Source organism: Melospiza melodia, chromosome 5, assembly GCF_035770615.1.
Source record: "Melospiza melodia melodia isolate bMelMel2 chromosome 5, bMelMel2.pri, whole genome shotgun sequence".
NCBI lineage: Eukaryota > Metazoa > Chordata > Aves > Passeriformes > Passerellidae > Melospiza > Melospiza melodia.
This window is the reverse complement of record NC_086198.1, coordinates 20199240-20343418: the sequence shown is the minus strand read 5'-3', so window position 1 is coordinate 20343418 and position 144179 is coordinate 20199240. Positions and strand designations below refer to the sequence as shown.

The 144179-nt window shown below is 41.2% G+C and overlaps 3 protein-coding genes across 4 annotated transcripts; all 3 read right to left on the bottom strand.

Annotated features, from left to right (window-relative positions):
* Positions 1 to 30208: 30208 nt before the first annotated feature.
* CENPC (centromere protein C) lies at positions 30209 to 58403 on the bottom strand. The gene is made up of 19 exons (XM_063156541.1): positions 58328 to 58403; positions 56921 to 56967; positions 55828 to 55889; positions 55421 to 55509; positions 54193 to 54283; positions 53870 to 54089; positions 52813 to 53016; positions 52259 to 52638; positions 50781 to 51618; positions 50192 to 50230; positions 48907 to 48974; positions 47796 to 47864; positions 45942 to 46046; positions 45034 to 45132; positions 42345 to 42443; positions 41908 to 42062; positions 41402 to 41492; positions 39927 to 39996; positions 30209 to 30441 (listed from the first exon to the last, which is right to left on the bottom strand). Exons 1-19 carry the CDS (start codon positions 58340 to 58342, stop codon positions 30399 to 30401), a joined length of 2784 nt encoding a protein of 927 aa, XP_063012611.1. The 5' UTR covers positions 58343 to 58403; the 3' UTR covers positions 30209 to 30398.
* A 3840-nt stretch (positions 58404 to 62243) lies between these two features.
* Positions 62244 to 90292, bottom strand: UBA6 (ubiquitin like modifier activating enzyme 6). 2 transcript variants are annotated; one of them, XM_063156539.1, is made up of 34 exons: positions 90217 to 90292; positions 89791 to 89909; positions 87470 to 87532; positions 86479 to 86573; positions 85612 to 85640; positions 84714 to 84808; positions 84109 to 84220; positions 82919 to 82999; positions 82242 to 82364; positions 80039 to 80162; positions 78720 to 78823; positions 78252 to 78314; positions 77709 to 77785; positions 76993 to 77059; positions 76427 to 76570; positions 75694 to 75761; positions 75352 to 75430; positions 75081 to 75161; positions 74641 to 74718; positions 73206 to 73387; positions 72750 to 72855; positions 71924 to 72013; positions 71734 to 71814; positions 71044 to 71172; positions 70161 to 70212; positions 69972 to 70035; positions 69062 to 69131; positions 68349 to 68420; positions 67533 to 67650; positions 66373 to 66566; positions 65115 to 65242; positions 64243 to 64330; positions 63762 to 63856; positions 62244 to 62524 (listed from the first exon to the last, which is right to left on the bottom strand). In XM_063156539.1, the coding sequence occupies exons 3-34, from the start codon at positions 87508 to 87510 to the stop codon at positions 62389 to 62391; spliced, it is 3066 nt and encodes a 1021-aa protein (XP_063012609.1). In that variant the 5' UTR covers positions 87511 to 87532; positions 89791 to 89909; positions 90217 to 90292; the 3' UTR covers positions 62244 to 62388. The 2 variants fall into 2 exon arrangements, with proteins under 2 accessions (XP_063012609.1, XP_063012610.1); XM_063156540.1 differs by lacking the exon at positions 89791 to 89909 and having other exon boundaries at positions 90217 to 90283.
* Positions 90293 to 94713: 4421 nt separating this feature from the next.
* On the bottom strand, positions 94714 to 136448 carry LOC134418996 (transmembrane protease serine 11E-like). Its single transcript, XM_063158001.1, has 10 exons — positions 136051 to 136448; positions 127508 to 127629; positions 126693 to 126811; positions 114253 to 114320; positions 110930 to 111093; positions 102280 to 102318; positions 100121 to 100316; positions 99065 to 99324; positions 98175 to 98317; positions 94714 to 96823 (listed from the first exon to the last, which is right to left on the bottom strand). The coding sequence occupies exons 1-10, from the start codon at positions 136212 to 136214 to the stop codon at positions 96662 to 96664; spliced, it is 1437 nt and encodes a 478-aa protein (XP_063014071.1). The 5' UTR covers positions 136215 to 136448; the 3' UTR covers positions 94714 to 96661.
* Between the last annotated feature and the right edge of the window lie 7731 nt (positions 136449 to 144179).

Here is a 144179-nt window from a genome sequence, read left to right as displayed (position 1 = left end):
TGACAGCTGCAGTGCCAGTGGTCACATTGAGGTTACAGCCCGAAGATCAACCATAATCAAAATGCTGATTCAATGGTGCTGTCCCAAAGGGCAAAGATACAGGTATGCCAAAGGAGTCAGGGAAATGCCTTTTGGAAAAGAAACACTTTTAGGATTACTGCCAATTTGGGTTTCTGAGAGCTAAACAGAGTGGTAAAAGCAGATGAAGCGCATACAACTTGTACCACAGATTAACATCAGTTTCTTGCTAACAGGCTCCCATAGACAGCACACCCTGTGTGGCCCTAAACACCCTATAACATCCTAAATCTCCTCTCACAAATCTGTCTGGTGCCAGATGCATATAAAAGCCTAATCTCATTTCAAGGGCAGCTGTTAAACTTAGGAGAATGTGTGCTGGCAGTAGGAAGCACTGCCAAACTGGAAATGCAGTGAGAGGAAGGAACCAATTTCAAGAAGGGCACAGGAAGGCTGTAAGGGAAGAGAAAACGTTGTGCATTTGGGAGAGTATGGAGAAGGGGAGAAGGAGCAGCCCTTAACTATACAAAAATGCCTGTGAATACATTATCCAGAGGCTGGCTGGATTATGCATGGATGGCAAGACTCTTTGGGCAGCTTAATGACAACAGCTTGTGCGGTCCCACTGGTTGTGCACAGGGAGTACCAGCAAAGTGACAGTGAAAGACAAAAGGAGGCCTCTTCCCATGGGCTGTGCTCATGGGGGACACTGCTGTGAAATCCCTTCTTAGGCAGGACAAAGAAATTGCCAGTCCAGTTCTGACAGCAATTATTTGTTATATATATACACCATTATGACACAAAATTTCCATTTCTACCCCTGTATTTTGAGGGGTTCAAGGCATTTTGCTGAACTGTGGTACAGAGAGGAGCAGTAGAGGACACTGGTAGAGGGCTGACTGGATTCTAAGCCAATCAGTAATAAAAAATTGGTGGCAAAACTTCACCTATCTTGACAATAGCAGAGCCTGGGCAAAGTTGAAGGCTTTTAGAAATAACTTCACCCTTTTTTTATGTGTAGGAATGATACACAGCCTCTGACCTAGAGTCTTCTGGTATTGCATCTCACAAGTGTCTGTGGGCTTTAGGGCAGGTACAGGAGGGCTGGCAAATGCAGATGCTTTAACTTTACATCAGGCAAGTTCTGCACAGTGATAAACCCAGGCTAATTCAGCCACACAGGTATGCAGACAACAGCATAACAGAGAAGTGCTCTTTCCTGAAAGTTTTGGTGTGAACTCAAAGTTGCTGTGAGCCACATTCACCTGGCAGGAAAGGAATCGTGCCTGAATTTTCCAGCATGGGCCCTTAACTTTTTTACTAAAACTACATGGAGCCAATCTGCAAGTCCAGTTGGGCAGGCAAGGTCTCCACATGCAGCCTCTGACAAGGTAAGCATGGATTTCTGTGGACTAAATACAAACAGAGTAGAGCCAAAAAGGGTAGGTAGATCCAAGTCTGTTCTTCCTTGCTCTTCCCATCCCATGGCATAATTAAACAAATATTCCTGCCTGTGAAGAGAGGGGAATAATTGGAATCAAAGAGCATGAAGGGAGAGATCAGCATGAAAGGATACCCAGATGAAACCAAGGGGTTTGGCTTATCCCTTTGGCTTTATCCCCCTTTTCTCATCCTGTCTGTATTAATGTGGTGCTAAAACCTTATTGTCTGACTGCATTATTATTAATGACAACTGGTATCCCAGAGGTCAGGGTGGCACTGCAGCTTGCCATTCACTTTAATTATCGATGCACATCACCAGTTTCAGAAATAAGAAGAGATAAGATGAGGATTATTGAATCCCATCTTATGCTGTGTGTTATCGTACGCTCTACACCCCGATCGGTTCCTATCAGCTTTTCTCAGCTCACTGCAGGAGGGGAGGGGAAAATCAAGAAGGTTTTCCCTTTATGTTTTCATAAAATGAAATTCTGCCCATATCTTTACAAATTTGGCCAAAACAAATTCTGACCATCACATTAATGGCTGCATCTGCCCAGTGACTTGGCTCATGACACAACATTTAGATATTCAGCTCTTTAGATATCCAAATATAAAGGTATTTAGCTCTTTACAAACACAAATATTTAGATGTGTCTACAGTAGTTGTTGCTGTACTTCAGGACTATCACTGAGACAGATACAGGTATATGGCTTAGTCTTGTTTTGTGGGAATGGATCAGACTAAAGAGAACTTAAAGATGTAGATAAAATTCACCATTCTCTGATAAAACACACCATTCACTATAATTTTACCCAGATTCAACACTGGACTAAGCAAGCTGAATCAAAACAGGGGAGGGAATGTTTTTTTCAGACAACAACAGCAAAAAAAAATAATATCTCAAGTGTATGAAGTGTTTTCCCATCAGAGTCCTTCCAACCCAAAGAGCCATCTCTTACATGGCATATTCAAAGAAAGAGAACTGCTGGGTGTAAAGAAATTAACAGATTCTCTGCATCTGCAGAGAGCTCATTCCACATATTGGGCCTTCCACGATAATAATAACAATGTATTATTCATGGAAATGTATGCAAAAGCCAAACAAGAGGAGCTATCCATATGCACTAAATACCCATGCTAGTTCTGAAAGGCAGCTCAGAAGGAATGGTAGCCTTTTATCTATCCTGTCATTTACAAGCCAGGTAACTCAGCTCTCAAGTTCCAGCAGATTGCACGCTCCCAAATGTAACTCATCATGTTTGTTGGTGATAAAACAAGATTAGGAGAAAGGGGGTTGGCATGAAGCTTCCTGTGGGGAACACTGCCCACACCAGTTCATGGCTTTTCCCCATTTTCATGCAAGGCACAGGTAACCTAGTTAACCTTTTTTATACACCTCCAATTACGATCGAGAGGCAGGTAGGCCTGCCACATGAGTTAAAGAAAAGGTCTTTCTGAACTGAAGCAATGAAACACATGTATTATATATATATACACCAGCTCAGCTTTGCTCCCTTTCCAAGCATGGTGATTACCTCGCAGAGATGCAATGACAAGAGGCGCCTTTGGCAATCCCACGGTCCCCTTCTCCTTCTGAGAACTGGCAGAATGAAGGGGAAGAAAAGCCCAGAAGCCTTTTTTAGCCTCCTTATTTTTCTTTGTCACATCATTAAGGGTTCAATGAATCTCCAATTAAATTTCCCTGACTGCTGTCACCATTTTGATTGATAGGTGTCCTTGGATCAACCTCAGTAGGGCATGTTGTTGCACCGAACTCCCCCTTTCCACTCACCATCCATTATCAGCCCCTTGTCATCATTACCTTCACATGTCAGTTCATTTACCACAGAAACGGTGTCACCAGCCGATAGGGGAAATAGAAAAACATTTGTTACAAATAGGGAAAAACGTTAATAAATCAGGTTGGGCTTCAGCCTGAAACTCATGGAGAAACAGTTTATCTCCGGTGTGCTTGTTCACCAGTTGCCCTCATATAAAACTCTTAAACAAAACACACACACACATAAATACTCATTCTCAGAAGGAGCAAACAAACAGGGCAGAGCCATGTGCAGATAAAGCTAGAACAGGTTTTACACCTTTGGACTTTCTTCATTTTGAACCCCAAAAAAGTCTGGATCCTTCAAAACCCTGACACTAACAAGATTTAAACTATAGAGACTAAGAGTCTTTGCTGCTGACGCTGTCTGGAGATTTTCTACCAAAACAGTTTTTCATCAGAAACCAAACACTTTGTCAAAATTAAAGCCATCTTTACAAAAATGCTCATTTTTGATGAACTCCTGATTGCAAAAAAAAAACAAAAACAAAAAACCAAACACAAACAAACAAAAAAAATGAGGAAGAAGAATATTTTTGCCTTCTAGAAATCCCTTTTTTTTCCACTTCATCTGTTTAGAAACCTTATAATAACAAAAGGTATCCTTAAAAAATAAAATATACAAAGTACAACATAAAATTTTAAATTTGTGAAAAAAAGTATTTAATTTTACTTTAAATTTGATTTAAAAGTTACATAAAATTTTTCGTTTGACTTTTGCAGCTTTGGGTCAGCATTTGGCTCTTTTTGGGAACTCCTCTGAAACTCAGAATATCTACATGGGGTGGGAGCACCATTCTGTGTTTGGCAGCACTGCAAGGAGCTGTGCCCAGAGATTTCAGGTTACATATGAACTGACCTAGCTAGGACAATAGCCACGTTTTTGTTCCCTGTTTGTTCAGCATCTTGTGGAGTAGGAACCTGCTTGTGACAGACATGCCTGTCCCTGCTGTGATTTATCATATAAAAAGGTCTTTATACATTTCACACCAAGGACTGTATCCCCAAGGACTGACACAGAACCACGGCTGCAATCCCTCATCTTTTTTTTCTCTGATCACCATGAAAGGATGGAAACACTCCTAGAAGCCTGGCAATTGACAACTCAGCAGGGAAGGCCTGTCCTTCAAAAACAAATAAGTAAAACCAGAACAGCCTTACTAAATTATTTGTAAATGAAACCTCACTGCAAGTGTTCTGCAACACACCATCATCCCCATTGCAGCAACAGCTCCTGGTATGGGAGGCAGCCAGCACACACTGCCCTGAACCCCTCAGGGCTCAAGGAGCCACAGCTGCCTCTTATTTGCATGAGTTTCATCCTTTGCTAGAGGTTTATCCACCACAGTAAGAGACACATGTGTCCCTGAAACACACTGGACAGTTTTACCCAAGATCCAGTCCAGTCCTTACCTGTACTTCCCACGAGCTGCATCTATTCCCAGGAAGACAGCCAACCTCACAACAAGGGAAGATCGGCTTTTCCCTTGGGAAATGTTTGGAAGACCATCTCAGCAATTAAAAAGCTTCACTGCTATTGAAATTAAGAGGATTAATCCTTTTAAACCCCAGGGGTCTCTGGTTCATCAATCCACCAGCACACACTTTTTCCTATCTGCTTATAACTAATTGTAGCTGATGCTTCCAGGAGCAGCAGGACAGTGAGTTCACACGGGGCAAGGGCTGCTTGGTGAGCAGAGGCTGCAGGTTTGCAAAGGCCACTCTGGAGCACCACAGCACCTCGCAATTTGCCCTGATTTATTATGCAATTAGCAGTGAGTGCATCTCAGTGCACTGCGAGAGACAACACTGGCAGAGCTCAGTGTTTAAAGCTGACTTTGTTCTCAGGCACCTTAATAACTGCCCTGGTTTTCTTCATTGATTTCAACGCAAATTTTGCCTGAAAATGAACTTCTACAGAGTCTCAATGCAGAAAATCTCAATCAAAGACCAAAAAAACTATGAACCATGATTTTAAATGGACGACTTTCATGTAGCCTCATCAGGCTGAAAGCAACAGACACAGAGAAAAAACTTAGTTTAGTGTAAAGCCACAGTACAAAAGCTCACTGTGGAATGGAGATGCAAAGACAGACCAGAGATGAGGAATTCCTGTGGGAAATCAAGTCACGTGGTAGCTATAAAAACCAGATACACATGGAGATGTGGAGAAGGATCTCAACACACATGCATTGACCATGATAAACACTGGGCACACAAGGGCTGGGTGGATCACACATAGCTGCTCCCCATACCCAGACCATGGCACCAGGTGGCAGAAGATGGGGTGAACATAACCTTGCAAAGGTTAATGTGGTTTCAATTGCCCCATTTTCTCTGCATTTGCTTTTGTTCAGCTGAAATCCTCTGTTCGTGGCAAAACTCTCAACTCCTGGGCCCCTCACAAGATGGATCAGAAAATTACAAAGTCACCCACTGCATTTCTTTTGAGTATTTGTTCCAGTGGCTGCAGCTTTCTTGGTGGAAAAAGGGACACAGGGCAAGATTATTCACTTGGGGCTTTTTTGGATGTGTATTCTGAGGTCTCCAAGAGTGCCCCATCTCCCATAGTCTATTGAATGTGCCCTCAAGGCAGCTCCCTTTCCCTTTGCCATTCACAGCAGCATCTCTGTTTTAATTCTTCTGTGCATTATTGAAAGCCTCTAACCCAGCAAATAATTTTGTAGGGTAGAATCACTTGTCTTTGACTAAAAAAAAAAAAAAAAGTTCTTCTAGGTCTTACAGGAACAGGGGCAAAAGAAACACCCAGAGAAAGGAAAAACATAAGTTAATCCTGGACAAGAGTGTCCAGAGGTGAACAAAAGACTTTCGCCAATAGGAATGGGGTGTAATGCTGCTCTTGCTATTGCAGGAGAAACTTCTGCTGTCACAATGTGTCTTTTTCCACTATTTGTACATTTCTTCCTCTCCTTGCTAGCAAACTGAAAAGATTAAGATAAAGAAATGCCAAGCTGCTAAAAGAGCTAGACCAGACATCAGAGAAATAAAAATGAAATGAAACCCAACTGCACATACCTTTTAGTGGTCCTGTTTGAAGGAGATGTCTGAATTGCAGTCAGAAAACGAGAAAAAGCACCGAAGGGATGGGAAAGCTCCCCTCAGCACTGCAGGCCCGGAGCAAACCCTGGGCTGTCCTTGGGCACTAGGTGCCGCACACATTTTCCTCTTGCTTTTTCTCAAGTCACCAGCTTGACCACATGAAGAAGAGTTTGCTTAAAAATAAACCAAGCAATAATTCAGCCTTTTCAAGGAAAAAAAAAATTAAAAATCAACTATCATTCACAGTCTTAAGACCACATTTGTCAGGAGAGATCGGCGAGTTTTTCCCTCCTGTGAAGGCTGGCAGCCCCTCGGGTGAGCCTGGGCACAGCAGCCGCACCTGGGCCCCGGGACCCCTGGAACAAGGCCTGAGGGAGAAGCTCAGCTGGAGGACATTTTTAGCCAACACCCGGTGGAAAAGCAGCGTGTCAGCGCCGCCCTCACATCTCCGTGCCTGCGGCTCTGTGCCCATGGCGGTGCCGGCCTGAGAAGGGGAGCTCCCTGTGAGCTCCGACCGCCCGCACCCGAGCACGGCACAGCGCCCTGGCAGGGGAAATGCACTCGGGAAAGGGCACAGAGGCACCTGAGGAGGGAGTGAGGGGAAATGGGAAAAACAGCCCTGACAGCCCCGTGAGGAGAGCAAGAAGAAGAAGGGCATAAGGTGATCCTTCTGCAGCCAGTAGAGAAGCCCCATGCCTGAGCTGAGGGGTATTTCCTGCAGCTGTGACTTATTTAAATCAATCATCATTAAATTATCATTTTTGAGAGATGGAAAACAATTAAAAGATTATTCCTGATGACTAAGCAAGCCTAAATGCCATGAAAATGAGTTGTTCAGCACCATCACTATCAAAAATGAAGTTCACTTTGGATGTGAAATATGTCTGATGAGCATTATGAAAAAAATGGTGTTAATTTGGGCAAGTGAATAAAATAAGAATTTTCTGACTATCCATCAGCTGTTTAACAGGGTATCTGCTATCAAATTAAGAAGTGCAAGGGGGAGTGAATCCAGAGAGAGGAGGTCTTGTCAAGTTCAGCATAGTTCAGCTTTCCTGGACCTCTCTCAGCTCAGCACAATTCAAATCGTGACGAGAAACCAACAGGAACGAACTACTAAAAAAAACTTGATTGCAAAGGTCTTCTGAAACTATTTCCCAGTGTTAGATTGAAACGAGATTTTGTATTTTTTCCTCACACACGCACCAAACTAAAACCCAGCCAGGAAGATTTTTAAGAGTCTGAAATCTACAAACAGTGAACAGGGAATTTCTTACCCAGCTATGCCTGCAGCTGGGCTGGAAACTTTTAGTCTGAGTTTTACCACATGTCTCAGAGAGCACAGAGCTTTGCTATGAAGACTTAAGGCAAAAGGACACACACCATATCTCAGTGAGCTGCCACCAGAGTTAATTTCCTCATTGGTAAAATCTGCCTTTTGTTTTGTAGCCCTCAGCTTTCAGCCTTCAGATCTCAATGCACCCTTGTGTGCTCAACTGAAGAGCTCTTTAGCTAAAGAAAACATGGCTACATTCAGTCTTTGATCAAATCACTTTCTGGTTATTTCTTTGTCAAAGGGTATGGGCAGACCTTCTGGGAAGATCCTACATCTTTCATTGTGAAGGGCAATCATGGAAAATTCAAAGTGTTATTCCAGAAGCATCTTCATAGAGGCTTGATACAGACCTCACCCTCTTAACTTTACACCTCTTTTAAAAGACTGTTGTTCAGCCTTACCTTCTTTGAGGACATATAATCACACTAAAAACAGAAACTGGTCACTCCCCCATATTGGCACAAGGAGCCAGCTATTTCCCAGCTCTGCATCTTACAGAGTTCAGGGAACCTCACACACTGATCAGAAGGAGGTTAACACAGACCAAACAATTAAAAATATTCAAATACATAACACAGAGAATTCTAGCAACTTTAAAGCGCTGCTTCAATTAGTGTCTGGCTGTTTGGGTTTTTTTCCCCTTAACCTAATTCACTAGTATTTTCTTTTCAATAATAACTAAAATGAAGGGTTCCCCCCAGCTGTTTCTATGAAGGAAGGCACAGACAGGAATAGTTTGATGTCCATTTCACTGCAATAGTGAGTAAAAATACAGATAAAAGAAAATTATGCATAATTATTATCACCATTAACACCATCTGTCATCACCCAAATGTGCTGGTGGGTATATTGTTTATATTTTTTTCATATACATATACACACACACACACACAAACCTGGATATAACTACTCCCAGGGAGCAGATTCTTTGGGACAGAGCATCTCTCTTTGCTGTGCTACAGCAGCATCACACTCCCTCAGTCTCTTGGAGCTGCTGGCTGCTCTTGTAACACACCCACCAGCACTCAGGGGCGACAAGAAATGCAAAGCAACCCATGGCTCCCAGGCCCTCTGGTCATCTAAGGGGGCAGAAGGTCCATAAGGTGACACCAGACTCAGACTTCTCTTTGTAAGCACAAAAATAATGGTTTAAATACATGATATCCAGCTCCTGAAGGGAAAGACCTTCTGTTTTATTCTACTCCCATGATGTCCCACAGCTGTGCCTTTGAACTAGACTTTTTTCCCCCATTGTTAAAGAGTCATGACATTTTCTTGATTTAGCACTTGAGGGTTTGTTTAAAAATATGAACCACCTAATTTGTAAATCTTAACCAGCAACACGAGCCATCTGTGCATATTTATAAAGTACACTGGCTGGAGATACATTAATGATGGAATGTGGCACACATGCATATTCCTGCTTGGGGTATATTTGTTAAATGCTCTTTTTCTCCAGAGGAGGCAAATGACTAACTGCTTCTGTTGTTTAGGAGCTTCATGTGGAAAATGAGCATTTCTGCTGTTCTGCCTCCATTTCCAGGTGTTAAGTCCACACATGTACAATAAACATAAAGTAATCCACAAATGTTCAGACCTTGGCAAGAACTCCCTCTCTGCCCTCTTGCCCCTAGGCTAGGACTAATTGCTGCCTGCATGTTTATGTCAAACTGTCCCAGATGTTTTATGATTTACTCTTGTGAAATGAAAATCGATCTGAAAACATGTGAATGAATCCAAGGTTAATCACACTTCTGCTACTGACTCCAACTTCCCTGCTGCACACCTATTCAAAAATAGGGGTACTACCCATGTTTTATCCTCATCAAAAAACAAATTCAGGTTCCTAAAGCATTATCTCTTTGGAATTTAAATGACCAAAGACTAACCATGATGCTGAAACAACATCATACTGCGCAAAATTGCCAGAAAGATTCCAGGTGCTCCAGTCCTGCTCTGCATATTGGAAAAATCAAGGCCAATCCATGGATTTCTGCTAAAACACAATCCTAATAACAACCTCAAACCAAGAGCACCTCACCCATTTCCCTTGGGCTTGCTTCAAGGGCTCCTGTATCCTGGGAATTCATGCCAAAAGCAATGGGAGCTGTTGCTGAGAGAGAGAGAGATGGTCACAGTTCTTGTCTTCATGTGGTGAATCTGGATCCCTTCACTGAGCAATCCCAACACCAGGAAAAAGCATTCCTGACTCTCCTTCCAAACATTATAGCTGTGCTAAATAAACTAAAGACGCATTTGGCCAGGCAGGTAAACAAATAATTTTGTGTTCCTCCTTCTATTCCATAAATAAATGTATGCATTGAAAAATTGTGCATGGTTGGACTGACCCTTTCCAGCTCATTGGCTGCAGGAAAGTATTTTGAAAATTACTTTAATACATATTTACTCAATGGACCAGAATGATTCACTTCAGCACATGAAAATGCCTTATTAAAAACTGCTTACATACAGGTTATTCAAACCAGCCCTTTTTTTAACTCTCTAAGGCATGTATGAAATACCATGTTCATTACATGTAAGTCTGGGAAGCCATTATTACACCTATCTTCTCCTAGAGAAAAGAGCATGCCTTAAAACGAGCAGAATCAAAATGATTGCAATGAGTGCTGCAGATGCTATGAACTCGCTGGAGAGAGTCTGTCTGTAACTGAAGCTGAGCAATGAGCCAGCCTGGGACGGCAAGTTTTTAGCAGGGCCTGTTGTGATAGGACAAGGGAGAATTGCTTTAAACTGAAGGAGGGTGGATTCACACCAGATACAAGGAAGAAATATTTTACTATGAGGACAGTTAAACACTGGACAGGTTGCCCAGACAGGTCATAGGTGCCCCATGGCTGGGTCAGGCTGGATGGGGTTTTGAGCAACCTGATCTAGCTGAAGATGTCCCTGCTCATTGCAGAGAAGTTGACCTGTAAAGGTCCCTTTCCAATTAAAGCATTCCATGAATCTTCCCACACTCCATATAAAGCTTCCTGCAGAGGGTGCAGCCCCCCAGGGTGCAGAGACACTTCTGCAAAGTGTTCCAAAAAGGTTCATTTTTCAGTGGGATAAGGAAACCTTCCCATTATCCTCATGCTCTGCGACAGGTCAGCCCACCCGCCATGTGAGCCTGCGCCGTGTGATGGGCTGGGGCCGAGCAGCCTGGGGAAAAGTGCCTTAATTGCTGGTAATGCAATAGCTCCACTTAGCACCAGCAAGGCAATTCAAAACTGGAATCAAACCTTTTCTGGATGCACATCCAGGGAGCAGCTGGCTGTGTTGGCATGTTCCTCCATTACTTAACCGCTGGGTCACATGTCTGTGACTACAGATGGCTTTTACATCCGCACCTCTTAGGCAGCATCTGATACCATGGCTGAACGTGGCCCAAGGGGAGGGATGCAGTCATTCTGACCAGAAAGACTTTTTCCTTTAAATTAAACACCATCTCAGGCAAGGCATCAGAAGGTTTTTCTGTAGCCCCATTAGACCCAATGGAAACTGCCTCCCTCAGCTCCAGCATGGGAAGCACTACCCATCTGCAGTTCAGTGGCAGCTCTGCCTTGCAAAGTCCAAGGATGGGCAAATAAAATTACCTTGCCCCATCAATCTCTCACCAGCACCCCAGGACATCCACACTGCTTCCCACGGAGTACTTCCAGGGATATTTCTTGAAGGCATTTTTTCTCCAACTCCCCTTCATCTCAGTTTTTTTTTTCTTCCAGGCATCTCTAAGGAATCCACAGTCTCCAGGGGCAGCTGCAAAAACATCACCATGCCAATATTTGGAGTGTAAATCTGCTGGGCTTAATGCTGACACAGCTACAGCTGCTTAGCTGTTGACTGCACAGGGAAGGCAATACAGAAGATCAGAAAAGAAGTGCTTTGGTCTGAGCCAACATACCAGCAAATTCAGTGGCAGCACAAAATATGAAAGCAGAATGGTCCTATAAACAGACCCATGGGGCATCCACTCACCAAGTACCAATGCAAAAGTATTCATGCTATGGATCCCAGCACTCTGCGGCACAGAGAAGAAATGCTGCAGACCACAGACTCATAGTCCCTGGCTCATTGTACTTACACAGGCTTTGACAAATGCCTTAGTGAACACCTGTGATCTCTCATCCCCATCCTCAACCACAAGCTAAGTGTCCAAGTGCCCCAACTTTATCAGAACTACTTACTTGCTTGAATATTTTGATGCTTAGGGTTATATAGTGAAGAATTGTTCTATTCAAGGAGAACAATGATGGGTGAAAATTGTATAAAGCTCTTCAGAATGTATTTCCTTATTTGCATGCTTCTCATGCAAGTGAAGCCACATATGGTAGCAAATATTTTAAAAAATCTATTCCACTTGTAGAATAATCCTCCAAATTATTCCATGTTATTAAGGACCCATGGTATACAAAATGTGAGCAGTACCATATGACACACTTCAGATTAACCAAAACAATTTGTTTGATTCAAAATGAAACTTCTCACTCCATGTTTGAGGACAGGCTTTTCATATTGCTGAAAGCAACTGCTCCCAGAATTAAAAATTGGGGCATTTCTTTTTTGCTTGCCAATTTTACCACGTTTCCGTATACTAGATGAAAAAATTTGTCCTTTCTTTCACGCAAAATTGCTTCCAGGACAGACTTGGAAATAGAGCATCAGCCCAAACTGCATTCTTATAGCAAACAGCCCTCACTCCAGCACAGGTGACACATAGGGTGAGGAGAGTTTTGCTTTCTTCCCATATAAATATTTAACTGGCTCAGACCCAATTTGCCTAAAGGATCAAGCCTTCTCTTCTCATTGATTGCTCTGCTAACCTCTTATTAGTGCTGGAGATCATCTCCATGTCTTTAAAAAGAAAGTTGGAATAACCTTGAAAATGAAGAAATATTTACTAGGAAGAAAGAGGAAGGAGGCTTCAATGTTGAGAAGAAAATGAGTTTGAAATCTTCAGTCTAAAGTAGGATGGGAAATGGGGACATTCCTGGGTTTTTTAAGAGTTCCCAACGAAACAATTTTTTTCATCTTTTTTTTTTAAGCTATGAAGTGGGCTACCTCCCACTTCACTAACAGATCCACAAAATAAAAGGAGAGGTTTAGGAGGATGCAATTTGGCTTCAGGGTAAGACAGACCAGCAGTTAGCTTTTGAAGATAACTATTTTGAAGATAACTATGTAGCTGGATGCTACACAAACCTGTCCCTCAAGTAATGCCATGTCCTTTGCACATCCCTTCCAGTGCTGTGCCCAAGGCATTACACATGGTATGATTGCTTGCTGAGATTTTGCAAAAACATGGACAGGATATGGTGTCCAAACCTGGAAAACCACAAGTGCAGCGGAATTTCCAGAGCTGGGTCTGGTTTGGGATGTTTGTCCAAAAACAAGTCATTTTAGCTCAGCACTGTGTGCTGATCCTTCCCCATGATCCAAGTCAGAGCTCTGACAGTATGCCACTTGGGAGTAGGGGAATATATACTCTCAGCATGAATCCAAGGGCTCAGGGGGGCAGGTAGGATGGACACAGCTCCAAACTGCTGCTGAAAACTGGAATTGTCTCCTCACTGCATTTACCTCTATCCTTAAAGAGGTGTTTTTCTCCAAGGCATCAACCTTTTTCATCTCATAACCTTGTGGAGATAAAGCTTGGCACTTGGTATATTTCTTTGGTTCTTAAATCTGTCAAAATTCATCATAATTTGCAAAATCTGTAGAGAAAAGATAAGGAGACATCTTGTCCCAAGGACCATATTTAAGATAGTTTACCTCAAAATAACACATTGCTCTTCTCAGCACATGCTGTGTGCAGGTAGCAAACTCTAAAACAAACAATTTAATTTCTAAAATCCAAAAAAAAATCCTTCCATGACAAGATTAAGAAGCAGGCAATAAAGCAATTCTTCTGGGAGGAAAAAACCACAGCTGTGAAATAACCCTTAGGGGCTTTAGAGGGAAGGCTTGATCTTAGGTGATACATGTGGTCCTGCCTGAAGAGATGCTGCTGGATGACTTAGCTGGGGCTCACTCAAAAATCCCTGGTTACCAGCATCCTCAGTGCCAGCAAACATGTGTTGGAGCCGGTTTTAGTCGAGAGCTCAGATAAAGAGCATGTTTTCCACTGGGGAATTTGGGTGGCATAAATCTGTACGCTTAACGGGTTTGAGTCTCGAGGGTAGGCATGCTCCCATTGCAAGTGCTTTTCTTACAGCTAGATAAAAGCCTCCCATAAATAAAGCTTTGAAATCTTCCAGGAGAAGTTAGCTATACAAATTTGGGCACATGAAGCTCAGTATAAGCAATAATTCCACAGATTTTTATTAGAAAGTAGATATATGGGAGCAGCAATGCATGATAAATCAACATATCTGCCTCTTTACTGGCTTTTATGATAGGCATTAGCAGTAGTGACTGTCACAGAGATCATAACAGCTTTATTTCCACCATTACTGTAAGACAAAATCAAATATAAGCAGTTGATATTATTTTTTAAGTATAAAATCTTTTCCCTTGCTTTGAAGTGGTGACAAAATCATTCCTGGTAAACATCAAATTTTGGGGGAGGAATGAAGTGGGGAAGGGGAGGGAGGGAGGGAGGGAGGGAGGGAGGGAGGGAGGGAGGGAGGGAGGGAGGGAGGGAGGGAGGGAGGAAGGAAGGAAGGAAGGAAGGAAGGAAGGAAGGAAGGAAGGAAGGAAGGAAGGAAGGAAGGAAGGAAGGAAGGAAGGAAGGAAGGAAGGAAGGAAGGAAGGAAGGAAGGAAGGAAGGAAGGAAGGAAGGAAGGAAGGAAGGAAGGAAGGAAGGAAGGAAGGAAGGAAGGAAGGAAGGAAGGAAGGAAGGAAGGAAGGAAGGAAGGAAGGAAGGAAGGAAGGAAGGAAGGAAGGAAGGAAGGAAGGAAGGAAGGAAGGAAGGAAGGAAGGAAGGAAGGAAGGAAGGAAGGAAGGAAGGAAGGAAGGAAGGAAGGAAGGAAGGAAGGAAGGAAGGAAGGAAGGAAGGAAGGAAGGAAGGAAGGAAGGAAGGAAGGAAGGAAGGAAGGAAGGAAGGAAGGAAGGAAGGAAGGAAGGAAGGAAGGAAGGAAGGAAGGAAGGAAGGAAGGAAGGAAGGAAGGAAGGAAGGAAGGAAGGAAGGAAGGAAGGAAGGAAGGAAGGAAGGAAGGAAGGAAGGAAGGAAGGAAGGAAGGAAGGAAGGAAGGAAGGAAGGAAGGAAGGAAGGAAGGAAGGAAGGAAGGAAGGAAGGAAGGAAGGCTGGCTCATTTTCTTGGAGCCAGCTGATATGTGACTTGCTCAGTGCACAGCCGTCACAATGTCTCCCTGACAAATGAGGTTTGGCATTATTGATGGCAGCACAGGGACTGCTTACCTCTCCTATAGGATTCTGGCATGAGTTTTGCTGTTGCAATGTGGATATGACCAGCACAGAAGTGTTTAATCTTTTTCAGTTGTCTCCTTGAATAAATCAGCTTATGTATAATCTGATTATACATTTAATATAAACATATAAATTAAATAGATAATTGGTAAATAGGGCTTTGGCAACAAAATTATTTTAATACAGGGTTAGAAAGGCTAGACTGTCTTAAAAATATTTCTCTCTTTCTAGAGTAGGATTTAAAGACAATTACAGGAGATTTCCACCTAAACCTAGATCTGTAAAAGTCCAGGCACTCAGCTCTGACTGGGAACTCTCCAGAGCTCTTTACAAGCCCAAGGAAGAGGAGGCTGTTTTGTTGGTATTAAAGTTATGTGGCCTTGCACCCTTCTTTATCTGCTCACTCAACATGTACCATGCAGTGAACAACTTGATGAGTTGAATGCCAAATGGACGCTTCATTTTGCAGCTGCCCTTTTTGAATTGCCATTGTAGGCAAGACTGGAAGCAGTGTCACATAAAACAGTAGCACTAGACAAGGTGAAAGGTAATTTTATCCACTCTTTCATCTTCCATGGCCACACTCATCATAACCCCACCTCTTTCAAACTCTCTTCAAACCGTGCCTACCCTGGGAAATCATCAGACACATAATTGCAGTCTTCCTCCTTTGTGGTTAGTCCTGCAAAATAGTGCTTGGTCCATCTGTTGCTGCTGACCCAACAGAAACCATGCTCTGGAACAATTACAGGAGGGGACACTGGGAGGAGGGACCGTCGCGCGCTGCTCTCCCGCGAGGTGCGCAGTTACCTGACACATCTGCCAGGGCTGCCCAAGGAACCATTAACCAGTCGCTGCCTCCTGGCTCAAGAGCTGCAGGCAATTTCACAGTCAGAGTTCCTCGGCTTCTTCCACGCAGGCAACCGTGGTGCCGAGATACTGACTGAAACATGTATCGTGGAATGGCATCCTTAATAGAGGCTCTACAGGAGCAAAATGTGTGTGGGTAATCCCCAAAGCCTGGCTGCCACTGACAGCTGCCTTGTTGCTCTGAGCATGCATGGCAGGCACCAGGAGCAGGGGCAGCCATGGGGATGGGCAGCTTTGATTCACAGGAATGGTTCTGCAGCTCAGCTATGTGGGCTCAGGGGTAAAATCAGAAGCAGCTGTGCAGGGAACCCTTAAAAGTGCAATATTATTGCATGTGTTGGGTTTGCATGGCCAGGTTGGGCAGGCTACAGCAGGAGGGTGTGCTACAAGGGTGGCTTCTGTGAGGAGCTGTCAGAAGCTTCCCCCATGTCCAACAGAGTCTGTCCCAGCCAGCTCCAAGACAAAGCCACTGCTGAACAAGGTTTAACCCATCAGTGGTGACAGTAGTACCTCAGGGATGACAGATTTAAGGGGCAAAAGTTACCTCAAGAGCAACTGCAACCAGAGAGTGGAGCAAAAACATGTGAGAACAGCCCAGCAGAAGGCCAGGTCAGTGCAGAAAGAGGGGTAGGGAGTGTCCCAGGCACCAGAGCTGAGATTTCCCTGCAGCCCATGGTGAGGCAGTTGTGTCCCTGAAGCCCTTGGGAGGCACATGGGTAAGAAGTGATCCCAAGAAGAACTCCATGCCTCCATGCCTAAGCAGGTGGATGCACAAAGGAGTCTGTGACCCTGTGGAAGCGCACGCTGGAGCAGCCTCCTGACAGGACCCGTCATCCTGTGGAGAGAGGAGCCTGTGTTGGAGCAGGTTTTGTAGCAGGACTTGTCACCCCACAGGGCATGCATACTGCAACAGTCTGTGTCTGAGGGACTGCACCCCATGGAAGGGACCTGCACTGGAGCAGGTTGTGAAGAGCTCCAGCCCATGGGAAAGACTCATGCTGCCAAAAGATCATGAAAGACTCTCTCCTGTAGGAGGGACCCCATTCTGGAGCTGGGGAAGGCGAGAGGACTCCTCCCCATGAAAAGGAAGGAGCAGCAGAGAGAACATGATGAACTGACCACAGTCCCATCCCTCCGCATGGTTGGAGGTAGAAAATTTGGGAGTAAAGTTAAGCCCAGGAAGGATGAAAGAAGGGGGAAGGTTTTTCAAATTTAGTGTTTATTTTCATTATCCTACTCTGATTTGATTTGTAATGTTAAATTTTTCTGCAAGTTACATCTGTTCTGCTTGTGATGGTAGTTGCTAACTGTCCTCATCTCAACTCATCAGGTTTTTGATATATTTCTTCTTCCCTGCCCAGCTGAGGTGGAGACTGAGAGAATGGCTTTGGTAGGCACCTGAATTCCCACTGTAGAGAAGCAGAGGTGAGTTTTGGGAGCCTGGAGCTCTGGCTTGCAGAAAGGACCACGAGCCAAGTTCTTCCACAAACACAAGAAGAAGGGAGACTTCTATGCAGTAAAGCTGGGCTGAGTATGGAAGTCCCCAAATGTGGTCTGACAATGAAGGGAATAATTTGCCTTTTTGTTTTTTTAGTAAGAGGGAAACTGAACATGAAAGCAAAGGTAGTTCAGGCATATCCATGTGCAGAATTAAGTTTAAGGCTCATTGCAGGTAAATGAGGTAGGAGATCATGCAGGTAAATGAGGTAGGAGATCGTGCTGGTACATGTTGGAAGTTGATTTAAAACATCTGAAAGTTTAAATGGCACCTAGTGCCTTCAGAAAATTACCTGAATCCTCAGAGCCAGAGCAAGATCTAAATTTTGACAAGATCTATATCCAGTACCCAGAGACATCTCCTCCTGATGCACAGTTTCCCCTTCACAGTATTCCCTGCCGAAATTGAGGGAAAAAAAAATATAAAACCAAAAATCCACTAAAGGACTGGGCCCCAGAGGGGATGCATTAGTTGGCATTATTTTCTTGGTCGTTGAGTTTCAGCAATTCAGAAGAAGCAGCGATGCCTCTCCCTACGGCTTTAATGACGTTTGCTGTCAGAGACGTGAGCCACAGCAAAGGACAGGGCTGTAACTTTATTTTAAGCCGGATAGGCTGCAGCTAAATCTCCTGAATCCCTTTCAGCTTTGGAAATGGTTTTCCCCTATCTCTGTCTTCTACCTGGTGCCTTCATATTGTTTGTGCTAAAAGGGGAATGATACTTTTAATCTCAAAAATGCCTTTGGAGCTCTGGAGTGGATCGTTTTAAAGTCAACAGTGTTTAAAGCACATTAATGAGGATATTCCATAAAGCAGTTTTATTTCTGTGTGTAACTGATAAACATGAATATGACAGAATATAAGGGAAAAGAGGTGGGGAAACAATCCTGCTTGGAAAAGCAAACAAATCACAGATCCGTGGTAAAAAGGATATCAAATTATTATAACACTAAAGCTGGCTGTGAATCTTCTGGTAGAACATATTTTTCTTTTCTTTTTTTTTTTCTCTGTGGGTTTAAGTTCACAGCCCAGCACTTTGCCTGGTGTTTGGAAAATTATTGTCAGACTACATTGTGAGAATAGCATTATCTTATACGTTTTTTAAAACAAAAATGGCAGCTAATGCTCATCATGCTGGCTTACTCTTGTGCAGACACAGGGTAGTGAAAAATACATGAGAGTAGTAGCAAACAGGACTGTTGCCTCCTAGCAGGCAGCAAAATTTAAGAAGAAAATTTTAAGACTGTTTAAAAATTAAGATAAAAGCAGGTCAGGTTGGTTCTGAGGGCCCAGCCATCCCTTTTTCACAGCTCTCCAGATCAATCTAAGGTTTTGATGAGATAGCCACAAAGAGGTGAACTGGGTACCACCTTTGTTTCTTTACATGGAAAAGGCAGAACTTGCAATCAACCTCACACAAAAAAATACACAAAAAATATATACCAAATAAACCTTGAGGGCATCAGGAACAAGATGTACTTACCAAATAACCCCAGCAGCACGATGTCCTGGTGTCACTGAATCCAACACTCCTATTGCTATTGACTGCGATGCGATCCTGAGCTCTCTTGTTACCATTTTAACCACACTTTTGGTGACTTAGGAGAATCACTGAAATGTTACAGTGAGGTGCAGAGTGAATTCTGTATCCCCTGCAAAAAATAAAAACAAAAAGGAAATATTCTGACAAAGAATAACTATTCTGCGTCAGCTCTCCAAACTAAAAGAAAAACAGTTTAAATTCGAGGAGTTGGGGAAACCATTTTATATGGGGAGGAAAAAAAAAGCCACACAAAGAAAAAAGAATCATGAACTATTTCTCCCAGACAAATTCTCATGTTTGATTAAATCTATTTCTGACGTACAAGAGGATGAAATATATCAAGCCGAGGAAATAAATGTGTGAGCAACTTTCAAGAGTAATCAGGATTTACAATGACCTTTTATTCTAGGCAAGCAATGGCAAGCGCTATGATGGATACAGAGAAAAGATTACTGAGAAACAAGGAAATTTGCATCCAGGACCTGCAGGAGCAAAAAGGGCACTGAATTGTGCTCGCTTTACACAGAGGGTTACAGTGCCATGTTATTGCAGACAAATGAAGGGCTTGCATTAAAAATGCATAATTTAATCAAGAGAAAAACTACTAATCAGATTGAAATATGCAGACCTGATATTGGTTTTTTAATATTAGTGTTATTAAATTCCGCTATAGTTTCTCACAGAATCACCCAAATGTAAATTAAAATAAGGGGAAACGGTTAACAAAATTACAGGCCCAGATCAAACATTGCTGCTCATTCGCAAGCATCCCGCTGACTTGTGATATTGGGGATGGCATGAAAGGCTTAGTATAAAATACAACATGCACTGATCTAATAGTACTTTTCCCAGTCAGAGCAGCTTGAAGTGCACCCTGATGCAGTTGTTGGCTTGAGTTGAACGGCAGCTGAGGGTCGATGCCAGCATCTCTGCCTTGGCCAAACACAGAAATGCCACCTCCATGTGCCATAGCCTGAGCACGGCTGCAGGGCTGCCAGCTCCACCCAAAGTCAGCCTGTGCTGTAAGGAGCAGCAGGAACTTATTCCCTGGACAAAATCAACCTCTAGAATTAACACCTGCATCAAGAAAATAGGGCTGAACATTCCTCTAAGAAGCATTAAAAGTATCCCCTGTTTGTGCATCACATATGATGCAAGAGTCACTGCTTCTGCTCAGCATCTGTCAAACCCAAGGCTCTTTCTCCACTGCTGCAGAAGTGCAAGTTTCCAAATCACCCATTTCACATGAGGGTGAAACAGCAGGGCAGGAGGTATTGTCACCTGCCAAGGGAAATAGCACCTTGCAGTTAAAGCTAGGAAAATGCTCCAAGCCCCTTTTCTCATTTGAACATTTCTGATGTGGCAAACCTCAGCAGAGAGATGTGCTTGAAAACTCCACCAAGAAATTAGGAGCTCATGTTTTTTTTCTACACACCTGCTTTACAGTGCTTCAGTAACAGCAAGGCAGTCACCCTGTAACACCATTCTTCGGAAAATGAAGAATTATTAATATTACCTTGGTTTATAAGGGTGGCTCCACTGTCTCAAGGAGGGTAGAAACACCAGGAAAATTATGCTTACAATTATTTTCCCCTTGTCAGTTAGAATATAAACACTGTAGAATAGAGATTCTGGAGCTTTTGTTTGCATAGCACCTTGAATCATAAGGTCCTAATCTTGTACATCTGAACACCAAGTGGCTCACCAAGTCACTTCCCATCATTTACCTGCTGTCCTGGTTAATCAGGGAGGCCCCAGCTGAGAGGAGGTGAACAAATAAGACACCCACAGGTCTGTCAGCCTGACCTCAGTGCTGGGGAAGTTTACAGACATGGTCTTGAGCGCCATCACACAGCACAGACAGGACAACCAGGGGATCTGGCCCAGCCAGCACAGGGTTACAAGAGGCAGGTCCTGCTTGAACAGCATGATCTGCTTTTGTGACCAGGCCACCCAACTAGTGGATGAGAGAAAAGCTTTGGATGTTGTCTGCCTGGACTTCAAGTAAAACCTTGGACATTGCTTCCCACAGCATTCTCGTGGCTGGTCATGGCTTGGACAGGGGTGCTGTTTGCTAGGTCTATGATCATCAATAGTCTTGGAGATCTTTTTCAAACTTAATGATTCTATTCTAAAACAGGTACTGAGCATTTAACATTGATTCCCAGTGACCCATTATTTGACATCTACCTATGAGAGAAAGGGAAGATGCACAGCAGGAGAACAAGGAAAATGAAACAGCATGTGTGACCGGTAATACACAAAACTGCTCATTTCGCAAATATAGCTGTAGACTCTTTTAGACTGAAAGCTGATATGTCAGTCTCACTTCCTACTTATTTTTCAATTTATGTATTACACCATTTGAATGTTTCTGACACTGCTTGCACCAGGGGATAAATAAAGCTTAGCTAGATTCCCTTTTCTTCCCTATTTTTGCCAGCTGCTACCCCCCTGATCTCAGGTCCTGCACAAACATAACACCATGGCACAGCACACACGTGGCCATCAGCAGCATCAGATAACGGCCAGGAAGCTGCTGCTGCTCTCGATTCCCTGCTGTGTTACATCAGTGCTAATGAGGAGTAAATAATAGTAATAAATCAGCTTTCTGCAGTTGACAGTAAGGTGTTCAATATTCACTGAAGCCACTGGCAACTCAGAGGCGGTTTCCAGAGGCCCCTGCCTAGCAAACAGTGCAATACTGCAAACACCATTTATTCTGGAAGAGCCAGCTACCATGTTCTGTGGTATAAACTTCAAAGCAGCCCATCCTGCCACATTAGGAAATCCTTTACAGGCAGCAAAGAGGAGACTCCTCAAGGGTTACAGCCTGTCTCATGCAGCATTTGCTTGACCTCCCCTCTCTAACCACAGAAAAGCTGCAGCAGAGCCCTTCTGGCTCATAGGTTGGGTCAGGAGCTTGCAGATGCTGATAAACCTTGGGGGGCCCATGGGTGTGCCCCAGCTCAAAGGGCTACATTAAGCCATGCCACCATGTGATTAGAGTTAGCTCAGGCAACCCTGGGAGCTGCAACCCACCTTAGGTTGGCTTCCTACCATAGCAGCCTATTCATAGCAGTATTACCTTCCAAAGAAGAAGCCCAGTTTGCTCTAAAGTCAGGTTTCCTACAGCTTCCAGAAAAATCTCACAGGTTCAGGATCAGCAGCCAAAGCACAGTGCTCTAACCAGGCCCAGCTGTGTGGCATCCAGAGGGGCTCACACATATGTGCCACCCACAAGGCACCCCTGCCAGGCAGCAACAAAATCCTAAACCATCCTCCAAGCTAATGGCCCAAGCAGTGCCTTTGTCTTACTGTAAACATTTTGGGCTTTAACCAACACATTAGGCAGCATTATTCTTCACTTACTTGAGACAGAAAATGTGGGGTAGTTCCCAGGCAAAGAAACTTTATCCCAGATGGTTTCTTCTGTCTCTGACACAGAGCTGGCACCACCAGCATCACATTTGAGGACTTTTGCTGTTCTGGACGTCTTAAAAACTTTGTACAAGACCAATGTTATTACTTAGGACTGAGATATGAGCTGAGAAGTCAGGAGGCCAAGGCACTCAGGCAGAATGATGTCAGAGTAGGGCCAAGACTCTGTGCCTCAGCTGGAATGGGATGTCATTGCCTCGGTCACTTGTAAGCAAAAAATGGAGGAAGCTCCCCAGTAAAATAGAGCTCCAGATGTACCATTTCCTGAAACCCTTAAAAGTCCCAAGCACTGGCACTACTCACTGTTTCCATTGCCTTTTCAGGGCGCCCTTTATTCCATGGAGGCTGCTACATAGTTAACAGCTAGGAAATGAAAATGTGGAAGGAACACCTATCAGCAAATCAAGATGCCAATTCTTGTACTTTCTGAAGGTTTTGGGAACAAAATGCTGGGAGGAAGACAGCAACTGAATTCCATTTCATTAGAGGGAGAACTATTTCTAAAAGAAAAAAATAATCATCAAGATGGAGATACCACTGTTCAGCAACAAGTCTGGAAGGGAAAAAAAGATGGGGTTTTCCATGAAAGCCTTGCAGCAGCCTTGTCCTGCGCTTCATTGGCCTCTAGTGGAAAACAGAAGCTATGTCTTGTGATGACAAAACTTCATTTACAGAACACAAATGCACCACTGCCCTCACGGAGCTTGAATACATACCTGGTGAAGGAATGCAAGGCATGTGATGAAAAAGGATGACTATTCTGTATCAGCTATGTACAGAGTCCCATTTTTGCTGTCATTCAGGGAAAAGATTGAGTTAAATATTGGGTTTTCCCTACATATGTTTCCATTCTAGTGAGCTCCTATCTTGTGTGCCACAAAAGAAATAAAATTTCACCTGCAGAGGCAGTAAGTTTGTTACATTTGGGCTACAAACTTGATACCATTGTATGTGCTCCACTGGAAGTTAACTCTTGCAGCATTCAGACCACAGTAGTCTGGCTGTAAAGAACAATCTAAACCAGGATTTCAGTTGCTGTCTTCTGTAAATACAAGCACTCAAAATGAAAACCTATGTCTGTATGCAGCAGGCAGTGAGTGCAACAGCAGTCCTGCCTAGGTATAAATTTAATGACTCAAAACCCATGGCTCCAGTTTCCATGGATATAAACAAGATGACACTTCTCCTCAACTCATTAAAAATACAAACAATAATCAAAAAAAGCACTATGCAGGATCACAGGAATAAACCTCTGAGAAGGTGAGTGAATGGAGGCTTAGTGCAGAGCTACTGGATAAGAGACAGCAGCAAGATATCCTTCTGGGCAGAGCAGAACCCTCAAAATCAGAGCCAGCTGAAAAAGCAAACAGTGCCCCCAGCAGAACTGTGCACACCAGCAATGAGCAGATCCTCCTGAGCAGGGCGAGGGTGCTGGTGCCATCCTCCTCTGGCTGAGTACCATCTCTCTGCATCCCTCCAACCACTCCGTAAGCTTGGCTTGGCTTCCTGCCTCCTCCAATGCCTGCCTTCTGGAGCCCAGGGCAACGCAGCAAGATTTGCTCCCTGGGAAACAGCATCTGTCCCAGCAGTCTGGAGATGGTGGAAGGCAGATGGAACCTCCACCCTCCACATGGAATGGGCTGCCTGGCTGGCCTTCAGCAGAGGCACGGTTCTGCCACCAGCCCCCAGGATGTGCCTTCCATCCTCTGCGGATGCTCGGTCTTTGGGAACCACGACACACAGGAACAAGGGAAAGAGCAACAGGCATTCTCAAACATGAGAAAAAAATTCTTCAAATCTTACTTTGAGTGTATTTTGACTGAGTTTTGTGTCCACTTGCTCCTGCATTCATATTAGCAGTTTCTGTGCTTGCCAAGGTTACAGGGAGTTGCTATTAGAAGTTTGTTTGGAGGCTAAACTGCCAAAAAAAGTGCAAACAAACCCCATGCCAAAATAGCACAGCATTCACTCATTCAGAGCAAGGTGATGTGAGCTACATAAAAAATCTGAAAAAGAAAAGTTGTTTTTGAAAGCCCATGCAATCTTCTGACTGATTTGTTTTGGTCAAACTGGCTGCATTTCTTTCAGGGAGAGAAGGCAAAAGACAACATCCAAAACCCACCAACTCAATACTTTTTGTGATTTCAGAAGTGTTTGCACCCACTACCTTGTATGCCTGTGCAGAAGAAATGCAACCAGCAGCAGGCAAGCTACCAGGCTACCTTTTGTTTAAGTATCCTTGGCTCAATGCTAGTTCAAGTACCTTTTTTTCTGCAACATTTAGCAGAGTAACCTAAAGCAGCCTGATTTTAATGACATAAATGTAAAATAATCAAGCACAGGACTTCAAGACCATGAATCCTCATCAGGGCTGGCTGAACTCCCATTTGTAAATCCCACAGATTAGTTCTATTTACTTCCTTCACAAGGAAAAAAGAAAAAAAGGATTAAATGCAATTAGCCTACCACAGGGCTGCCCCTCCCCCGAGCAGCAGCAGCGGCTGGACAAGGGGGAAGGGAGATCCGACCTCCGTCCCTTGAAGTGCCAAGAGAGCCTCCCTGGGCTGAAGCTCTGCTTTTAACCCCTGTGTGTTCTCGGACGTGTGTCCAAAATCCCACTGGCTACACCACGTGCCAATATCAAAATCCAAGCACCCACTGGTTTGACCACAGCATCCGAGAATTCCCACTTCTTCCCGGTGAAACCACCACAGGTTCGCAAGATTCCTTTTCCCTTCCCGAAAGGAAATTTCCTTTCGGGAAGGGAACAGGAATCTTGTGACTTCAATGGGGACCAATAGAGGAATCTGTGGTGCTTGTCCCTGCACCTGATGGCATGCCGTGCCTTTTGATGGCTTTGACTTTGGGAAAGATTTTTTTCTTTTTTTTGTATTTTTTTTATGTATCCATGCCATGTTCCTCATATCTTCCCCCTAAGTTGTGTCTTCCTTTTTGACTTTTCCCCCTGATTTAGAAACATCTGTGAGCTGAATTTTGGCATAGTTTGGTCCTTTGCACTGCACCTGATATAATCCCGGGCCATTTACTTCTAGTCACCAAATTTCCCAAATTTTCTTTTTTCCCCCTCCAATTGCAATTCCCTTGATGGTATCTCCATTCCGGAGTGTTTGCAAGTCCTTCTGTTCTGTTTTGGCCTACAGTGGGGATCCATTTTGGGCAAGCTTTGCTGCATGTGCCTGCACTTGATGGCATCTGGCCTGCCTGCATTCTGATGGCTTTGACTTTGGGAAAGATTTTTCCCTTTATTTTTTTTTTTTTTTTTTTAAGTATCCATGCCATGTCCCTCATCTCTTCCCCTCCAAGTTGTGTCTTCCTCCTTGACTTTTTCCCCATGCTTTTGCAAGATCTGTGAGCTTAGTTTTGGTCCTTTGCAACGCAGCTCATTTCCTCACAGCCTATTTTTTGAAGACACAAAATGTCCCCATTTTCTGTTTTTTTTGAGGTTTTTTGCAATTGCATTTCATTTGATCCTTTCTCCTTTCCAGAGTGTTTGTAAGCCTTTCTTTTGGGGTTCTGTCATTGTTTGGGCCTGGCAAAGCCAGAGCCCCCATGAGTACGCCTTCTCCATCGTGTCTGCTGTGAGATGTGACCAGGAATAAGCAAAGCAGGCTCCAGCTTAAACATAAAGAAAAGTTTATTAACTAAACTACACAAACAATTACTAAAGTACACGCAAAAGAAAAAGAAAACACAAGGAAAATTAACCTCACAAAAAACACTCTCCTCCTCCTCCCCCCTAAATTCCCAATACAATACATCCTCCAACATCACCAGTTCTGGGTCCAGCACCACCCTTTAGAATGCTCAAACTTTCAGTTCCCCAAGAGGAGAGGGAGTCCTTCCGTGTGTCGTGGTGGCCTTTTCCGTCTTTGTTCCGGTGCTCTCACCACAGAACAGGGATCAGGACTGCTTCCAGGGTTGTCTTTTTAAGGATGCTTTGTCCAGTTCCAGAAAAGCACAGTATCTCACCTTCTCACCTTTGGGACATCTATCCCCCCCATATTTTATATACCCCCTGGGGCCGAGGGGTATCCACACTGAATCTTCTTTGGCTCTGGGACATTTCTCCCCCCGGACTCAGTATCTGTATCACACGGAAACATGGCTCTGTCCATGGCTACACAAAAGAGTCCAGCATAAAATGCCACTCCATCTTCTCCATCTTTCCAACATCTCTCACTCTCTTGTCCAGACCTTCATCACTCATCTAGGGAGGGTTAATGTTCTGTAAGGCTTTCATTGTCCAAGAAGGGTTAAAAACTCCTCCAGGCGGCTGGACTCCTGGCTGCACCCCCCCCCATCTCCTCAGCCAGGCTGCCTGCTGCCAGCACATGTTTACTGAATTTCAAGGTAACGGCCACAAACACAGACTGCACTCTCTCTCTCTCTCTCTCTCTCTGTCTCCACAGTGGGGGGGGGGGGAATGGCTGCCCGATGTCTCTTGGGGCTCCTCCACCCTTCCATCCTCCAAGGCCTCCTCACCTCCCATCTCTGTCCAGGCCCAGGCCTACTGAGCTGGAAATGGGCTTCTCTGTGTCTCCTGCACAGACTGGGATCTCAGAGCAGTAGAAAGCAGACACAATGGCAGCAGGACTGGTGTGTGGCAGCTTCACCAGGCTGGGTCAGCACCTGAAGCAAAGCAAGGCTATTGTAGCACAGGAAGGCTCTCCTCAGTGTGAAGAGAGGCAGCCAGGAGAGCTGTCTGCACCTCACTCACTTTCATCTTAATTCCTTAGGCCACAAAACATTTGGCACTGGTTTGATATATCGTCTTTCAGTTACGCATGCATATGGATAGCACTCAGCTGAAAACCGAAAAGAAATAAAATAAAAAAATCACACTATCCTTAACAGACAAGTTAAACCTGCTTATCTGCAGAGGAATGAAAATCTTTTTTTTTAACAGCTGAATCCCATGAGAAAGCACTCACAGATGTGCACCAGCAGACCACATACCAGCGTGACCAAGTGGCTTACTACATGAGAGAAACTGGTTTAACTCAAGATACTGAAAATCCACAAGAGACTCAGATGGTAAAATCACCATTGAGCTGTCAAAGACATGCAATAAATGTGACTTCTAATAATCTCTTCCACCACCACTCAACAACAAGAAGCTTCCATGGCTGCTGCCAAGCCCCAAGTACAAGCATGTGCCTTTCTGCCCACCACGTGTCACAGCACAAGTAAACACACGAGCTCAGAACTGGCCTGGCAATCCCCAGGCCGTGACTGTGGCTTGTGGCAGGTGCCATGCCCAAAACTGGGCTAGTGTATAAACTCCAGCACCTTTGCTTGGTGTGAACCACAGGATATCCTACCTCTTCCTGCTGTACAGTGGGGAAAAATGGACTACTTGGGGTAATTTTTAAGAGCCTCACTTTGCTTTCTATCCCCTAAGGATTTAAGTTGAATTCTTTTACATGCAAAAAAAACCAAAAAAAATAAAATTAAGCCTCATCTTCCAATGTGCCTCCTTAACTGTGCACCTCACCTGTTTATCACTTCTTATAGCTTCTCAAACTGTGACCTTCCAGGGACAGACAAACTCCAAATGATACATCCATATAACAGACAAAGAAGCTCCTTGCTTCCAAAAAGTTTATATTGGGTCACTGTGCAGGTTTTACTGGAACTGCCCTCCTTCTATGAAATTATGACTGAGTCTAACTGGCATAACAAGGGCAAATGTTCTGATTCTTCCAGGTTAGGGCAGGTAAAAGAAAAAGACAATCTTCTTGACTATCAAAATACAGCACATGATCTATGTGGTTATTGCTGTTTTTGTTTGATGCATTAGTTTGAGCCAATTAACAAGAGACTGTGAGACTGTTCTGAGTGAAAGCATCTCCTAAACACTGCAAAGAACATAAGCAGTAACCATTCCTCATTCCTCATGTCAGACCACAAGCAAAAGAGCTCAGTCCGAGCGAGTCGGGGTGAGGAAAGAGAGACTCCAGATCCAGTCCTGCCCTGGAGGGATCCTACAGTGACCTGCACCGTGCTCAGCCCACACCAGCACCACCCTCCCCTTCCCAACCCGCACAGCCCAGGGACACAAGCACTGTGCATGGATGTGCACTTACCCAGGGGCACAGAAGAGGCCACAGGAGGCTGAGCTGTAGAGCCAGGTTCTCTGCTGCCTCAGTGAATGGTAAATACTTACTGAAAATGAGACAGGGCTTCAAGAACCACAAGAACTGCAGGTGGAAATACTGCTCTCCAGCAAGGCTTCTGCCAGCAAAATGCTCAGCATTGCTCCTGGGGAATGGCTGACAGGAATGAATGCTTCCAGAATGAATGAATGAACAAACAGAGCTTCCAGAACTTTCCAAGGGTGGGAAACCTCTCTTGCTCCCTTTCTCTGCAATGCTTATCCAACAATACACTATCATTCATAGCATAGTAAGCTGCTATTCAAGAGGATTTTTCCTCACCCTTCCACCTCCAAAAATTGTTTTGGTTCCAGAATTATTTTTAATACTCATTCAGACTCCCGAGTTTTAAATGCTGAACAACCCTATAATACTCACCTTATCACAATCTGACTTCAGATGAGGCAAAGATGCTTTAGGAAAAGACAACCAACCACCACTACCAACCACAACAGCCACCCAGCACTATACATAGGGCACTTGAGTTCAATTTGGATATTAAATAATTCCTGGGGAGACCTACTTTTACTACCCACTGTAAAGATTTTTGAGAAAATGAGCTCGTTGCTGTGGAATTAATAATACATCTATGCAGATTGATATTCCCAGGAGATAAAGGAAAAGGGAAAAACATTAAAAACTGATGCTCCTGGCAAATGAAAAACTAATGGACCGTATTTCCCTTGAAGGGATGGGAGGTGTTTTTATTTTATTTCACTCTGAGGACTAGGCAAGATTTGTTCTCAGGGAGCACCATCTCCGGCTAAATGGAAACACCTTGAAAATTTTGTATAAAATGTGGAGGAGAGCATAAGTCATCACATACCAAATATAAAGAGCCCTGAATGATCACATGCTGCAGCAGAATGTAGCTCTGATTATGATTTACTTGAAAACCAAAATAATTCTGCACCATTCCAACCAGATGTTTCTGTGTAAGTTTGGCAGGAACATCAAGGATTCAAACTGCAACCAAAGCCATTGTCAACTGTTTATCAAATCTCACCTCCATTGCTATCTGAGGTTCAACAAGGCCAAGTGCTCAAGAGGTGACCTTCTCTCTCTCCAACCACCTGGAAGGAGGCTGTAGCCTGGTGAGGCTTGGTCTCTTCTCCCAGGTAACAGGATAAGAGCAAATGACCTCAAGTTACACCAGTGGAAGTGTACACTGGGTATTAGGAAAAGTCTCTTCACTGAAAGGGTGGTCAGGCACTGAAACAGGCTGCCCAGGGACATGGTAGCACTGTCCCTGGAAGTATTTAAAAGACATGGTACTCAGGGACATGGTCTAGTGATGGACTTGGCAGGGCTGGGTTAAAGGTTGAACTGAATGGTCCTAAAGGTCTTTTCCAACCTTAATGATTATATGACTCTATCCTTTGAAAACTTTGAAAACTATTTTACTTTCACACTCCCTTTGAATGTTTCAGCAACTCCAAAGAAACAGAACAGAAACATTTCAGTTCATTACATCCTTGAAGCCACTCAAGTTAACACACATATTTATGCACAAATATTTACAAGTCAAACTCATGCAATTATCTGCATTTTCAAAACCACATGGAATGCTAGAAAACTGATTCTGAAATTATTTAAAAACAAAGAAATCAAAACTGATTTGCATTACTTAATATTTATTGATACAAAAGAAAATTCATAACAAACTATGTATTTACCATTTACACTGAAGAAAGATCTTTAAGATCAATGAAACAATATGCCCCAGAACTAGGGTGTCCGATGAAAATGTTCAATGTTCCTTCGAACTCCTCTGCATTAGATGATCTTCAATTTGCAGGTAAAGTTATGGGGAAGAGGTGTCCATCAACACATTTCTTGCTCTTCCTCTAAATTATAAAAAAACCCAGCAATTAGTTCAAATTAACATGGTTAAAAATAGGCCTACCTGTGCCATAATATTGGGGAGTTACAAGACAGTAAAGTGGAACAACTGCAAATTGTACTCACAGCAGCAAGGACATCACAACATTCACCTACTCCAGCGGAAAATCAATAAAAACATTAGTATTATTTCAATTATGCTCAAAAGAGCACATTAGCCTAATTTAATTCCACTAATAGTGGTCTCTGACAAATGTGCTCATCTGTGCAAAACCTGGAGCTGTCAAAGCCACACCTGGTTGTGGCACTGACACTTGCTCTCCAGGAATTCTCCTAAGCCATATCAAGTACAAATTATATCTTGTGAAGGACCAAGAGGCCTCAGTAGTTAATGTGCATGTAAGTTTCTTGTTATTTTTATAAAGATCTTGTGTGTATTTGAATTCCCTTTAACCTGGGTTTACACAAATGGTTCACAATCTCTGGTCTGCAGTTCCAAGGTCACAAAAAGCTGCTGACAGTAGGGAAAATAACTAGGAACTAAAATGCTTGCTGAGAGAATAATAACTGATGCAATTCCCCACCTCAAGTGACAGCTGAGTACTGCTACTCCTCATGTAGAGTTATATGGCAAAAGCAGACACTTGATAGCCTGGACTATGCAAGATGCCAAATTTTCAACTGGTTTAAAGCCCATGCACAGAATAAAGAATGCTGTTAAGACCTGCAGGTGAAAATAATAAGCCACTATCCAAATACAGCAAAATGTTTTGGGGTGTATGTGCAGAAAAGTGGTAGCTAATTCACCCAACCTGAGCAGTGGGCTTCTCATCAAACCAAGGTGTGTGTCTGCCCTAGAGGGACTCCTTAGAGCAAAGACAGAAAGGCAAGGTTAAAGCTGACGCTTGTGACTGTACTTACTGTGCCTGTTTTGTCCTTTAGCGTGGAGAAAGGGATGGCAGTGGCTGGGGCTCAGGCACACCCCACACTCTGGTGGCAATACTGGTGTGACATGGAAGACTGCTCTTCACTTTAGGGGTACAGAAATAAGGGTCTTCCCAAGAAAAGCATGAACTAAACTTATAGAAGAGCAGCTTCCATAGCATAGGTTCCAACTTCCCAACAAAAGTGTGAACTAAACTTATAGAAGAGCAGGTTGCAACTTCACAGGATGCCTGAGGGCAGAGGGGACCTCTGGAAGTCATTTGATCCAACACTTCTGCTCAAGCATGACCATCAAGAGCTGGCTGCCCTGGATTCAGATAAGCAGTTTCCACTCACACAAGCCTGTGTTTCCTGATCTCTTCTGTACCTCTTGACCTCTCTGCAGTAACCACGGCAAGAAGAATGAGGATGCCAAGTGTGCACACCAACACTCTGATGTGCTTTGCAAACACACACTCCCACCCAGGGCACTAAGAATGGCAAAACAGAGATGATGGGATCTGAACTCTGTGGACAGAACTGTTCCACATGGAAGGCTATGTCACATGTGCTTGGCCAGGTCTCAGCCCCATCTCCAAGAGAAATGTATGAAGCTGATCCTGAGGGGCCACCCAACACATCTCTTTCAGTCTAGGCTCCTCAGACACTGCAGAAACACTAAAAACCTGGAAGATTACTTTCTCTTGGAATTTACCAGAAAAGTCAAGCAGCAAGAGCGTGAGAGGGCACATAAGAGATCCACACCCACACATGCAGCAGTGGGCACACCTCTGTGCCAAAACCAGCTGGTGCCAGGCGGCATTCCCACTGGCAAGAGGCATAAAGATGTAAGAGCAGGTGAATGCCTGGACTAGCCTGCCAACACAAAATCAGGGTATGGCGTGGTGCCTAAGTGATGGCAGACACACATCAAGATTGTGCCAAGGCAAAGGAAGTCACCAGCACGCTGAATTAGTGCTCTAAGAGGAGCAAACAGCAAAATACTACGGTGCTCCAGGGTAAGTCTGGCCATGGGGAACGGTGCTAGGATGGATTCTTACAGCACTGCAGAGCCAGCCTCAGCAGATGGACGAGGTTCAAGGGCAACCAAGTGGGCCTGAAGCAGTCTCAGTTCTGCTTCTGCAGCCAGGAAAACAGCAGATGATGACAATACAAACACCTTGCCAGTGACATCCTAAGCCAACCTTCTTGGGATTAAAACTACACAAAAGTCCTTCAAAGAACAGAGGCCAAAGAAAGCTTTGCATCACCTCTCTGAGGGTGAAAATTGGAAGCTATGCCAGGCCCTGTACAAAACTTGCAGGAGAGGTAGCAAAGGAACCTTCAGGCACAAGAACACCTCTGAAATAATTCAAACACCTGGAACTCAGCTAAAAAATTATTCAATCCTTGCAAGTGGCAAAAAGACAGCAAAGAAAGTTTTGGTAAGGAAAATGCATCCAAATAGGGCAGGAAATTAGTTTAGGCAGCAAGACAAAAAATGAAGGAGCAGATTGAAACTTGATGAAACAGCTGAGCTGAAACAGCAGCAGGTGAATGCCTCATCCTGCAGCCTGTTCCAAGAGAAGGAAGAAAAAAAGGAGACGAAAGTGAACTTGGGGCAGATACTTCAAGAAGACAACTGCAAACTTGCTTATGAAGACACAGTACATCACAGTGGCATAGAGTTAACATGGAATTTAACGAAAAAAAAGGAAATTATTATCAACATTTCAATATATACTTGAGGTGACCTCTCCACTGTAATTTCTGCAATAATTCAAGTTCCAGATATGAGGTGGGATAAAAAGGGAACATTTACGCAAATCTATAGCCCATTCTAAATCAAATAAATTAAGAGAGGTTTTGTATTTCATTACCATCACAGTTCAGTGGAAACAAGCAAGAAGGGAAGCAGGAAATCTGGGGTTTGCACCTCATCTAAACGCCTCAGCATCTCATCAGAGATTAGCTTTGCTAACTTAAAAAGTTCTTCAGAAGAAAATGTTAAATATTTTCAGTTAAAACAATACCAGTGTTGTAGGTTCCTCCTCTTTTTTTTCCAGCAAAACCCACAAACGCATCCTGCAGCATGAGTGCAGGACTGTGGGCTGACCCTGGCTGGATGCCAGGTGCCCACCAAAGCTGCTCTGTCACTCTCCTTACTCAGCTGGACAGCAAGGGGAAATACAAGGAGAGGCTCCTGGGTTGAGATGAGGACAGGGAGAGATCACTCACCCATTACTGTCACAGGCTGCAGGGGAATCTCAGCTCCAGCGCCTGGATCTCATCCTGGCTCCTTCTGCACTGACCTGGGTGTGGGCAAGGCTGTTTCTCTCACTTATCCTCACTTCTCTCTTCTCTGGCAATAATTACTTCTGCACAGTAACATTTTTTCATTCTTAAATGTTACCACGGCATAGTTACCACCAACTCTGGCGGGCTCAGCCTTGGCCAGCGGCAGGTTGGCACTGGAGCAGTCTGGCACTGGCTCTGCCACAGGGAAGCTGCTACTGGCTTCCCACAGAAGCCATCCCAGTAACCATCCCCCACCACTATCAAAACCTGGCCATACAAACCCAATACAAGGTCAAAAGCAGCAGAAGCCATTTCATGACAAGGTAATGATTCTGTGAGTTTCAATGGGGTGAGCAACTGAACAAAATGAAGCTATTCTAAATTCTGATAGTTCACTCAGTGTAATTTGTCTGAAAGGTTAAACAGGATGCTAACATGGACTTGGTATGCCACAAAATGAAGAGGGAAATAAAGCAAACATTTAATTTGTCTTTAAAACACAGTGGGGCTTTTTCACTATCTAAAATACTGTTCAAGTTTGGGAGCTGAGTTCTAACTTATAGCTACCGCAACCTCTCTGCTTTACCTGTGAATTACCTTAAAAGTGTGTAGTAGAGCTTAGCTGCTCATCAGGCAAATGTCTGCTTCTACTGAGAAAATCAGCCATAATAAAAGGCAGACAGCATTTGCTAGATAGAAAAAGGCCTCTGCAATTATCACTTAATTGTCCTTCATGGGCCAGTACTGGGAGTCTCATACTTTCCCCTTAAGGTCGCTCCCTTCTTCAGCACTTTTCTTAACTGTCTACTTAATTAGTCTTCCTTCCTGGCCTTAATTGTGAATTTGTTTTGATTAATTAGCCTCAGAGCTCACTTGGCACTAACTGAAATATAGGAGAAGTGCTCAGTTTCTTCGGTGAATAGCCTACTGCATCCTAGGGGAGCCCCCTCTTTGTCAGCAATAAAATTTCAAGTCCAGATAGTGTTTGAAAAGAACTTTTTTGTAATTAACTTTCAATTCTTGTAATTACCCCCACTGTACTACAACACAAAAGTGTTGCTAACACAAAGAAAGGGTAAAATTCATTCAATTCAGGCCACTTCTTAGGTGGATTATACATCATGCTCATTAGCTGAACCCTGTAGTTTTAGATAAGATGACACAATGTTCTCAAATGCAGGTGATCAGATCAATATTAGAATCCCAAACCAGGAGTGTGGTTTACCAGCAGAGACAGCTGTGTCCTTGTGGCACCAACACCAGAAAACCTTTCCCATATCAATATTTCCAAAGTTATTGAGCTTCACTGAAAATGCTTTGCATAACCTAGACCAATAAGTCTGTAACACCTCTGAGCACTAACATAGAGCTCTTCACACCTCTCCTATCACTCCTCTCCCCTCCCTCTTTACAGCACGTTGACTCCAGAAGACACCCTCACAGGTTACCATGCATCTGCCATCTTGATCAATTCTCATTTCAGGTACTGTTACTGAAAACACAGGAAAAGGCACCTTTAAACACCATCACAGTGAAAAAATTTAATAAGCTAAATGAAATAAAGTGTGTTAACAGCTATCATATCCATTTAATAAACTTCCTAAATATTTGTCAAGAGTACTGGAATTCTTCAGTTTTCAAATTTAAAAGTCCTTACTTATCAAGCTGCAAAGAGAAATAAAAATCTTATTCTAGATATTAATTTCTGTAACATTTTAAACTTGCATCTCAACAGTCAAGCTGACAAAGTAAACGTTTTGTTTCTTCCAGCTCCTCGTTTCAATCACTGTTGTTCTTGTGCTCCAAACAGGACTGCAGAAGGAGTGCAAAGTACCTGTGGTTTTACAACCCTTTGTGCTGTACCTTTCCTGGGGCACAGAAGCTCAAATGAAGCAGATTAGAACAGGAGCTTTAGGAGTGGGCTTAAAAACACAGAGCAGCTCTGCAGACAAAACTTAAGATATTTGTTTCCTAATGATCTGCAGCTCGCTGTTCTGACTGATAATCAACCATGTTTTCATCTTAGAACTGGACCATAGGACTCACTTCGGTTGTCAAATCCTAACTGAAGCTCATCCATGCAACCCAAAAGGTTTGCCTTTGAGATTTCTTCTGACTGTATTTGTGAACATCTGTGAAGTGACAGGATTCTGCCAAGGAAATGTACCAGCTTGGAAGAACTAAGATATTCAGTTACAACAGCTGTCAATAGCATTAAAGAGGCATGGCCCATGCTCTTCAGCTAGATGTATCACCTGCAATCAATCACCACTTAAAGTAAATCCTGTATTACAAAAGACATCATGCAGAGTCTACACAACAGTAGAAATACAAGAAATATTCCCACATGCTGAAACGCCTTTTCAACTGTTATGAAATGAGGAAATAGCTCTTTAGGTCTATTGCATTCCCCAAATGTTAATTTAAAATCATCTGCAGATAACCAATTTAGTTGTGCACTTGCAAAATAGAAGAAGCTGTACATGTACCTCAACAGTTTGTTTTGTCTGTAATTACTCAGCTCACAATCTCCTATTTTAGATTTACAGAACTGTACAAATATGAATGTGCATACACATCTGACTGTTCTGCAATCACTCTTCTGCTAATTTAAGCTTCAAAAAGCTTTCTTTAAAAAAACAGGAACAGCTTTCCAAACAAATAAAACTACAAAAAGATATATTTGCAAAAGAACCTACTAACTTGTAATTTTTTTGAAGGGAGCCACAGCCTTCAAAGCTGTGGCTTTTTATTGTGGCATGACTTCTCAGTTAAGCCTCTTAAAAGAAGCCCCTGGATGTTACCATAGTACCTGCTATGGAATACATGAACCTGTTAACATAAAGCTGAAATATGTGACTTGGCTTTTGTTTCCAGCTCTCTCAATTACTGCTGATAGAAAGCAATGAATTAAAATACTGAAAAACAGGGATACCCACTAGGATATCAGCATGTATCCTCCAGGAACAGAAAGTGTATCTCACATTTTGTCTCCTTCAAAACAAAGATCCCAACTTGACTCCACAACAGGTAACACTGGTTAACCAACTTCAGCCTAGCTCCACAAACACCTGGTGAAACCACAGTAGTCAGTGGAAGTGAGATTACTCAGCAGAGCAGAAAAGAGGCTGGCAAAAAGAATCACATCTTTGCAGGAAGAACTAACTCGTCACATTTCAGAAAAGACTCATTTTTTTGCAATATCCTATTTGGCCTGCTGTACACAAAAATGTAGGAAGCAGGAACCAAAATGAGACCAGGCAGAGGTGAAACATCAGCTGCTGCTTCTGACTAGCAACTGATTATTAATTGACACACTGCAGAACTCAGCAGCCATAGGAGTCCTGGCACTCAGAAGATTCTCCTGCACCTCCTCACACTATATTTAGGCTAATGACACAGCAGCAAATTTCTAACAAGTGCCAAGTTGAAGAAAAAAAATTGAAATGCAATCCAGACCAACAGTGAACAACCCAGGTCCTGCTGTGTACTAATGTTTTAAAGAACAATTTTGTGCAAGTGGCTGCAACAAGTACAACATCCATGTAACTGAATGAACTTAGTAACCTTCAGCAGTTAAGTCCTACTGTGAATGGCAACTGATTTAAATCTCTTTGCAAGAGAATTCAACTAAATTTATCTCCACCTCTAACACACTCTTCTTCCTGCCTTTCAAAAACTAGATCCTCCTGAGCACAGAGGCCAACAAAGGACTAAGAGCTGTGCTTGAAGCCCCATCTACTGACAAATAATAGAATTGTCGCTATACCAGAGCAGTATTCCCGAGAACATCCCTTGACAAACTTGATATTGCTTCTTAAAAAAAGCAAACCACAATCATATTCAGATGTAGTCCAGCTACAAAATGTTCTCTGCAAACTACACAGGACACTTGTCTCAAGAAACCAACCAGCCAGAGAGCAACAAAGCCATCCAGCCTAAAAAGTGACATACTTTACCAAATCTGCCCTGTTCACCTTGACATCCCAGCCATAGAATTAGGAAAACACAAACAGGCATGCTGACCTGAAACGTGCATTTGAACACCTGCACTTTCCAGCCTGTGTCAGGAAACGGTCTGCACACATTAAATCTGCCTTAGAAAGCATCCTGAAGAACTATTTCTCTTGACTCAAAAGAAAACCCTCTCATGATCTTGCTGCCAAGTTGCAGGGGGCAAAGACACCTCTGTGCCTGATATGACATTGTCATCACTTCTCATCCCAGCCCACCAAATGAAAACACATCCCTGGAAAGCAACAGCCTGCTGAGCTCTGCCACAGCATCCACCCACGCTCTCCTTCAGGACCACAAGCCCTGAAGTCCATACACATAAGTTACCTACGCTAACCCCTTCAGTATCCATCCTTCTGCTACCCAATCTGCAGACAGGTAACACAGAAAAGAATCTGCAGGGCATTTTTGTTCAGAACTCCCTGGCTATTAACACAACTGAAAAGTTTTCTTGTTCTCATTTTTAACTGGAGCCAGTTTGCTGCTGGGATCAGAGACCATCACATCCATGGCCTGACCGCTGGGAGACCTGCTTGGGTTAGAAGCAGAGTCTTAGGTTTAATCCTAGCCCTGTACTTTTTCCAAGTGGCAAAGTTCCAGATCTCTGTAGGCCTGAGGAGCTGAAAGACTTAAAAACTAAACGGTTTAGTGGGTGGGATCCCCTCAAGCAGTGAGACAGCATGTGTGCCCATCTGGTAGCTGGTATGGCTCCAGAACAGGAAGGACATTATTTGAATCTTGCTGACCTTGAAGAGACCAACCCAAGCCCAAAATTTAGAAAAGCTGCCAACATCAAATTTATACCTAGTGACTAAATTACTTTTTTCTTTTTTAACTCTTAAACTGCTTACAAAAGTTGAAAAAAAGGACTGGAAAAAAAGGACTTTCTGTGTAGTCTGAACTCTGACAGTAAATAGTTTGTTTCAAGACAGGCACGTTCCTGTTTCATCTTCTCAGAGCTACATGTGACTTAGCCATGAATGAAAAGAAAGCACACAACTTCTACCAAGTATTTCCACTGTCAGTCTACTTATGCACTAACCATAGGAGCTTCAAAGAGAATAACAAAGTATTAGCTCAAATTCCCCAATCCAAAGGATCTTTCACAGAGGCATGATAATCTTGGTGTCCAAGACCTTTCACAGACACAGGAAATTAGCTGAGAGCTGAAAGCCAATTCCTCTTTCCTACTTTAATGTATACTCTAGATTTAGCATAACGATCATGGCCAAGACTGGTTACAAGGTTAGTGCTCAATCCTCAAGTCCTTAAGAGTTCACAATTCCAATTCAATTTTCCTTATCTCCTTCTCTTCAAGGATAGCAATGACCAGAGAGAGAAAGCAGTATATGAGAAGAGCTGTAGTTTATCCTTATCTTCAGCCAGAAGGAACCTCGAAGAGCTTGGGAGACAAATGCTATGTATACCATCTGCTGTCTAGACTTGGCTTCTGGAGTATACAGTATAATTACAGCTTTCCCAAAGGTCCTCATTATTATCCAGGAACACAGCAAGCAAATCAAAAGGAGATATTAGAGTAATACATTTGGCAATGACCTATCACTGTTACACAAAATAAAGCTATCAACAATGTTCAGAGCTAATCAGGCCATAGCTTCCACACAAAAGACGCAACTGATAAGCTCCTACTTAAGAGCTCCTATTTTCCTATTCAGATTGGAGGCACTAATCATCCAGCTGCCAGACAAGGAAGGGTTGCCTGTCGTTAACATATGAGAAGGCAGCTGGACCCCAGCACAGCAGCCTTGCAGCAGCCCATCTCCTAGACAACAATTACTGGAATGCAAACAGCAGGTTTGTCATTTAAACAGAGATTATTCTAAGCAGGTTGTACCAGGCAGTCGTTAAGACTATCTATCAGATGTTAGCTGAGCATGCCAACATTTTTTCAAGTGCTAAACATCTTTAGGGAGATTAGGCATATTGATACAATTTGGAACAACAAATACACCCACACATTTCATACTTTTATCTTTCTGTCACTGGATGGCACAAGAACAGTAACTGATTCAGAGCAAGGCCCTTCAGTATGCCATTTCAGTTTGACAGCAAACAACCAACATTCTTCTGTGTTTTTTCCCCTCAACTCTTCTTATCTTGATTTCAGCTGCTCTGTATTCATTTGTAATGTTAGGGTGGGCCCACTCAAACACTTTTGTACGTAAAAAGGACTTCAGAACATACAAAAACTTGACAAGTGTTTAAGCAAACTTCTTTGCAGAAAGTTCTTCACCTGTCTTTGAGTTGTGTGAAGAGAAGAACACTTTCTTCATTTAGAAGATTTCGTATGTTATATCCATTTCCTACAAAGAAAAACAGAGTAAGTTTTCCTTAGCATCCACTGGCAATTTTTTAAGTCCTCTCCTTTTTTAAGTCAGCCAAGTATAATTCCATTTAATATATTTTAACAGAAGGTATATTAGCTCTTAATCTAGGATGCCACTCTTACAGGCAGGTCAGTGCATTTCAAAGAGATGACAAGGAATACACCTAATGTCATTTACTTTCATCTGTGCTTAGAAGATTTTTACTGAGAAGAACGTAACAGGCATGAACTCTCAGCTCTCAAAACCCACAATAAAACTTTAAGGTGACTGAATTTACTTCAATTTATTCCTACAGAAAATATCAATAAAAACTGTACATGGAAACTTATCTGCAGATCTTGACTTGAGTTTTGCATGCTAACCTGACCACAAAACAGAATTATCTAATAGGCCCTGAACACTGGGAATGAACAACATCCTCACATTCATATATGGCCACACAATGAATTACAGAGATCACCTGCCACCACCATTGCATTGCCCATCCAGCCATACTGAGAGCAGCCATCAGGAAGCAGGGAAGAATGAAGTGTAGATCTTTATGGTCATACAAAACTTTCAGCATTTTATATAATCTGCTTTCCCAATAAAGCAAATGACAAAATTGTCTCTGCAGACCCACTAGACTTTTAAGACTGTAACACCAAAAAACAGCTTCAAAGCACCAAGCATTAACTGAGCAATGACTGTTCAGTCAGGACACTGTGCTGAAAAGTTAACAGGGAAAAAATGGGCTAATTCCTCATTTTCTGAAGATAAACCTCTTCACAAGAAAGCTATACAAAAGCTCTCTATAGTTTCATGTACAGCCTGCTTTAACACTACTATAAATCTCCAGACTAGTGTCTTAAGCCACTGATGAACAGCCTCCCATATGGAATTCCTGCCACTTTTATATCAGAAGGACAAAATCAGGTCTTTAAATTCTCAAGAAAACATATGAAGTTACAACCTATTCAACAAGATAGCTGAACCTGCTATATATGAGAAGCACAAAGCACAAAATGGTGAACTGATCCAAATGGATTTTCATAATTTTACATAGGAAAAGAGCAGCAAGCATATGGTGACAGAAACAATTATATTAATTATGAGTAACATTCGGCTGTCTGTGATGTTTCCTCAACACTACAGCTAGTGACAGAACCAGAAAACCAAGAGAAATTTACTCTTAGAAGTTGGTAGTGTCATCAAAACTTTGAGGCCACAAGAGGTATGTGTATCCCTGCATTCAACCATTACATGATCAACCCACGTCCAGTGTTTTGTCATATTCCATTTCACCCCGTAGTGTGCCACTGTCTATTCAGTCATTCTGTTTGGATTTGATTCCTAGCATGCTGATGTAGGCTCCTGCACCTCCCAACAAACACACACTCACCTGCTGGAACATAGAAGCAGTCCCCTGCAGTCAGGCAATACGATGTGTTATGTAATGTCACAATAACTTTGCCATGGATAATATGGAAAGCCTTAATGGAAGCCAAAGGGTTCTAAGGTTAGCACCATTTAAAGAAGATATCCAAGAAAACACTTGTACACACATAACAAAGATAAAAACCCAAATCAGCCAGCAGAGCTGCAACCTCTTTTCCCCATACTGATGAAAAACACGATGTTCAAAAGGGGGATGGGGTCCAGTTTTATTTTTCTGATATTTCTATCTGCCTGCAAGATTTACAAAGTAGAAGCAGATGGACATACAGATTTAATACAAAGCAAAGCAGGGCAATATGCATGCAAAGATCCTTCAGTAAAAAATTCATTAATGTTCATTTGTTTTGGGGGCAGGGCAGACCTCTCAACCTCATATGTTATTTCCAACCACCCCAACAGATCTTCTGTTTACAAAGTCCATTTCATAAAACTTTTTAAAAGCACACTTACTATTGTATCCGTGTCGACAAACTGGTGTCCCTTTTCTTTATATGGTTGCAGAATCAATCTACCAGTTGCAAAAAGAGACGTATTCAAATTTTTGTGTATTTCTACTGCTTCATCTTTGAAGAAGTAAGTTTGATTGCCTGCAGTGTTTATACAATCTACAAAAAATGTCCAGGAGATTAGCATTAATGCTACTACATAATTAGTCTTGTTACAAGCTCAGTGCAATACATATTGTTTCAGTGCAACACCTCCAAAAGCCAGACTCAACATTTAGCTGAAAAATTATGATACTTCTTATGTCTCCCTCAGAACCTTCTCCAGAAGAGAAATGAGTATTTCAGATCCTCACCTTTTTATGCACAATGTGGCATGAACATTTTTTGTTCTCATAAGTCTACATAATTCAGGAAGTCCCTTGGTCCCACCCATCAACTCACCTAGATGCACTTCATTATTTGTTACTGGGTCCAGTACAATGACTGGCTCAGATGCATCAGCTAGGCTGTGGTCCAAACTTGCAGGTATCTCTCCTCTATCTGAGGATACAAAGAAACCAAAACAAGACCAAAAAAGAAATCAATATAGATTTCAAGAAGTTAATAATTTAACCACAACTTTTCCACAATTCCCATGTTACACATTAAGTAAAGAAATTTCCTTTAATAAGTGACTAAATAGAATGAACACTCTTCCTTCAAATAAAGAAAAACATTCATAACAATTCTTTGAAAATATCTTTTTCATTGAAATAATTTCTGTGTGTTATAGATGAACACTCTCTAAATCCTAAGGAATTTTCTGGGGAAATGCCACCTATTTTTCCTATGCTATTAACAACAGTATTTATTCAAAACCAAACTCTATGTTTTGAGAGATGTTTTTCTAGCAACAGATGCTGAGAGAATATGAAATACATGATGAAGAGTGAAGAACAGGTGGTTTTGCTCAATGTATTGTTGATAGGCATCAGGGGACTTAAGAGAGAAAGTGTTCAAAGATAAGCACATGTCCAATTTTCCTGTTCTAAAGAAATAACACTATGGGAATCTCACTCTAAGTTGTAAATCTGAGAACTATTGCTATAATAAAAAGGACTTTTCCAGAGAAAGAAATATCCTAAGAACTGATGACAACACTATGCTTTTCAAACAGAACAGGGATGCTTTAGAATGTTCACGGCAGAATAAATATCCCAAAGCTCTCCTGCAGAATTCTTTTAAGCAGACAATTTTAGCTCTACAGTGCACAGGAAATTTCTTTAAACACAGACAGAAGAAGCATGCTAAAGGCAAGCTATAGCACTTTGTAGGCACTCATGGCAGCTTAAATACTCTTACAGTAAAACTATCAGGGGGAGGAAGAAAGTTACTGTGTTTGAACAGCTTTGTTCCAACACAACCATCTCTATAAAAAGCAGCAGCAACAGGTACAATGCTATAGCTATAAAAACAGAATTTTTTTTGTATCAGTAACATTTAAGAATTTGTGCTGGAAATTCTACTTGGCTGACAGGCCTTACATGCATCACTAAGACCCAAGGATGTAAGTGAAAGACTATCTCTGAGAATGAATGTCTGCCACACAGGAAATCAATCACTTCTGGAAGACAGTTCAAAGGCACTTGAAGCAACCAATAGTTCTTGTAAGATACAATATGAACAGTCACTACCAGCTCAGGATCTCATGGGCTGCAAGTGATTTATATTACAATATAAACTGTACTTAGACCAAATATTGATCTATACCAGGGTCCTGTCTCCCATCAGTGGCCCAAAGTAGGTACTCCTTCCATTCCTCAAAATGCCACAATAATATACTCAATACAATATATTCAGTTGAATACTTTCCACCTCTAACCTGGAGCTCCCACACTTTATGTAGAGCTATTAACTCTCCGTTTAATGTATCTGGTTCTTGCCTTGAAACGACATAAATACTTTTATGCATAATATTCTGGGCAGGAAGCACACAGTGAGAATGGTCACCTTATTTTGCTGAATAACCCAGCTCTCACTGTCTTCCTTCTATACCTCCTAGTTCTTGTGTTTAAAAAAACAAGCAGAAAACCCCAACGAGACCATTTACTTCTATTTCCCTTCTCTATGTCACTCATGATTTCAGAGGTGATTTAGACCTCTAAGGAAGAGGCCTCCATAGTACTCTCTTCAGGATTGAGGAGAATTCACTATAGGAAGTCCTTTTAGGTTTTTCATGAGCTTTCCCTAAGCCTTCTCTAGTCCTACCACTTTCTTTTTGAGGTAAGGAATAAAATTTATATGAAACACATGTAAAATCAGAAATTGGTACCAACAGTGATTGTTTTCTTCCTTATTTCTCTGATGATTATGTCAGTCCTGATTAGTTTAGCAGTAGATCCATATGGCATTTTCCATGTTTGTTAGCACTTGTTTTAATAGTTCTATAACTTTAAAGAGAAATGTTTCCACTTCAAAAAAAGCTCTAGACAGTCTCCATAAAGAAAGGCTCTGTAGCATTACAACATCTTCCAGAGAGCATAGCAAAAATAATTTGGCTTTTGGACTTTCACTCTTTTCTGAGCACTACTTACATGTTTATTATATACTGGCCAGAGAGCCTAGGTTTGCTTAAACATCACTTTATTGCCCACTTTTAATCATTTTATGCACTGTTCTTAAAGCTCTCCACCCACTGTGATGTGGTTTTGTATTTAAACTACAATAGCTTGAAGCCCTACTAACACTCTCTGCTGCATTTTTAGATGTATTACAGGCTTCAGCAAAATGGCTACAAGTTTTTATACCTTAACCATGCCCACTAGCATCATAATCTGAACCCAGAATGAGTACAGTTTAGTCTCTTCAGCCCCTGCTTTAAAGGCACAACAGCACTTCTGGGTATGTCTAACACTTTTTCCTTTCTTACGCTGAAAAGTGAACAATTTTACTACAACAATGTACAGCATGGCTATAGATCCAGTAGGAGCAGGTTTTTCCTCATCAGATCACATTAATAAATTACGGTATAAAATTATTTTCACCCAGAGAGAGAACTGAGTGTTTACGGGAGAAAAATCTTAGAGCAGTAGAGCATTTGATTAAAGAGACTTTTTAAAGTATCCAAAGGAAAAAAAGTCTTTGTTCCTACCTGTTTTATCTCTTTTCTGCTTGGGACAATCCTTCCTCCTTTTACTCTTCCTGGGAGATTCTGTTTCTGGATGCACAAGTCCACTAATCACAAGCCCTCCTGAAACAAAAGGAAGTTAAACAAAGTCCACTAACTCACAGTAAATCTAAAAGAATGCAAACTTGCACAACCAATCAGCATTTCAACTGAGAATAGACTTCCTTGATGCTCAAACTTTTCAGATCACTTTAGAAAGCCAGAACAACCAAAAAACTTTTTAACATTAAGTACTTTGGAGTGCAATGCAACTTGAGACATTTTGAAAATTATTTTATCAAATTCAGTCAAAGAACACTTCAGAAAACCATCACATGCAAATAATTTTTTAAGATAAAATATCACTTTTACAGACACAAAAAAATACTCTTTTGAGTGAACTAATTAATTAGGAAAGGACTAAACTAGGCTGAATTGTCACTAAAAAATTACTGAGAACAAGATATATTTTCTCACTTAGGGTATTTAACACTGAGACTATAAAATGTTATAGTATCTGCTCTTGAACACAATCCTTACACAAAAAGAAATGCTCCAATGAATGATCCAGTGGATTGTCTCTTTTTCCAGTATCACACACAATCTCTGACATAAAAAACCCACTAGTACAGAGCAACTGTTCTGTTCTTCCCTCAACAGTGAAGGAAAAGTACTTAACATGCTCTGCTGAGATTATTTTCAGCTGACACAGGAGTGTCAGAAGAGAAGAAAACTACATGGAGAGATGACTAAGTAACTGGAGACCAAATAATCTTTTTTAAAAAGTTACCCAACAGTAAGCATCTCAAGGCTTGCACAGCACAAGATCAAGTCAGATTTTTCTATTCTGCTTTGTCAGAAGGAAGCAAATGTTGGTATTTTGAAACCAGTACCTGAAGGCTTCATAGTATAGTTTACGCGCTCGCCTCTCCAGTATTCCAGAGGCTTCAGCCGTATCCTTTTTGTCCGACGAACATTAGGTGTGTTGGAAGGCATGACTGATTTCAAGGATGAAGTCATTAAGTATGAAAGGAAAATTCAGAGACAGAAAATATTAAGTATTCTTTCCTCTTGTTCTGTACCACAAGGGGGTCAGCCCTTCCCAGCTGATATTTTTATCACATTGCTATCATGACAAGAAAATAGGATTCAAGTATTACCAAATGCCTTCTTTCGCATAAATCAGTATTTCACCCTCCTTTTTCTTAAACAATCACCACCCTGACTCGACATTAGATTTCATTCTATATATCTTAGTGAGCCACTGATACACAGACATTAGGAGCTCAAGCTCAAGGACAGCAAACATGCTACATCTGTGAAGACAAAGTTCTCGACAAAGACTAAGAATCTTGCCTCAATCTGGGGGATTTCATTAGCAACCATGAAAAGGCACTGCCTCAGTTATGGGGAGGGTAACAGAGACTGCCTAAGTACATCCTTCTCTTCCACATTCAGAAGTCCTGTTTCCAGGGTCCAGAGGAGCAGCACTTTTGCAAAAAGAAACCACACATTTCCAGGATTTGTCAGATATTTATCTTCAGATGTACTAATCACACAGTCTCAACTTGGAATTTGTGTAAGCTGCCATATATGAATGAAGTATGATATTTTATTGTTTGTAAGAAGAGTAAAAGCCCCTTAATATCTCAAAGCAAATTAATCAAGAATATTTAAATATTTAAAAATGGTAAATATGAAACAGTTGCTGAAACAGTTTTTGAAGGTAGACAACTAAAGTGTTGTGCAGAAAATAATAATGAAGCCAATTAAAAAACACCCATAATGTAAACAGACAAGCATGGGACTACAGCTGACTGCATGACCATTGTTCCATCCTATCCAGACTCAGACCGCCACAGAAGGCAGGTTATTTGCACCCTCAGTTTTACTGCACAAAACCAATTCAAACTCTTACTGTTCTCACTGTACAGTAAGAGTTTGTGCTGACTCAGTTTTTTAGGAATATATTCAGTGCACACAGCTGGGTGTGGAGCTGCAGTGCCAGCCAGAGATCGAGCTCTGCAGGAGAGCCTCAGGCAAGAGGCCATGAGCTGATGCTGACCCTCTGAACCACAATGGGCACGGGGACCTGCGGCCCAGCCCAGTGACCGGACACTCAGGGACACAGCAGGAGCTGAGCACTCAGCTGGAAGGACCAGCAGCACCCCGGACTGTTGAGCACACAGAATGTGAGGGTACAAAAGCCCAGACAGTCCTTGGCTCCAGTTTAAGCTGTTATTCTGTTGCTACACTATAAAATTACTTAAAGGAACCAGAGGTCTGAGACTCTGCCATGAGAAACTCAAATGCAAGCCAGGAAGGAAATCTGGCTGTGTACAGAGTCAAATGGGGCACCTGTCAGGGCACTGGAGCCACCCACTGTAAAGGGGTTTCATTCCCAGGACTTCAAGTCTGTGGTGGTGGGAGTGTGACTGCCAGAGTGGCTCCTGGATGGTCAGATCTGAAAGTTTGCTTAACACAATACCATGAAAAACCAAAGTGTGGCAGTTAAAAAGACAATTGTTGAATGGAGCAACAAAAAGAGAAACACTAGGAGTTTTAAAAAATAACTTTCAAATTAAGAGAAGGGCTGAAGGCCTGAAGAAATAACAAACCCTATCTGTAAATACTTATGAACAGAGGAACCCATTTCTAGGTGTCTGTGTCTCCTTCAGTAACATTTAAATCAAGTTGAAAATGCACTTGCATTTACACACTTACATTATATTTTAAAATACTCTTACCTATTTTATGCTTTGCTCTTTCATCTGACAACAGATGTCTTAATTTGTAATTCAAGTCTTCAGAATTATCTGAAAACACATTCAAAAACCCCAAAGGCATTTATTATTCCTGACTTTTATTCAATATGCCAACTAGAAGAAACCAAAAGTAACACATACAGAAGTCCCAAGGATAGTGCTTCCACCAACACCTTTTGCTATAAACATATATTAAATCCAGTATAGATAAACAGTATCTGTAATTAGTTTTAAACAGAGTAAACTTAAAAATTACTTGAAAACTATACATTCAAGTAAATACTCCTCAGACCTATCCCTCTTGATAAAGTGAACATTGACAAATTATAAACTATACACATAATTTTACTGATCATAAAGCAAGGTCATTCAGATTTATATCACTGAAACCTAACTTCAGAACAAATTTTTTTTTACCAGAACACACACAAAAGTAGGTATCTGAAAAAAGCATTGCATGGACTAGTGACATCCACATCTGGCTCTGAAGCACTAAGGAAAAGACTTTGTATCTCCAGGGCTCATGTTCATTACAACAACATGTGGAACTTGTGCAGTGAAATTTAAAACTGAAACCAAACAAATAATAATAATCCTCCCCACACAAAAGCCCCCAAACACAAAACCAAACCAAAAAAAAAAAAAAAAAGAAAAGAAACAAAAAAACAAACAAAACAAATAACCCCTCCTTGAAAAAAACACCAAAGTATTCTTTGGGGAACAGGCCATGACTCCATCAATGCTGTAATTTGGCTCAGGTTTACCTGAAGTGTCTGCATACAGGACCATCACATGGGAACACATCAAACTGGTACAAACTGAGCCTGAAAATTTTGTTCCAAGTATTTTAGAAAGAATAACTTTATCCTGGTATGCATGATGCCAAAACACAGAGGGCTACGTTCTCCCAAAGCTAACCAGATAAAGCTGGCAAGCTGTACCACACACTTGGATAGAAATGCAACCACAGCCAATAAAATCTGCATTTCTTCTCCTGCACAAGCTGAATACAACAGAAATTACTGAACTGTCAGTCACAGTTTATAAGAAGCTTATACATAAAATGCAAGGAATTACAAAGTTCAAACATTACCTGAAGATATATCATCCTGCTCAGGACACTTAGTGCTGGAATCAAGTCCATCCTCTAGAACAGGCCCACTGCAAAGGAAAAAATATACACCTGCTTGAACATGTCAAAGGAACATTACAGCACTACCAAGAATAGCAAATTAAAGTTTTTACCAGATCATGTGGGCTGGGTTCTATTTTGCTTTTAAACAAGTCTCTACCAATTACACACTGAAACAAATGACTACTCCTTAAAAATCATAGGTCAGAAGTTCATGAACTCCTCCCCTTCTCAATCATCAGGCAGACCATGAGTGTTCACACCTCCTCTCTGAAGAGGTTTCCTAAACTTTTTTCTCCATTCCAGAACAGACCTTCTCACTATGCAGCATGACCTTACAATTTTCTATACACCACAATTATAAAAGATAATTTATAATTAAAAGAGCTTTAAAGAGTTGTTTTGCATACTCTAAGGAAAGGACAGGAAAATAAAATGTAGTCTGTCATAAAATCCTCCCCATAAATGGCAACAATTTATACATGTAACTCCAACAGAGATTCTCAAGCAATCAAGCCACTTGTCACAGAACTTCTACAGCCTTAGAATCAGCACCCTCGACCTTCCTTCTTCCCCCATCTGAGGCTGTGCTTCATTGCTTTTACTGTGCCAATGAAGTTCAGCTGTTATCTACCTCAACTCCAAAAGGTGCATTTCAACTACCTAGGTTAGCAAATCTACACTGCAAATCTCTCCAAGTCAGTCTGCAGTAAGTTCTCCTTAGAAATGAAGTCCCCAATATTTTCAGTACAATGACTGCATAAGAATTTAATAAATTCACAGACTGCCACTCCTGTTTGCTTCGTTATTAAGTTTCCATCTCACAAAAGGGGAAGAAGATACATGCCTATGTACATGCACAAAGAGTTTGGATTGTAGATTGAGCTCTATACCCTACTTGACATCAATTTTACTAGTGCAGCTGTCATTAGTTCTAGGAGCACTGATCCTCCTGTTCAAAAATCACACACTAATGTGGAAGCAAGCCTCAAAGGAAAGAAATCCCCAAAGGCAATAAGCTTATTATGACCCCCTATTCATGACAGGAAGAAAAATTGTATTAGTTTATTAACTGTATTAGCACAGTATTTAAAGCCCTGAAGCAGGAATCACAATGCTGTTCTACTCAGTGTTTCACCAGCAGGGCACAGCACACAGCAGCTGCACCAGCTGCCCACTCTCAGGGTGTCTCCATGGGCCAGAAGTAGGATTAAAGTAACGTGTTTCAGACAACTCAGGAAATTACCTTTGGCAACTCACAGCCCTCTCTGCTACAATGGAATCCCTAGAAAAGAAAACAACACTCTTGTTATATTTTGTGTTAAATAAACTTAATGAAAGGAACCCGTAGGTCAATAATTTTATGTCCTGAACAAAACTATAAAAAAGACATTAAAAAAAATTAAAAAGCAATGCAAAGACCTGTGATTATCAACCAGGTTTTAGACCACTTGAACTTAGTCTTTAGATTGACAAAAATAAATATAGCTGAAGAATTAAATGCTGTATTTCTAAATTTATTTTTAAAAAGGAACCAACTTGACAGTGAAGTTATTCCATGGGTGGTGGGGTTGTGTTAAACTAGATCTGCTCTGCAAGTCTCACAAGAAGACTTGAACTAGAACAAGTTTCCTCATGTAGGAGACAAAAAGTATGGCACCAAGCTTTGAGAAAAGAATGTTGATTAAACTGCTTGTTTCTCTATTAACTATTTAACCAGCCTCAAACTACCATGTAATTGAACTGGGCCATCTCTGCTTAGAAGCTGACAAGATGTATTTCATTATCTACCAAGTTACATACCACATTTGTAAAGAATCACACAAAAAGCTTACTGTGGTCCACACTGTCTGTTAGGTTTTCTTTTTTTACTTTTTATTTTCACATCTGGTAATTTCCGTTTTTTCCTTGCCGTGTCCCGTACAGAAGAGCTGTCAGAATCTGTTTGAGACTCAGAGCCTTCAGAGCTTGAGAGAAGAGCTTTATTGGTTCTACGTGGAATCTTTTTGGGTATCTTCCCTGAAGACTTGGCAGAGCATTTCTTTCCAGGATTCTTCACAGTCTCCACGGGATGCTGGAGTGCTTTTAGAGGAGTTCTGTTATTGGCATCACCAGGTGACTCTGGTGTGTGTAATGCATTTCCAGGCTTTTTGGGCTTAGTCAACTTCTGAATCACACGAGTCTCTAATTTCTGATGCAAAGATGTGGTGCATACTTCATTCAGTTCCACAGGCTCTCTTTCAAGCTCTTCTTCACCAGGTCCACTGTTAGAACTCTCTTCTCTTTGTAACTGAAGCTTTTTATTACTACTTTTCTGGACAGATATTTTAAATTTTTTCCTTGAAGTTGCTGTCTCTCTCTTAGCTACTTTGACTTTTGGCAGTTTCTGCTTAGCAGTTTGTTTCTTGTTAACTAAATGCTGAGAAGCTTTAGAAGCCATCTGCAGATTCTTGGAAGAATTGAGAGTCTTTTTCAGTGATACAGTCTGCTTTTTCTGATGCCCAGATGAGAGCACAGGTAAATCCTCACTTGGCATACTTGTTTTACGCTGCTCTTCATCAGATGATTCTGTTTCCAATCCAGGCCACATCGATACTTCAGCTTCTGGTTTCCAGGATGTGTTCTTTTTCTGGTTTGGAGAGTCTTGTCTGAGTGCATCCTTTTCAGTTTTTCCTGTCAATACACAAAATATTTGGACCTGAATACCTTTTCCCATTAAGCCTGAAGACATGCATTAACATCTGAATGCACAAAAAAACCCCAAAGAATCAAAATGGGGGGAAAAAATAAAGAGGTATCACAAAACCAGTTTTATCACCATTGGCTAAAAGAAGGCTATAACTAAACTATAGTCCACAAAAAACTTTGCAGTGTTCTTCCAGTATTTCCTAATAAAAAAAGGGGGCAGAAATGTTACATTCAGTCTGCTTTCCAATTTTCAGTGTTCATGCTACAAAACCCTTCACAAATAAAAAAACTCAATCCCCCTCCTGTCCAAATATAACTGCCTTTCTATGGCAAGAGGAACAAAAGCTTGTTGGGTACCTACTTCCCATGACTCTTCATACAAAAAGGCAACACTGCTAATTTAATTGTTAATGTTCTAAGAGGAAAGGCAAAGGATATGGCAAAAAAGTGAAGACACTCTCACTGCCTCTCTGTCTCACCCAAATCTAACTGCACAACTGAAACAGCTAAAAAAATCTATTGATGTTTATCATCTACTTTATTATAATTTTCTCATAAACCACCAGAAGATAATCTAGGAATGTGACCTGTAAGGTCAAGTCTGAAGAGCTGTTAAATAACTTACCCGCACAAGGACTCTTTCGGCTTTGAGTTGTAAGGACATTTTCTTCACTACTAGGGATTGGATCTGACACTGGCCTTTCTTTGAAGTCAAAAGCTCCAATACCTGGATGATCCAGTTTCTGTTTAGTAAGTGCTTTACCCTGTACTTTTCTGTTCTTGACTTTCTTATTCTGTGTCTTCTCCTTTTCAGAGGGCTGAGGTTTAGAAATGGGAGCTGCAGAGCCATCCTTTTTTGATTTTTTCTTCTTAGTGGGTATCGAAAGCCAAGAAGTAAAAGATGCACCACCCGATTCATCAATTAAAAATTCACATTCATTTTCTATTTCTATTTCTTGATGCTTCACAGGACGAGGTGATGGTGGTGATATGGAGGTTGAGTACCTAAAGAATGGAGGGAAAAAACATTCCTATCAATCAGGGTGGGGGGGAAATTGACTTTCAGTCTTTCAAATTCAGTGATAACTCCCCACACCTAGACACAGTACAGAATGTTCCTCAAAAGAATTATTATAAAGTCCATCCATCATATGTTCCATATTAAGGCTCCATACAAACCTCTGTCCAAATGTTCCTGTTGCTACAGCTGCAAAGACAGCTGAAGAGAAGGTCTTCTGTGTCCGGGCAGATGATGCAGTAACACGTTCTGTTCCTCGCACAGGAACAACCTGCTCATCTCTCCCAGGCAGTGGTCCTTCCAAATTTTCCACTTCTCCATGGCTCTTTGCTGCAGCTGGTGTACTCCGCTTATCAAACTGCAATCTACAAATGAGAAACAGCATTCAAATATGCTGCCATAAATCCTGAGTGCTCAGTAAAGTATGGTGAGGATGAACAGATGTTCCTGCTGACAGCATCTCACTTCCTATGAACGAGCTTCCCTTTGGAAACTTGCTACAAAACCCTAGGTGAGCAGTAGGGCTTTCCAGTATAGTAGCAAGTGCCCACAGGCATCATGGAGTCAGCATGTGACTCTTGATCAAAGGCTGCTCTGCAAGACAAATACCTAATTTTAGGAGGATGTGCTTGAGAAATTGTCAGGTTTCCTAGTCGTAGATGCACTGTCTTTCCAATCTCACTCCATCAATGGGATCAGAGTCAATCCATCTTTATGATCTATCCCAGAGATTCAGTCCTCCAGGAAAGCAGAACTGTGGCCAGGACACTGGCCAATGCTGCAGTTCAGCTTCAATTCTTCCAACAAGGAGATAATAATCACAACTGAAGCTATTTTACCTCAAATAAAACATTTGTACATTGAGAGCGAGAGGAACAATGACTGCTCATTTCTGCTTTAACAAATTCTTGTTAACTTTTAAAGTCAACACTGTCAATAAGATTCACTGAAGAAGTCTAGATGATCTGAGAAGCTGATACTTTGGTGCACTTTCCCGGAAAAAAGAGTTAAATTTATTTTGACAGGCTTCCTTCACTTGGGTACTACACTTATCACCAGAATATTCAATAAAATATAATTCTGCCCTTTCTATACCCAGATATAGAACTTCCTAAAAAGCTTTCAATTATTTTTTATGAGTTCACAATCCAAACTCAATTTACCTTGAGGGGGAGGGCACACCTGGAATATGACACCACGACGTGCAGCTATACTTACTTAACTGCAGGAGAACTTTTCGCTTCCTCCACAGGAAGAGGTGATCCAACAGCCCCACGATTATCCTCAGGGTTCAAAGGCACAGCTGGACACTGGCATGGTGCTTCAACATCTTTTAAAGTATTTTTCTTTTTACTTTTAGACACAGGAGACACTGTCTTTTTAGGAGTAGCTATACAATCAGGTGTTGCAGCCTTCAGGTGTGATTCACATGACAGTCCTGCCATATACATAGAACAGGTTTCATTCTTTTACTTAAAACCTTGCAAAATCCCAAGTAATAGTTACTCTAAAAACCTTAATTCAGTAATAGTGTGACCAACCTCTGCTGCTGACTGGTTTTAGTAGTGATGCAGGTGAGGGTTCTGCAGACTCACGGGCTCTTTTCACAGAGCTGGCTGACCCTGCCTTGGGCTGTCATAGTTGGTAACAAATAATGAGATGAAGTAAAATATTTGATAAAGCAACAGTATTTTAACAGGAATACACATTTCTGTAGAACATTAATATAATTCACACTGTGGCATTCTAAGAAAAACAGTGCTGCAGTAACTCCCACTGTCCCACTACTTCAAGATGTCTCATGTTCTTCCCTTAATTCATACTCATTCAAATCACAGTTGTATTTCACCTAAACACTTCAACTTTCTATGGTGCAAAACTCTAAAAGTAACTGTAAATTTCAAACAACAGGTAAAACAGTGTGTACAGTAAAAATCTATATGCAGCTTGAACCAGACCTCTGGCTAACCTCGAGGTAAACTACTTATTATTGTTATTAGAATAAATTCATTTAAACTGTTTAATTACCCTTTACTAAGACAAGCTGACATTTAGCAAGAATTGATTTGAGATTATATTCTAACATCAGACTAAATTAAACAAACACCATTATAAGGTTGCCTCTTCTAAACCCTACCATTAATAGAATATCCTACTTAAAAAAGAAAAATCAACATATTAAAACTAAATATACATTCTAGATTATTGGCATCATCCTCTCAGGCAGCACATTAACAAGGCCTTCACCTTGTTTCCACTCATCAACAGAGTTACAGCCTATGAAGTTATTGTATGAAGTTACTGTATAGTTAAGATAGCTATCAGGAGTTATCCAGCTGCTTTTCTACATGAATCCCCTTTAAATTTTACTGCCCATCTGATAGCTAAGAACTGTGCCCATATATTTGGCAAAGTGACCACAACCAGCTCCAGTGGAGTCCAAGACAGCCATACCCAGCACCAGTAATAAGGCAGCGTGCTTCAGCCTCAGACCATGAGAAATTTAACTATCCTGGACAAAAAGCTGAAGAAGCTTTCATTAGTAAAAACCCAAGGAAAAAATCTATTAAATAATTCTACTTTTAGAATATTTACTATTAGAGCACAACAAACTAAGAAAAAATGCACATTTTCAATAACTGTCATAGATCATTAAATTGTAGCCTGGATACTTTTACAGTGCTCATACACAAGCAAATGCTACAGAATTGAACTTGTACCCACGTGAACCTGTATGCAGTGCTACACTATGGCACTGACAGAACTCACCCTTTGTCTCTCGATTGAAGTCCTCTTCTCATTTTTCAAAACAAAGGTTGAGCTATCTGGAGAGTTTATTGTAAGATCACTGCTGCAACCTATGAAGAAAAAAAGCAGTAAATATGGGAATCTTGGAATTGTCCAGGTTTTATTTATTTTAACAAGTTCTAAGGTTCACTAAGGTGATGTAAATCCAAACAAGAAAGGAATTAGATGCTTGAGAAAGAGATTATAGGACAGCTAAGACAGTTTTAAAAAGCTGAGAAGGGACTGTTCTTAAAAAACCTGAGAACTATTTCTATCTATTTTATCCCTATTTTTTATTTCTATGTACTTACCACTCAATATAACACAAGGAAAAAAATAATTATTTTCTTTTATCAGCAAATCAAGCAAAACACCAAATAAGAGCTTACTTTCAAAACAATCCTGTATGACTTTCAGTACGTTTTGACCTGGCTGTAGATCAATCTTATTTCTAGAATGAAGAGAGAAAAATATTTTCAATCAAAAATGCCAAATGCTCTCATCTCAAATATTAACATAGCAAAGTTTTACTTCTAAATGTTTTAGGTTATTATTTCTTCAAGCTCAGACTTTAATACATTTTTACCTACCATTTCCATGCATTGATATCTGCAAAGAAATTTGTCTAAGTAGGAATTCCAGGAAAAAAAGCTTCACTGCTACAGATTATAATAAGAATGAAGAATTCTCTCTACATTAAAGAAAACATGCAACTACTGCAACAGCCCTGAGGTAAATGAGCTTTAGGCTGACCAGAGTCTCACTTGAACATGTAATTTTTTATAAATCAGACCTGGAGCTATGTTGCCTGCACAGTGATGCAGCTGGAACCAGGCCTGAGGTATTCTATCCATAAGCAAGTGACCAGCTCAGCTGGCTGGATTATTATTTCAAACCAGCACAAATGGAAAGGGCAGAAGTGAATGATTCATCAGCCAGACAATGTTGATCAAAACCAAAATAATAGAAAAGCCATGGAGTTTTACTCTCACAATGATCATGATATACCTTTAAAAACAACTAATTGTGTACATTTGGTAAGCTCATGAAATGCATTTCCAGAAATGAATTTCAGCAACAAAAGCTTCACAGACTCCTAACACACATGTAAAGAACATCACAGCACATCTCTAACATTTACCAGCAAGGTCCAAATATGCTAGAACTCTGCCTGGGTTTAATTTCCCTACTTCTTAAAAGGCAACATGTTTGTACAGATCACTGCTTCCCCACACAGGCAGCGCAGTTAGGGGTAGTTTAGGTACAGCTGCACCACAACCTGCTGCCTCAGCAAAGGGAAACCTCAGAGCCTTGTCCCCTCACAGAGCTTGCTCCTCTTACCACTAAGAAATACAAGAAATTTGGGAAACATCACATGATCAGTTTAATAAGGTACATCAAGTAGTTTTGACATTTAGCTCTAAGATAAAAATCAAGGTAAGTTTTCCAGAATCCAAGAATAAGTTTTTAAATGCAAATTACCCTCCTCCATGGCAGAATCTTGCTCTGTAGTCTTTTTTTAAACGATTCTGTGAAGAAATAAGAATCAATTTTTACTAAGCGTGACACTTGACGGGAAAACAAGCAAGCAGATCTCGAGGATTCTTGAGACATCCTGAAGTAGTGGGACAGTGGGAGTTACTGCAGCACTGTTTTTCTTAGAGTGCCACAGTGCCTCTTCATACATTTGAAACCCAAGTACAACCAGTCATTCGAACAGCAGACAGGACTCCAGCCATTTACCATCACTAGAGCAGTAATAATTCAAGCAGCAGCACGTTCTCTGTGTAATCAAATAAAGCTGCTGACCTGGGAACCAGTAATGGCTGTAGAGGATAAAATGGGAATGAAGGGCAAGAAAAATTCAACAGCAAAGCAGAGTGCAGTTCTTCACAAATGTGACAGGAAAATATCACAAAAAAATGTAAATGTTTATCTGAAAAACAATTATAACCTCTGCCTAATTCATATAAATTTAGAATATTTAGCAACGTGGACAGTATCTAATCCTAACACAAGAGAATTCTACACGTTTTTGTGAAGTTTGCCATATTGACAGTATTTTGCATTTCATTGCGATTCCCCTTTGACTATTACTTCCGGTATCAAAAATAAACAAACGCTATACGGATAGATTTCACTGCAAATTTTCAACATCGGTTTAAAGCGGCAGAAGGAAGATACAGGGAAAACAAATGACCAAAAGCCACTACTTCAGAAACTATACTGAAGCACACTGCGCAGTCAATCCGGCACTCGGACATTAAACCCCCTTCCCTTCGCAGCAGAGTGCAGCACAATGCACTGCGCACTAAAGAAATTAAAATTTCCTGTAAGGACCTAAAAGAGCCTTTACCAGTTCATTTATTATTGTGTCCGTGTCGCGCTACACATGAAGAATGTTAAAACTCAAGCACGATTCTAGCGTGCCTGCACAAATGTCCTGCTCTTGATGCGCTGACTCTCCCGTGGAAGTCGGCTCTCCCGCGGCAGCCTGAGGGGAACGGGGAACAGGACACGGGTCTGGCACAGACACCGGTGCGCTCAGGGGAACAGGACACGGGTCTGGCACAGACACCGGTGCGCTCAGGGGAACAGGACACGGGTCTGGCACAGACACCGGTGCGCTCAGGGGAACGGGGCTCCCGCCACGCCAGCCCCACAAATGTCCGTGCCAACCGCCCGGACCCGCAGTGAGCGCGGAACCCCAATGCCAGCCTCGGTCTCCTCATGGGGAAGGGGAAGATCGGCCCCGTCCCTCCCCTCAGGAGCGCGCCGAGGGCCGCGCCCCTGCGCTATGGATGGGCCCGGCCGCCGCCCACAACAAACCAGACAGACAGACACAGACATACAGACACACACAGAGCGGCCGCTGCCGCGATCTCTCACCAAGGCCTGCGCCATCCCGGACCGGGGCCGGCGCGCGCGCGCGCCCAGCGCCGCCTTCGAACCTCGCGCGCCTTTCCCGGCGGGCGCGCGCGCACGGCCGGCGGACGGCAACGTGCGGGCCACGCCCCCCCGGCCCCATCCCATTGGTCGCGCGCCCGGCTGGGCAGCTCGTTTAGGCGCGCGCGGCTGTTACGCCTGCGCAGAAGCAGCGGCTGCGCTCGTCGCCCCGCCCCTTCTCCTGCCCGCCTTTCTGTGAGGGGGCCGGCGGGGGATGCTGCCCGTTCTTTTATTTCGCCCGTGGGAAACGCCACTTCAAATCCTCGGGTTACGAAATGCTACAAAGCATCCCTTCTCACCACGGGGCGTTGCAATTTTTTCTTTAAAATTCTACTGAAGAACTCAACAACGAGCAAAAAACAACTGCTTGAGAACGTAAGGGCGCAGTACCTTACAATGACGGCAAAACATTGCCCAAAAATACAGTTTTAGTGATGCTTTTTATCACACACTTGTGACCGGAACACCAGGTCTTACCCCTATCCTTTCAGACTACTAAAGGGAAGGCCTATTCTATTTTAAAAGTACACCATAACGCGGGAGGTTAGCACTTTCTTTTCACGAAAATAGTTTAGATCACTTTGTGAAGAGGGCGCTGCTCAGTGTGCATCAGATCAGAGCTGCAGCTTTTTCCCTATGAAATTTAAACTTGTGTGCTGCTGGGACAAGTATTAACTTAACACTCCTTCCCCGTCTCTCACCCGTGCCATACAAAAGGACGGGCACTAACACAGTTCTGCTGCTAGCAATGCTCATGGAACACTTATGCTTAAGGAACCTACGGCTCCTTTAGGCTTTGTGCACCACGGATAAGCATCTGCACCGGCTACATAATCAACCGCACGCAATATACCTTTACTAAAATATTCAAAAGGTCTCTGGTCAAATTTATCAACGTTTCCAAAAAGGTTTAGATTGCTGCACTGTGCTGCACATTTGCTTTCTGTAATTGCATGGGATTGATAAACTTTCAGTTTCAGCTTTTGGCTGAAATTCAGTTCCTTTTTTAAAAATACTGGCCTACATTCACATTGTTTCAAAGACACAAGGAAAATTACAAACATGAAGATCATAAACTTATCTAAAATCTTTACTTGTATTTGATGACAAGTCTGACATGTGTATGAGCTCCCTGCCTAGCTCAAATCCATTTTACTTCAGGATGTGAAAAGCCATGAAGAGGTGACAGCCTGACTGGTGCCAGAGTTTTTCTCCCTATATACCCCTATTCTTGCATAGTTTTATCTTTTTAATAAGCAGTCACATATTTCCCTGTACATAGGAAAAGGGTGGGAAAATAATATGGAAACATCTATTTTTTACTTGTGGTATAGATAATAAAAGCTTAAAACCATCTGATCCATTAAAAGATTCTTGTTTACAGTATTGAGACCCTCACACAGAATCCTCACTACTCCTAACATTAAAGAAACATGATGACTAACCAGAGAAAAGTTCATCTGGCTGCTTAATACTTGGCATGCACAAATTAATTAACTGCACCTATTAAGAGTGATAGAAATTCAGAGAAAGCTGGTGTAAATATGAGCAAACTCTTCTAGAAAGCATTTGAGTGAGAAGGATCTTCATTACTGACATAAAACTTCCTTTGATTCCTGCAAATCAACTGCTCTCTCAAAGAATGACATTTTGAAAGAAAGCTATTTGAAGTGCTCTAGTGGAAAGACAATTCTTCATTGTGGCAGGAAGACAGCAATCTTTAGCTGCTCCACAGGAATTGTGCGTCAGTCCTAGACAAAAAGCTTTCACTGCCATGAACAAAAATAAAAGAGATAAAGCAGTCCTCAGGTTCCAGGTAATGCTACAAGACTCTAGCTTGGTAGCACTGTGACAACACTGGAGATTTGGCACCCCAAAATTCACTTGCCCAGAGCCTTTTTAGTATGACCATGCTGAGTACCTGCAGAGACTTTTGATAAAAAGCAGGAACAGATTGAGAAACAGGCTCTATCAAATACAAATACTGAATCAGTGTACTCCACAATCTTCCATATAAACACCTTCACTGAATCACTGTACTCCATAATCTTCCATTTAAACATCTTCACTCTCCATATCAGAAATTTAAAAATGTTTAAAGCAGGAAGAACAGTTTTAATGAGCCACTTGATATGCCAAGTTCTTCTACACAAAGTCCTCTTGAATTACTAGTTCTGAGATTTTACCTAGATTAATTTATATCCAAAAATTTTAAAGGTGTGCTAATAAATATCTAGAGCCATTGTGCATTTTTAGTTTTTCCATAACCAACTTTTCAACTGAGCAGAACCCATCCACAGAGCATCCATCCATCCTACAGACACACACACAATAAGAGCAGCATAAAGATATTACTTTATCTGTAAATTCTGGCTGTGATCCCTGCCAGCCTTGACCAGGACTTTTTACAAGGCTCTCAAAGGCATACATGTCATTAGGAAAAGCCACTGCAGGAATTATATCTGACAGTTTACTTTAAACCCTGAGGACAGTCATATGGCATTCTAGAACAGTACTGAGACTTTACTATTTTTAAATGCTGCTTATTTCAAAAGCATAAGCATGATGTTAACACCACACTAACATAACAGAGTTTACTTACTCAAAGTTTCATTTCCCAGCCTCCAGCTGTGAGAGGTGACGGTGTTTTCTTGTTGACCTAAACCTTTAAGTGATCCTTAGCACTAATTAGTGACATCATTAAATTAAATGTGAAGACATCCCTAAAGCTTAATAAACTATGATTGAGGATAAACAGCTAAGTTGTTAATATCTTTTGCAACAGCTGCAGAACATAATGTTCAGTAACAATCTCTAAGCTGAAACATATGAGAGGGTATTTCAGTTTAAGTTTCTATTCTAATCTTGCCTTGCTCTACCCATGATGGGGAGAAAAAAAGTACTACTTCAAGTACCCAGTGCTTAGATGAGTTAAATTATGATGTTTTTGTAACACACCTCTGCCTCACCATAGCAGCAAAACTAGTCCATAATGATTTCCAGTTAAATAGAAATTTTATAATTACATATCCCAATAACTGACCAGTGAGGGTAAAACCTCGTGGTTCAGTGCAGCTCAGACTTGTTCTGAGGACAGGTGTACAGCACAACAATTTGCAATAGGGAAATGGTACCAAAAGGAGCAGCTGAGGTAACAGTTTGCTTTGACAAACATCCAGAGGTATTTGTCTTTTCCTCCCTTTAACATCGAGTGCTATAGTGATTTTAATTTGGTGAGGGCAGAAAGGCTCGACGACATTTCTCTTTGTTGAAGACCAAGTTTTATTGTTGAAAGTGCTAATTTGGCTCTCCGATAGTTTTCACTTTCCCCATACTGCAGTATTCCACAAAGAACAGTCTTAGTGCAGATAATCAACAATTCCAGCTCTCTGGACTTGAGGGGAGTTTGACAATTTACAGCCCCTGCCTACGTCAAGACTGACAGAAGACAGCTGTGCTGACCACGGCACCACTAAGCAGCCACACACAAAAGCAGTTCCTCTGCTTTTAAAAGGGAGTTTAAGCCTTTCAGATGGATCTAATCTCACATGTAGATGGCAGGAGTGAAATTCTTGTTTGAGAATGGAGTAACATGAACAGAGTTTGAGATGTTCTTAGAACACCAGGAGTATCATAAAATGGTGCTTCTCCTATTTTTTGCACTCTTCCCTAAGCAAATGCAAATTGCCTAATTTGCACATGGGGACCATTTCTTAGGTTCACCATTCTTCTTGCTTTCCTCAATACAAATCTTGCCTTAAAGCTAAGGACTGTACTGGACATTCCATCTCATAGAGTGACCAATCCTCCTTTGAGCAAACAGGCTTGAAGAATACAGGAGCAGAAGAAACAAATCCTGTTTGTCTTCAGTGCAAAGCCACTGATTTTCACCATTTAATTAAGGCTTCACCAAAAAGAAATATATAGTACCATCTTTAATAGCTGAAAATTAGCACACTCCTTTCAGAACAAATGGTCCATGAGTGACTTTTGTGTCTCTACCATCAATTGTCTTCCTGAACAAAGTAGTATCTCACTGGTGGCCCGGGCAAGTCTTCCTCTCCATCAGTCTCTGGAGCAAATGAAACTGTCAAATCCACATACTTCTTATCAGCTGATGGTTTCACAAGCTTTTGCATCCTATAAAGAAATGAAGGGCAGTTCATAAATGCACCAGGAGAATTGGCAGTGGGAATTCAGGGCCAGACTAGGAGGAATTTCACTACCAGCAATGTGTACTGGCCCAGCATACTACAGACCAAATTAAAATAGAGACTACACCACCTCTAAATTGCACACAAAAGCTGATCCTCCACCTGAGCTTCAGCAAATAGTATTCCATTTTCCTGACAGACACACCCCATTAAAGTCTCAGAGTAGTAAAAAATCCTGATATTCACAAGAAGGCAGCTTCATACTATATGACTTTGACTTCATTACATACCCCACTCATTCAAAATTATTTATACAGCTGTAAGAGAAAGCATATAAGCAATGTTTTTGGAGACAGGCTGTAAATTGTCATCTTAGTATGCCAGGCACTCTACAACTTGGCAGCTCTTCTCACCCCAGGAGTTTGAAGTAGCTTGCTAATACCTCTCTGCCTGATACCTACTGTCAGGCCTTCAAATCAGTACTGATCAGTGCATCCACTTGCTTCAGCAAAGCCTGTGAGCACTGACTACCACACACTTCACAGGAGCTGTAAGGAACAGATTTTAAGCTAAAGTAGTTCAATCCACAGGTAAGGCAGAACTAAACCTGGGTGAGATCTGGCTGTTATTTTTCAAAAGCCTTCAGTCAAAACCCAATGCCCTGCCTTCACATCCTACCAAAATGCCAGGGTGAAATACCACAATTTCCTGTCTGCAAGCAGCATAGCAGAACCTTTTTGAATGTCATCATTCTTAAAAGGGCTGAACTGATGTAGAATCTCAAGCAATTACTCTAACTGAACAGACTTACAGAAATCTCAAACTGCAAGCAATACATTATTCCTTCAGAGCTTAGTTGCTAAATATCAGCATTAGTTTTAAGCCAGTTTCAAAAGGTTCTAGTAGTCTTGTTCCGCTTGAACCATGGTACATTCTTTCCCCTCAAGAAATTACTGTCAGACTTCTTTAGCTTTCTCATTCTGGTATTCAACAGTTAAAGAAGCATTTTGCAAGTCTCCTTCTCTCATCACAGAAGTTAACTCACTCTCTCTTTTTTCTTTTACAAAAAGTAAGAAATTATCTTTTTTCTTCCCAAAGTATTAATGGCTAGAAACCACTTTGAGAGAAAATACTGCTGTCAGACACACATCCTTTGATACAAGCAATTAACCTAATTTGTATGTGCACTTGCATCCCTAAATCCATTCTCCGGTTATACTTACGTCAGCTTTAATCTTTTAATATGGCCTGGCATCACAGGAACATAGAGCATCTTGACTCCTTGTACAACCATAGTTGGTTCAATTCCATATTTCTCCTGGAATTCACAAATTAAAACTTGTTAAAAGACTAGAACAGCTGCCCAGATACTACTGCTGCCTAGATTCTACTACTGCAAATACTACAGCTAATTATTCAAATCCACAGGATCCAAACCAGAAAACCTGCTTAAGCATGGATGTTGATAGAAAGTTTTATTAAGATACATTTGAGCCAAATGAATTAACAAGGAATTTGAAAACAGGCTTGAATACCTTTACTTAAGAGACATTCCCATTGACATTAGTTATTACTAAAATTATTCTGGTTTGAACAGTAACTTGATAGAAATATAAAATAAAACAAAACACAATTCAACACCAATTTCAACAAGAAACTCCTTTCCTCTTGTCTTGTATTGACCCAGGACAGTAGATAACTTACTCTGACAGCATTTATGAAGTCCAACAGAGTAAAATCCTCTTTCCCATAAATTGTCCACCTGTCCCAGATGGTAAATGATATCCCATTTCTGTTTTAAAAAGTGAAAGGTTGTTACTTTAGAATGTGAACTCAATCATTCCCTTTAAAAGTGTATTGGAGAACTGCCACGTCTTCTTGTTGATGTGCTGTTTAATCTTGAGCAAAAATCTCTTCCCTCTCTGCTGCCATTTCTCCAGCCCCCTGACCTTGCTAAGCACAAGACACAGTAAGAGCTCTAAGTAAATGTGGTATCTGACAATGAAGTCACTGAGTTTTCAGACCTACTAAAAACAGCTCTTGTATTGAACAAGATGCAAAAGCGTGTCCGGGATGTTTCCTAAGAACAATGCCACACATCTACCTTCTCCAGATTTTTAAAATCTCACAATTAACAGCTTCCGCTGAAAAACAAACTAAGCCTTAAACCCACTATTTTTTTTTTAAATTAGGACAGATGAATATGTACTGCATTTTCCAAACAGGAAATTCTTGGGCAATGCATTATGGGACACCCTTGGCAGTATTACAAGGATCACTTACACCTCTAGCAGTACACAGGAAGTGGATAGCAGAGTTTGATAGCAAGCATGAAACAATTCATCATTTTCCAAGTTTAAACAACAAAAACATACCCTTGGATATCTAGAATGCTTAACTGGAGTATGGCTACAAGCTGTGGTTCCATCATAGCTCTGCTATGTGAGCACATAAGGCCTTAACATGGATATCTGGATTTAGTAACTATTCAAACTTCTCACTTGTTGGAATGGTTCAGCAATCAATTATTACATTTCCAAATATTGTCCTTGCCCTTCTGCCATTGTCCTTCCTACCTGATTTCTGTTCTTCTTACTTCAGCAGTTTCTGTAAAGACCATTATGGGAATGGCTAGGTTCAGAAAACAGTTCTTGTATGCATCAGCTGGGTAGCCACCCACAACTTTGATGAGTTCCAGTGCAACCTGCAGTAAATTAGAATTTACTTAATAGGTTTTAGTGATATCAACTCTAGTGCAGTTAAGAGACCAACAACTACCAAGGAAGTTGTTAATGGGATCAGCCTTTGTCCAATCAGCAGAGTAAATAACATGGAAATGCAACCCACTATGCCACCTAAATAAATTCTGTTGCAGCCAAGGGAAACACTTAAAAACTGTTCTTAATGTAGTACTCTTCCAAAACTGTTTGGTTCATGCAATCTCCACAAAGCATGAGGTTCTGTTGAGATGCATGAACATGAACTACTACAGAACAGATCCTTTCCACTCTTGGCAGCAGCATTCTAATGAAAGTTAGTACTAATGGCCAAAAACAAACCAAAATGCAGAATTCCAACCCATTTTTCTGTGCTGCAAATAAGAAATAAAAGCACCAAAGGCTCACCATGTTAAGGAAACTTTCTTTTTGACCATTCAGGAGCCACTCCAGCAGCCACACTCACACCACCAAAGATTTTTGCTGCTGGGACTAAATCCCCTTCACAGTAGGCAGCTTCTCAATCACTGTCTTGCTACTTATCCCAGTCTCACAGCCAGACAAGGTTTCCTTGCTGGCTGGACCCTGGGTTTTCCTTAGCAGAGTCTCAGACTTCTGGGTTCTTTGAGTAATTTCATCATGATGTAGCAACAGAATAACAATTCAAGCTGCTGCCTTGGAGAAGGGGCCCTGAACAAAGGACTGCCTGGGCTTTTGTACCCTTACAGTCTCTGTGCTTGACAGTCCAGGGTCTTCCAGCTCAGTCCTCAGCTCCTGCTGTGTCCCTGAGTGTCTGGTCACCTGGCTAGGCCGCAGGTCCCTGTGCCCTTTGCTGTGCAGAGTCAGCAGTTCATGACCTCTTGCCTGAGGCTCCCACACGGAACTCAGCTGGCACTGCAGCTCCACGCTGAGCTGCCTGCACTACATGCATGCCTCAACAACCACACTTAGAATCAATCATGACCTTTGCTATTGGTACATGAGAAATAAATCCATTTCTTTAAATGAGCCTCTGTCAGGGTAGCGGTAATCAATACCCAGACAACAGCAAGAAACAGTAAGAGAAAGGCAAGAAACAGTAAGAGAAAGAAATATGCATTTTAAAAATCAATCTTACCAGCCCTGATACTGCAGCAGTAGCTGTTGCAATGGCAGGAATAATCTTCCCAGCAATGCGCTTTGTTTTGAACCGATCCGCTGGTTCAATGTTGTACATCTTGGCTCGCAGGTTTGACGCTGCTGTTACAAAATCTATGTGCCCATTACTATCATCATCTTTCTCGAAGGAGATGGGCTTCATTTGCAAGTCAGCTGCTCATAAAAAAAAATATAAAAGAGCACAAAATTATTATTAGAAAACTGAAGATGTCCTAAACATAATTTAAAGGAACTAGAACCTTAACAAATTAAACATTTCACATAATTGAGCTTGGTGCCTTACTTGTTTTCCTATGCTAGGAAATGACCCTCTTGATACCACTTGCTAAAAGTGAATAATGAAACAGAACATCAACAGAGCTCTATAATTTTACTTTCCTTGCACCACCAAGAACAGATTTTGAACATCCCTATGGATGTTTCTCATACGCCTCACCTCGCTAAAGCTCCATCCCGAGAGAATTCCCTTTTAAAATTTAGTTCAGCTGTAAAAATTTAAAAATATAGACTCAGTAGCATTGGAATCAGAGTTTTGGGCTCACACTCCATGGGATGAGTTAGGGATAAGCTAATCTTTCTCCTGAATTCATGAGCTAAAAAAGCTTGCATGTAGTTGCTGCTTAGTGGCCTCTTTGAATGTCCAGGCACAAAATGGAATGCGAGCATCCTCATTTTAAATCCAGAAGATGCTGAGGAAAACTCTTAACAATCTTTACAATTTAGGATAATTTCAGATCGAGAACTCTCAGTAGTGACAGTCAGCCTTCTCATGCCCAAATAATTTGCAGTCCATCTGGAATCCAGCAGCACCCTTCCTCCCTCCTTAAGAGTCCAATTCCCCACTGCTGCCTGCTCCCTGTCGTCAGTGTCATAATTACAAACAAGCATAACAGAAAGCCTAAAACTTGTATGAATCTCAGAAATACAGAACCATATGGTAATGTGAAGCAACACATTACCATATAGGACAGGTATCTGCATGGCACTTCAGAAAGCTTTAGATATCAGCTCTACTTCTCGCAGAATTCCAGAACTGCTTATCTAAAGATGTGAATGTCACTAATGGCAAATGTAAATGCAGGATATTACTGAACTATGACACTGTTTTGCACTACTCACTTTCCAGAGCTTCATTGGATAGTATAGACTTCTCCAGCTGGAAAATAGCATTTCTTTCATCCTCACTGCTGACGGGAATATGATCTGGTTTTCTTGCAGTTTCATCAGTCTGTACAACCTGCAAGTGTGCACAGCGCTTGAGTAATAAAATACATGAACTTCATACAGTGCAGCTGTCAAGTGTACTAAATTTCCTGTCTTCCTTGCAGGCTTTCCTCCCCACCTCAAGAGAGACATGGATTTACTGGATCAAGTCCAGCCAGGAGCTTCTAAGAACATTAAAGGACAGGAGCATCTCTCATAGGAGGAGAAGCTGAGAGAGCTGTGATGGTTCAGAGTGGAGAATAAAAGGGTCAGTGGGATCCTATCAATGTGTACAAGTATCTCACAGGGGGGGAAGTACAGACAGCACAGTGTGCCCAGTGACAGCACCAAGGGCACAAACTGAAGCACATAAAATGCCCTAAGAAACACAAACATACTTCAATGAAAAAGAAACAAACAAAAGCATCCCAGAAAAATTGTGAGGATGGTTGAACACTGACACAGAGAGAGAGAGGCTGTGGAGTCATTATTCTCAGAGATATTCATAACCCAGTGGGACACAGTCCTTGATGACTTGCTCTAGCTGCCCCTGTTTAAGCAAGAGGATTGAACTAAGTGTTCTTCAGGGGCTCCCTCTAACCTTAACACACTTATTTCCCCAGAACACATTATAAATTGTGTTTATTTCTCATTAGCATCAATGCAGTAGTTGGAGATGTGGGACACTGCTTGTGGAATTTTTTTTTTCTTTAAATTAAATATTACACTTACTTTGTTTGAAGGTCTAAACTCCGGTACCTTCACAGATGAAATAATCCCCAAAATGGTTTCCTCTGACAAGTCCTGTTATAGTTTTGATGAAAAACAATTTAAATACACATCAACTCAAAAAGGCCTCCACAAAAAGATTGTAAGTGTAATAGGATTTCAAAGAATACTAGACCCAAAAAGTCTCACAGATATTCAGTGATGTTTCAGCTAAACATCATCATTAAAACACCAAGGGAGAATTCATTTGCCACAGCAAACCAGAGCAGTGTGAAGTGTCTAGCACTTGAAAACTGAACAGAAGTGCAAACCTGACTTACAGGAAGGTCCAATTAAAAAACAAACAAGAAAAAAAAAAAAAGATAAGCAATGCAGAGGTGGTAAGCAGTAAAAAAACCAAAACCTCCATAGCATACCTAAGATACTAAATTTTTTTAAAAAGCCTTAAAGAGATTTTAATTTAGTTCACTAGTTATATAGCACCAAAATAATAATTACCAAGTTCAGTGCTTACTGAAAATATCCATTACACTACTCGTTTCTTCTCCAGGTTAGGGATTTAAAGAAAGCGTAAGCAACTGCCAAACAGACAGTGCTGAAGGACAGATTACTGTAAGAATCACTTTAATCAGCCCTTGAAAAGAACTGGCAGCTGGACATGCGCCCAAACTGAACACCAGGTTAAGTTAAGGGAACACTGTTAGAGTCTGGATTACCTTTTCTGTGAAAGGAACACAGTACACTGTTGCGAAGAGCTTTGCTGTGCTCACGATGAAACCATAGTGCCTAAAGAAAAGAGAATTATTTTTGGTTGGTCATTTTTTCTACTTCAGTTGCCCAAAGGTTTGCAATCAGTTCAAGATCTTGAACAAACATACTGAGAAACAGGATTTCCATCCTTCAGTGTACACAGTTCAAAACAGCACATTTTGAGTGACTCAGAAGTTGTGCCTAAAACTAAGCAAATTTTGATGAGTGGAGAGTTAATGAAAACCATGTTTCCTTATCCTCTGCAGTCAAGCAAACAACTACAAATGCTCATATGACATCAATATGATAAAAAGCTTAACCTCAGAATTACTTTGATATTTACCATTATGCCAGTTTTCACTCAAACAAAAAATGGGTGATCCAGTTTCTCAAAGCAATTGTAGATATACAGCACATAAAAGCTTTTTAATCCATCAACCACATCAATTTTTAAAATTATCTGTAATACCCAAGCCATCTAGATCAGACCCAAATTGAAATGAACAAGAAAAGTAGTCCCTTCACTAGGTCATTTAGCACATCCTGCATTTTATGATGTGGACAGTGGGGGCAGGGAGGTGTGACAGCAACAACTCAGTAATTCTGCAGCCATATAGGACATGAAATGGGTTGTTCTAAGCCATTTCACATTAGATTTTGTCAGAACAGCACCCTCCAATCCCCTATCAGTGAAAGTTAAATTATCTGCAGTGAAAGTATTCGGCAGCTCACCAAATCTGCCACAGGATAAGACTGTGCACTAACAGCTATTGATCCCAGTCCAACTTCCAGGGCTATAAAGCCACTGCCTTGCACTTCTGTAAGGTGGGCTTTGTAGGATGCTATACAATGCATCTGACTCAGTACCATACTTACAAAGGATCGTTAAAGTCAAACTTCACTGGGAAAGGAGGCCTCTTTGGTGACTGCCAAAACAAACCTGGTAGGAAAACAGACTTAAGATGAAATCCTAAGGAACCAGAAGCAGCAGCAACATGACATGCCATGAATATGCCAACACATGTTGGCATATGCCAACAGGCATAAAGGGGCATTTGTACTTACTTCCATCTTTTAATCGTGTATCAAGGGGAAATGAATGAAGGAGCTGAAGAGCCTAGAGGAAAAGCCAGAGAGGCTTTAGTAATTTGTCACATAGATTGACATGACCATACTAAATCAAGCCTGACTAGCTGAAGTAATTTAAAGAGTTAGGAAAATCAAACACCTTTGTCAAGATGGACAGCTTAAAGACAAGTACTACTAGACAGAGTGCTTGTCCATTTCATTCACAGAACAGAGATGACAATGTCACCTCATCTGTACAAAGCTCAAGGAAGGTATTTAATCCAAGAAGCAAAGCATTCTCCCCCACCTTATTGTCACTTTAGGATTCTTGCATATGGATTCACAACTTGGAATGCAATATTTTCTAAATGTGACAACTACCACCAGGGATTCTGTATACACAGGAACGTTTATTAATCCACAACATCCCAATCCCATTTTTCCTAAAAAATTACACACATACTTTAAGCAACACTGTGGATCAGACTGTCAGAACAACTGGCTCTTATTTCAGAAAAATCTTTGAGACAAATCAGGGTTACAAAGGTGAGTTCAGTAACAGGAGTTTAGTGTGAGAAACAAAATCCCACTGCCTAATAAAAGACATCTGATAATCCTGATACTTTGGAAAACAATGGAAAAATGCCAAGAAAACTGAATGGAGACTACTGAACTGAGTACCAAGAGCGAGTTAATAAACCAGACCTAGAAGTGCTACAGTAGAAAGGGATGCAGCATTTTTAGGTTTCAAGTATAGTCTGTTATTTATGAAGAGATGGAAGTGAGTGCGAAGACTTGGACATCTTGTTATTAGAGCCACGAGGTTTTCTAAAATCCTCATCATCCTCATCACACTACCCCATTTACAGGTCTTACCTACCTTATGGCTAAAATACTTTTCAAATTTTACTCTTGCTAGTTCTACACACTGAGTCCAACTTCGGGGTCTTCTGCTGAGAGTTTTAATAACATGAAAACAACCTTCCAAGCTCTCTCCTGACTTTATTCGCTGGAGAAAGAAACATGGAAATGTTAAAACAGACAAGATTCCTTCTAATCCAGTCAGTCAAACAGTAAATATGTTTTCAGCAATCCACAAGCAAGAGGAAACAGAGGTTCACTTCATGAAATATTATCCTTTATGTGCTGCTCTCCACTGGGGCTTTTCCCCATTTACTTCCCAGCCCTTTGGACCACAGGCCATTACAGACTAAAAATAAAAAGACAGTAAACAATTCCAATCTAATTTATTACTACTTGAACTAACTTCAAACTCAGTTTTACTTTCATTTTTCCTAGCTAGTTACACATCAGTGTGACACACACTAATCACACACTAGCAGTGTTTCAGTCTTTCTGGTATTTCTACATCATGTACAGAGTCCATGAGCTGGAGAAACTTATAATTAAGAGACACTACTGTTCATATGATCAACTAATGACTTGGCCAGTCTTCAGGTTTTCTGAAAAAACTCAGAAACTAACTGTAATCTCACTGGCCTTAAATAGAAACAAAATCCATAAAGCAGTAGTTTAAACCCTCTGTTTTACCCTGGCAACATTCCCTTACCTGCAAAACTTCTTCTGCCGATGGATAGGTTTGCCAGAACTTGTTAAACAATGAAGGCTTGTGAGAAAATGAACTTTCAAACTGTAAAATAAAAAGAACAAATATGGCATTATGCAAGAAGAGTATCAGATGCCCACCCTTCCAAACACACATGGATTTGTGCTGAATGCCAGAAAGGTTAATTCATTACCTTATCTCTTGCCCACTGTATCGTATGCTCAATAGCAGCTGGGAAAGACTTCAAGGTGCAAAAAGGTATTTCTTCCTCTGGTGGATCCCGCTGTAATTAAAGAGAGTTACATGTCAATACAGGCTTACCCAGGTTAATTGCTAATAATTGCACCAAGAACTTGTACACTACATAAGTTAAAAACTCTACTGTTATAAAATACAAAGTGGCTTTTTATGCTTAGAAATCTGTTTTATCAGCACTAGCTAGTATTGTCAATTCTTCTTTATGAGGAATAATCTAAACTCAACACCGGAAAGCAAAACTGAACTTTGAAACATAAACAACAGGCGAAATTGCCAGACAGATTTTCCAAGATGTGGAGCTGGCAGTCATGTACACTTTCAACATGAAAGTTTTTCATGCCCTGTCACTCAAGGCCAGAAAGACTTCTTTATGGACCCTAACAAGACAACTAGGATGCTCAAAATCCTGTGTCTATGTCCACATGGCCCTATTTCATGGTGTTCTCAACCAGTGAATTTCTCCGTAAGAACTTAAAACGGAGGGATACTGCAGGTAGTGTCTATCAGCAATAGAGCCTGAAGGTTCATCTTCCCCTCTCCCATTCAAACAGAACTATTATGCATGCTTGTAAAGAACTGCTCAAATTTTATTTCCTGTGGGTTTTTTTTCAGAAACAAAGGAAGCAATTATTTCCTAACAGTACTGTTCTGCAGCAGCTCAAACAGGCCACTTACTTTAGAAAGACACAAAAATGATCAGAGAGTCAGAGGGCATAATGGGACAAGCTACAGAAGGTAAGCAATAGTCTTGAAAGACTTACATGACTATTGTAGGACTCTGTCAGATGGGGCACAATAACTTCTGTGTGTCCTTTGGTTCCCATAGTTCCAGAGTCTATAAGAGGACGCAGGTTTGCTACACAACGACTGACATGGAAAGACAGACTATCAGAGTACAGAACAATCTCTACATTCTTGCCTTGCAAACATTACTGGAGCGCAACCAGAGTTGTCTCTAGGCACTTTCAGAAGAGTGGAAAGCTTACACCAAACTCCAGAAAAAAAAGAGATTAAATGAGAATTATTCAGGTTAGATCAAGATACCCTGTACCTCAACATGTGTGCATTATGAGCATTAGAAATTATTTGTAAATGTCAATATCTCTACTTTTAAATTTAAATGCATATTTTTATGCTTTAATAATCTTAAAACTGATGGAGTATTCTCACCGTCATCAGAAGTTAACAGTTGCCCTGGCTTCCCTTCCACCCCCTACCTATCAATGTATCTCCTGGCTTCAACATTGTCCAAAGCAGTCACAATCACGTCTTGCTTGGTGTAGAATTCATCACTGTAAGTGTTCTCAGTCGCTGGACAAACTTTATTGATATCTGAATCAATCTTTATGTAAGGATTGATGTTCAGAGTTGCTTCTGCTGCAGTGTAGCTCTTAGGTTTCTGAAAGCATAAATACAGATATCAGCAATATGCAGATAAAGAACATCAGGGACACAAAAACAGCAACTTCTTTTACTGATCAGACAAAATTCACTGATAGAAAAGTTAGTATGCAAAACATACAGGAAACATTTTTTTATTCATATACCTCCCTCACTGATAAATACCTTATTGATCTAGTTTTATTTTTTGTTTTATTTAGTGTTTCAGAGAGGACGTGGTGGTGGAAGTGCTTAAATGGTTTATCAAGTAACAAACTGATGCCACATGCTGCCACTTGTAAGAATTTCTTCAAAAGAAGGGAGCAGCTCATGACTGTCTGAGTAAACCCATCAGTAACTCTGACTCTGTCGATGCAGCACAGACATCAAGCACCTGTGAATAATCACATTAGTGCAAGGCATTCCACACAAAACCAATTTCAGAAGCTAAACTGAAATAGAGTTCTTGACCTACTCCACACTTTTAGCCATACCACTATTATCTAGAGATCAGCACTCAAGCCTGTGGCTTCTAAAAGCTTGCAGGGTTCACCTTCCATTTATCTATCCATCCCAAGTGCAATCTGTTTCCAGATTTGCTACACATAAACAGGAGGCAGAAAATTCAACTGTTGGGTTTGGGGCAGGGGAAGCCTTTTTCCACATTGCTGTCATGATCTAAGCCACCTTTATTATTTTGTGCTGTGTTTGCAAGTACTGGGATGTTCTCTCTGCTTCTAAGGAATTAACAGCTTCTCTGTTATGCATTTACTGAATGTTCATGTTGGGCTTTTTCAAACCATTTACCAGCTTAGTGAAAGCTAAATTAAGTCAAAAGACACCAACTTTGGTCAAGTTCCATCAGCAGCAGCACTACTGAGCTCTATCAAGAAGACTTCTGCCAGCACTCTCCATTTTTTGTTGTTTTATTTTCCCCAAATTTCAATGGCATAGTAGAGCATTTCTGACATAGTAACACATGGCAGGCTCTTAAGCAATACAGTACTCATCCAACTGTCAAATTTGAGAGATTTCATTAGTCAAAAACACCAGTACAAATTAAGATTAGACAACCAATTTTACTTAACTGACACTAGTGATGAGTTGGATACCATTGGAGTTCTAAGCACAGTTTAAAAAAAAACCCTAGATTTCATTACAGCCTTTAAGTCTTTTCTGGACAGTACAGACACTCACAAGTTCAGCTCTCTGTAGGGACATAGGACAGGGAAACACAGTAGTCCAGAAAATTTACTAAATAAGAAAGCCTACCTGTATGTGATGAGGTCGAAAAAGAAACTGCCTGTTCAGGTTGGATTTCTCTATCAAATCTGGATCTGTAATTGTAACCTAAGTCAGAAGGGGCAAAAGCAACAGTTGAAGTTACAATTTAAGTGCAACATTGAGCAATGATCTTGATGAAACTTCTATAAACACTTGTCAAAACAAAACACTGTTATTGCCATCCACTGTGGCCAAAGCTCTGCTTACACTGACTGACTACATTTTGTTTTAAAATCAAAATACAGCAAGGCTGCTCAAGTGTTTTCTCCTTCTAATTGCACAGCCTTCTATGCCAAGGCCACTGTATTCTCTGCACAGACATCAACCTGAAGTAAGACTTAAGCTTTTAACAACTTTAGTAGTCTAATTATTTAACTCTTCCCTGTCACACGACTTCTAATGAGAAGTGAGGTTAACAGGTGACTTACCAATCCTTTGTCTTGCCCAGTACCAACACCAAGAAGTGCAAAGTTTTTTAGCATTTCACAGCCTATGGCTCCACAGCCAACCTAAAGAACATTACATTTTTAGAATCAGAAATGTTAAGTGAAAACAACAAAGACAAGTCCATTCCAATTCTGGACCATTTATTCTGCAGTGACACATCACAGAGCTGCCCTCATGTATTCTGGGGACAGTGGGCATTAGCTGTACCAACAAAGCATTTGCAAACAGTGTAACAGTGTCAGCCATACTCACCAAGAACACATTCAAATCATGGAGCTTCTGGCACAGAGAGTCTCCAATACAAGCCCTCAAGGCATCGTATCTATCTCCCCTATGCAGGCACAGGAGACAAAATCAGGAGACTTCAAGCTGCTATTTATCATGGTGGTACCACTGATGCCAAACTACATTTTGACATGAACTAACAAAGTCAGACAGAGTATAATTCCCATTCATGTTGAAATAGGACACACATTCTTAACCCCAACCTGTCCCTCCAGCAAACAGCACTGAATTAACTTTAAAAGACATCTGTGCCTGCTTGAGACTCAGATGTGAACAGTACATAAGCCAGCAGTTTGTAGTTATATTTACCGTGGGACAAACTCCTCAGAGCCCATCTTCTCTAGAGGTGTTACAATGTCTAAAACATCTATATATAGCTGCAAAAAAAAAAAAAAAAGAAAAAAAATATTAAAAACCTGTGAAAAACATTCATGTTATTTTAATTTAAAAATTAAGTACTTTGTATGAACAACAGTTTGGAAATGTAGGGGCACTAAGTATTTACTGGAAGACTACAACAGCATCTGGTACCCTAGAGTCCACAATTTTAGTGAACAGGAAAAAGCATTTGGACACAGAGGGGAGAAAACATTCACTCAAACAGGTGAGCTGCAAGTTTTGACTTCTCACAGGCATGTTACTCCTCCATAGGTAACTGAAGATTGTGACAAATTTTAATCCAACTGTACTCTGACATTTATCCTGAGAGTCTAAAAGCCCTGATCTTACGCACAGTAGCTTAAGCTGCTATCTGCACTATATCACACCCTTGCATCCATGCAGTGGCAAGCCAAGGTTCTTGTTGCTAGTGTGGAAAAACAATGTACTATCTGAACCCCAAATACAAAAACTTTAACTAAAACTGGCTGTAATTTTAGTGTGCTCATAAAATCACTACTTTTTCTAAATATAGTCTCATTTTTTTTTTTATTAGTTCAATGTTATAGAAGTTGTTCAGGCTACTCTGATCATACAGCATTTACACACAACCATCCCTTGATAACATGTCAAAATAACCATCCAAAAACCAAGATAGCCTTACCCACTGCTGCAATGGTGAAAATTTTCCTGTTACTGCTTTCAGGACTTCCTGGCTAGCAACACCACCCACTGCTGCAGCCAAAGGAGGTAGAAATCCCTTAGCAGTTCTAGACAGCCATTTCACCACATCTCCATTCACCTGAGGCTGAAAAGTAAGACACAGGAACAGGTTTACCCCCCCAGTGAACAAGTCAGTGTTTGACAGTTTCACAGTCCATTTTTCTTCAGTAAAAGACAGATTATTTCACTCTGACTAGGAAAATGTTTCCAGCAAACACAGATCCACCATATACCCTGCATTTGTCACATGCTTTCATCTAAAAACTGAATTCACATCACCACAGGACCAGCCATCATGTCAGGTCAACATTCAGTTGAACCCATGCTGAAATCCCATTGTTTCCTCACATGGCCTTCAGACAGCCAGCTGATCTATCTAAAGATGGACTCAAAGGCCAGAACAAGGACCAACAACTTTTTGCATGACTTTTAGGCAAAAGCATGACTTTTAGGCAAATAAATAAGTAAGTAAAAAGTGAGTCAGAATGATAATGGTTCCTTACTCACTTTGTTTTCCAGTGTTTCACTTATAGAAATGGCTATTTTCAGCATTTCCTCAGCATCTTGAAGGCATCTAGACACCAGGATAGAAACAATAATGATGACTTAAACATTCCAGAGTTCTTCTAGAAACACAATCAATGGCAGAAAAAAAGCAATGGATACAGTAGGAAGTATGGAATCTCACATTATCCTTAACAGTGAGCATTCAAGATGTACTTCTAAATGCTGGGGTTAGCTCAAGAACAGGAGTCTCAGTGGAAAAGCCCATGTGCAAGTACAGTCTTAAGATTTATACCAAAGTAATTTTGTCTCATTTAACTCAAAGTTACACACATCAAGAACTATAGCTGAATGAAAAACACTGAAAATTAAACCCAAATCATGTAGGTTTTTTAAATCCATGAACTACAAGATAATTCAGGATCACTGAAACAACTTTTCCATATCAGTCCCACAATGTGAAAAAACTAGAACAGAGAAGGCCTCCCTCCAGAAGTATCTCCTGTCTGCCTGGGCCCAGAGAGTGTCATTGCTATATTGGGAAAGCCTTGTTACAGCCCCAGACACACATCAGGTAACATTTTTCATCTTTCCATTTCTACATGGTCTATCAGGTACCAGACAGGGAAGGTGCCATGCTGCACAGCCACCCACGAACTACACCAAAAGGAGAGACCTGTCTGGTTCAAGGCTTGGCAAACACAGAACTGCTGCTTTACCCAATGTTTGGTCCACGACCAAAGTTCTCCTGGAATTGGTTCAAGGCAAGCATGGCAACATGGATCTGCAAAGGTGCCTGTTAAGACAAAAACAGCTGTTGATCAATTACAAACTAGGAAGAAATGAAGTAAACAAAAACAACTATCTGAACTCTTCTGTTACCATTTCATATCTTGTCTCTTAAGTACAACACTCAAAAAAAGTTTTTAAATGGCCTTAAAAAAGTGAATTTGAAATACATTTTATTAATGTTTTTTAAAAAGCGTTCCTCAGTAATGCAACTTTACACACATTCAGCACCCACTTCAACTAAGTCTAACTGAAGAGTGCCCAAAAGAATTTAGAGCTGAAATTGGAAAGTGCAGTAATCTTCATTTAACTAGACATTATAATGCATTGCATTTTGCCAAACATCAATAACAAAGCCCAGCATTAAGGGCAAAAATTAGAAATTATATTATGTTAAACACAAAGATACAGATTACAATTCATGTATTTTTGCTATTACAGCACTTATGCCCAAATCCCCACATGCTAATTACCTCAGGCCTGCTAAAATCCGGAACAAGGCATAATGGGTTTGTTATCTGCTTCTCCAGCTGTTCCTGGAAAAACAGAATTCATGACAACAATGTACCACTTAAGAACACCACAGCCACTGCTACCTGACAAAACTATACTCTCCCTACAGAGATTAAGAAATACATATCCTTTCTGACTAGCACTCTTTTCATTATTCATACCATACTAGATCTAAAATTAATTATCTACTGCAAGTTCTATCAAAAATGGTCAGAGAGATGTTTCACATCCTAGTGGCAAGATTCATCTTTAAATGGGTGTGCTTTCTGGGGCTGTCCTGTGCAGAGCCAGGAGCTGGAATCCATGATCCTTGTGGGTCCCCTCCAAACAAATTCTATAATTCCAGGAAACATGTACATGCTGAACTCTGCTTCCAGTGCTCAGAGTATTAATGCCTGAGAACCCAGCTCTGTCAAGCACACACTTACAAAGTAACACATCTTGGGTGTCTTCACTTGCACAGCTATGCCTCCATGCAGGTAAGGCTCCATCTCTGATGTATCACCAATGCTGAAGGAGTAAGGTGACACCACTGAAAAAAGACAATAAACAGTGACAGATAATTCTAAGTGTCATTGGATGCTACAGTTCTGTATACAATGAAGGGGAGGGCTTGCCTGTCCTTTCTTTTAGTGCTGCAATTTCCAGTGGGCAACCTTATTTTGAAAGCATAAACACAGCTGATCCTTCTAACAGGATTAACCCAGAAACTGGCAGAAGGACAAAGTATTAGTTTCACATGATCTGTTATGAAATGAGCTTTTTTAAGTGGCAGCAGAATTAACAAGAATTCTGATGACCACAGCTCTTTAACAAAAATGAAATCACATGTAATTTTCTTTAGAACATGCACAGCAGTGTCCAGTATTAACTGCTTTGAGTCCCTGTGATGAGAACTACAGGTAATCAAAAAAGGCAGCTGGAGCATTTGGTCACATCTTCCCCCTCATACATGGGAAGCATCATTCAGGCAAGGCAAAAAGACAGAAAAACTTAATTCATGGAAAACTAAAACCAAAAGCTAAGCAATGAATAGAGGAATGAACCGACTGCAGCATCAGTTCTAGCAAAATGCAAGGGCCCAGAGGAAACAGATTCAAGCAGATGTTTCAAGGGTACTGGGTTTTGTCTCAGACCACAAAACAGTTAAAAACAAACAACTCCCACCCACTTGCTCTCTCTTCTGCTCCAAACAAACAGACATTCAGATCTGGGAACTGAAAAATTCCCCAGCATCCAAAAGGAACCAAGTAGAATACCTTGAGACATGCATAAAGTAGAACAAAGCAGGGTAGATGTAAATCATGAAAATAATTTCAAAAGCATTCTTAAAACATTGTCAATGCAATACACTTAAAATTGTCATCCAAAAAAGCTACAAGGCAAACAGTGACACACCAAGTGGCATCCAAAACATGACAGAAGCACAGGCATTATTGGACCCTCCAAACACCAAATCAGTTTTATCAGCAGACGAAGGATGGTCAGCTCAGAGGCTGCTAACTAGATTCCACAGTTTGAGCTGAGCCATTCCATTGGCTCCTTAAGTAGCAAGATGAATTCAGGTAGAATTTATTAAATGCCATCTAAAACAACATCAGGAACACCTTTGCACCAAAAAGTGATTTTTCTGTGCAAGTTCATTGGAGGTCTGCACAACCCAGCACTCCTCTATGGTAACTAACACTGCAGTGGCTAAATCAGGCCAGCAAATAAGAACCTTGCAAATGAGCCAGCAGCAGCTTACCTGTTATTTGGTGTGTGGATCCATTCAAGCACGACATTCCATTCACTTCCCGAAAGGTTAAGAACTGTCCTGTTTCAAGCCTGTGTGGATGATTTTCAAGGCAAGTGACAATACCAGGATTTGACTGAAATAAAAAATGGCAGTCAGCAAGGAGGGAAGTCTCTCGTGCATAGGGGTCACATTGCATTGCAGGCACATAGCTTTTTGTCTACTGAAACTGCAGTCTCTAATACTTTTAACACCTCATTTCTGTCACAGCAAGAGTTACCTATGGCAACTTTTTCAGTCCTACGATTTTCAATTTAATAGTGTTTCTACAACACAAACTTTCATTTTCACTGTTTTCACTTCTCAGTAGGTTAGCAAACTGCATTTCCTACCTCTCAGCAGTTTAACCCATTGTTATGTTCTAAAATGGTAGATTTATCCCCTTTTCCAAACTAAAAATAGTCCCCATGTTCAAAGAAATTTTCAGAGGCATTAAAATCTTGTAAATGGTGCTTATTACTCCATGCTTCCTTTCTGTCTGATAACCTTAGAAAGGACATCCAAACTCAGTCTTGAAAGTTTGGAAGCTTAAAAAGCTGGACAGCATTCAGGAGAGACAGCTTCAGCAGGTCACAGACAAGCTTACAGTTGCAGGAATCTCAGACAACACCTCATCCTGTTATGGGATGTGATGCCAACCTGCCACGCACACAGAGACCTCACTGCAGTCTGAACACAGCTCATCAAGACCTTGTGCTACACCTCAGGCTGTAACCTGGTGGATTTGCAAGCAAGCCTGGCCTGTAAAGTCTCCTCTCATCCTTTCCTGAGTCTCCAGTATAAGAAAGATTCCAGTTAAGAAGCATAGGACTTAATTACAGTGGACCACATTCTCTGTGGACAATGAAAGGAGTTGACTGGAGAAAATTCTGGTCTGATTTAGGGACATCAGCACCACCTTGACCCTGTTTATGGGACAAGAAGAGGCACTTGATGGCATTAATTCTCATCAGTTTTACACTGCAGAGTGGAAGATACAACTACAGTCAAGTATTAGATAATTAAACACAGGGCATACATACAAATATATATTCACTCCTTGACTTGGCAGGTAGTCAGCACAAGCCATGAAACTCAGCTACATACTCCTGTTGTCATCTTATTGCAGGGGTTCCATACTGTTATCTCCTTATCACAAAAGTTTCATACCCTCTTGGTGTTTCTTGTGGGCTGCTCCTCCAAGCACTGACTTCTTCTTCACAAAGCAGCCAACTGACTCCAGTTCTCCTCTCAATCAGCCACCCCACTCTTCTATAGCACTCTTCTTCTCATTGATCACAGCTGTGGCCTGGTAAAGTCAGGCCTGCTCCTAATCTTTGGTAATTGGCCCAGCTGCAACTCCTTAGGGATAAGATTACTTTCTACACCATCTTTATTTTCTTATATTCTATCCCCCTACATACTCCTTATGTAATTAATGAGAATGATCAAATCATCCGTTCCCTTTTAAAGGCACTAAGGAAGAGGCTACCCAAATCATCATATCATAAGCTTTAACCCAGACCAAACCCAACCTGCTGTACAACCCCTCCTAGATTGGTTATTTTATATCCAGACTGAAGACATGACAAAAGACTTGCTGCTGGATGAGTGAGCTTATTGTCTGGACTTCCAGAACTGAAAAAAGGACCTAAAGTAATTTCCCTTTATAAAACAATAATACAAGATTAAATGGACATCCTTACATTCTGCACTGGAAGTACTAGCACTAATATGCCCTTCTCATGCCCTGCTTTGGTAGGTTAAAATAAACCTTTACATTTCTTTTCAAAATATGCTCTCAATTCCCTTGATTATTCCAGTAGCCTGCCTGTAAGTGCTGCAGTTTCTTATAAAAAGGCTCTTTTCATGCCTATTTTCATGCTTCCTTGCAAGACTTACCCTATTCCCACACCAAAATTACCCCTCATTTCTTTCTCCTGCTCTCTCTCCAATCAAAAAAAAAAATCATTATTGTGTGTTGCATGGTAAGTAACAACCAGGAGGCCAGGATAAGAACAAAGTAACCAAAGTAACTTTGCTTCTCCTATAGCACCAATTTCAAATTGCTCAGCGGGCTGCTCAAGTCAAGCACTCTGCCACTCTCCTTTTCAAAGAGCCAATAATGAGTCCTTTTAAACACAGTTAAAGTAACACAATGACTTTTATCCCTTACTTGTGTTATATTTGAAATGAAGATCTCCTTCGGTTCCTCTCCTGTTGTATCCAGCACTTCAAATTCATCACCAAAGTCACAAAACAAACGCGAACATACTCCGTACACATCTGCACTGATGAACTACAAGAGAAAGTAAAAACCATGAGTATCCCTAGAACAGCACAAGCCAAAGATATGATGGCTCACACTGGAGCTGTTGAAGGCCAGCAGGTTTGACTCTACAGTGGAAACCTGTTGTGTGCTCAGGCCACACTACACAGCACAGCACCAACAACAGACCTTGAACCTGCGGGGGTGTTCCTGAGCCCATTCACAATTCAGGAGTAACAGCACTGCACAGTGAAACGCTGCCATCTCTGCTTCTCTTACATCCAGCTGCAGCACATCCCTCAGCCCCAGCACATTCTTTCAGAACCACTTTGAGTTAACAGTGAAAACTATTTCTTTAACATGACTGCTTTTTAATTAAGGACCAAGCTGTGGTTACCCGTGCTGGTATCCAGATAATACCAGTAGCAGCACTGTATTCCCAGAACTCCTGCTGCTGCAACAACATGCCATCTGCATTGAATTATATACCTCATAACCAGCTTTCTCCACTTCTGGAAAGAACACCCTGGAGGTCCAGAATGCCCACTGTACAGATTATTAATGTGTTGCATTTTTTCTATTACCTTAATAGGTGGCTGCTGAGCATGACAGAAATCATTAATCTTCTTCTGCAGCAACAGACTTACTTCAGTCAGTATGACACACTGTGAACAAGAACAAAAATACTTCTAGGACACTGAAAGCAATCAGTCTCTTCAGCTATGGGAAACCTTAGTACTTAGACTAAGTTACTTAAGTGTCCTGACTCCTATCCTTAAGAGAAAGCAGTCTTTAGGAAGTTTTAATGAAAAAGCAGAGTGGTTACCACCCCACAAGTTCTGGAAACAGAATGAGTAAGAACAGCAACAGCAAATTCTCAGGTTTTTGTTTGTTTGGGTTTTTGGGGTTTTTTTGGTTTGTTTTTTTTTTTTTTTTGACTGCAGCTGTGGAATTCAGTACCCAATTAGAATATTTACCAAAACAGTTATGGATAATCTCAGCAAAAATGTAGGTTTTTGAATTTTAGGATTAAAGCGAGCAAACAAACATAAATAATACTCATCAGTGCACACCAAGAAGTCTGCACAGGCTTCCAATATTTGTGGTCATAAAATTGCAGACACAGAATTTCTACACACCTTCCTTTAATGTCTTAATAGGACAGTATTGGGTTCCGAGGCACGTGCAGTGCAACCCATTCAGCTACACTGGCCTGCTGTAGCTGGGACATTCAGAAACTTGGTGTGCTTGTATGTCAGGCACACAGCAAAGGTGTGGCTGTCAGACTGAGCCATGCACACAGGCAGGAGACAGCTGAATGAACAACTGCACGTGCCCTCACTCCACCACAGAGGCACTTACATGTCATTACATACATACATGAATCATCTAAATATACAGCCTGAGCCTCTGCTGCCTGGAACACAGCACACAGAATATATGTAGAACATCTGTGCTATGTAGCTGCAAAGGTCACAGTTTCACCTTCAAAGAAGAAAATTTGTACAGCAACCCCACTTAGCTATTTATTGTCATAGCAAATTCCATAGTAAGTGTACTAACAAAGTGGTGGGAACACAAACCCACTGTTTCAGTCTTGAAAAAAATAAGCACAACACTTCAACAGTTTAAATACAAGACCTACTGTTTTATTAACACCATCTCAACATATACTTTGAAGTTCTTAATTCTATTTACTTACATAAAAAATACAAGTTGTATGCTCTGAACAAAATACATGAATACACATACAACTGCTTTAAGAGTGACATACCTGGTAGTGCTTTAGGAAAGACAGATCTGTGGTTTCATCTAGTGGCACAGTTGATGCTGCTACATGGACATATGGATTGAGTTCTGCAATACGAGGAAGTGTGGCCTCAGCCCTGAAAAAAAACAATTTTCAATTTTTTACATATCTACAAAACTGTATTTTCAATATAGAATTTCATACTACACATGCCCTACAAGAGATCCTCACAATGTCTCCTGGCAATAACAACAACCCATTTATTTACACCTCAATTCCCAGCAGGTCTGAGGAAAACTGCTGTGTCCAATATGCCACAGGACTCAAGGATTGTCTGCTGTCAAGGCTGTTATCCAGTCTTGTACAAGTGGCTGAGAAAGCCCAAGGAAGAAATGCATGCTGGCCCCCACTATCAAATTTGCATAACAAGCAGTGACACTTGTGACTCAGAACATCAGTCCCAAGTCTAGACTTCCTCTAATATCTACCTGGGCACTGTAGTCACAGCCAGCAACTCTAGAGAAAGGGTTTAACAGGTATTTGATATGTACTACCAGCTCTTGGACAACAAACTGCTATTTTTGATGCTGATGAAATCATCAGGCTCTCACTCCAAAGACTTCACTGACCTGTTCCTTTGACTGGTAACATCATCTTCATGGATGAAGAAGTTGATCCCCAAATCCCATTTTGTGCAGTGCTTGGTGTCATGAACTGTAAGAGCCTAAGAAAGTTTGTCAAAAAGCATTTGTTGGAAGAAATATACAAGGTCACAGCACCCAAAAGGATGGATTAAGCCCCATAAAATGTTGGAGGACTAACACTGCAGAAGATTCCGTTGTAGTACATATAAGAACATATAAGTAGTTGTAGTACATATAAGCTCTTCCAACCACTTTCCCAAGAAAACTCTTACTGTTTGAGACAGCAAAAGACAACATGCACTTCATTCAACACTTTCCTCCCAGTTTGCAGTGATAACAGACAGTATTTAAATACAAGGATGATTTTTGCCGGACTGTGATACAGGGGCAATTGTCATCTGAAAATTAATGGACTCACTTGTTTTTTTTCTATTGGAAAGAAGAGTTTTAAAAGGCTTCTTGCTAATAAAATTAATCCCAGGAGCACAAAAACAGTTGTTGGATTAAAACACCCAACCATTCTAATGTCTATACAAAAGGATTCTCATGGATGACAAAATAAGATAACATATTTTGAGTAGTTTGGGTTTTGAGTTTGGATCACTCCATTTAGAAGCCAGTTTGTACAAAAGGATTCAGTATCTAATCAGCAGCTGGCTAAAATATTTTATGAGATATTTCAGAGCACAGTGGACATTAACATGAGAGTCTAACAGTACCACTAGAACTTCCAAATTATTGAAAGTTTTCACCCCTAGGTTCTCACATGTTTTGCAACCCTTCTACCGAGAAACAGATTCAGAAACTTTACATTACTGTGTAGTGTTTTGCCTTTTTCTCATGCTTACCCAAGAATACCCAACAGCAGAATTGTTTTACATACCTTTACCCCAGCCAGAATGATGTTTTTGGCTGAAAAAATAAGAACAAAGCAAAAACAGAGAGAGGGATTATTGCAGGTTACTTGCAAATCTGTAATTTGATAGTTATTCAGGTGGACAATAACAGTATTTCATTGTTAAGAACTTCATAGCTTAAGGGTTTTTTCTCTTTTACATTTGGCTCAAGCATTCTATGGCACCCCAGAAAGCAAAATAACATAAGCAAGGTTAAAAAGACACTCTGCATTTGTCGTTTGTCAGCTGTTCATGCCACAATTGTGATTACAGAGACAGTAATGACAACAAACTGCAAAATCCCATGACTGTTCTGGCATCTGATGCAGGGAACCACTAGAGGCAACTGAAGGAGTAACACCCCAGGCACGAACCAGCCAAAACAAGATCATTTTGCTCATGAGGAGTAAGGGAAATTGTTAAGGAGCCTCTTGTATCAGGGCAGTTATGCATCTTCACCAAATAGCTCTGTTCTCCTCACACACTCTCCCATTTCATACATGGGAAAAATTTGGGCTATAGCTATTCCCATAGTACATTCATTGACACTGGTGCCTAAAAGAGTAACTTGGATTACCTATCCTAAACCTCCATCTAGGACAAGATTTGGGTAAAGCAATCTGGCTCATGGAAGCACATTTCAAAGTAAAATTTGAAATGCTGTTCTAGTAAAATAAGAACTCAATCCAGGATCTTTCCTGCATCTGCAATGTTAGTAATATGCATCATGCACATATAAATTCACTCAGACAGTTCAGACATTATATTATATTTAAATTTAAGGTTTACAAGTATTCTGGGACAGTATGTTAACACACACTTGTGTCTTTTTAAACAAATGCTACCTAACTTACCAATCTCCACCCCAAGGCCACCTATACCACTCAGGAACACATGGGACTGAGCCATCTTCTGCATTGCTGTGTCTCCAAGAACATACCTCTGGCGACTACAGCAAAGACAAATTCAGATCAAAACAAGATACAAAGTCAAGAGCATATTAAAGCAAGTCAGGAATTCCCAGTCATTAAAAAACTTTTTCAAAACTGAAATGTTTATCAATCAAATATAAGATTTGCACTCACAATGCATACAGTGAAATGCATTTAGTCAGACCTTGTCAGTGCCAGATTTTAGAGAAGATAAATAAAGTTATAATTTTAAATCAGTGCAAAACTTTTTCAGGATAAATAAAACTTTTGGAATTAACTATTGAAGACAAAAGCATACAAAAGAATTTCTTTGTTGTCAGAAATCTTCAGAACAGAGGGTGACACAGCTTTTGTAGTCAGATTCTGAAATCTGGGAGAGTCCTAACATCCATCTGTACAATTAAACTTATACCATTCTAAACATCACCTTTTTCATCAAGGAAAAGAACAACTTTCATGAGGCTACTACCAAAAAGTAAAGTGACACAACACTAGAAGTATTGCACTGAATTAAAAAGAAGCCATATTTGTTCTGCATGCAATCATTTTTTAAATTATTTTTTATTTTTTGATGTACAAAGAAGCTTTTCATCCCACCATGCTTTTACAGGGATATCATTTGTCCCAGTAGAGACTTTCTGAACAATTACCATACCAAGTGATCTCAAGACATTCCCAGCTAACAAATTAAAACAAAACTAAACCAAAAGAAATATTTAGGGTTTTTTTTTTAATCTACAAAAAACCCCTCAAATCCAATACCCTGAGGTCTGGAGGGTAACAGAGATATTGATGATGAGGACCAAGAAGCACAGCAAAGGGTGAGGGATGAATGAAATTGTAACATTACTGCATGTAAATATAAGTGCTCCTGAAAAGTCAGGAACACTGCTTAAAAATGAGACAATCTTACCTATACAAAGCATCATCAATTTCCATAGAGTCTGCTGCCATGATTCAATGTGATCTGTTTACACTAGAAGGGTTACAAAAAGAAATGAGCTGGTTATGTCAGATGCAATTTCACAGCTGGCACCCCCTCCCTGTCCCACTCAGTTCTTCATTAAAGGAACTGGAAAATAAAAAAGTGATGTTACACAGGAATCACTTTGAACGTTAAGAAGCCTGTGGAACATCACAGCACATGGATGAGGAAAACACACACCAGCCAGAACACAAAAACCCACAAATCTTCAATAAATACTTTCAAAATACAAACAGACATTAATTTCCCCACTGAGGAAATGCAAAACTTACTTATTATATTTGCCACAGTTAGATTTACTGAAAGAGCAACTCTTTTTACATCAAGAGCTCCAAGCTGATCAACTTGCATCCATCTGATCAGTGGGGTTTTTTTTGAAAAGAAGATAGAAGATCACTGAATAGCCAGAAATAGGCATTTATGCTGCATTATTTCTATGTTAATTTAAAACCCTTAAGAAACAAGTGTTTCAGCTCATTGAAGAAACCAACACCCAAAGATCTGAATTACTGCAACATTCAATTAAAACATGCAGTGAGACAGTATGATAGGACTGTAAGAAAACACATAATCTTTACTATTAAGGCCTTTGGCCATTAACAAGGATGTTTTCATTGTTAAGTTGGTGATAACTAAGCACCAGGATTAGGAACAAGCTGGCCCTGGGCACCTTGTTTCTTACTTATGCACACTGGGAACTGGTGCTTCCTGAACCTGGCAGGCGACTGCCACCAAACACAGGATGACCAAAATAGACCCTCTGTATACTTTGGTAGTAGTGAGAGGAATTGATGTTCTGGGTCACACATCTCATTTCAGCTTTCTACAAACTGCCTTGGAAACTACACAATAGCTGACAACCCTCTCTCCTGAGACTGAAAATAAGGGCCCAGACATGCTAAGGACGTTTCTTTTGGAGAGCACAGGTATACTCTAAAATAGCTTCCAAACCTGCCCAAAATATAACTCCTATTACTGTTCAGGTGACTCTGGCAAACATTTTAACATTTCAGAAGTATGGTACCTGCAGTCTGTCACAATGTGGAGACTGCAACATTCTGACCCAAAATTCATCCTTTTGGCTTTTAGAAAGTGCTGAAATAGCACAGCGAGGGACAGTTACATTGGACACAGGCCACAAATTTCATCCACAAAGCTCCTCCAGCACATAGACATTAACTCCTGCACTTCAGCGAGCACTCAAGGCAGTGAGCATGAGCAGCCCCACCACAGCCCACACCACCAGCCACTTCAGAGCAGCTCCCACGCCCTTGACACCACATGGGCTGAAGACAAGCAATGACCATTTTGCTACAGGCAGGTCTCCAGCCAGAGTGCAACACACCACACCTTACAGTCCCTGCTTAAATAAGGGCCTTCATTTCAGCCACTGCCTGAGACACCAGGCTGGAGGTGCCCTTCAAAGCAAGCCATCTCAGACCAGAGCTGTTCTGCTCCTCCACAACCAGCCCCCACAAACAGCACTGGCACTCTGGGACTACACAACATAAAAGAATTGCAGTACTAAGATGGGGAAGGTGATCCACGCCTGGATAAAAATGCTCAGCTTCACTGCTGTGGTTGCTAACAGCCATCTCAATCTCCATGCTCTCCCAAACAGTCTTCTGTAAACAACTAGGACGTGTGATCAACTGGCAAGAGAAACTCAGCCACCTGTTTCACACAGACTCATTTGACAGTGGCTCTTTCAATGTACTTTTCATTTCCTCATTCTCCTCCTACAGTGACAGTTACAGCACTGAGATGCTGCCAGTGCACCCATCAGGCAGAGCAAAACACCTCCTTCCACAAGTACTTAGTGATACTATGGTCAAGCGACTATAGGACAAACTCGGTTAATGTATTTCAGCATCCAAGTTATTTCTCACTTTTGTTCCACCATACAGGTATTGAATCTGTTTCAAAGAAATGCATGTAAAAAAGTCATTTTAACATTATGTCTTAGTTCTTACCAGAGGCTTAACATTTACACACTTGTCTGTTTCCTTTTAAAAGCCAACACTCAGTTTTAATGTCAGCCTTGTATTTAACTGTTTAAGTAGTGTTCTTCATTTTTTAAAGACTCAGCTGCTTGCATGGCATAACCCAGGGACAAACCGAGAAGCTAAATGTTACCAGGACGGATTTTATTATTCTTAACAGCACGGTCTGGTGCTGTTCAGAGATGCTCTGAAGAGCAGCAAAGGCACAGGAGCTGTAGCGGTGCGCTGGTTTCACAGTGCTCTCACCTCCGAGTCAGCGCAGGCTGAAGCAGTGTTCACTACTCCTGTTCAGCACACCGGGATGGCACGGAGGAGGCCCGGACTCATCCCACCTACCCGGGCTGATCCCAGTGGATGCAGGCTCCCTGTTCAGTCAGCAGGAGAGAGAGAGGAGGCTCAAACCCAGTTCCTGCCCAGCCGGGCTAATGCGGGAACACCGGCACCTCGGATCCGCAGCGGGGAGCCCCGGCAGAGCCCGCGGGCTGCCTCATAACCGCCCCGACCGCAGCAGAGCCTGGCGGCGGCAGCCTGCACTCGCCCAGCCTGCACTCGCCGCTCCCGGGGCGCTCCCGCAGCGCTGGGCACCGCCGTCCGCCCGCCCCGGCCGCCCCCGGCTCACCGTGCCCCGCCCGCCCCCGCGGCCCCGGCCCCGGCGCCGCCCGCTCTCCTCACCCCGCGGCGGCCTTGGCGCGGCGATCCAGGCCCGAGCGCAGCCGCCGGCGGCGGGGGAAGAGGCAGGAAAGGGGTGGGAAGCGGCAGCGCCGGTGCCGCGGCGCTTCCCCGCCTGCGCCGACACGAGGGGCCGGGCCGGTGCCGCCCTGAGGAGGCGGGACCGCCGCGACTCGGCAGCGGAAGGGGCTGCGCACCCACTGCCCGGCCGGAGCCGCTTAAGCCATTGAGATCTTCGCCATTTTCTGCCCGGAACGTCCCACGCTGTGCTGTTAAGACTAATAAAATCAATAAATCCTCCTTAGGTTCAAGCATGACCAATTTAGGCGATGAAAGGCGCTCCCGGGCCCTGCTCCTGCGGTACCTGCCTGTGTATCTGGCAGGAGAGCACCAGCAGGTGTCACCGCACTAACAGGCGGAACTTCATCGAAAGGGTCTAGGGAGCCAACTGCGAAATACAAGAAGGTAGCCAAGGCCGCAGAGGAGATTTGGCAAAGAGTTACCAAAACCAAAGTACGGCCCGTGCCGGGGTGGTATATAGGCTTGTGGAAACCTTTCCTCCTCTTTTGGTGGTGATTAAGCAAGAGAAGGCAAACCAAGCAGGAGAGAGGCCACTGCGCTGCCTCCACCACCATCTCCACACCACCCCAGTAAACCCAACATCTCCTCCCATCAGTATTTTCTCTCCCATTTCCCGGACTCTTGATTAAGATACTAGCACAGCCCACCTTCCCATCATCCAGCTTAGTCTCTCTTCAGCTTGAGCCCGGCATTCCCTTTTGTTATCCCGATCACTGGAGTAGATGAGACAACTTTAAATTATTTTTGATACCATTAGCACATCTTGTCTAGAATGGGAGGGATTCAAGCACTCAAAAGTGTCCTTGTATACAGTGAATATAGAATAGTCACCTTGTATTTTAAAATATTTATAACTTAAAAAAAAATCCGAACAGGCCAACCAACTAAGGGGAACTTGTAAGGGCAAGAAGACCCAAGTTTTGTGCTCTTCGAAAGCATCCAGTACATTATTTTGGCATTTCTGTTAACAGAATTCTAGCAACTCTCAAGATTTCACCTCAATCCAAGAGCACACACAGCCTTTGTACTTAATTAACAAAGATTAAGAGCAGCTGGACAACACTGTGCTCGTTCAAACGCGGGCTGTGCTTCGGCAGGATCACGGTGAAGGCTCTTGCCAGCTATACCGCTGCTTTCACCCACAAATAATTGGAGATGTGGGCAAATTTCGGAGAGCCACTAGAGGCCACTAGAAGTCTGGAATGTCGAATGGAAAACCGAGACGGGATAATCGGAGAAAGCCATTCTGGATGTCGACTGCGACCCTTATGTAAAGGAATTGATGCTAAAGCTAGTAATTTGCTTTGTAGCTTTTTCACATAATACATAAAAATCAGGACATGGAAGAATAACTTTCATTACTTCAACACAGTAATTTCAAAGAGCAGGGCATGTATCTAATGAACGGAATTAACAGGAGTCCCAGTGACAAAAGGGGAGAAGGGAGGAAATGAAGAAGAGTTGAAAGACACCAAAAAAAGTCAGCTTCAGTTTTGTCACTTGCATCAATTTTTGTCTTGTCGGTGATTTTTACCATTATATTTCTTTCCTTAAAAATTTCTTTCCTTAAAAATTAATCTTTTTTTTTTCAAGGTTAACCTAACCATTCTTATTTTCAAGTACTTACCCATCAAAAGTGTTATGAAAATAATAATTAAAAGAATCTGCTACCTACCATCTTTGTGCCCAGGTCATTACATTTTCCAAGACCCAGTCCACTTTGATACAGTCATCTCACATGAAATAGATTTTGCATAGTCACAGCAAATACTGACAAGCCTTTTGCCTAAGTGGAGAAACAGCAACATCCAGTTAATTTTCATGTAACCCTTTAACAGTAAGGAGGTAAACACTAACAGTTGGCAAAACCATGAATGTGGACCTTCTAAGATAAAATGCCACAAAGACATGCAATAAAAAGATTCTATTTACCCCAGAAGCCAAAGAAACAAGTTCCCAAATGCATCAATTAGCAGGTGTACTGAGGAACTCTCTAGGCTGATGGTACCAAATCAAAAAACATACACATTTTCCCTTACCTTTCTAAGACTGCAAAATTTGAAACATCTGGAGTAATTTGATTCCCCCTCCCCCATAGTCTTCTTCTTCTTAAAAACTACATATGACATTAAACCTTAGTAAATTTGGTGAAATAAATTAATTTTAAAGGAAATCCCAGCTCCTTATTTGCATCATGCTAGAGTCAGGTATAGCTTTGAGGTCGGAAGCAGAGCTGTCAGTTTACAGACTTGCTGAAGCAGTAAGTGGGATGAGGCTGTGACCAGGAGAACATCACCACCTCCAAATTTGAGCCTATTCATGTCCCAAATCTCTGCAGCTTCAGTTTATGTGCACCACTGTAGATTCATTCTGCATCCAGGTACTGAATACATCTCTTTAGAGCCAGTATTTTCAAATGGAGCTGAAGCTGAAGTAGCTGTAAATCTTCTTTCCATCTGCTGGGAAAATCCAAGCTGCTTGGGTATTTTTAGTCTTTCATTTCCTGGTTTACAGGTGCAATTTCACATTCTTAGTGGGGACTTCATAGTGGAGATTTGGGAACATATATTTGTTTCCCTGATTGATTTAGTTAATAAGCAAATTAGCAGACAAAACTCTTGTAGTTTTTTCCCTAAAAATGTGTTATTTTAAAATACTAAGGCAAACACAGTTCAGTTTAGCACATAGGCCAGTCCAGAAGTTACCATAAATCTACATCAACATCTTTCAGTAGGTTTCCAAACGTCCTTCCATAGACTGTGGCTTGCCCTCAGCTCTTGCAGGAGCAAGGTGCTGACTGGCAAGGCTTTGTCTCCTCTTTTTGGCAACCCGTGTCGTGTAGGAGTGTTTTGATGGCATATTTAAAAGGACTCCAGCTTCCCAGCAGGATGGGCTGAAGGACCTTGCCACTTAAAACTGCTCTAGCAAGTGACACCTTCCTAGAAACCATGTTAATAATGTTGATAATTCCAGATAAACGAGGGCACCAATTACCTAAGCTGATTTCACACTGAGATGTGTATGAATGTATTTCCAAAGGAAGAGCCAGCTTTTCCATGCCTGTGAATCTGCAGCACAGGCTGCAAGTTGCCAGATAAACATTCATTGGGTTAAATAATGACTTTTGGCTCTCGGCTCATCTAATTTGTTAACAGGAATAGCAGCTACAGAATGGGATTTTCTACAAGATTTACTTACATAAGAAATCCCGATGACAGATTGATGTCATTCAACCAGACCTCCTCACATGATTAGGCCTTGTGCAATCAGCCTCTTCTTTCTTTCCTTCTTCAGCTCCAAGCTGAAAATTAGCATTGAGAAAGCCCCAGACAACTCAATCGGAATAACCAGAGGTTTGGAACACATTTCTTGATGCTTTAAATCTACCTGGGAAATCTCAGGAGAATTGGTGCTAGCAGCATAGAGCTCCCCGTAGCCAGTTTGCAGGGATGGAACGTCACACATGGGTTTTTTTCAAGGGCAAAAGCAAGGTGGTGAATCCTTGAATGAAGCTTCAGATCCGTTCTCAAATTTGCATAGTGCTGTCTTAACTGAAATTCACCTCTGAGTATTTTAGAAAAGCAAATGTCTTACCTTGTCTTCGCTGAAACACACGTAAAGTTGAACCACCGTTAATAACAAAACGATTCCTAGGACAGGGAATGGACAGCAAACTGTAGTTTTAGAATAGGTTTATATAAAATAAGGAAGATTAGTCTACTTTGCATCATATTCAAACTTTAGCTTATTATTATGCTAAGAAAAAGGACAGAAAAAGATCTGTTGTTTTTAAATACATTTAATGTTATGAAACATGTTGCCTTTATTTTGTTTAAATCCTTGCTAAATCTTAACATTAACAATAATAAAAGGCTTTTTAAAACCTTTTCTTTAATCACACAGTAGCCTCATTGTTTTACTCTAAGGCAGAAAACAAACAGAGTCATCATAAATAAAACACTGACATGGAATATAAGACAAACCCAGGCCAGACAGTTTGCTAAAAAGTTTATGAAAAGTGCATCTGGCTGGCTCAGGACTCCCTGAGTAAGGTAGACATTCTCCCACACACCTCTTGGCTATTTAGCCACTCATGAGAAATCTGAAATAAAGGCTGCCTTTCTCATTTTAAAGGTATTGCATTTACATGTCACTTGCTGTGTGAGGTAGGAACCAGTTTCTAGGGGCTGGATCTGGGCCTCACCTCCTTATTGTTGCCCCTCTATTTGCTATGCAAAAAGAGATTTAAGTGCAAAACAAAGCTTTAGCTGTCTATGAAAGTGAACTACTGTTTATTTTCAATCACAATTCATCAGCTGATTGTGAAGGACACTTCTCATGATTTTCACCCTCAAACCAATAAGAGACACAAAAAACTAGGTGTAATTTCCCACCCCCCCCACCCCCCCCCAAGGATGCCTTTGAAAAAAGGGCACTTTAGCACTAGAAGAAAACCATGTGTTCAGGTTATCTAATTCAAAGCTCCATGAAGTTTCTGTTTTGTAACGAACCCTGCCTGAGTAAATTCTTAATTGAAAAATAGCAGCAACTCAAAAGTGCATAAATTACAAACTTCATCAATAAATTAAGGACATGGATTTGCTGCATCTAACTATCCTCCTAACACTCCCACGATCCTTTTCTTTTTACAATGACATGGAAAATCAGAAAAAAGGTACTACTATGTCAAAACTAAAACTAATCTAAAGTCTTCAGTAGATTTCTTTCTGAGATAAGGCAACTTGTCTTTTACCAAAATCCAAAAGATATACAGAATGACTGGAAGTAGCCCAATAACAAGACAACCCCTCCTACACCACCGAGTCTTAAACATAGGTTTTTGCATTCATATGTAGACTTGTAATTCAGGGTGTGAGTTTTCAAGAAATGGCAAGCATCTCATTCCCGGGGATGCTGATTATTGAAGAGCTTGCACAGTAGGAAGGCTGAGGAGAAATCCAGTCCTGAGCAGTGGGGGAGGCAGGATGTTTCAGCAGAATATTCAGCTATGGTAGGTGCAGGTGTGGGACTTGCAGTTTCACTTATGTCTTGTACAGACTCCTTGTGAGCCCTGCATTCAGAGCCTGAGCTGTCCAGTGGCCATTTGAAGACTACAGGTAACATTTTGGATCCCCACATTGAAGGCCTTGGCTCTAAAGGACCCCCTTCCACCAGCAATCCATGAGAGGTTGTGCCCAGGGGTAGGAAAAGTGCTTAACCAATATGTAAGGACTGCCTTTACTCTGAAGTTCTTATTGGAATTGTTCTTTAATATGAAATTACTCTTCATCCTCATAAGGCATTCATATTCAGGATCCTATTCATTCATGGCAGAGATGAATCCATCAGTGAAGTATCAGTAATCACTTGCTTTGCAGTGAGATGGTTTCTGCTGGCTGGCATGCCCTTGGAAAAGCATGCTGTTTCTTGATCAAAAAAGGTAGTTCCCAGTTCATTTGTGGCAAATATTTTTTTTCCTTTAGAACAAATTTAAATGCCATATTTATTTCTAGCGAGATTGTTCATGGGGACAGACTTTAAAAGAAAAAAAAAAAAACAGTTTGAGTAGATCTTGTGTTTCTGCATCTTAAGCATACTGTGTGTTGAACAGAGTAGGTCTCGAAGACAACAGGTACAGAGGTAGCAGCACAATGTTGTGATGAAGCACTTCCACAATAGCAACTTCAAGCAACTTGAACTTCACAGAATCCACAAAAACATTCCCGTTTAAAATGTAGTTTGCAATAAGAACATCAAGCTTTTCTCTTTTCCCCTCTAACCTCCTGCAATCACAGAAATCCTACTTTTCCTCAGCTAGGACCAAACCTGAGTCCTGCTGATGCACTTTTAGTTACCAAGGCCACAGAGCAAGGTGAGCATCCAGGTTCTCTGCTGGAGTCAGTGCAGATGATAGTCTCTAAGAAAAATAATCATCAAGGATCCACTTTGCCAGAAACACAGCTGTGACAGCATTTGCATCATTGGAGGAGGAAGATTCAGCTGCAGACCTTGCCCATGGCTGAAGAAAAGTTTGGTTTTTCTTTTTTTTTCCCACTGGAAAATGTTTGCATTTATAAAGCAGGTAAATTGGTAGCTTTTAAACATAATTTTAATGATGCCAGTTCATAATTTCTGGTAAGGGAGAAAGTTTCACAGCTCAAAGATGAGGCAGACAATTTCATACATTTAGCATGAGTTCAGAAGGGGTTAGTGTCTCTGACAGCAAAGATAGCGCTTGCTGTGGACTAAGGTTGCTTCAACCAAAATTACATAGGAATGTATCTACTAAAAAAATAACCTTTAAGAATTAGAGACAAATATGAGTTACATGTAGTCTATGTAGTTAAATCCATTTTTTACTTTGGAATTAGATGCCTGTTTTTGTGGTAATCCAGTCACGGAAATAAGTCACTCGTGTGTAAACTCCAGGTTTATTTGGCTTGGCACATTCATCTCCCCAGCTCACTATTCCCACGAGGTACCACATCAGTCTAGAATCTGGAGTAACCAGTGGTCCCCCAGAGTCCCCCTAGAAAAAGAGGAGGGGGAAGAAATATTTAATTGATCAGAAGAGAAAATACAATTCTCTCCATAGACAGGAGTGTCTGTCCTATAAGAGAAGTTAACAAGCAGTATTTCAAGAGAAACCATTTGTGCAGAATCCAGACCGTTTCTGAAACTCAAGTCAGAAGTCTGTGGCATTTTCCTGTTTGCCAGGGCACCTCCTGACCTCTGTTTTGGTAAAAAAACCTAACAAAAAGCTTCTGTTCTGTTTTGTGATACACTGCTTCCCACCTGCCTTGTCTTCTTCCTTGTACAAAGTATGGAAACACCAGTGTAGGCAGCAATCTAAGAGAGCATGAACCTTTTTTTTAACAGGTTTTAATAGCAATTGCTATTCTTAAAATAAACCATTTTAGTCGCTTTGAGCAATAACATTTAAAAATGAGCTTAGAACTCCTTTTTGCTTTGAGCTTTCATCAAGAACTTGGTCTTCTAGTCAGATGATATCTCCTTAAGGTATTATCCACTTTCCAAGGCTCAGTTTTCATACTGTTAATAGTATGACATGGTAATAATAATTAAACTGGAAACCTTACAGACTGAGAGGCAATCCTCACACAACAGACCAAATTCCCCAACTTTCACCAAAGTTATTTACTGAACTAAACAGCAGTTGCACCCTTCTGCTTAGGTCTTTTCTGTGGTGAGCCAGGAACAGAGGAATGAGCTTCCCTGGCTTACTCTGCGGGGAATTTGTTTTTGGCAAAAATCTGTAGGACTGGGATTAAGGGAAGAGTCTGTATTAAATCAGCACTTTAAGACCAAAATCTTTAAAAATAACATAAATATAAATTATGTTTTTAAAAGTTAACACTATGGAAATATTTTTCTTTGAACATAAGCATTTCCTTGGAATGTTTGCAAACCTGCAGCATGCATATTTCCTTCCCATTCTTTTACACCTACCTTCCTTATAGTTATCTTTGCTTCAGACAGTTTTCCTTTCACTGAGCAAAGTCTGTTACTAAAGATCACATTGTAAAAGATCTGTTATGATATGATCCAGTCCACCATTTAATTTCAGTGAGTAACAGTGTATTTTTTCTGGTAATTTAACCTTCTTAACCCTCTTCCTTCTCATCTCTACAGATGTCTGATGTTAGCTACTTAAGACATTTAATTTTTAGCTCATAATTAGTATAACAGCATTTAGTGCTAAATGATGTGTACTAAATGCTATTCCACTTTACACCTAAAATTCCTGTTTGATTGGAGCCTGTTTGAAGGACTAATACACTGTCCATTAAGATGTGGTCAACCAGATACTGCAATCAGCATTAAAATAGTTTTCCTTTCTAATTTTCAGCTACAATTACCTGACAAGCATCTACTCCTCCTTCCAAGTATCCCGCACACAACATCCTGGGTGTTATGTCCCCATCATACACTTCTTTTCTGTTGCAAGTATCTGAGTCAATAAGTTTCACTGTTGCCTCCTGAAGAGCATTTGGGGCTGGACCTGAAAGAAAATAAAATTTGGGTATTTATCAACATAATTACTTTGCAGTAGTTAATGTACAGGAGGAGTGTTTAATGTCCTCTTATGGAGGACCAGCTTGACTTGGTTTAATGTGGGGGTTTTGCTTGTTGATCTGCCTAGGTCAGGCCCTTAAGGAGAAAGTACATAGAATCACAGACTCAGGAACCATTAAGACTGAAGTAATGATCACATGGTACACAGTGCCTTAAGTGTAAAGCCATATATTTTACACATGTTCCATAACACAAATTCCATGTTCCATGGAACACAAATTACCTGGCAATTTGAGCAGATGATACAAAAAAAGACATCTTGATTCCATTGCTAAATGTACTCTTAGTGTGGTCTGGTGAGAGTGTAAGCTTGGGTAATGCACAGCTCACTCGCATTTACCTGAAAGCTCACAGTTATCTGTAGCTTCTGACTAGTGCTGGCAGAATAGTTTTTTAGGTTCTATATAAACACGTGCATGGCTGGACTACCTGTCTTAAGAATTTACAATACGAAATGGAAAGGCTGGGAAAACAGAAGAGTATTCTTTTTTTTTGCTCTAGTGGACTGTAGTTCTATCTTTATCCACTCACGTTTTAGAAAAAGAAACTGATGCCTACAACTAAACAAACCTAGGCTTGCTGTAATAGCGCATGAGGCCACAGAAGTTGTATCAGTTCACTCAGAGCTGCTGTTTATGGCCCATGCAGATCACCTGGCAGACTCAGAACTCACCATCATTGGTGAGAGCTCCCCAGCCTGTGATGACAGCGTAAGTATTGTAGGGAAAGGTCTGAGATGGCTCTGGCAGACAGACGCGGTGTATGCTGCTCGTGAACTCCACTCGTTTGGAGAGCTGCACTAGTGCAATGTCATAGTCGTGCTCTGGGTACAGGTACTTCTCATGGATGATAATTGTCTTGACTGATCGCTTCAAGCTTGGTGGCTTCAAAAGAGCTCCAAAAGTCGCAGTCCACTTCTGAGGGTGAGTCATGCTGAAAAAGGTAAGAGTGATATAAGTATTTTGCTGTAAATATGTGTTTGGGACTTTAAATTTGCAGAGTGCCTTTACTGTAAAACTCCTTCAAGCTAGCTCCCTACTAGACAGTTGTGGCATCCATCACTTTCCATAACAGAACTGTGGGCTGCTGCTAGAAGAGGGCACTCCTGCATTCCCTCCTCAGCCATAGTCTTGTACTCCTCCCCTGTTCCTTGTCCCTCATCTAACCATTGTGTGGCCACAGGGTGTCATCAAATCCAAAAGCTCTTCTGCTGTAAACTCTTCATTTCCCTCACTCTTTTTGCACATTGATAATCTGTTCCACCAACTGTTTGATTTTAAAATACCTTGCAGCTTCACAATTGCCATGCTTTAAACAAAAAATGCTGGGAGTGCATGGGTGAGCAGAGGGGCAGGAACATGGGATGGTAGCTCTTGGTAGCAGTCTGCAGTGACAGCAACCCCATTGTAACACAAAGCATTAGTTTAAGAAATGTAAAATATAACAGGAAACAAATACTCCACAATTTTGCTTACCTTTTCTGCACTTTTTTAGTCAGTAAGCCAAGTGACTATTGATTTTCACTCATAAAATTGCCAGTTCTGCTCCTGAGGGCCAGTCTTTGATTTCTCATTAAAACATCCAGCTGATGGGCCTACTTCACTCTGACTTTTCTCTTCCAAAATTATTTGTCTGGGAAAGAGTCAGGGGTGTGGTGCAAATCTGCAAAACCACACAACTTGATACAGAAGGGGCACATTCTGCTGCAGATTCTGAGGTGGGAACTTACTCTCTGAAGCAGTGAGCTGCAGACACCAGCCATGTGTTGCTGATGAGCGTCGCACCACAGCGATGGATGTTGTTGTACTGCAGACTGGCCTGCCACGGCCAGTCCCCGGTCTCTGCAGAGGACAATCCGCCAACGATCCGCAGCGATGAGGATTTTGCCATGGACTTGACTGATCTGTTCTGCCGTAACCCACAGACTGTCAGAAAGGACAAAGACAGTATTAGCTATTCTTTTGTTTAGGAAATCCTGCGAATGGCTGTGGAAAACGTATGAAAAATTCCATACCACCTATATTCTGTAAAAATGCATTGACATCAACAAGAAAACATACCTTCCACCAGTGCCCCCAAATCCGAGCTCCTCATGCACAACCCATGCACAACTGACTATCATGGAAAGCCATGATGGTCAAACATTCAGGCTTAGCTGTGTGAGCAGCCTGACTCAGGAATCAAAACCTTCACCATGCACCCAAGACAATTCCCAAATAGAGGCATTGCCAACTTTAATGTCTCAGGTGATTTCTCATAGGATAAAATATGAAAAAGGCAAAACCTAGAACGAGAACGATCTAAGTCGTGGGGTTTCACCATGCATGCCCACAAATTACATCAGCTAGATGTCACCTGGAGACAGGCAACTGATCACTGCAGTCTGCAAGTGGGCCTGGAGAGGCACTTCAAACAAAGAGCATCACACTGCTCCAACCAGAGATGACAAAAGATATGGACACCTCCAGCATGGGATGCATCCATGACACAAAACGAGCATTTTTATCCAAACCCAGAGAGAAATTGAAATATCCATAGTTTCAGCTATTAACTCAGGATATTCAGGAGCAGCCAAAGCTCCTGTATAGCTTTAGAAACTTCCTCAATGAATAGACCTACTTCAGCCATCTTCTCCCATCCAAACAGCATCAAATCCATCCTACCTGGACCAAGACCCACTAGTTTTCATCCAGGTCCCAATTTCAGCTAGACATTAGGAAAGTTGACACACAGGGCTATCCCAATTAATTAAAAAAGAAACAGGGATGAGAATTATTTGCATAGTGACCACACAGTCCAAACCATTGTTGCATGGCTCATCTCCCAGACAGTGACCTGGGAGGGGGCCAACACAGAACTTGGTAATTCATCACTGAGGAGCTGCCAGCCCCCTTGAAGTCCTCAGAAGTTAAAAACTGGAGCCACAGAGAATGTTATCTCATCCCTTTCCTGCTAGGATCTGCACAACATTATGTTAACAGTACTTCATGGTCAAAAGCAGCAGGAATACCACAGCAGACTGAAAGATGTTCATAAATTTAGAAAAAGAAAGAAAAGTTACACCACACTGAGGAGTTCATGAGCTCAGTGTAGAGTCTGCCCTCATCTGGTATTTAAAACCAAAATGAAGAAAATCAGTGAAACCTGTCCAAAATTTTGTCTAAAAGACAAACTTCAGAATATACCACAGTTCATAAGACTGTCTGAACAAACATTTTTCCCTCCTGAAAGCTCTTTGTAATCCTCAGTAACTGGTCCTAAAACTGGACAATCCTATCAACCACCTGAGCAGTCAATGTTCAAAACACAGGGAATAAACTCCATTCTATCAGTGTCCCAGAACACCAGCACCTACATCAGACCCAAAAAGTGATGTAATTTAATCTTCAATTGTTTGACAGCTTATTGCTAAGCACCTGATCAAACCTTCTCAGACTTAAAAGAAACACAGCTTGTAAGCAAAGATAGCTTTTATAACTATGTTATCTCCAAGCGAGCTGACCTCTTTCTCTGAAAACTTAAAAAACATCTCTAAAACAAGGTCTCTCTATCTAACCCCTACAGCAATGCATTGAGAAGACCAGTCCCATTTCCATATATTTCCACGAGGAACAATTTTCTGCTGTCAGCCATTCCAAATTCCAGAACATTTTGATTATAATCACAGGCTGATGTAACTTCTATACATTTCCTTGTGGTACCTCTCTCCTTTCAATGGGTGCTAAAGAAAATTACAAAGTCCCAATTTCTGAGAGTACAAGGTTACATTCATTAGACAGAAGGATGAGAAAAGGCTCTTAAGGGCCAGGAAAAGTGCTCAGGGGCTCTTGACGCTAATTTTAAAAGCTGGAGATGAGATTTCTGATGTTTTAAAAAAGCCTCACTTACTGTCATTGAAGATGGCTTCTGCTCTCACTGGCTCCACATCTGAAACAAAGAAACAGACAATCAGGGTAAGGCCAGCCCCGCACAGACAAGGTTCCCCATCCTCATGGTCATCCCTCTGACAGTTGTTTGAGCACAGGGCACACAGGAGGCATGGCTGTGGGAGCTGCTGGAGAAACCAGGGTAGCTCATATGTGTTCATGTTCATGTGCTGGCTGCTGGCCTCCTCTGCAGTGTTGTCTGAGGACCAGGCATTCATCCAGCCCATCCTGCTGGCCCTCAGTGTTTCTGGAGGGGAGTATGGACAAAACAAATCTTGTATGACTCAAGATCTACAATTTTGTTGGGGAGAAATTGTTATGGTGGAAATTTTTGAAGTTCCTCTTTTTTGCAAAAAAAAAAAAAAAAATCAACAGTTCACATATTACATCCAAGAGACAAGAGAGGGCCAGAGAAGATCTGGTACTCTATGCCCTCTTCAAGATCAGAAGGCACTCACTTCACTGTAGCAATGGAAGCTTACAGTAGCAGTGGCTCACTCTCCTTTCTCCTATCTTATTGGTACACTAATAATACTAAAGTAGATAGTTCATAGCAATTTATTGCATGGCCCAGCAGGTGCTAGCAACACGTTCCCTCCTTTAACACCCATATTGTATGTTCACTGAAAATATGGCATGCCCATGCTGACAACAGCAAGCATTGGCTCAGGGTTTAAATCTATCCCTTTTCTTCCAGAATGCTGTTTTTTCACTAGAGCTACCACTGTATTTTCCAGCACTCAAAACCATTTTTAAAATATAACTAATTTTTTAAAAATCATAATTTCAATGTAGTTTTTTATTCATATAGTGATTCTATACTGGTGTCAACAACTTCATGTATTGTGTCTGGATAGGCTTTCTCAGCAAATCCCTATCCTTATCCAATTCCTTCCTTTCTCTTTACTGCTACACAGAATAATATGCTAGTTTTGAGCCAAACCCACACCAAGTCAGGAGGAGTCCCTTTTGAATGCAAAGGGCTCTGGCTCACACTTGTCACCTATTGGGTTTGTATCTCATGTGTTTTGCATGCAGGCTTGACACTCCCTCAGGTATGCTGGGTGAATTGTCTGTTTGCAATCCACCAGTACCAGACGTGTGCTCACTCATTTCTTAATGTGACAGTGAGCAGATTGTGATAGAAAAAAGGAAACAAGCAGAACTCCAGCATATGTACAGCTTGTCTGTAGGGAATGTTACAGACCAAAGGCAGTGCTAGGGCTGATGTGTGTGTGTGCAACCACTGCTGTATTTTATAAGGATGGGAGATTAGTTAAAGTTGGACATTTATATAGCAGCACAGTCTATTCACTGTAGAAGGAACTGAAGTCTTATTCACTATGAACAGGAACTGTTCACATGATGAAGATAATTACATTTCACTGCTGGGCAGGACACAACTTCCAAGGTCCTCTTTCAAATAAAAATGCACATTTGTATTTTCTCAATTCATATGAAAAAAGGAAGAAAACATTAAAAATACACTACTTTTGCATTTCAGTAACGCTAGTTGTATTCTGTGAATTTCCCTGGATTATATGGTTGGTTGTCTCCTAGAACCCTTACATCAAAATGGAATAACACCACAGAGCAAAAGCTAGGTCAGCAGAGGGATTCAGCTGTGGTGTAAACATTACTGTTTGCTAAATTGTACTAAGGCTTTGACCACTTCCCCTGTACATTTATATTGGCTAGAAGTGCTTGGAAAAATCTGGCCCTACTTGTTTCTTTCAACTATGATGAGCCAGTGTCTTCCTAGAAATTCATACAATCTTCAGAACTAGTTCATCATTTGAGTCACACCACTACTTTATAAACTGGTAAGAAACCAACAAATGTAATTCACAATGCAAGAGGACCTTTTGCCTTTAAGTGCAATACTGACAACAGTGTTTTTTAGCTTTTCTCTGGGTGGAGAGACATTTACCTCATAATTCATAATTATAAAGCCTGCAGCCAATTATTATCACTTACATTATGTTGCAAAGCTCATTGAGAAGACAAAAGGAGCAACCAGCTTGTTCAAGTGCAGTGCCGGAAGCAATTCAATTGGCATGTTCCCACTGCATCGAGTTTTGCTGTGAGTCACAGTGCTCTGCAAGGCACCTGCATCTATCTCTGTTTGCCTTTTTACCAGGCACCTAGAAAAAAATACAAACCTCACATGGGCAAAATTTTACCCATTGCTTCCAGTTGGATCAACTTCTGTGTGATTGGAGAGACAAGCCTTCCACGCACACACTGCCAGTTTGTACAGCTCTGAATGTCAGCATGTCTTATGTCACTACTATGCAACTGCTCTACTCTCCTACCCATCCACTGCTGAAGGAAAAAGGCCAGTGATACCCTGTTTTAATTACTGTTAGAAAATTCAGTGCTGTATTCACTAGGGTAGGGTCCCAAACACAGAGCACATGCATGTGTTTGGAAAACTGAAGTAACTGACCCTATTTTCAGATAAGCTGAGCTCACAGTAGATCAAAAGCAGGAAGCACTCTGGGTTACATGACACCACTGAAAATAAAGTTCCTTACTGGTTTACCTTGCTAGGGGCTTGCCTTCATTTGTTACCAGCTTCCCATTTTGGCCTGTTGAAGAGCACAGATGTTCATATTGTGCCAGCCTATATGTTGCAAGCCCTGCCTTGAAGCAGTCTCTTGTAAGGCACGAGAGAAAATTTCGCTGCCCTGCTCATTTACTAGTTGCCCTGGTTGTTTGCAGTACCAAGAAAAAGCATCAATTAGTAACAATTAAAGTGTTGTATCTTGTCCCAACCACATATGGCTGCAAAAGTAGTTCTTTGTGCCACATTTAGGAAAACAGTGTTCAAGCTTCTACTGTAAACAAGTTTGACTTGAACCTGCATTGAATACCTGTAAAATGGAGCTTGCTAATGAATTCAAGCTTGTTTAACTTTAATGATAAAATGTATGTTTAAATTAAAATGGCAGCAATCTATTGAAATGCAGCTTAGGCATTCCATCTCTTAGAAGAGGGCTCTGTTCTTCAACTGGACAAGTAATTTTGTTAATATAGTTATTTTTTATATTTATTAAACAAAATAACTCTAAAACACACCTAAATTCTTAATTTCTGATTAACTTATTTAAGGCTAATAAATAATCAGTAAAGAACTCTTTTACTCCTCAACATATGTGTCTGAGCAAACTTGGAAGGAAATGCTTATAGCTAACTGCAGAGTGAATGGGACATCTTATCTGTGAGGGGTTCAGAGGTTCCTATGAAAAAATGTGCTCACTTTGCTACATCTCTAAATACTGTCAGTGTCACTGCATCAGAGGAATCAGTTGTGTGCCCACTCCTCATTTCATTTTATCCACAGAGCTCAGTGTTTATGTTAAAAGGAAAAGATCAGACAGAACTCTATGATGTAAGAGCATCAGATGTTAAATTGACATAGTGCAAGCAAAGCAACCAAATGAATTATTAGGGGATATTATGCATTTTCAGCATAGAAAGGGCCAGAGATGGCTGCAAAATTAAAGATGATACATGCTTTAAAAACCTGATGCAGTTTTACCCAATTACATAATTTTTCACAGGTGCTGATTTATAAAAGAAACTTGATTGCTTTATAGGTTTCTACACTTGCAGATTTTCTAGATGTGAAAACATAACTTCTAGTCTCAAAAGCAAACTGCATGTTCCATCCTCTACTATATCAAGTTCCTGCATCTTGCTGTTCTCTGTGTTTTTTCACACAGAGAAGGTAAGGTAGAGATTATCTTAAAAGGGATATAAGTGGAGGAAATGAACGAGTATGTGCTTCAATACTTATAACACATTCTTGGAAATGCATTTGAAGCACAAGTTTGGGAAATGCACCAGGGAGCAGAGACAGCATCTTTCCCACTGTCCTTCACCACATTATAATAACAGCTTTCTTGAAAGGAGTGAGAATTAAAAAATTCTCAGCTACATCAGGAACAGAGGCCTCACCCAGAGTTATGACAGGTAGGGTAACAGTTGTTCATGCAGACAAAAAGAGGATCACTGGCAAGTTTTAGTAGGTCACCAAACTGGGCAGCTGAGAGCAATGTCACAGAGTGCACGTCCTGCAGTGCAGACAGAAGTGGGGATCATAGCTCTACTCGAATGCTCTTTAATTACAGTGAAGATCACAAAGGTCTGAAGTACTGGGGGAGATGGGAATGACAGCGCTGAACAGCAGATTCAGTTGTGTTCCAAAAACTGTACCTTAAAGGAACTGCAGGAGTTTCCTGAAAGATGGCAAAACATGAGCTTTGGGTTTAGCAGGAAAGGCATGCTGTTGTGTGGTTACATAGTTCGTACATCCTAAAATGTCTCAACTAACCTTGCAATATTCTCACTGCTCACAACAGGAATTACCTCTCCAGATTTATGCACCCTTGTAGAAGTAGCAAAACATGGCTTAGATACAGGTGATGCAATCCTCATTCCTTCAACAGAGTAGAGTAACCTGATAGAGCCACAACAACTGCTTTGTGCCTCTAATTGTCCCTGTCACGCAGCTGTTCCCTCCCTGCTGGTGTTCACTGCCCCTGTCCTCACATCTGTCACTCCCTCCACTGTCCCCCATCAGCATCTTGATCCATGAGGCAGACATGGGTCCATACCTCACAGCTCCATCTGGTTGTCCTGCAGCCTGAGGAGGGATCTGCTATGTACCAGTTCTGTAGCAGGCATCAAAATAGATATGATTTTTAGCATTACTTTTCTTCCTGACCTACACTCATGCCTGAGCTGCAATCAATGTCTTACTACAGTAAAGGCAGCCCAAATTGCTCTCAACCTCTGCAGACAAGGCAGGGTAAAACCAAGGTTTGAGTGAGAAAATCAATTAAATTAATGTATCTGGGTCATGAGAAGAGAGGTCAAGATGACTTTTTGCTTAATGCCTTTATCACAAGCATGTCCTTGCAAAATATTAATTTTAAAATACATTTCAGTCCCTCCCATTTCAATCATTCTCTCTAGACTCTTACTGAAATGTACCACCTTGTGCCAAACTAGTGACCTCAAAGTGGAGGAATATCAGATCTCCACTGTTTCCCAATGTACAGATGCATGTTCAGTTCCACTCCCCAGAAATGCTGTTGTGGCTGATAAAGGGCAACTATCCAGACTGCTCCATACATTATTTGACACGGAACATTCCTCATCAACCCTGTCAGACACTCATCTGCATAACTCCCACAGAAGACTCGATAAAGAATTAAGAATCTGTCTGCCAGGTTCTGTACTTTGTAGTTGTTAGGAGCTTTAGCAAGCCCCAGATTCCAGATGAACAGAAACAATAACAGTTGGTTTGTTGATCAAAACCAATTCATGACTCATTATTCATGGTCAAAACCTTTGGCTGTGCAACAGATGGGAATCCTTCCTACTCACTTTGAACAGTGCCAATGATCTTGCAATCAGCTTCTTTCTGACATCAGAAGTACATTCCCAAAAATACATTTTGGGATACCTCCAACCTACCTGACAAAGGGAAATAGTCTGGCAAGCTGCTCTACACTTTACTTAATACGGATCCAGACTGTCAGGTTACTCTACTTCTAACCAAGAAACCCTCAGGAAAATAAATCAGCCTTGTAGAACTCTTTGTTGCCAGAACTATATAGAAGCCAAACTGCAACATCTTCTTTCAGTGCCAGTGGAAAAGCAAGTCCTAACATGGGTGTTTCCAAGACATCTGACATTTTGATATCTCACTTTGATTGCCCTTGCACTGCTCTTCAGGGAAGGTTTGCTTAGTTCTTCACTGAAAATTTGGCTTCTAGTGGGGTTTGTACACCAGGACAAAGAATTCTATCAGTTCTTATTTTCTATCAAAATCAGAGAGAATGTGTGGATGTAAACCATCCTTGACCAGGGGACTCTGATGTCTAGCTAAATAAGAAAGCAGGAACTTTAGTAATAATACATTTGAAGGTACTCTGACAAAAATGTATTTTTGAAGTCCTATGTAAAGAACATCTACAGTTTAGTGACAGAAAAACCAGAGACAGTATTATGCTGTTTTCCTTGAAGTTCTGCACATTTTCTATTTTCTCACGTATGTATGATCAAGCTTCTCTCTATTTTAGAAAAAAAAAAAAAGAAAAAAAACTAAGAATATATTGTCAGTGTAGACTTTATCCCCTCTTTATTCCCAATCCTCAGGAATGCAGAGGTAAAGCAAGTTCTACCCCTGGTCTGGCATCTTAATGTTGTAGTGCTGCCCTGAACTGCAGCTTGAATGTCCCAAGTGTGGCACCCAGTTTGGAAGAGTTTGTTGGAACTGATTCTCAAGGCAAATACTTGTGAGTGAAGTGAAGGTTGAGACATGGTGTTGAACAACAAGGTGATTATTTCGGGGGAGGAAGACTTAAGAAGGTTCCCTTTATCAGACTCCCCCTAGGATGTGATATAAATAAGTGCCTGACCTGGATTTGTTCAACTAGTGAGCTATGCTTAGCTAAAATGAGCTATATCATGGCCCCTAAATTAGAATATTTTGATAAGGTGGTTACAAAGAACAGGTTAATGATTTTTTACAAGCCATTATGAAAATAAAATTCTGAAAATGCCTTAGGATAAATAAGGATTCCAGCTGGCAAAAAGGTACAGTGAAGCAATATTTAGAAAGCTGCCTGCAGAGCATGGAAAATATCTAGGGCTTCTTAGGTTTTATGGTTTAAATACTAATAGTGGACAAGTATTTCCACTTGTGGGGAGAGAAAAGTAGAAAAGGCAAAACCTAGATTCTTCTCTGGACCTCTAGGATCTGTTGAAAATTGTCACTTCTCCCTGGTGTGAGGAATGAGTTTTATAAATTGAGACCAGCACCTCCTCTAAAAGCATAGGAGCTCTCCATTCTATACTCTTCTCCTGAGTCCACCTGAAATGGCAACACTGTTCAGGATCTGGCCTAAGCTTCATACCACTGCTGAAATCCTATTAGCAAAAAAGATCAAAAAAATTTTTTGGACAGCCTTTTATTGTTGTCTCTTAGAAATGCCAAGGTATTGTTTATGTTCCTTTGTGTCACTCATAGCCCTTGCACAATGCTAGTCCTGTAATGAGTAGCTGACCTGTGCAGTCAGTGTTTTATGGTTAGGCTGGGAGAGCCAAGAAAAGCAGCACAAAGTTTGTCACACAACTTGGATAAAGTAATACAGATGCCATCTCTTAGTGGGACTATTTAATGAAAACATTGCAATTCAATTGCATTAGCCAATTTTTTAATTAGCTTTTAGTGCATTACTGTAACATTCCTGGTGCAGTTCAAGGTCAACTAAAACAATTTTGATTCGTTTCCCACATTTTCCAGACTGAATAAAAGCAGCTCGACTTGATTAGGTCACAGTCCTTTTTTAACAATAATTTGTGTACTCTTTCCAATTTTATCCTTTACGTAAAGCATCAAATTAAAGTAAAGATTCAAAATTCACCAACTCACCACCCAACTGTGTAAACAAAACCAAATCTCTTCGAATCTCTCTGATACCCACACAGTATTTTTATCTGGGAGAATTTACATGTACACTTTGTTGAACAGGAACTACTGGCATATAAACAACACTGCAGGGAAATGGTGATTACTTGCCCAGAGGGATGTCACCTGTCATCCTGAGCCATTCCAAAGGGGAAGGCTGGTTGGCCCATCAAGAAACAATGGGAGTGTGACAGCTCATATTTGAGTTTCATTGCATTACCACAATGCAAATCTGTGCCCAGTTCAAGAACCAAGAGGAGGAACAAGAAGTTGCTCCTGCTCATTTCTGTGTGGGAGGAAGTCTGGATCCATCCAGTATGGAATCTGGCTGAGGTTTCCTGTTCCCTAAATACAGCTGTCTAACCTCTGCAGATTTCTGCTGGTTCAAGTAGCCTAATGTGGAACAGCAAGCAGCAAGCACTCACCCTATTACTGTACTCTCACCCCTGCACTTAGGAGCAAGCAGTTCTGCAAAAACAAATGGAGCAAGTATCTGTCCCTAGCTGTCAGCCAGGAACTCATCCTTGAAACGTTTGACACACAGAAAAATTGCTGACTATATATAACTGAAGCCAAGACAGAGACAAAATTCTAAGCCTGCACAAAAATTCTGTAGCGGAACCAAAGTGTAGAAGGTAATGCAGTTAATGGTCATATCCTGCAGATTTATGTCTGCTTTGTGAAAAGGGAAAATCCCTACCTGAGAAGTCATGTAGATAAGAACATTATGCCTTTCTTTCCCTTTCCTCTGGGGAAGTTGCAAGGCTTTTGATCCTCACACCAAATATTATTTTTTCAGTGCATTGGTTCTTTCCCCTTGTCATCCATATATACTTCCTGCACTTTCAGACTCCATGACAGTGACATAAAGTTGATACTGCAGTTTGGAGGAAGGCTGAGGCTGTACTAAGAAACCACAAAGTAACTGCTCCCAGTTATCTGTATTTAAGATTTTTTTTAAGATTTAGAGAGGTTTTCCACTGATTTTGGTCTAACTTAAGGAGCATGAAAGACCACCATTCAGACACAGTAACATCAAAAGCTATCATCAAAACGGAAAAAAAACCAAGTTCCATCAATCAGAAAATGGAAAGAATTACTTTTAAAAGAAATGTGACATACTTACTTGAGATGGAGGAAGATCGGACGTTTATCCTCAGAGGCCCTGTGTATCTTTTCAGGCCCCTCCGTAAGATCTTCCCAACTCTTTCGCGCAGTGCTTCTCTAGAGTCCGTAGCGGAGAACCAGAATGTGAGCAAAGCCTCTGCCATCACACCATCAGTATCTGGGCTACAAACCAATGAAAGAGTCTCGTTACCTCCAGCCCACTTCTGCATTTCTTAGCTTTTATCTTAGCTCCTCTAGCAATGGCAATGTAACATAAAAGATTAGATACATTTTCAAGCATTTGTGAGAAGGAATTTCCAAAATAAATCCAAGAATGCTGAATGGTCAAATGCATCATAGGCTAGAAGACAGCATGATGCTTTCTGTGAACAAATGGCCAGACCAATTTTATAATAGAGTCCAAAAAGCAGTCGCTGACTACACGCCTGAGACGGAAGAGAGGAAGGAATGAATTTGATTGCAATGAAAAGCTGGATAAACAGCACTTGGAAACATGAGGTAGATGATTAACAGTATCTACACAGACCTTTCAATGGCCCTGCACATACACAGAATAAAAATTTACAATCATCATCAGAAAGGTACTTGGATCTTTTTGGGAGATGAGAAGAGACCACACAACCTAATTCCACCACAGCAGTCTCTTGGAGAATGTTCCTAATAGCCTCATGTTGTGCAACAACAAATGAAACTTGGCAACATGCCCACAGCATATTTATTAAAGTCAAAGAGCTGGATCACAAAAGGGCCTTTAACGCCTCATTGAAAAGTGCAAGCAGCACATACATTGAGACACACAATTCCACAATTTTAGTGTAAGATCAGAGGAAAGAAAAGGGAGAAAAGTCTTGTCATAGATTGAATTCACCTGGTAGTTGTATTTCATTTTCCTTAAAGCATCAGATACTGCAAGAGATGGAATGATAGACTACAAACATCAAACTGACTAATCTGGCATAGTAAATCTTGCTCTGTACTTGCAGATGTCTTATCCCTGCTCATCACAAAGGGAAGGTAAGAGCTTGCACCAGGAACCTTCTCTCCTGTGCCTCCTCCTACCTGAACCAAGAAGCAATGAGACACAAGCCACAACAGATGAAATCACAGTTACTTCATACAGGGGGAGAACTTAAAGCAGGTTTCTCTTTCTTTGGATAGGAAAGGAAAAGAGAAGATCTCCTAGTTATATATTCCTGTCTTGGAAATTTGTAATTACATAAAGGAAAACTAGAAGACGGACAGCTTATCCAGAACTCATGCAAGCAGGCTTTAATCTTTGAAGGGAACATGTGCAAAATTGAAACAGACATTCCTGATATTGCCAGTGAAGGGAAAGAAAAGGCTTTAAGCACACCAAGACATGCCAAGTAGTTTGTAGGTGAGCAGAAAGACACACTCCTTGCCTCAAGGATCTCATAATTGAGACTGAGAAGTTGTGTGTGAACTTTTCAACAGACTGTTTTTTTCAATTTGTTCCAACTTCAGCGTGATTGCCACTTCATTTATTTTCCAGATATTATCTGATCCAACTGTGGGTGTTGCTCTGCATTTCTGAGGTGTTCCCTCACCTCTCCCCCCACTCCTCTTCCTGTGCTATGCCACACTGGAATTACCATATCAACTCTTGCAAGCAAACCACACCTCTCGAAACCCTCGGGTAAGTACTGCCCACCCTGATTCACTTATTATATAGCAGAGATCCAGAGCCAAGGACACCTTTTCAAGGTTAGTATTGTCTTTCTTAGTGAGCAGTGGCATTATTATTAATGCATTGCTTATACTGAGCCAAAAGATACACACAGTCCTTTCCAAGTAAATTCACAACCATGACCCTGCTCAAAAGAACTTGCAGTCTGAGCCCTTGAAGAGGCATAAAGAGTGTATATCTGAAAAAGCAAACAAGCTGTGGCGCATGCAAATCTTGCATCCAACACCGCAAACATCACAAATACCTCAGTCTGTCCTTGGGAAAAGAAGTAATGAAAAATACCATTTATCCCTACATATTGGCCTCTCAGATCCCTAAATCACTCTGCCTATGCTTGCAACACTCTAGACAGTATCAAAAATGTCCTTAAAGCTTGTATGTAACTGGGGATTAAGCTAAGGCAGAGGCAGGATGTCACAAACCATGTAAGAACAAAGAGGTGTACATTCAGCACTTTAGATCTTAGTCTTGTAGCTTTAGTCTATGATTATGAAGACATTCAAGGTTTCTTTGCAAAGTGTTGGGCACTGTCACTCAGGAGCAAGATCTTAGTACTACAATAGACAGTTATGTAAAAAGATAATTTTCAGCACTTAACAGTGGTTAAAAAAAATCAAATTAAACATTATGTATTATTGGCAGTTGAACAGAGAGTAAAAGAGGAAAAAAGTTCCACATTGCTCAGTGATAATCTCAACTATGGGTCTGACCTATTTATCTCAAAAAAGCAGGAACAGCAGACCTGAGAGATGTATGGAATGGGATGATAAGAAACAGTTTGAAATGCAAAGAATGTTGAGTAGACTGGGATTTCCAACTGAAAAATGAAAAATTAAAAAAGAGTGGATCTTATTGAATACAAGAGAGAAAATATGATGGGAGTGTCCAGAATCAGTAAATGTACGGAGAGGAGGGGTAGCGATCAACTTTTTATCATCTCTTCCAGCACAAGCGCTAGGGGTCATTGAATGATCCAAAGAAGGTGGTTCCTCTCAAGTTTCTCCTTCCTAAAGGACCGAGGTGCATGGATTTCAAGAGCCCAGGAGACAACAGACAAGTCCTTGGGAAATAACGCCACCGAGGGCTGCTAAACAAACCGCAGCCACTTCAAGAACTTCCAAGTGGTAAATACCTGGAGGCAGGGAGCATACCAAGAAGCAGTTATCACAGCTCTGTTGTGCTGCTACTGTTTCCTGGGCACCTACTTATGCCCATTCTCAGAGCCACAATGATAAGTGGGACTTTCTGAGCCAGCACAGCCTGGTTTTACTTGACAAGCCCAGTGCAATAGAAATGCTAGAAATGACATCTGCATTACAGTGTAAGAAATAGTTTTGAAAATCCTTTTTGGTTTTAGATAGCTTTAGTTATCTCTGCTTTAATGACTAAAGCTTGTTCAGAATTTGAACACAAACTTGTTGGAATTTGGACTGACTGAAGGATATCTTCTGCATTAAGATCCAAAGGAGAGCAAGGTTCAGAACTAGATTATGCTCAGTTAGGGATTATGCTCTGGTTTTACACACAATACACTGTACTGAATCAGATCTAGCTGGGCTTGGTGTACATTTAATTTTATCTCAGCTGCGTGCATTTATTATTATCTCACATACCTCACTCTGATTAAGCGTGAACGGATGTATTTTTTCCTTAAAATGGAATTGTAAAATGTCTTGTCGATCTGTTGAAAAAAGAAAAATATAAGATAACAACAAAAAAGGAGGGAAGTGGACATATAGCTGGAAGGAGCATTCAGAAAACAGCGTTCAGTAACAAACTCACAGCTTACAGAGCCAAGAAACGTAGAGCAGCCCAGCCTCTAGATAATATTTGTCCCAGATCTTTTATAATCATTTCCCCTTTGACCTAAGGCGTATCATAAAAAAGCAAGCTCATTTTTCTAAATGTCCTATGGCTACATCGGTGTGCCACTGCAGTGCTGTCTCATCCACTCCCAGGCATAATGAGAAATACATGAACAACCTTGGAACACACTGCTGCACTCTTCCAAAGCACAGCGTCCTGAAGACTGCCCACAGAACGGATACAGCATGCTGTGCTCTGCAGTGCACTCAGCCTCTCTTGTAGGGGTCCTTTCTGACACAGCCTTTACCCTTGGTCTTACAGAAATCTATAGCAAAGCCACCAATAATTCCAAATTATTATTGGATTATCATGTTCCCCGATAACCCTTGTGATTTTCCACATGCTTGGACAATCGTCAAGCAATTCTCATCGGAAACTGGAAATCCAGGACTCCTAAGGAATTGATCCCCAAATAACATCTTTACCAGTTCCTGCTCAACTACATCCTGTCAGGATGTCATCTCAAGATTGCAGGATCAGTCTGAGACAGCTCAGTGTGATATAACATGGCATGAAATTCTGCCAGGAATGGCTCGGGATCACCGAAGGATTGAGAAATAGCAGAGTCACTGGTGAGTTATGCAGCAACTCCTCCTACCAGCAAGACCCAGTAAATTGAACATATCCTGTAAACATCAAATGCATGACAGGAAAAACTGCACAGAAATGCTTTACAACATCATGTAAGCTGTCTCTTATTTTTTGTTTTTAGCCCTTAAAGGCAGTCTATTTTAGCCAAGTCTCAAGATGTTCTGTTTTCCAAAGGAAAGAAAAAAATAATGGTTCTCAAACTATTCATATGTGGAAATATGTCAGATACAGAAACAAGCATGTAAGCATGAAATCTGGGGGTGATTCCTCCCAAGGAACACAAACCCCCTATTTACCAGCCTTGGCTGTCACAATATGAAGCTTCATGGCATTGCACAGGGATATTGAAGCAGAATAATTATAAAGTGAAAACTGCACAATTATTATTTTAAGGTGATTTTAAGCATACATTAGTAAGGAAAAAAAGAAACATTTTTAATGGTCATGCATTTAGCTGATGTTGTACCTTGCTCTTACTGGCAGTTATCTGCAATTAGTTTGACATTTAAACAGACAAAATTCTATGGAAAAAGACATCTCAACTGCAACAAGCTGCTGTAGATAGGCAGAATGCTTTTTATTCTCTCACTTTGCAGATTGCCAGCTGCTACCACTGCATTTGATGATGCATCCAGTTAAAAAGAGTTTTATTTCCTATAACTCCACATCCTGTTCCACCACAACCTCCCTTGGTTATTGGAAGCAGTTTCCTTAGACAAAAAGGGAGATTTTCTGCTTTGTTTTTTTTTAATGATAACATTTGCTTATCATTTCTGTCACAGTGTTAACTGCTGCACCAGTGATTGTGTAAGCAGAAGCATGTGGCTGAGCAGCACTGCCAGCTTTCTGGCATGCAGTGGCATGTGCTATCTTCAGCTGCCTCGTCTTTGAGAACTTTTGAGATCTTTGGGACAGGGATTTCTTTGAGGAGTGCTTTGCAATCAAAAGAGAGCCTTGAGCTGGGCTGAGATACACCTCAAGCTGCTGCATTGCTAACAAGCACAGTGAAATCAGAGGGACTTTCAGCTTGGGAGTGAAGAGGGCAGGAATTCACATTCCCTTGCAAGAGAGGGTTGTGTCCATTTGACATTCCCAAGTCTTTTATCTCCTCCTGACAGCTGGATCTTCAAGATACCTTACTGTCTCAAATGTCAACTGGTTTTGCTACACTTTCCACTTGCACTTCTGCAGCAGATACAGAGATCCCTACTTCTATCATCCATTCTCTCATGTATCTTTGTTACAGCCTAAGCAGCTTGTGTGATTGTGGTTTTTGTACTCCCAACATGTTCGGCTTTCTCCTTTTCTCCTTAGCCTGGACTGCTTCCAAGATGTTCCATTCAGTCTGATTAGGAACACCATGTGCTGCAGCAGAGACAAAGACTTCCAGTGGTGGGTCACAAAACTTTTGTTTGTACTTTTAACAAAAAGACTCTGTGGAGTCCAAACACAACTAAACTATCAGTAACAGACACTGTTTTCAGAACATTCAATCCAGAAGGCGTCTTAGATAATTTTCGTGGGGAGAACAGGAAGCATATGATTTAAAATTATACCAAATCTGTGTTACTTCCATCCTCTTTCACACTTTCATATCTGAATGAGAAAGTAGACACCTTTTCCATTACACACTGTCACTGACTTTCCCACCCTTAAGTGTTGCCTTAGCACTACATCACCCACAGACAAAAAATAACTGAAGGGTGGCTTTGTTTTCAGTGAACCTTGCAGGGCCTTTAACACCTTCAAATGTGAGCTAACATTTTTTACTTTTGCAAACTACTGTGTTGTATCATGAAAGAAGCCCTAGCCAAACCTCTGCACTGTCGCCTACCACTCAACTGCTGATGAATTCATTTGGCAAATATGACCCAAACCTCTTCTTTCCTTCAACTATGATTCTGGTAAAATTATTAAACATAATTTTTATATTCATACAGAGTTTATATAAGAGGAGAGTATGAAGGAAGATGCTGTCAGATAAAAACTTTCAGAGATTAATGTTCTGCCTTATATTTTTACAGTTTTTTTTTGGTGAAGGCTTTCACACACCAAACAGAAAACATTTTTCTCCAGCCTGCTAATAGCTTTCTTTTCAGTTTAAGTCACAACCATTGGAGCAAAAGCAATTAGGACTTTGTTCAGTGACTAGGTGTGACCTGGTTCTGCTTGGGAAAAGCATTTAAACTAATTTTAAATATTTTGCTTTGATTACAGCCCCTCAAAAGTGACACTGTCATGACCAAATCCCTTCAATTCACCACTGTTAAAGTGCATCTCACTGTTTTTCCTGGCCCTTGTCTAGCAACAGCTCAACTGCTACAGCTGTTGCTGCAGACAAGGTCTATGTACATTCTGAACCAAGTGCCAAGTCCTGCTCCTTTTTAAGTGAGAAGCATTTTCTTGATGGTCTTTATTTAGAAAATGACATTTCTAATTTCCTCAGTTTAATTTATAATTTCCAAACTTTTTACTACACTTCTCTCTATGCAGAACAATTTTCTTAGACAAATTGGACTTTGTTCCTGAGTGCTGGTCCATCCAATACAATACAACAAATAGTGGCCAGCACCAAAGATGCAGTAAGAGGGCAAAACATTCCCACTGTACAAACATAGACAAAAAGGAAATTCTTCCTTGCTCCTTGTAGCCAGAGTTGTTTTATACTTTGATGAACAAGACTTCTTTTCCTATTCTGTCTCAAAAAACTCCAGATCTCATCATCATACTCTTTTTCTTGTGTCGTACCATGCTCAACCTTCTAAGGCCCGTGAGCAATCTACTGAAATCTTTGTGATTCTTTTTGTAAAAATCTTTGTGATTTCAGAGTCTCACAATATGTCCTTCCTCCCTGGGACCCAAAAAACACCCAAACTTTGGAAATAGGTCACAACAGGGATCCCATTGCTTCTGGGTAGTGGGAACTGACATGAGCTGGCCTTGCCCAGATGTGTGGCTGTGTCTGGAAGTGCCCCAGCAAGGCTGGCTGTGTCAAGCCCTCGCTTTCTCCCACCACACACTGCTCTGCCACCACACGCTGGGTCACAGGGTTCATCAAAAAGTTATCTTAAATCTAGTTTGACAGAACTCTCCTCAGGAATATTTGCTGAATGCACTGAGTTATTTGCATGGGATGTTCCAAAGCATTCATTAGACATGGGAGCACAAAGCCTCTCATTGCTCAATAGTATTGCTTTTTTGCCTGCTGCCAGTTTAGTCCTTCAACAGCTATCCTCATACCACATTCTTCCTCTTGCCTCAGTAGCTACTTAGGATGTAAAGCCTATTATTAGTGATATTTAAAGCTTTTTGACCATAAATAGAAATTGCAACATACAACTTGATTCAGTGACTCTCCCCAGTTTACAGTTCAACATGCTGAGACCCCTAGAGCTGACCAAAGTACAAATCCAGTAGCTGCTCCCTTGAGAACCTGACATTTTTACAGCCCTGATTTCAACTAAGGGGTTGAGAGAGGACACAAAGAGAAAGACTGACAGGGACAGCAAAAAAAAGAATGTGGCACTGTTCCAAACCAGGATGTGGACATCACACTCTCCTTGGAAACATACATTCCAATTACTACCACAGCCCTACAGCCACAGTCCTTGCCTGAGGTGAAGAAAACAGACTTGAAGGAGAGCAAGTTCAATGGTCCCCTTGCCTCCAGCAAACCAGAGGCAAGGGGACCATTGCCTCAGAATGGTCCATCAGAAACCACGCACACAAGGACAGCAGGTCTCACAGTGGGCAAGAGCTGTGTGATCCCAAACATCAGCAAACGGCATCACAAACTCCTCACAGGGTTTAAGCTAACAGGGCTGCTAAAGCTGAGGGGTGAGTAAGCACTGCCTGACTGCACTGAAATAAGGAGCTCAGCTGGATGCTTCCCAGAGGCCACATCTGCAAAAGAGGAATTATTGTGCTTGTATAATTGTAGTTCCTAAAAAGATTGGTCTTTCGGATAAAAGAAATTAAGAGGACTAATACATGGGATAACGTCAGGATTTAAAGTACCATGCTTATGCTTGGTGCAACCAATTTCAAAGGCATGTAATGACATGAATGTTTCATTATAGTTATGTGTATTAGTGACAGCTGGAATTAAGGTCACCTAAGTATTCTCATTCCTACTCCCTGCTTTCAATTATCCATAATTAGCTTCCTAAAACTTTCACACTGCTATTAAAATTTTGTCCACTTAGGGGGGCGATTTCCAGCTTTGGGAGAGAAAATCAGGTTTGGTGAGAAAGGCATCTGTGCCAATATCCAGAGAAGGGCTTTGTGGTTGGGGATTTTCTTCTTCCCAAAACAACACACTTTCCCCAGAAAAATTACTACGTGCATTCTGGGGGTTTTTTAAACAATACTTAAAGGTAAGGAGCTGAAATACAAGAGCAAATACCTCTTAGGAAAATAACAGTTTTGTGAAATCTGAGGAAAATCATTGGTTATGTATTCAGCTTACAAGTGCCCAAATACCACCAACCACACAACTTCAGTATTGAATTTAGTTTCCCCCTTTGGACAAGACCATGATCTAAGCAGCCACTCTTTTGACCAGCCAGATTTTGATCACTGGTTTGCATCTTGAATCACTTCATTGATATAATTACTTGCAAACAATGCAGTAATTCTGGATTGTGAGTCTATAATTAAGATAAGGTTCTACCCTTAATCACACACACTATCGATAGCTGTGCTTTGCTTCATTTTGAATTCCTTTTTCCCCATCCATTCTCTTTGTGCACATTTCAGAGCTTCTCATCATGCACACTGGATCAACACTAAAGTTACTTGTTTATTGGGGGTGAAGTGTGTGATGACTTTTTTGGATTTGTACATGCATATTACAACTTCTGCTTTCATGAACCAAGAAGTGAAAAAGAAAAATCAGCTTGCATGCCTTTTACTTGAGAAAATTGTATTACATTAGTAAGTCAAAGAATGAAAGAAGTTGAAGGATCAGTGAATTTACATGGGAAAAAAAATTCGATATTAGGCATATTTTTGATAACTAACTATTTCATCTTTAAAAATTCATGAAATTTAGGTAGAGCTCACTGAAAGTTTGAGGTCTTAGAGATGATGAAAAGTACTAAGCCATAGGCCCATGTGTTACACTGCATCAACTCCCACCAGCATTTAAAAGTGCTTTATATTTTCTTCAGAATTTTGTTTCCTGTGTTACTTTTTCCTGTGCTAGTTTTTCCTGTTTCCATGTGACCCATGGAAACAGGAAAAACTGAAAACAAAATTAAAAAGCAAGAAAGTATGGCAGTTTTTAAATCTCTGCATTATATACCTACACCCGTTGTCTTTTTCTTCTTTTAATTTCAATAGGAACTTCTAAAAACAGCATCCCAAGTGAAATGCAGGTGTTTGCTGTGAGTTATTTCCTCTCTCTCAGCACAGCATTTCACCTATCTCTTTAGGGCCACACCTGTATATATACATACTGACAGTCAAGTGTGCTGTCAACCTCTAATTCCAGAGCTAAACAAACATGTTGCCAGGCTGTCATCTTGGCCACTGATCCACTGCTGTCTCCCTCTTAGCTAAATTACCATGGAAAATCCTTTCTGCTTTGTTTCTAGCCCCAGCCACCCATAGAGGGCACCCCGATTGTACCATGCCAGTCCAAGGACAATGCTTCCTATTTGAGAGAATCACTCCCTTTATGGTTATGAAGCGGAAGTTATCAAATCCCCTAAATTTATTTTGGTACTTTTCTCCTCAAAATGTTCCTTAAATAACTTTCTTTACATAGATAAAAGATTTTTTTCTGATTTTATATTATTGTTTTCCAGAAGAAAATAAAAAGCTAAATTTAAAAAGCTTAATTATTCTGGCTTTTGTTCTATAGATGCTTTTGTAAATAAAATTGCCTTTAGTGATGAACAAGAAAATCTTTAATTAAAGTTCTGTTCTTTTTATCTCATATTGGTACTATGTAATTACTTGAGGGAGCACATATAAAGCCTAGGAATGCTTGAGTTTAAATAGAGACTTAGGTTTTAGATTTTGGGATCTTTATCCATAAACACTACCAAATCTCTTTTGAAATTTATTACATACAGAACATTCTTACTCACTTTGGTCTGGATGCTGAAAACCTCTGAAAAGTCCTTGGAAAGATCTGGCTGCTGCAGATACCATAATTTCTGATTTGGCTAATTTATATTAAATTTTCTTTTGTTTTAGGGGCTAAGAGTGGAAAATAAGTGGGGGTTTTGCACACACAGCAAATGAAGCTACATGGTATTTGTAGATACCTGCACTTTTCCATTTGCTGTACAAATGGAAACTCATGTTGGACTCCCTTGAATGTTAGCATACTCCCTTTTCTCAGGGCATGTTTACTTATCATCTCTAAAATGATCCTCACAGTCTGGTCTCCCAGAACAAATATTCTTTAGGAGTGTTTCAAAAACCTGCTGCCTTGGGGATCTGCTCCTACTGAATTAACCTCCCAACCCAAGGACCATGAGGCAGTGATGGGGCAAGCCCCAGACTTCTGAGCTTTATCTAAACACCCACAGGGAAGGTGTGACAAACACACTTCATGCACAGTTTCACCTGGTTTTGCAGCTATGAGCTCTGAAGGGATTTGTATTTCACCACCCTCTCTCTCTCAATACACACACTTCTGCTCCCCAGGAAGATTTGAGTCATCCGTGACCCTAAAAGGCCAAATGCTGTAAAGCAGCAGCTTCATCTGCTCACTCACCAGTGTTCTTGGTGTTTTCAGACAGACTTCCTTGGAGTCCAGCTCAGATGGAAACCCTAATCAGAACTTTGACTGACCCTTTGGCCCTGCAGATGTGACAGTAATCTGTTCACAACTTATAGGATTCAAGATACTTCCCAATATTGGGATGATGCAAGCTTATCCCTGGGTATAAAGCAGAGAGCCTCTCAGTCACAAGCATCCTGTTGAAGGCTAACCCTTCCACCAAACAGGGTTATCAGGTATCAAAGCTGGGGGGCAGGGAAGGAGATGCATGGCACCTGCTTGCTTCTCTGTTTCTTCTCCACCCAATTCACAGTGAGAGGTTTGTCTTAATAACCTCTAAAATCATCATCTCCCAAGGGAGAAAACTGCCTCCTTCCTCACCCGTTCCAGCAGAGGGACTCAGCAGTGAGCCCTTCAACCTGCTGAGACCAGGCACCATTATCAGAACCATTGTGCAGCATTTTCCAGTGGAATCTCAAGTGCCTCTGCAATACCCAGTAGAGGCATTAAATTAAACCCACACTAATTCAGCTCTATCAGATAGGACAAACTTCAAGACCTGCATTAATTAAAAACTTTCCCCCAACACCTGTACTTAAGGACATAGAAGATTCTCTTGTCATTGAAGTAGCTGAAGCAAGACATCTGTTTCTAAAGATGTCCTGGCACACAGTGCTGAGTTCTGAGGTGAAAATTACTTCATGAAATTCCATTAATTCAATAGAAATATTTGGATAGGCAGTGGTTTCCCAGTGGAAGCATCCAGGTACTGTTTTAATATAATCCCCAACCCCTCTGCCCAGATCCAGCCAGTTAGTTCTGTGCTGGTTTCAGATGGTGGAAGGACAAGAGGGTAGTCCAGGAGCCTTCTGGATTATGAAACAAAAGGGAAAACCCATGTTAGTCCATTCCATGGCTCAAGGCACTCCAGGAGGGAAAACAAACACCTCAACTCTCCCCCAGCCACCCAACCAACTAAGGAGGGAGCCCTGCTACACTCACACCTGAGGAACATCCCTCCACCCAGCTCACAGCCAGGCTTACCAGCACATGGGAGCAGGAGTGAGTAGGGAAGGACAGCTGGGGAGGGTACAGTGTCCAGCACAAGGTTCCACAGAGACACAGGGACTCAGACAGGGAGAAGCAGCCACACAGCAGAGCTGGGAACAGCTCTGGCCAGAGAAGGAGACAGGGAGATAACAAGGTGCCTGAGAAGGAAGAAGCGTTGCCTAGGCTCTTCTTGAGGAGGGGAAAACTGACCTCCTTCTAGGAGGAAGTATCAGAAATTTATGGTAGTGGCAAAAAAGAGCCAACAGGTACATTTACAAACCCCTGATAAAGGCTGATATCTGTTTCTGTTGAGCAACCAGCCACGTTGGGAAGGGATCACCTGCTGTAGCTGCTTGATATTGATATTGATATACACCTCTCTCTCACAGCTAGAAACCTGCCAGCCTTCAGCTGAGACAATTTCCACTGAAACTGACATACTCATTTCAAGCTCTCCTGACTGCACATCCTCTTTCCTTGGGGTCAAGGGTCTTCTACACAAGACAAAACATCCCTCCACCCTTTTTCCTGCACACAGGGCATTTACTGCAGCTGCCCAGAGTAGGCAGCTGGGATCATCCCAGTCACCCAGGTCTATCTGATTGTCACAGCTCCCTCTGCCCTTTGGCATGCCAGAGAGGCTGAAGAAGCAAAGCTTAAAGCAGGGCATTGGAAATCTCCTCCAGGATACTGTTAGTAAGAGAGTAGTTAGTGTCTCCAAGGCATTCTTGGGAAATCCAAAAGAATTAATACATTTTGTGGGAGAAGAAAAGGAAATCCAAGTCTGATGAAGGAGTTGGAGAAAAATAGTGCATAAAAGTTGTGCAGAGGAGCCACATAATAAGTGAACCCACTACAAAATAGAAACTCCTTGGAGAAGGAGCCATAAGGCTGAGACTGTGCCCTTTTTATCCAGTGTAAGAGGAGACAGTCTGGCACAGAGCATTTTAGCTTGGCAAGGGAAGAGGGGCTGGTCCAACTCGAAAAGTGAGGAGGCTCTGGTGAGCTGGAATCTTTCTTTCCCTAGTGGCATTCAGTCAAGTCTGATTTTCAAGAGAGCACAAAGGAAACGCTCACAGACACTTACAGGAAGCCAGTCAAGGAGTAAAGACCTTTCATCATCTGTTCCTCAGTCCCCTCAGCTCCACCCCAGAAGACATTTTCCAGACTTTCCAGTCAGCCCTGAGATGTTGACTGGTGCACCAGCTTCATCAGCTCTCTGGCATGATCTGGCTGCATTCCCTCCCACCTTCAATGAGATAAGAGTCAGGAATGTTGTTCACACAATGGGTGTTACTATTCAAATCTGGAAACCAAAGCAAACATCAGGCATTTGCGGCAGGTCCCAAGGAAGTCACGACATGGTTTCCATATGGAAGCAAAAACATTTTTCCTGATGAAACACCAACTCTGAAATGAACTCATTTCTGGAGCTTTCTGGAGACAAATGAAGGAGGGCTTCATCAGGAAGGAGTCAGAGAAGGGAACACTTGGCAGGGAGTTGCACTAACTCAGGTAATTTGAATGCTTCTGATTATCAGAGATGATTCACTTCTGTTCACTTTGCACCAAGTATTGAGAAAGACATTGCATTTATCTGCATTGACTCACTGTTTCACAATGTGAGCTTAGGGTATCGTTACTACTATGACAATGTAAAGGCTTGGATATCCAAAACCAGCCAAGGAAAGACTGCAAAGGGTTTTGGTAAATCCAGGCAAATTAGAAAATGTGATAAAGAACTCAAGTCTTTCCTCCTCTATCACAGAGTTGCTGTGAAGATGCTGAGAATAAAAATGCAAATGTTTTGAGACAGCTGTCTGTCAAGCTATTAAGAGGATACATGTGTCTGGAAAGATTGCTTTGATTTTTATCACCACAAGATGAGTTTTGCTGTTATAAAATCAGACTTACAAGGAACACATTGTTTCATTACTCTATGGAGTTGCTTTCAATAAGGTTACAGACAATTCTCCATCTCATACATCCTTGTTAAATGGAACACCTGGAACTAAAACCACAAAAAGTCAAACTTACAGCGGGGACCATTTATAGAAGCAAAGAATTAATAAAATTTGAGAGAGGAACATAGAATTTAATGGTCGAATTAAGGACAGCTCTTAAGAAAAATTACAGGAATGAAGGAAAGACAGCACAGTTCTGTGTATGTTTGTTATGGTGTTACTTATCAGGTGCAATTAACATGCCCTGATATAATGGTTCTCACTGCTCAACCTGCACTGGTATTTACTGTCACTACTGTCAGAACTGCTCAACACCCAGAGAGGAGATGGGGTTTCTAAAGCATTGGCTTCCATTCAAGCATCTAAATTGATAGCCATGTTCAGAGGAAATCTGATTGCATTGGACACTGTCTGAAATAACTCCTTAGCTAAAATGGGTGTTTCTTTGCCAAAGGAGGCACATGTTTTTTAAAGAAAATGAAGAAGGAATGGATTGGGAGAAAGGGATACAACTGTAGACAGTGAAGTGTTATTCCTCAGACTCCTTCTCAGTTCTTGCCTTTGTTCTCCCCCCTCAGCAATACACAGTGTCTTCTTGGTCAGGGAGAACATTCCCTCTCCAAGATCCTATATCACAAGGTGAAAATTACTGCAATTATTAGGCAATAGCTGTAAAGTGGTACCACCTAAGCCAACACAGCCTGTGTAAGATTCTGTGCATACAGATATGCACCAGAAGTACATCCTGGGAAATCTGGAATGGGTCCCAGTAGACAAAGAGGGCAGAAAGAGAACAGACACATACAGAGAAGAGCACAACTTGACTAAGATCACTGAAGCCCTCAGCAGTGAAGCTGTGAAGAGATGCTAGCACTGCCAAGTCCCTACACAGCGCCCTACTTCTCCAGAGCAATGTCCAGCACAGCTCACATTTTGTTGTGGACAAGTGACATTGCCCTAAATTAAATGATAGTGGTGGGCAAAGCATTGTCCTTTTAACTGGGTATCTGTGCATGGTTGCCAAACAGGACGTAAGAGATATGCATCGGATTCTGATGAATGAAACACAAAAAGATACAAGCACAATCACGTGCTTATTGTTGTATAGAGATGAACTCTGTAATTAGCATCTCTGGGGTAGTGTCCCAAAGAGAAAACAAGAAAGGAAATTGCAATGTGTCTATTTATTTCCATAGCTACTGTATGACTGAGAGCCACTCAGCAACCTCTGCTATTTGTAGGAGGGTTTCCCAACAAAACATACCAAAGGCGCAGGAAAAGGGCTCGTGCGTTGTTTTCTCAACACATAGTAGCAGCCCAACAGGTAGAGTTCCCCACCCTGTAAAGGAGAGGGTGTAAAAGAATGCTTTCCTTAGAGACAATGGGACATAAATCACGAAGCCAGACTCATGGAAAGAGAACACACACAAACAATGAGATAAGCTCAGCTGATTAGAGCCTCTTGCTAAAACCACCAAGGTTGTGGGTTCAATCACTGTATGGGCATTTCACTTAAGAGCTGGAGTTCACGGTCCTTGTGAGACCCTTGCAGCTGGGAGTATTCTGTGATCCCATGACCAGTGATATAGGAGGGAGCTGAGATTATTTTAAATATCTGCTTCACCACTGCAGAGACAGAGAGAAGTGACAGGCGAGAAGATGCCAAGTGGCAAGTGCCTGGTGTGCCAGGTATAGTCATGTCTCTCCTGCTATCCATTTCCTAGGTCTGCCCACCAGGGAACTGAGGGTACACCAGACTCTGTGGTCTCCGAGTGCACTGTTCACATTAATGACTCTTGTATTATCACACAGTCCTTAATGGAAAGGCACAATGATGCAAACTTACCAGTCTCTCAACCCTCTCACTCAGGTCTCTAAACCTTCCTGAGGATTGTCTGGAAAATTCATTCTTGTACCGGATGTTGGTGATTTTTACATTGGCACTGTAATAGAACAGCTTCTGATCTGTAAGGGAAGGAAGAGGAACAGGCAATACTCAAAGTACCAAGAGGAATGAACTTTAGAGAAACACCTGGCACTGACTGATATCCTGACATCTAGGGAGTGGGTGAGCCTTCAGTGTATCCAACCCATTCAAATCCAGCTTCCAAAAGCTAGGAGCAATCACTTGATTCAGTTAGGTGATCTAATCCAAGTTTTCCCAGCAGTGACATTTCTGGCCAACCAACAGCACTTGGGGCTCACACAAGCTGCACCTTGCTGCTTAGTTACCTTCCTTCCTGGCCTGTCCACTCAACACCAAGCCCTGGCAGGAAACTGCTAGTGATCAGAGAAAGGGAACAGAGAAACACCCCAGACAGACATGCAGAAAGCTCTGTTTGGCACTCACGTAAGGGAGACCAGACACTGGTGTGTTGACTTTATCCCAGAAGTAGATCATGAGAAAAATGTGAAACGAGTGACAGTAAATGAAAACCAGCAGAAACTACAGCCCTAAATGACCCTGCAGAGCAGGACATGTTCCTAGGAGATCTGCAAAGATGCTAAATGAGGAAGGAAAGAGAGCTCTAGAGAAGCCAGTGTTTTTTCCCCCAAATAAGCTTTAGACAGATTGGTGAAAACTCGCAGTGTCATCTGGTACAACAGGGACAGAGGAAATTCACTAAGCACAGGAATAGTGATACATTATGCAAAACTTACCATATGCCAGAAAATAAACTAGGAGACCAATGGTGATAGCTGCTGCCACTGCTGCTCCAATAACGATTACAGCGATTTTCCAGGGCTCAAGATGCCTTATTTTGATAGGTGACTGACGAATTCTGGGGAAAAATAGGAACAAAGGTAGATTATTAAGAGATCCTTTTCTATTTAAGGCCCCCATCTTCCCCCCCAAAAATTAAGCTAAAGTTCAATCAACATTAGTTGATTCTTCCCAGCAATATTAATTGACTTCTCACCCAACACCCTTGAAAATGAAACCATGACACAAGACTATTTTGAAATAGGTGTTGGGATGTGCTAGAAGTCAAAGAATACAGACAGGTTTGACAGTTTTAGGTATTATTAGGGCCAAATAAAATAAGAGTCTTAACTAAGATTCTCATGTGACTCCCAACTAGAAATCTGCAAGACCAAAACTTATTTTTCAGGTAGGTGAACTTTCACACAGCAATGTATACAGCTTTCAATTGGTTAAGCAAATCAGTTATCAGACACACTGGCATCATTGCTCCCAAAACTGCTTTGTGCAGTAAAATTGGGAAAAAGCACCCCATTCTTTGTATAGTACATATCTGTACATTATTCTAGCTGCTCAGTCCACTTCAGCCTGCAAAACAGAGCTGAAAAAAAAAGAGAGAGATTTCAGAGGGCCAGCCTGTGTTTCCTGCCTTATTCAGACTGAATCTAAACACAAAGGCAACTACTGCTTTAAGCAATATTTGCTGAAGTGATAGAACGACAGGGACGGGCAAAGACATGTGAGTAGGAACCTTAATCAAAATTAACTCATGGAAAGCCAATGGACACAGTATTATTTTAAAAACTCCCTGAAAAAAAAAGATGGTTAGAGCAAATTCTGTCTGTCTATAAACTCAAAGACTTCTTTAAGAAACTTAAAGCTATTTTTTATTATCAGCCATTACAAAACACAGAACAAGAAGCCACTATTTTTGGTAAAGAGTCCTTCATTCTGTTTCAGACACCTCACCCATGCAGACATGCACACCTGCAGGTTAAGTACAGCCCACCTCAGGAAAGCAGGCTGCAGGGATCCTCTCCCCAGGGTGTGAGGTGCCTCAGTGAGTTCCCACATACAAAGTACACGCAGCTCACTCCAGGAGCACACACCTCATGAGCCAGAAGTTTAAATAAATTCAAATAAGTTGAAATAATTGCAAGTGACCCCTGCAGCTGGTGCAGGAAAAGGACAGAAAGACACTGTGCATGGCTCATAAATAGCAAAGCAGATCCTGATATTTCATTCGAATTCCAGTGCAATGCCTTACAATTATAATCTTATTACTTTGGCTTGGAAAACAACTGACTCAGGCCAAATATCATGATATGTGATTGAATGAAAATGGAGTAATAATTTGTCACTTGGATCTGTTCTGACTTGTTCTGCATGTCCTATTTAGTGTTTCCTTCCCTCCTGCTATCCTGTAGAACAGCCATTAACCTCTCATCAAGTTTGCGTCAAAACTCATTTGTGACTCCATAGCAAAAAAAACACCCCCAAAATGCCAGACAAACAAAACACATCCAACCAACCAAGAAGACCTCCAAAAAACAAAGACTGAAATTAAAGTCATATTAACCGTTCAGAGATGAGCACCTCCAAAATTATTTCTGAAACTACTGTATGAAAATTGCCTTAAAATTTCAGCTGGAGAAATGAAAAATATGGAAGTATAAATAGTCAGGACTCTACCTCACTAACAAGAAAATTTCTAAGTTGTAGCTTTTAGGTGAAATCATAAATCACTCAGTTGAATCACTCAGTGGTGAGTTCAACGTGCATTTGTTGTTTTATGGTTTGTTGGGTTTTTTCCTCTCACTCCAGATAATAGTCATTTGCATGGCCTAAATGCTTTGCAAATGTGTCTGTAATGTTTGAAATGAAACTGAGTTACAAGAAAAGCCAACAAAACAAACACAGAAGTGCATTTAATTTAACCTACTCTTATCATCTTGTAGATACTCTCATTTAAAAAGCAGTTGTCTTCATTAGGCTGCACAGAAGGAAAACACTTGGAAGGTCTTTCAGCTGTAATGACCCTGGCATAACCTCAGACCAAAATGCTGGGTTGGAGAAGCCCATTTGAAAGGCTGAATGTCACCTCTGCACCACAGCAGGGTGAGCCTGAAGAAATTACTGCCTATCACATCAGTGAAACAGCAGTTTCAGACCAGAAGTAACAGGGCTGGGACACAGTTAAACAGAGTACTATAAATCTGAAACCTTTTCAACATTCTCTTGTATAGAGAGTAAAACTTTTTGTAACTCTTATTCTTTATTTCTTGTATTTCAAGTTCCATATTGTCATTAACAAAAGTCCCAGTCCACAACAGTTACTCACACATGTAATTCTACTCACACATATGACTTTCATCTAATTCATGAAACCTGTTTAAGAACATCATTTCAAAGAGGTGCAGAGAGGTTTCAGCACCAGCTTCTAAACTGAATTTCCTCAAACGAGATGCTGTTTGACAAATTAATCTTAGAAAGTCACTTAACAGGGGGAGGAGGTGCTGTTTGGGATTTGGATATCTTTTTTCTTGATTTTTATCTTAAACTTTCCCCCTTCCTTTTATATATAAACAAGAAACAGCTGTTAAATTTTATCCTCCATTCCTAATTTCTTTTTAAAATGAAAATTGGTTTTAAAAACAAAAGGTATTTTTGAGCAAAACATCCTTGGTTAGGCTGTACCATCTGCACAAACATCTTGACTAGACATGCTGCAGACTAAGAGGATTTCTAATCCAGGTTTTCAAAGATATCTGTGACACAAACCCACAAAGATCATTGAACTGATAATTTTTTATTCGCATTAACTTTGAATGTTATTACTGCTTTGCTGTACCTTCTAAGGTTCATTCTTCAAAAATTAATTATCTGACGTCCCACTGTGTAAACTTGAACAGCATTTACAGGTATTCAGTACACACAAGAGAAATATTTGTTATTTGCCAGAACAGTTATTGTGCCAGAACTGAAACAAATGAGATCCACGTGATGACCTGTCAGGGCTTGATCACTCTGGAGAGAGCTGATAAAAGTTCAACACTGGGAATTTATTTTTCTCAGACCAAGAGGCAAGCAGTCTTTGCTTACTCCATGGGAGCTATGTGCTCAAAGCAAGGGAACAGGAACTGAAATGCACACTAAGACTAAAAACACTCCAGCTGGGAAAGTCACTGAAGTCCTCCATAATAGAAGTGGAAATTTCATGCCTGAACCAAATACCTGAAGATGAAAGCTCCCCACTGACCTCAGAGGGCTTTCTGACAAGGTCCCTTCTGCCTGCAGCAAGTGGCCTGTCCCTCTTCCCCAGGAACTCTGCTCTTTCCCAGGAAACCATGTCTGTGCAGTAATCTTAAATGCACTGTAAACAAAGACTGGATTTCATCTCTTGACAGAAGACTGCTATATCTCAGATTAAGATTTTTCCAATGAGGAAGAGGATTGAAATACTTGCTGGCAAAGAGAAACAACAAAAATTGCCATAGAATTGTCTACACTGACATAATGATTTTACTTCTTTGTCCTCTCTTGGTTTCCTAGTAATTCCCAATATTGTCTCAGCTTTTTAAACTGAAATTCAGCTGACATTTTCCCAGAAATACCCACTGAAACCTCCCATGAACAGTGGTATGTGATTTGGAGCCCTGCATTCCATACTTGGGTTCCTTCACATCATACACAAAGAAGCCTTTCAGGAACCTTTTCCTCAACAAGGAGCTCACACCAATGAATGCAGAGCCAGAGGGATCCCTCCTGTTTGCATTGTAGAAGGCATAAGAAAGACACAGTTAATTATGTCTGACTTTTAGTAACAGAAGAGTATCAAAAGAAAAATGTCAGTCTCAAAGGAAAATTTAAAATATTGCCTAATATCCTAACTTGGGTCTTTAAGGATGTTTAGTTAACAAATGATAAACATTGCATTAAATAAATCATAAATGCACTTGCCTCACTGCAGCCTGAAACTCTTACTTTATAGAAGAAATTAGTATATTTTGCCTACTGAAATTCAGCTTCACTTCTTGCAAAGAAGCAGAATTTAAACTGCCATCTAGGAGTCAAACTGCCTGCTTCAGAGGAAAAGCCTCCAAGATTTTCCTCACCAGGGCTGGAAGCACTCTAGGACACCAGTGGAGGTTCTCCATTACCTGCAGTGAGCTTTGTGCCAGAGGCAGTGTCCAGCCAAGTCAGCATGCACCAGGAAAGAGAGCACAGGCTCTGCTTTGGCACCCACCCACTGGCAGTGGCTGCTCAGGAAAGGTGCTGACAGGACAGGCTGATGAATAGCCAAACCCAAAACAGTCACCTGTTTTGCAGATGATCTCCTGTGGGCAATTACATGTCCTCTGCTTTTAGTCCTTCCTATAAGAGAGGCATGCTTAGATTGACAAAACTTCACTACAGTTTTAGGACACATATAGTACCTATTTCTTAAGGTGCTTTGAGTAAAAAAAAAAAAAGATAAAAATCACTATAGCAGTAGTATTAATATTACATTACAATGCAATGTAATAAAACAAATACACAAATAGTAGCACAGTGATGTGCTTCAATTTGTTTACTGAAATAATCTCTTTACTGGTACATAACATCACTCCCAAGGAGCTCTGCAACTCTGATACAGCTCTTCTGCTGGTGTGCACCTGTGACAGCTTATGTGAACTCAGAATCTGACCCAAAGCCTCCACCTTCCTCTGTTGTTTAAATGCTCATATTTCTGGATAATAATACCTATTTCTGTGCTTTATACTTTATGTCCTGGTTTTGACTGGGATACAGCTAATTTTCTTCTTAGTAGCTGGTACAGAGCCATGTTTTAGGCTTAGTGTGAGAATACTGTGGGTAACACAGGGATGATTTGGTTGTGGCTCAGCAGTACTCACTGTCAGTCAAGGACTTTCCAGTTTCCCACACTCTGGCAGTGAGCAGATGGGAAAGGAGCTGAGATGGAGCATGTCCAGGACAGCTGACCTTAACTGGCCACAGGGATATTCCATACCACAGAGCATCATGCCCAGTATATAAATGGGGGGAAGGTTGGCTAGAAGGGGCCATTCCCTGCTGTAGCATGGGCTGGGCATTGGTCAGTGGGTGAGTAGTTGCATTGTACATCAGTTGTCTTTTTAGAGATTTTTTTTGTTCCCTCTCTATTATTAATAATAATAATTTCAATTAACAGACTGCTCTTATCTCAACTTATTGGTTTTTACATTTTTTCCCCTAAATATCCTCCCCATCCCACTGGGATGAGGGTGGTGTGTGTAGGGTGTGAGTGGCTGCATGGCACTTAGCTCCTGTTTGAGGTTAAACCACAATATAAAATAAACAGTTGCTAGGCTGGGTAGATAAACAATGAAATGCTGTAATCTAGCAATGTATTTTCACTGAACAGAGATGGACAAATTTCTTCATGGGAAAAATGCTGCTGAAATTAGAGAAATCTCCCTAGACAGGTGGTTCAGCTGATACTGAAACCCCAGGAAACTCTCCAGTGGCAGAGAAATTGGATAATTTCCGTGTTCAATTCTGTATAAAATCTGTCTCCCTATTATCACCAAATCTGTCCACAGACTACATGAAGCTTTCAGATTGTCTACTATCAGAAGCATGTCAAATTAAGCCATCCCAAGCTTTGTGTTAGCTTTGCTTCATTCAAAAGGAGGATCTGCATTTAGTAAAAAAACACAAACATGGAAGGAGTATGTGGTAGAAGCAGAATGCCTTCGTTTGCAAAGCTTATGCTGACCCAAAATGCCCAATTATAAAACTTCATGGAGAAAAAACAATAAAGGGAAATACTTCTGAAACACCCTCTAAAAGGAACAGCAGAGGCCAGAAAAGCTGCTGGGATTACTCTGGGTCATGCTCAGGGAATGAAGATGACAAGATTTTAAGGCTCAGGATGGGGTCTTGTCTCATTCTGGTTTTCCTGTCTAAATTGGCCAGAAACTGAGGGAAATCAGCAAGGAAACATCAATGGTTCCAATATGAGTCAAATCAGCTGTGTGGTGAGTTCCAGAAGCAAAAATATTTCACTAGAGTTTCCTGAATTCAGGATCTGCTCTGGGACAATCTGGGCAGGATAGGTTTCTCTTTGGCACCATGCAGGAACCACATCTGCCTCCTGCAATAATCAAGGTAAACTCCCACTAATGCCAGTGGCACATGAGTGTCCTTGCACCAGGGCTGGCATCCATTTCCTGCTACACCTCAGCAGCCTGTAATTTGCATTCATTTTGCCCACCTACTGCATGACAAATTGGTGCAAGTGACACTGCATTTCCACCTGCATATTCACTTTTGGACTGCCATATACAGCACCAGTGAGGTCTGCACCTCACCCTGCCAGGGCATGAGAGCTTCACAAGGAAGCTGCAGAGAGGACACTGCACCTGCTTCCCAGAGTGCAGGACACAGCACAACAGCAGGACAAGACCAGCAAGGCTGTCTACTTCACCCAGGTTTCCACAGCAGCTTTGCTTCCTGAAGGATTTTACAGAGCACATGTTCCAACTTAGCTTGAAATGCTTTGAAAAGAGGCATCTAGGAACTGGATAAAGCTAATAGTGAAACCCCACTCTTACAAGGGACTAAGGGAGAGGGGGATGAGCTCAAACAGCAAAGCTTACAGCTCCACACTCAGAGCCACATCCCTGCCCAGCAAAGAACTCTGGTTACACAGGAGCTTTGATTAAGACTAGGCAGTTTCCCTCCTTTCCCAAATGTAAATATCCAACACAGATTTCCCCCAATGTACTTTAGATTTTATAATAATTTAAAGAACCATTGAAACAATTAAATCCTTTCCTAAATAGGAAGCAACCAAACTGGACTCAGAGGTTATTTAACTACCCTCTAGCACACTGTCATTAAAATTATTTACACCATTGCTGATATCACAAGGGCATGGCAAGGAGAATTACATCTAACGAAAAAAAAAAAAGGCTTTTCAATTCTGTTAGGTAGAGAACTCTCTCTTAGTTTTCCCTGCTTATGTAATAAACACAAACTGATAATCACAACTGATGGGGATTTCTTCTTTTCCTGACAGACAGAGTAGCATATATTTTAAGTTATGGATATTAAATGGAGCAGAAAATCTTTGGGTATTGAGCAGGGTACTACTAAGCAGCACAGAGCCCAAAGATGAACTTCCTCCTCTCCTGGCAAATTTTAAACTATTGACTAAAATTATATTGTTTCCACAAAATGAGAACAACACTTCAGTGGGCACAAAGAATAAGTTTTGTCCATCCAGAAACAATGTTTCTATTTCAGCATGCCCTGAAATTATTTTAAAAACCCAACTTTTAAAAATACCGAGGATGGAAAAAATAAGTAGTATCTTGCAATCATCCACAGCCATTTGCCCAAAGCAACACAGAGAGATTAATGTTGTAGTCCTTAACAATCACACATGAAAATTCAACCATCCTGCCAGATCATTAGGATGCTAAAAAACAATTCAATTTATTTTGAATTTTGTCCCTGAGGTCATACTTTTCAGCTTCATCAACTGCTAGGACAACAAAAAAACCCACACTCCTGGGAGACTGAGCATTCCCCTATTGCCATAGGAATCCAGAATCCAGTGAGTTAAATAGAAATTACAAATTCCAAGATATTTACTGTACATCTAGAACCCAATCTCTGTTCTGACCCAAGAGACAATAGCATAGTGTTGCACCTGGAAGACTTATTTTTGTAAAAATACTCTGAACTTTCCAGTGCTTTCTGAAGTATTGTTATGGTAAAACAAAACTAAGGATATCCAGAATTTCTGACTGCCTGAAATATCTTCTGATGCAAACCATCTAATCATTCCTCCCTGAAAATCATGGTTTCTTCGTTAAAATAAAAGGGTTAAAACCAGAATGATGAACACCTATAGTGTTCCACTTATGTAGTTGTGCTGCCATTACTTATTTAACCAGGATTTTTTGCAGGATTTGGGAGAAATAATATTGCAAGTACACCTGATCAAACCCCATGTTTTTCAAAAATCATGTTACTAGCACTTGATTTTGACAAAAGAGCTTCTTGGTTTCTCCCCTACTCTGCTGTAGGCAGATAAGGATGATCAGAAGGAAGAAAAGATAAGTGTCAACCTGACATCATCTTTCTAAACAGACAGCAAATCATTGTACTCCTGACCATGCTAGAGAAGGATTTCCTTCTGCATTTCTCACTCCAGCCACGTTACTCTTTTCATCCAGACCACAACCTCCAAAACCACTCTTTCATCCTGCAATTTCCTCTTCAGCTTTCCCTCTGTTTATCATCTCTTTTCAGAATGCACATTTCAAACAGATCCAGGATGTACCCCAGGTCTAAAATGATGAAAGAGGCATAGGTAGAGCACTGAGAAGAAAAGGTCAGAAAAAACAGATTTCTCCCCTGGATCTATGTCCTTGAAGCCCATAGACAGTACGCTTTACCACCATTACACCTCCAAATTAAACTTGCCAGGTTCAAGCATGCCACCTACTTCTGAAGATCCCATGGTAGGTCCCGGTAGGCCTGGTAGCCTTTCTGGCCTCCAATGAAGGCTTGGCTAAAGTCTGGGCTGCGCAGAGAATGGTGCTGGAAAACGCAGGAGTCGCATTGACTGGTGTGACGGGAAGGGAAAGCTGTTGAATGAAGATCCTTCATTGAGGCACGGTTGGCGCAACACCCAGCACCCTGTGGGTTATTGCAAAATGAGGGAACGAACTTCAGAATAAAAACAAACAGAGGTAAGCATGGAGTTGATAAGGAGACTGCAACCTTCCGATCAGCTCCGCATCAAAGAGCTCCCCAGGCAGAGATGGAGTGAGCAGATAAACCGGCCCAAGCAAGAAGACTTGTTCTTCACTACAGCGAAACAGGAAGTGCCTGAGATTTCCCTTTTCCAGCACTCCCTTTCTGTCCAGCTTGTATCCCTACTGCAGGCCTTGCCCTGAGTGGCTGCACCTTCTACCACATGCTCACTGTAAAACCCACAGCGGAGAGGCACCGCGCTGTCCGCAACACTAGGTCACTTGTCTTCTGAGGGAGCCACGCAAAAACAAATATGGACATAAACAGCTTGGTCAGCCAAGCCTCATCTACCTCAGTGCTCACTCATCCACAGCTGTCCTGGACTCCCTTGGCATCAGGGACAAGACAACTATAAGTATCCAGCCTCCTAATTACATGTTAGTCATTTAATGGTTGGCATAACCCCGCCTGTGGAAAATGCTTACTCTGTGAAACGGGCCACCAATCTCCTTGGAATTCCCGTCTCCCAGCACAAACGTGATTCTTCAGAGCCAGCTGGAAAGGGGAAAAAATGGAGATTCACCAGTGAGAAAATGTGCATTTACATCAAAACTCGAAAATCAGAAACCAAAAAGTAAAATTACAAGAAAGCAAATCTGTTTTCTGCTGTTTGATGCACTTGCATTGCACGTGCCAAAAAGCGTGAAGCATTTGGTTTTCCCATGAAGTCTCAAGATTTCAGTTATTTTTGTTGGAACATTCACTCTGTTCCAGAAACAGCCTCAGCATAAAGGGAGAGGAAGAAAGAAAAAAGACAAGAGGAAAATTTGATGAAAATTTTACCAAAACATACCAAGTCGTTTTCCATCTTTCCCCAAAGTTATCCATTCACAGGCATTTCAATGCAATTGTAGGAGAATCTGGGCAGGCCCTTTTGAGGACAGTGGGAAGAGCTGAACACATCTGCTGCTTCTGCAACACTGATTTCTTCATTTGTTTTGATCAATAAATTGGGTTTTTGGCTTTTCCAAGCTCCCTGTGGAAAGGGCATTGTCGCAGTTGCCTGCCTTACCTGAGGCTTTACTGACTGAGGACACAGGTACCTGTCAAGCATTATTATTATCCCTGGGTTGCACCTTCCATTCCCCACCACCCACCCTGTTATTTTCTTTTTCAAAATCTGTAAAACTCAGAAAAGATTGTACACAAAGGACTCCCTGCTCCACCCAGAAACACACACATCCCCACAGGAAATCAAGTACTTGATGGAGTGATGGAGATTGATTGATTCCTCCTTCAATACGTGAGTCAAGAAAATACCTTAGAATTCCTTGTTGGGGTCTTTTTCCTCCTCTTTTTCCCCATTTGTTTGATTTTGTATTTTCTTTTTTCTTTTTTATGCTGGGAAAAGGTAGCACTTGAAGTGCTTACCCTGTGAGATGCAGAAAATTCTCCCTGATGTGTGCAGAAGTTCAGTGGCAAACTCTGACCACCTGGATCAGGTAAAAATGTATTACAGAAGAAATAGTTTTTAGCAAACAGCTAGATTTTGAGACATCATTTACCTGAAATCTTGAGCCTTGAAACAAGGATGAAAAACATTCATTAGAATTGCAAAGGTTCTCAGGAAGAAGTGCCAGAAAAAAGGAATTGGACAACAGATGAATTAATTTCTGGTAGCTTTCAGATCACACTAGGACAGACTAATCCTATTGTTACTCCACAGTATGAATAACAAAGATATTCCTAAAAAATTATTTCATTTTCTTACAATCAAGAATATTTTGCAACCTGCCTAATAAAACTTTAAGTAGTTTGCCTTTGTTTGCAAATTAATTACACACTAAAATGAGCTGTCCTGCAAAACAGTGTGAAATAAGGAAATACACTCGCTTCTTTCAGATGATACAAAATCAATTTACACATACCTGTGCCCCAGGAACAATGGTACAGACAGACCAAGAAAAGACAATAATTAACAAATAATTTTACTCACAATAAATTATCAAGTTGCAAAGTACTTGGTATTAGGGTGTCATTCAGTAAGCCAGGCAATTAGTAACCTTTTTTTGGTTAATACTAGGGAAGCAGTACGGAAACTAGCTATCAAGGCGTGGGGTGGAAATCCAAGAATGTGGGTGCACAGGATTTTGTGAATGAAAGTGTAAAAAGATGTAATGACCATTCTCTCTGTTTAACCCTGCAAAGTCAGCCCAGCCGGTCAGACAGACTGCTTGCCTAAGCAGGGTAATGACAGACTGCCCGGGTTTGTGTTTGCGCACTCACACAGCCTCACGGGCTCCAGAGACAAAGAACACCTTTAGAGAAGACCACTGGCCAGTCCTGTAGCAATAACATCTCTGGAATTTACAGGCAAAGATGTTTTGCATAACTGTCTACCAGTTCCTCAAGCCAGGCCGTGAATTTCAGGCCAAAGACAGCAATCAATCGTTACTTTTAAACTGAGAAGTGAGTGCTCCTGTCAGTGATGTTTAACAGAACTGACAGAAGCTCTGTTGAACAGCCTGAATGTTAAACAACCTGAATTAATTAGAACTGCTCTGAACAGGGGGTTTGAAAAGATGACCTCTGTACATCCCTCCTAGTCTAAATTACTCTGTGATTCTCTGTGAGCATCTGACAAGACCAAACTGGTACACTACAAGGAAATCCTTCCCTTGGACAAGCTCACTCTTTTTTCCATCAGCACACCTGGACAGCACAGGGATGGCTTCAGGCCTCCTCCTCCTGAAAAACACAAAAATATCTTGCATTTGGCCTACAAAAATCAGCAGAAGCTCTAAATGATCTGCATTTCATAATACTTTTTCGTTTTAGCTGTGGACATGCTGCACAGCTTTACTCTTTTGACCAAAGAAGGTCACCAGTTTATTATCCTATGCTACATGAAATTGCAGCCATGGCTTTTAATAACTGATGCAGTTGATAACTGATAAGCAGAAAAATCCATTAAAAAATGGACTTATTCTCCAGAGCCAATGTGAGGGCCGAGAGAGAAGCCAGGGCCTTTATCTTGAGCCTTGAAAAGTCACTTGGGGGCAAGATTTTATAACATGTCCATGCGGCTTTGAGATACTGAACACATGGAGACTCTGGGATGCTGCAGCAATGGCCTGAAGCTCTGAAGTATGCTAGATCCTGCCCTGGCTGCTTTCCAAACAGTCCCTCTTTCCAGGCCCTTGTAACAGAAACTGCTACACCCGTCTGAGTTGCAGCCAGGGAGGCCAGCCCAGAATACCAGCAACGCCCTTCAACAACAGAAGTCCCCCAGTGCCAGAGTCATTGAAAACAAATTCAAAGCTCATCATCCTGTTTGAGGCAAAAAGGTGGCACACGTGTGCCTGCCCTCTGCAGCTGCTCAGACAGAGCTGCTGCTTGCTGCAGTGAAACAGAGCAGCCTGCATTTTCTTCTGTCAGGCTAACAAGCAACTCTCTACATCCAGGGCATGAATCCTTCTCTCCCTGTTAAGGCACACAGCATCTCCAAGGAGACAGGAGGTCTTCACATGACAGACTAGGCCTATAAAGAAACAGAGCCCTTTAAAATACAAATAAATCTTTTATAGGCACAGCTCCAATTGAAGAAAGGAAGATCAGCATTGTTTCACACACCTGAAGTGCTAGGGGGACTTACTGGGAGCACTTAGAGCTCTGCAGATGGCAGTACACACAAAACAAGGCTTTTCCTACATCTCTACATCCCCAGAAAATAGGTAGCTTGAATTTGATCTCATATTATTTGTCAGCAGCTAAGTTGCCTGGTAGAAGTCAAACAGAGTCTGCGATGCTTTCTGCCTGTTTCAGTTTACTCTGCAACAGCATGCAAGATCCTACATGGCGTTCTTGTCAGCGGGCAGCTGATTTATCATACACTGCATTAGCCTTCAAGGCTTCATAGACTAAATTTGACATAATGAAAAAAATGTCTGAGACCTCCATGCTGCAGCTGTTTTGACTCTAGCTGTACTTTCAGCCACAGCTCAGGAGATCAGTCACTCTGATAGAAACATGCAGAGTACCAAATGAAGGTCCCACTTGGTTTGCTGCCTCCCTGTGAGACCTTCTGTCTGAGCTCTCTCTCAGGTAACTTGCTTCCTACTTAGATGGCACAGAATGGATTGTTTTCCCTTCCATGCCCTGATGTTTCCATTGATTATTCAAAGGCAACAGTGCCAGGCAAGTCTGGGACAACAGCACTGTTATGGCATCTAAGGGTCAAGCATGAAAAGGACCTGGTGTCAGGCTGGCTACCAGAGCACCTGGCTGTCACAGACACAGCTGAGAGGGACAGTCAGCTCACCCCTTAGCCACGGCCATGTGCCTTTCCCTGAAGCTGCTAAGGCCCTTGGAAAGAACAGAATCACAGAGCAGCTGAGGCAGAAAGGGATCTCTGGAGATCATTTAGCCCAAAATCTCTACTCAAAACAAGCATAGCTGGACGAGGGTGCTGAGGATCATGTCCAATTGTGCCGTGGTTCAGTCACCCTCACAGTAAAGAAACATTTACTGATGTTCAAAGGTAAATGGTACTGATGTTCAAAGTATCTCCAAGGATGGAGACTCCATGACTTCTCCTGGTTCAAAGTTCAAATACTCTCACAGTAAATAAGTTTTTCTTCCATTTTCATCATGCTTTAGTATAGGAGACATCACTTGCTAGCATAGTCCCTCCATCTGGTCTGTCCGCTGGAGAAGGAATGTTGCTATCAGCAGCCCCCTTTGGTATGCAGGTCATCTGCTGGCCTGGAGAGCAGTGCCAGACTGTCTGAGTCACAGCTCCAAAGGCTGCAGGTGATCCCAAGAGCCTGGTGAAGGTCAGAGATGTGTGACAATTGCTGTTTGTTTGTATTGATTTGCAAATAACAATCTGTGGTTGAAACAGGCTCTGGATGCCAGGCTGGTGGCAAGTTCTTCCTCAAGTAAGGGACAGCCAGGTGGCACAACTGGAAGGTGGAAAACACAGGCACAGAAAGGACAAACATCACATAGCAAGCACAACTCTGGTTTACTGCAGGGAGGAAGGAATTCATTAGCTAATCAAGTAAATTGGAGATAGGCCATGTATTTCTCAGACCTATGCGTGTTTATATAAAAGAAAGAGTTGCATTTTTTGGGTGACAAGTTCCTCAAATCTTTTTCTCTTTCTTAATTGAAACAATTTGTTTTGCACCTGAGAAAAAGCCACAAACAATGAATGGCAAACAAAATGTTCTTCAAAGGAAGTGTGATTTAAGAAAGGCTTCCATTAGATATAAAATTAAAGATAAAGCAGATTAACTGCCATTTGTTCTATTTGTTTCTGAAATCTTCTAACCACTTGAGTTTTGAAAAGTTTTCTTTGCATCAGTAATAGATCAGACACTCAGCAAGCTGAAATACTGACAGCTTTGTTCTATAGAAGGATGCTGTTTAGCCATGCATACAAAAGATCATAAGAATTATTCTTCTCTTCAGTTCTTCACTTCAAACCCTTTGACAGAAACGCCACCCACATAGCCAAATAAAACCACACCAGCTGAGCATATCTTTGGGCCATGGCACAGTTGCCAATGTAACTCAGTGCTCATAAATGCTGTCTGTGTTACATACACAACACAGACTCTGTCAGAAAATAAGCATAGACCTGTTTTCTAAGCCATAAAAATGTTTGTTAAAATTATGTCCTTTAAGAAATCTGTCTCTAACACTCCCTTTCTTGCACTGGACCCAGTAAAATGTGACAAAAGGGCTACTCTTCTTTCAAACAAATGGCCACCTTCCCATCTATTGCCAACATGGCACGTCCTATAATACTGCAATAAAGCTGTTGCTTTGAAACTCCTTTTTATACTCTTAAATAACCTCAAATTCCAAGTTCATCCTGCTGGCTGTTAGGTATTATAGACCAGGATTGATGAACTCCAGCATGTAGCTCCCTTCCAGCTCAGACCATAGTACAATTTGTACTAAGTTTCCCATTATGACAAGAAACGGACAAGAAGAAATCTGATCAGTGTCTTCAATTTACAAGAATCCTCAAGAACTCTCAATATGGGAGACCAAAACATGCTACTGCAAACCTCACTATCTTTATCCTACCAAGCTCTCAAAATTACTGCTGCTCTGCTATCTTGCTTGCAAGAAGGTTGACAAGCTCAGAAAACTGACCCACAATGCCAAAAATACCTGGTCATGTGCCTTCCCAGTCTACTCTTCCACAGGACAAAGCTCTGGCTTTGTTGCTGCAGATAAGCAGACAAAACCTGCTCAGCTCTTGCTCTCACAGCCACAATCTACTCTATTTAACACACTTACAGGGGAGAGAGGGACACCAAGCTTTCTGATGGAAGAAGCCTGAAACTCACACAGTGCTGCAGATACCTATGCTTAAAGCCTCCAGCTTTAAACAGCTGTAGCCTCCTCAGATTTTGCAAACAAACTGTGTAGCATCTCTTCATCTTCAAGGCAGCAGGAACACAGTGTCTTGTCCTCCAGCTCCTCTCTAGTGAACTGAAGCAGAGCACCACCAGGTGCCACAGTCCTAAGGCTCTTGTACAATACGATTCACCCTCTAGTGGATGACACAGGACCTGTTTACCTGCACATAAATTTGGGTAACCACTGGCCAGGTGGGTAAATTCTGTCCTAGTCTGGATGACATTTTGCTCATCTAACAGCTTCTAACAATCAAAAAAGCTAGATGATTAAGAGAACATAAAAGCCAGCACATAAATCCATGGTATAGAATCAGCGTAACATCCTAAAACAGAAGAATCTCCAACTTACAGTTGCTGTGATGCAGGAAATTAGTAAGTACATGAAACAGAAGGCAAATGTAACAGATTTTATTAAATTTACATATATATTACATTCCTGTGTGTCATGCGTGATTGTATAGTTAGAAATATCCCATTCTGCCTTAAGTGAAGATGTTAATTCCTCTAAAAACATGGATGAGAGAAACTGCAGCTTGTAGCTTCACACATTGGTGAAAATGCAGCTTCAAAGAAATGCAAGTCTGCTAACCATCTAAACCAAACAAAAAGTTTTGGCTTCAGTTTCCTTAATTTCCCCCATGAAAAGCCAGGCAAGGTTGACATCAGTGCAGTTTTGCCACAAGTAAGGGATTCAGACCTATCATGTCCAACCATCAATATTCCCTTGGATGAAGTCTGTTCTTTCAAAAGCTCTTCTTGATTTTCACCATTTGTACTGCTTTGCATCACCAAGAGGCCTCAGAGAATGTGAACTACATTGCTTCCAGAAGAAACTGAAACCAAAACTTCCAGGTTTTGGAAGGGAGAATATAAGGGAGAATCTCCACAAGGTAGTCCAAAATAAAAGCTTCCAAAACATACACCAATAGATGCCACATTCTCTTCATCCCTACTCCTCATGGCTGCACTGTGTTGGCACTCAGCAATAAGGGAAATTAGGTACTGTATCTCTACAAGTAGACCCTCAGAAATGGCAGTTCCTTAAGCAAATCACAACTTGAGTATTTAAGTTTTATTTTCACCACTTTGTAGAATGAGACTTACCCCAGCCCTTGAGACTGAGCTAAATCTTTAGACTTTCTGATATAGTACCCAAAAGAAGCAAACCGGAAAGTTCACAGATGCAAAATGAATTTTTTTGGACATCTACTTATCTGCTTTGGGGAATCAGTGAGAAAGTTGATATTTGCAATCCTAAAAATGTGAAGTGTGCAAGTAACAACGAAATCCAGCAGATGGAGAAACCATTATGTCCTTTGAAAACCCAAGCCTAAAGTGGTTTTAAAACTGAAAATCCATAGTATTTTGTAATGATATTTATGAAGACAAGCATAAAATTTCATTCACCATTCTGGCAAGACAAGTGCTACAGTGAAGAAAA

Excerpts from the sequence above, each read along its gene's own strand:
- CENPC (XM_063156541.1), bottom strand. Across the intron at positions 53,017-53,869 it reads AAAAGTTCTCCTGCAGTTAA|ATTGCAGTTTGATAAGCGGA; the intron begins GTAAGTATAGCT and ends TCTCATTTGTAG. Across the intron at positions 42,444-45,033 it reads GCAGAAAAGAGATAAAACAG|ATAGAGGAGAGATACCTGCA; the intron begins GTAGGAACAAAG and ends TTGTATCCTCAG.
- UBA6 (XM_063156539.1), bottom strand. The coding sequence starts at position 87,510 with ATGGCAGCAGACTCTATGGAAATTGATGATGCTTTGTATAG. Across the intron at positions 71,173-71,733 it reads CGGCAGAAGAAGTTTTGCAG|CGAATAAAGTCAGGAGAGAG; the intron begins GTAAGGGAATGT and ends TTCTTTCTCCAG. Across the intron at positions 66,567-67,532 it reads ATCCAATGAAGCTCTGGAAA|CTGACTTGCAAATGAAGCCC; the intron begins GTGAGTAGTGCA and ends TTTTATGAGCAG.
- LOC134418996 (XM_063158001.1), bottom strand. The coding sequence starts at position 136,214 with ATGAAGGATCTTCATTCAACAGCTTTCCCTTCCCGTCACACCAGTCAA. Across the intron at positions 102,319-110,929 it reads CCGATCTTCCTCCATCTCAA|ATGTGGAGCCAGTGAGAGCA; the intron begins GTAAGTATGTCA and ends TCTTTGTTTCAG. Across the intron at positions 100,317-102,279 it reads AGAAGCCATCTTCAATGACA|TCTGTGGGTTACGGCAGAAC; the intron begins GTAAGTGAGGCT and ends CCTTTCTGACAG.